Raw genomic sequence first — 144179 nt, forward strand, 5'->3', positions numbered from 1 at the left:
AGATACTTGATAGGATTTCATTTTTCTTAAATTTACCGAGACTTGATTTGTGACACAAGATATGACCTATACTTGAGAATGTTCCATGAGCACTTGAGAAGAATGTGTATTCCTCTGTTTTTGGATGGAATGTCCTATAAATATCAATTAGGTCCATCTTGTTTAATGTATCATTTAAAGCTTGTGTTTCCTTATCTATTTTCATTTTGGATGATCTGTCCATTGGTGAAAGTGGGGTGTTAGAGTCACCTACTATGATTGTGTTACTGTCGATTTCCCCTTTTATGGCTGTTAGTATTTGCCTTATGTATTGAGGTGCTCCTATGTTGGGTGCATAAATATTTACAATTGTTATATCTTCTTCTTGGATCGATCCCTTTATCATTATGTCGTGTCCTTCTTTGTCTCTTGTAATAGTCTTTGTTTTAAAGTCTATTTTGTCTGATATGAGTACTGCTACTCCAGCTTTCTTTTGATTTCCATTTGCATGGAATATCTTTTTCCATCCCCTCACTTTCAGTCTGTATGTGTCCCTAGGTCTGAAGTGGGTCTCTTGTAGACAGCATATATACGGGTTCTGCCTTTGTATCCATTCAAACAGTCTATGTCTTTGGTTGGAGCATTTAATTCATTTACATTTATGGTAATTATTGAAATGTATGTTCCTATTACCCTTTTCTTAATTGTTTTGGATTTGTTATTGTAGGTCTTTTCCTTCTCTTGTGTTTCCTGCCTAGAGAAGTTCCTTTAGCGTTTGTTGTAAAGCTGGTTTGGTGGTGCTGAATTCTCTTAGCTTTTGCTTGTCTGTAAAGGTTTTAATTTCGCCATCAAATCTGAATGAGACCCTTGCTGGGTAGAGTAATTTTGGTTGTAGGTTTTTCTCCTTCATCACTTTAAATATGTCCTGCCACTACCTTCTGGCTTGCAGACTTTCTGCTGAAAGATCAGCTCTTAACCTTATGGGAATTCCCTTGTGTGTTATTTGTTGTTTTTCCCTTGCTGCTTTTAATATTTTTTCTTTGTATTTAATTTTTGATACTTTGATTAATATGTGTCTTGGCGTGTTTCTCCTTGGATTTATCCTGTATGGGACTCTCTGTGCTTCCTGGACTTGATTAATTATTTCCTTTCCCATGTAAGGGAAGTTTTCAACTATAATCTCTACAAATATTTTCTCAGTCCCTTTCTCTTTCTCTTCTTCTTCTGGGACCCCTATAATTCGAATGTTGGTGCGTTTAATGTTGTTCCAGAGATCACTGAGACTGTCCTCAGTTCTTTTTATTCTTTTTCCTTTATTCTGCTCTGCAGTAGTTATTTCCCCTATTTTATCTTCCAGGTCACTTATCCGTTCTTCTGCCTCAGTTATTCTGCTAGTGATCCTTTCTAGATAATTTTTAATTTCATTTATTGTGTTGTTCATCATTGTTTGTTTGCTCTTTAGTTCTTCTAGGTCCTTGTTAAACGTTTCTTGTATTTTCTGCATTCTATTTCCAAGATTTTGGATCATGTTTACTATCATTATTTTGAATTCTTTTTCACGTAGCCTGCCTATTTCCTCTTCATTTGTTAGGTCTGGTGGGTTTTTGCCTTGCTCCTTCATCTGTGGTGTGTTTTTCTGTCTTCTCATTCAGCTTAACTTACTGTGTTTGGGGTCTCCTTTTTGCAGGCTGCAGGTTCGTAGTTCCCGTTGTTTTTGGTGTCTGTCCCCAGTGGCTAAGGTTGGTTCAGTGGGTTGTGTAGGCTTCCTGGTGGAGGTGCCTGTGTTCTGGTGGATGAGGCTGGATCTTGTCTTTCTGGTGGGCAGGTCCACGTCTGGTGGTGTTTTGGGGTGTCTCTGGCCTTATTAAGATTTTAGGCAGCTTCTCTGCTAATGGGTGGGATTGTGTTCCTGTCTTGCTCGTTGTTTGGCATAGGGTGTCCAGCACTGTAGCTTGCTGGTCGTTGGGTCTTGGTGTTGAGATGGAGATCTCTGGGAGATTTTCAGCTATTGATAGTAAGTGGAGCTGGGAGGTCTCTTGTGGACCAGTGTCCTGAACTTGGCTCTCCCACTTCAGAGGCACAGCCCTGATGCCTGGCTGGAGCACTAAGAGCCTTTCATCCACATGGCTCAGAATAAAAGGGAGAAAAAAGAGAAAGAAAGGAGGAAAGAAGATAAATAAAATAAAGTAAAATAAAATAAAATAAAATAATTAAAATGAAAAATAAATATTAAGAAAAAAATTTTAAAAAGTATAAAAAAAAACAAAAATGGACAGACAGAACCCTAGGACAAATGGTAAAAGTAAAGCTGTACAGACAAAACCACACACAGAAGTATACACATACACACTCACAAAAAGAGAAAAAGGGGCAAAAAAATATATATCTTTGTGCCCAAGTCCACCTCCTCAATTTGGGATGAATCGTTGTGTATTCAGGTATTCCACAGATGCAGGGTACATCAAGTTGATTGTGGAAATTTAATCCGCTGCTTCTGAGGCTGCTGGGAGAGATTTCCCTTATTCTTCCTTGTTTGCACAGCTCCTGGGGTTCAGCTTTGGATTTGGCCCCGCCTCTGCATGTCATTCGCCTGAGGTTGTCTGTTCTTTGCTTAGACAGGAGGGGGTTAAAGGAGCAGCTGATTCGGGGGCTCTGGCTCATTCAGGCCGGGGGGAGGGAGTGGTACGGATGCGGGGTGAGCCAGCGGCAGCAGAGGCCAACATGACGTTGCAGCAGCCTGAGGCGCACCATGTGTTCTCCCGGGGAAGTTGTCCCTGGATCACGGGACCCTGGCAGTGGAGGGCTGCACAGGCTCCCTGGAGGGGAGGTGGGGGTAGTGACCTGTGCTTGCACACAGGCTTCTTGGTGGCAGCAGCAGCAGCCTCAGCGTTTCATGCCCGTCTATGCGGTCCGCGCTGATAGCCACGGCCCGCTCCTGTCTCTAGAGCTCCCTTAAGCGGCGCTCTTAATCCCCTCTCCTGACGCACCAGGAAACAAAGAGGGAAGAAAAATTCTCTTGTCTCTTCGGCAGCTCCAGACCTTTTCCTGGACTCCCTCCTGGCTAGCTGTGGTGCACTAGCCCCTTCAGGCTGTGTTCACGCAGCCAACCCCAGTCCTCTCCCTGGGATCTGACCTCCGAAGCCCGAGCCTCAGCTCCCAGCCCCCACCCGCCCTGGCGGGTGAGCAGACAAGCCTCTCGGGCTGGTGGGTGCTGGTTGGCACCGATCCTCTGTGTGGGAATCTCTCTGCTTTGTCCTCCGCACCCCCGTTGCTGCGCTCTCCTCCGTGGCTCCGAAGCTTCCCCCCTCTGCCACCCACAGTCTCCGCCCGCGAAGGGGCTTCCTAGTGTGTGGAAACCTTTCCTCCTTCACAGCTCCCTCCCACTGGTGCAGGTCCCGTCCCTATTCTTTTGTCTCTGTTTTTTCTTTTTTCTTTTGCCCTACCCAGGTACGTGGGGAGTTTCTTGCCTTTTGGGAGGTCTGAGGTCTTGTGCTAGCGTTCAGTAAGTGTTCTGTAGGAATTGTTCCACATGTAGATGTATTTCTGCTGTATTCGTGGAGAGGAAGGTGATCTCCACGTCTTACACTTCCGCCATCTTGAAGCTCCTCTCGCTTTCCTCATTTTTATTTAGCATACTAGTGGAAGTTCTAGCCAGCACAATAAGGCAAACAAAGGAAATAAAAAACATATACATAGAAAGAAAGAAAAAGTCTGTCCCTGTTTGTAGATAGCGTAATGATTAATATAGAAAATCCCCAGGAAGCTAAAAAAAACACAAAAAAAAGAAAAAAAAAGTTCTAGAAATAATGAATTCAGAAAGGTCACAGCATATAACATCAAGAGACAAAAATCATCACATTTCTATATACTAACAATGAACCTGTGGAAACAAATTAAAAACACAATATTGTTTATAATTCTTCTGAAGAAAGTAATATGCTTAGTTTAAAAACAACACATACTGTATCTGTATGATGACAATTACAAAATCCGAATGAATTAAATTTTTGAAAAAACCTAAATAAATGGAGAGACATATCATGCTCATGGATTAAAAGAGTCAATATAGTAGAGATGTCAATTCTCCCCAAACTTATCTGTAGGTTTTATGCACTTCCTATCAAAATACCCACAGATGGTTTTTGTTTGGCTCTTTGTTTTTGTAGACATGACAAGATCTAGGGCTAGAAAGAGTTCTTAGGCTTGACTCCAAAAGCGTAATCCATAAATGAAAAAATTAATAAGTTCAACTTCATCAAAATAAAAATAAAAAATAACTTTTGCTTTGTAAAAAATTCTTTGAAGAAGATGAGAAAACACACTATGTCCTGGGAGAAAATATTTGCAAAATGCAAAAAAAGTATATAGACTATATAAAGAACTCTCAAAACATAGCATTAAGAAAATAAACGATTCAAGTGGAAAATGAACAAAAGACATAGATATTTCACTAAAGAAGATATACAGATGGCAAATAAACACGATATGATGTTCAACAGTCTTAACCATGGGAAAATGCAAACTAAAACCACAAGGTACCATTACACTCCTATCAGAGTGGACGAAATAAAAAATAGTGAAAACATCAAATGTCAGCAAGGATGTGGAGAGATGAATCACTCACACATTCGTGACAATACAAAATGATACAGCCACTCTGGAAATTAGCGTGGAAGTTTCTGAAAAACATAACAAAGTGTACACTTACCATATGGTCCAGCAATTAGACTCTTGCTCAGAGAGCCCGGAAAAATGAAAACTTATGTTCACACAAAAAGATGTACATGAATGTTCAGAGCACCTCTATTCATAATAATTGGACAATAGAAACAACCCAAATATCTTTCAATGGGTGAATTTTTCAACAAATTGTGATACATCCATACCATAGAATACTGCTTAGTATTAAAAAGAAATAAACTACTGAGACACCCAGTGACATGGATGGTTCTCAAGGAATTATACTAAATCTTAAAATTTACATACTATGCAATTACATACTATGCAATTACGTTTGGGTAATCTCCACAAAACTGTGGAGATAGAAAATAGATTAGTGGTTCCCAGGGCTTAGGGATGGGGGTAGAAAAGTAAAAGGGTGGGAGAGAATGCCGTAGGAAGGGATAGTAGTTATCAAAGGGATATTAAAGCATGAGGGATCCTTGTGATTTTGGAACAGTTCTTAGAACTGTATCTTGGCTAAAATTTTGGTTACATGGATATAGACATATGATAAAATTATATAGAACTAAATATACACATACAAACATATACACACGCACACAAAGGACTGTATGTAAAATGTGAAATCTGAATAAGTTTGGTGGGTTGTGTCAATGTCAACTCCTCAGTTATATTGTACTATAGTTATATAAAATTTCACCATTTGGGAAAACTAGGTGAAGGGTATAGGTAACCTCTCTATACTATTTCTTACAGGTGCATGTTAATTTACATTATCTCAAAATAAAAAAGTTTAATTAAAAAAACAAGTTTATTTTAAGCTAGCCACAAAAGAGTACATTCTATGAATTATTTTTATAGATTCAAAAGCTGGCAAAAATTATCTGTCGTGTTACATGTTAGGATAGTGGGGAAGGTCATGAGTTAAATGATTGTAAGAAAGTGATTATATATATGATTATATATAAATAATATATAAATTATTTATTGTGTTTTGTCACACAGTATCCAGAATATCTGATTTATATTCTCAGGAAATATCCGTGAATATATATAGTTATCTGTATTTTTAAGCTGCTGATTGTTACAGACATTTTGAAACATGAGAAGTATCAAATAAGCAGAGATATAATTAGTTCCTTATAAATTTAGCCAATGTTATCATTATCTAGCTAGCTAGCTATCTCCCCAGGAAAGAAACACACATACACATACACACAGACACAAGCAGTTATACAGGAAAATGAGTGGATTTGCTGAGTAAAGGCCATTTCCATTCAATGTCTCATTTGAAATGCCATGTCAAAGTTGTCTGATTCTCTTTGTTACTCAGAAATATGTCTTTAGTCAAAAAAGTATGCATTTGAGGCCATTACTGACAGTTTTTCAAATCTATCAGAATTGTAGTGGTATCTAGTATACAGTATATTTGCTAATTCCTTTTAGTTTATTTAAATTTTATAAAGCACTGCTTATAATGTTTTGTTAGTAGCTTCTACCATAATACTAAACTTCCCATAAAACATGTAGTTTGCACAATAATTGTTACCTCTTGCTTTAGTAAATAAAGTTTCTATATTAGCACAAGTCTAGACAAGTTAAACTGGTGAATAATCTAAACTTTTATCCATTTGGCAAATATTTTATTTAACACCTATTACTTTTCCATGCACTCTTCTGGAGTCTGACGATGTAATAGAAAACAATATTAAAAAAAACCCAATTTTAAAGACATGATAGTCTGCCTGACAAGTATTTCTAAGGTGAGAGCAAATGGAAATCGCATAAACATATATTGTAACTTGTGTTATGCTAGTTTTGTTTTCATAGGACAGTTTAGTCATTTTGGTCATGCTCAATAATGGTATGTCATAAATTCTTATTAAAATATTGCAATTAGCAGAATTATAAGAAATAAACTGGGTATTTTCACTTGCATGGAAAGAATTCTATTTTATCACTTCAATCTTCATTTTATTTTTCTTTTAATTCATTATTTAAGCCATATATTGTTGATATTTTTTCCCCAAGAATGAAAATTTGGCTCTATTTGCCTTTTACTACTGTAGGTTTCTTACTAAAGGTGAAAACTTCATAGCATATATAATCATTCTCCATTGGAATATAAAATTCATATTTTGGGGGAAATCACAGTTTCTCATTTTTCATTGGCTGAAATTCTTTTTGGTAGGTAAAAATACAATTATGTATTATTTAAAATTCAGTTATTTTCATTATGAATATTTAAGTTCATAACAACTTCCATTCTACTGTGTCACACTTATGCCTCCATATTTTCTGTTTTCTTGTGCTATCATAAGTTATACAGGAGAATGAGTGGCTTTCAAGTCACTCAGTTTTATCACTCTTGTCAATTCTTGGGAAATACTTTGAAGACTGACATTTTTGCTAAAATAAAGTTTAGGTATAACTTCTAAGTAGCCTCCAAGTATCATCATTTCTTTAAACTAGAAATTATTTCAAGAAAAATTAGGTTTCCTTGTTGACCTGGGGCCAACCTCTCCTTTAGACATAGTGGCTAGGATGCTCATTACTTTTAGGAACTCTCAAGGATGCTTTAGTTTTGTTCAAAATTAGAAGAAAATATTGAACTTTTAGGTCAAACAAAATAATTTAATATATAATGTTAATATATTAATTTTTATACCCATGTAGTTATAAGACATAATTTTGAATATTTTCGTGTCTCTTTGAATGGAGGAAAGGACCAAGGAAGGCAAAAGTGTCAAGGACCCACAGAAGTCATAATGGAGTCCAATGATACTATTTGTCTTTATTGAAACATGGGCAGCTGTGGAATTATTGATGAATCTAATTCTCTACACAGAGGATTTTGCTCTATAAACACATCCACTCATACTATTGTATTTTGTGTACGTTTGCTGAGTAAAAGCCATTTCCAAGAGTTTTATACATTTTCTAACTCTCACTATGACCTTATATTAAAGAATTGGTGGTGAGGGAAATACAGTTGAATGGGCAAGTTGATTTTCTGTAGAGGAGAATGGCAAGTGAACTCTAAGCCATGCAAGCTTAGTATTAAATAAGTATATACACAAAGAGTCAATGGAGAAAAAGACAAAACTGACGAAACATAGAGAATAATTTAATACTTAGTTCTCTTTATGTACCTGTGGTAGTCCCCCCAATTTTTTTTTTTTTTTTTTTTTTTTAGAATAAGAGGCTCTTTTTTTTTTTAATTTATTTATTTATTTATGGCTGTGTTGGGTCTTCGTTTCTGTGTGAGGGCTTTCTCTAGTTGTGGCAAGCGGGGGCCACTCTTCATCGCAGTGCACAGGCCTCTCACTATCGCGGCCTCTCTTGTTGCGGAGCACAGGCTCCAGACGCGCAGGCTCAGTAGCTGTGGCGCACCGGCCCAGTTGCTCCGCGGCATGTGGGATCTTCCCAGGCCAGGGCTCAAACCCGTGTCCCCTGCATTGGCAGGCAGATTCTCAACCACTGCGCCACCAGGGAAGCCCCCAAATTTTTATTAAATCTTGTCCTCAGTGATCTTCTCTATATTTTGGAGACAGTTAAATGTAGAAGTGTGTCAAAACTAACTCACAAGTGAATACTAAGTTCTGTGGTTAGTCTTTAAGATTAAGTTGAGAAAAGAAAAAATGAAAGAAAATTGTTAAATTACTTAGACCATAGTTCTGTAATTTAAATCACTGCCTCAATCTGTGATGGCCATAATTATTAAAAGTATCTCCATTAATTAATAATCTGGCCCTCTCTTTCTACCCTTAATTCAATTATTTATCTTTCCTTCAGGTTTAGTTTTAAGAATACTGTTACACAAAATACAATTAAACTGTCTGATTGAAAAGCATTCAGTTTAATTATACTGAAGATGGTGGAGAAACATTTATAAACATGCTGCTTTTTAATTTTCTTAATGTAGAAAAAACTTCAACAGAAATTAAACTGAGTTTACTATAGGTTTTATATTTTGTACGTTTATTGACTGACCATCAGGGGAAAGCATATGATCATCTTGGGATGTGGTATTACTTCATTCAAACTTTGTGATTTAGGGGTGGTGGCATTCTAGAGAAGATAAAAATTCATTGATATAATCCCATAAACTCTTACTTAAATGTCATAAAGAAATTCAGTGTTAAAAGAAATGCAGTAGAAAAGAAATGGAGATTTTTAAATAATATAGTTAATTTCATCAGGCATGGCAATCAACAGGGGTAATTTAATTTCTTCCTTGTACCACAAGAAGCAGACACTGTGGGTGAGCTATCTATAGAGTAATTATCCCAATGCCTTTCTCTGGTGTGAGGATACTTGTTTGCCTGGCTATCCCAACTGGGTTGCGCCTAGTGAATCGTAAGTGAGATTTGACACAGTGTTTCTTGGAAAACCTTTCTTCCTGGCTACATTCCTTTGATACTCCTTTTCCCCTTTGGTGAATGTGATCCTTAGAGCACTGGCACGTTTTTCTGTGAGGCAACATGTGAGAGTGAAAAACTTGCATGATTTGGGTGGTAGAATAGAAAAGTAAAAATGCTGGATCCTTGACTTCATTGGGCTATACCAAACCCACATACATTTACTTCCAGAAATCCTATTACATGAGATAAATCAAAGTGTCTCTTAAGTCATTATTATCTGTGAATTCATTTTTTTCACAACATAGGGAATGAAGTAATTCCTGATATATTCATACTACAACTTCTTATTTATATTCTTTTAACAGAGTAACTTTGGGAAAATCTATTTACTTCATTGACATATTTAATTATTATAAAAATAATTGAGAATTTTATGGTTACAAAGGTGCAGTAATAGTAGGGTTTATCCAAATTTTCATAGCTAAATAAATGTAGTAATATTAAGCTATCTATCTGTCTATTTATTTATCATGCATGCCAAACTAGTGGTGATGAGAGAATACCTCACTGTGGATTTAATTTGTATTTTCCTAATCACTAGTGACATGATATCTCTTTTCATATGTGTGTTGGCCATTTGTGCTTCTTTTCCAGGGAATTACCCTTTGTATTCTTTGCTCCTTTTTTATTTGTTTGTCATTTTGTTCTCATAAATTTCTTGGTATTTTTTATAGTTTATAAATACAGTCAAATTTATTAATATTTTCATCTGTAAAAGGTCTTTGCTTTTTTGTGCCTCATGAAAAAATCTCTCCCTACTAGAACATTATTAAAATATTGTCCTCTTTTTCGTCTATTTTTTAACGTTGCTTTTACGTTTAGCTCTTTAATCAATATTGAATTAAAATTTGTATATGCTGGGAAGTAGGAATATAATTTTATGTTATATTTACCATGTAGATAACATTTTTGCTGTTGCAAATGTGGCCATTTCCTTCTATAGTTTTATAGTTTTTAAGAGGTATATAGAGATGAAATTGTGTTTTATGTATTGATTTTGTGTTTTATGTATCTAGTCACCTAACTGAAATGTCTTATATTGTGTAAGACTTCACATATTTCCTAAGATTCTCTTTGTATACAACCATATTTTTCCAGTCTTTGCAAAATTTCTAAGTTCTTATTTGCCTGGTTTGGGCCTCCAAAACGTTGTTTAAAATAAGTGGCTCTGATTTTGAAACATTGCTGCAAGGTATTTGGTACAACATTGTTCCCATTAAGAGGTAGGAGTCTATGTCACTTTCCCTCAAACGTGGTTAGGTTTTGTGACTTTTTGACTATTAGAGCATAGCAGAAGTGATACTATGTGGTTTCCTAGGCTCCAGCAGAAAAGACCTGCAGTTTCTGCCTTGTTCACTGGAATACTGGCTTCCCTCATCTGTAATGTAACAGTTTTTAGTACCATAAGGCCATGAAGCTATAAGGAATACCAAGCCACATGGAGTGGCTATGTGTAGGCATTCCAGGTGACAGTCCCAGGTGAGCCCACCCTAGTTACCAGATATATGAACAAAGAAGCCACCAGATTATTTCAGCCTTCAGAAATCTGAGTGTCCTCAAGGAGGCCCGAATGTCATGAAGCAGAGAAAATCATCCCTACTGTGTCCAGTCCACATTTCTAAGTCACAGATCCCATGTGCACAGTAAGATTGTTGTTATTTTGCATGACTAATTATTGAGGGTGGTTAATCATGTAACAATAGGTAACTGGAAAACATATTTTTCTTATTCATGACTTTAATGAAAATACCTTGAAAATGCCATATTGCCATTAAATACAATATTTGGAATGAATTTTGATACTGGCTATTAGCTGACTAAGGAAATTCCCTTTCCTTGCCTTTTTCACCTTCTAGGAGTCTCCCACATTCCTTAGTTTAGGGCTCCTTACTTCATCTTCAAAGCCAGCATCATAGCATCTTCAAATCCCACACTCTGACGCTCCTATTTCTCTCTTTCTCTTATAAGGACTCTTAGATTACATTAGGCCTACCTGGATAATCCCCCCATGGGAAATCCCTTAATTTAATGGCATTGCAAAGTCCCTTTTGCCATGTAAAGTAACATATTCATAAGTTTGGGGGATTTGGACATGGACTTTTTTGGTGCAGAGGAACAATTTTTCTGCCTACTGCACTACCCAACTTGCAATTGATACTAAAATTAAACTTGCCTTTGATTTCCCCAGTGAGAGTCCCCAGCTATCCAATTAGATCTGCCTTAATAGAAGTCTTGAACAGAAGATAGCTTTAAGCAGATTAAAGTCAAATCACAACATAGACAAGCTTGTGCTAAAACTATAGTTAAGAATAGAAAATGGAAAACATTATACCTCTAATTTTCTGCTTGTGTCCAGGGCTCTCCTGATCACATCATAGGACTAACCACAGCCACTTTGAGATGAAGCTTAATAGTCTTTATTAAATGGTGTTGGGGAAACTGGATATTTACAGGCAAAAGGATAAAATTGGACTCCCATTTACACCACTCACAAAAATTAACCCAGAATGGATTAAAGATTTAAGTGTAAGACCTGAAACCATAAAATGCTTAGAAGAAAACAGAGAGAGGAAAAGATCCTGATATTAGTCTTGGCAAAGATTTTTTGGATATGACATCAAAGGTATAAGATACAAAGGCAAAAATAAACAAGTGGGACCACATAAAACTAAAAAGCTTCTGCAGAGAAAAAGAAGCTATCAAAAGAATGAATAAATAGGAAAGAAACTATCAACAGAATGAAGAGGCAACATACGGAATGGGAGAAAATATTTGCAGACCATATATCAGATAAGGGGTTAATATCTAAAATATATTAGGAACTTATACAGCTCAATAGCAAATCAACAACAACAAAGCAAACCTCAAATGGCGAGAAAACCTGAATAGATTTTTTTTTTCCCAAAAAAGGCATATAAATAGCCAAAACGTACATGGAAAGATCCTCAATATCTCTAATCATGGGAGAATTCGAATCAAAACCTCACCTCATACTTGTTAGAAAGGCTGTTTTCTAAAGGGCAAAAGATACAGATGCTCTTGAGGATATCAATTAAAGGGAACCCTGGTGCACTGTTGGTGGGAATGTAAATTGTTACAACTACTATGGAAAACAATATGGAAGTTTCTCAAAAAAATTTTCAAAAGTACCATATAATCCAGCAATCCTACTTTTGGGTATATATCCAATGAAAATGAAATCACTACCTTGAAGAGATACCTGCATCCCCCTGTTTACTGCAGCATTATTCACAATAGCCAAGACTTGAGAACAGCCTATGTGTCCATTGACAGATGAATAAATAAGCAAATATGTGGTGTGTGTGTGTGTATATGCACATACAATGGAATATACATGTACATGTACATATACATATATGTACATACATACAATGTAATATTATTCACCCATTAAAAAAAGGAAATCCTAACATTTGCAACAACATAGATGGACTTTGGAGATATCATGCTAAGTAAATAAGTCAGATAAAGAGAAAGACTATATGATCTCCCTTATATGTGACATCTAAAAAAAAGCCAAACTCATAGAAATGGAGGGTAGAATAGTGGTTGCCAGGGGCTGGGGTGGGGGAAATGGTAATATGTTCATTAACGGTATAAACTTCCAGATGTAAAATGAATAAGTTCTGAGGATTTTATGTTCAGCATAATGACTATAGTTAACAATATTTCATTATATACTTGAAAGTTGGTAAGAGAGTAGATCTTATATGTTCTCACTCCTGCCCAAAAATTGTAATTATGTGAGGTGATGGATGTGTTAACTAACCTTTTAGAGGTAATCATTTTGCAATATATACATGTATCAAATCATCATATTGTACACCTTAAACTTGCACAATATTATATGTTAGTTATATCTCAACAAACCTAGAATAAATGAAATGAAGAGTATATTGTCTTTCTTGGATCCTATTTCCTACATGCTGAACTAGTTTGGTACAACTCAATCCCACATACAGAGCATAATGAATAGCCTGGATGATTATGTTAAAAAGGCACTAATATGGCAGATTGAACTTATGCCACATGGGAGAAGAATCAGATACTATACCACAGATTGAAATATTTAAATCCATGGCCATCATTAAAAGTAAACTGAAGGAAGAATAGAAGGGGTGAAATTTTCAGAAGGATAAGCTAATTATTTGTGCTTGATTGATTTATTTGGAAAATAGCAATCCTATATTTCCCTTCAAATATTAACAAGCACGTCAATTGATTATACTTTAATGGGGTGTTCTTTAGAAACTTGGACAAATGATATTCCTCTTTGAGACTGCTATTGCCAATAGCTCTTGCTTGAACAAGGTTCATTTATCATCTATCTTATTCTCAGGTTTAAGTGTGAGTCACTGTGATACATGTTTCTGAATGTGGCTGATCATGTCATATACTAATTCAGAAATTTTTGGAGAGCAGATAAGGTTAACTTCAACAGTGATTACTAGTTTATTTCATTGCTTGTATTACTTGAAGAATCTGGTTTGTCTTTTCAAAAGATCAAATATTCTATTTAAATACAAACCACATTAATGGCCTGTTTTCTATATGTTACATACCATGTTGTGTGTAAACACAACTTGATTTCAAAAGCTATTAACCTAAATTTTAAAATTCCTACCTTAGGGCAGACATAAAATACCAGTGCAAAGTAGAAAGTGCTTTCTAATAGCCCATTTCTCTGGAGAATCTCATTCCACTGGATACCACTCTTCTATGCTCATTGAAACCCATTGCTGCTATTGTTTTCCTTGCTTTCATTCTGAGACCACAACTTGGTCCCAGATACTTGGTGTCAGATAATATTATACAGTACAGTAGCTTAAACACAATTCATGCATAATACTTAGTTTCTGAATATTTTGCCTTTCTGTTTCCTTCTCAGTTATGGTTGCAGTACTGTGGCCTCTACCATCCACTTCCCACTGGACAGAGTTTTGTCTTGTTGATGTAGAATATATTCATGTTTGCCTATATTTGCTACGTATTCAATCACTAATATTAGCCATTGAATTATAAAAGGAATCTACCAAGAGACATTGGATGGCATAATTCATAGTATATGTGACTATGGATTTGCAAAAATATTTCTCAAGTGGACATTTCATAAAATGCCAAAGGCATGAGTATAAATCCAAATTTTGAAGATTTTTTTTTCCATAAGGATCAAAGAATAAATTATCCAGGTGTTTTGCTTTCTTTTTACTTAACTATAAAGTTTTTACAATTTGCAAGTATATTTCTATAAACAAGTTGTCCCCAAACCTGTAATCTTTTCTAAATCTCCTATAACACTTTTCAGCTAAATAGATTTTTGTCTCTTCTCCTGAAGATTTTGATTTTATATGTCTGGTCTAGGATATAGGAGTTCCTGTTTTTAATAGGCTTCCTCATTATTTCTGATTTACAGTCACATTTGGAAGCACTAACTTAGATTCCCTCTTGATGTCTCTCTCACACAAAAGTCTAAAGTGAGCTTTCAGAAAGTGCTGGATTACAGCCAGTTCATAGTGAAATTCTTTTACAAATGCTGTCTGTGACAGTATTCCGTATTGTTTATTTAAGATAGATCCGGATGTAAGGAAGGAAAACTTTTCAATTTGCCGTGTTTGGGAGCTGGTCTTGAATTCATGTCCATACAGGATCATTAAACTTCCATATGGAGGCAGAACACAGGAGTGGCTATTTCTGATCAAGGTGGTCATTTGTTCCTCAGAGAGAAGCTTTATATACTCGTAGTTTTTGAACATGAATTGAATTGAAACTTCATACTAAAGAAACAAAAATTAAGGAAAATCCTTCCTTGATCTGCAAAGTTTTGAGCCGATGATAATAATCTGTTGCCTCAGTCTTAAATGAATTTCAATATACCTGTTATAAAAATGATGTTAGAGGATAATTATCTTCTAATTCACATACCGCACCTGGATTCAAAAATAATTGCCATATTAAGTAATGATATAAAGTATGAGTTATTAGAAAATAACTGAAAGCAAATAATAATGATAATTATATTAATCACTAATATTTTTATGCTACATTTGACAGTAAGCTGTCTTAACAACTGACAATATGAATGAGGAGTGTATCTTTTGTGGAGGTTACATTACACACTTGTATATGATAATTAAACATGAGTGATGGATGGGCTGCTGTAAAATATTCATTATATGCTGTTTTCTCAGTGATAGAATATAAATTCTTCAGGAATAAAATCATTAGACCTAAAGGATATTTGCTCCTTCTGCAAGTTATTTTGAGAAACATTATTTCTTATGAACATGTTTCAGAGAAACATATTATAACAGTTGTTAAGAGTAAAGTTAGCCTGGAATCTTAATGGTATCTAGCAAATTAAAAGATTGAAATATAGACATCATAAATATCCGTATTTTTTAAAATATGTGAAGGGACTACACTGAGTTTATCTTATTTTAAATAAAATGTTAATTAAGGTAAAATATATGGCAAATTTGGTGCTAGGCTATTACCTAATTTTCTGAATTCTTGCTCAATTTAATTTAGATGTTTCCAAGTAGATACAGTTTAAATATTCCAGTAAGTGAAGTTGAGGCATCTCTCTAAAATGTAAAAAGTTTATAATGGTAAATGTTTATCCACTGGCCTTCTAATGTAAAAACAGCTCTGATTTGTAGCGTTTGCCAGTTTCAGTGGTGTAAATACACCAACCATGGCTGATGTTAACCTACCAGTATTTTGTCATTGAACACGGAGTTGGAAAGAGTCACAAAGAATTGGCTCTTACAGCAGGTATGAGCTGGCTCTAGCACACATTATGTGATTTAAACTGCCTAGATACCAATAAAGATTAATTTTTATTTACATTTATATACATTACTCTGTGGGAAGCAATTTTTTTTGTTTAACAATTATGTAAACAACAGACTCTAAAATGATCCCCAATTATCCTAGCCTCTGGTGTTCACACCCTTGTATAATCATTTCCCCTGACTGTGACTAGAACCTGTGATTTGATTTCAACCAATAGAATATGGCAAAAGTGATCAGATGTCACTTCCGTGTTTAGTTACATGAGATTGTAATGTCCATTTGCAAGAGATTTCTCTCTTGCTGGATTAGTTAAAGCAAACAGCCATGTTAAGGAGTCTACCTGGTAAGGTACTGAGAAAAACCTCAGCTTGACAATGAATAAGAAACAGCCCTTAGCCCAGTAGGTAATAAATAACTGAATTCTGTCAACAATCACATGAGCTTTGAAGCAGACCCTTCCCCAGTCAAGCCTTGAGATGAAACTGCAACCCAGAAGGACATCTTGTTGTAACCTTGCAGAGATCTAGCTAAGTTGTGTCTAGATACCTGATTCATATAAACGATAAGGTAATAAATGTATACATATTTTAAACCACTATGTTTATAGTAATATAGTAATATTAGTACACAAAAAGAACTAATACAACTTACATCATGCTTACTATGTCAGACACTATTCCAAGAGCCCTAAAAAGTGTTTACTCATTTTATCTCTCTAACAGCCCTAGGGTATTATTAACCCCATTTTATAAATAAGAAAATGGGGGCACATCATGGTGAAATAATTTGTCCAATTTCACTGAGCAAATAAGTGGACAAAATAGGATTCAGATCTAAGCAGCTGAGCTCTTGAGTTCATGTCATTAACCTCTAAACCACATGCCCTGCAGTGCCCTTGTGACAACATTAATGAACCCATTAGCCAAATCTAAAGATCTCCAGCTAGGATATACCGTGTTTCTTTGAAAGCATAGTACATACTTTGCTTGTTAATGGAATGGAACTTAATATTTGTGTGCCATCTCATCTGAATTCCACTGAGGTATTTTCTCACAAACACTGCCAAGATGTTTTATGCTTCCTGGCAAGCTCAATCAAACCAAGAAATAGGATGCCTTAGTTAGTTAGACAAGGAAGAGTTAACATTGGTTTCAGCCTGTCTACAATCTGTTTGTATGTAGTTAGAGAAGAAACCTCTGCCAGAAGACAACTAAGGCAGGGCACTGTAAATATTTTAGTCAACATTGTGTAATCATTGCTCTCTCTTAAGTATCATATCCCATCATTTCATTCTCCCAGTTAGACTAAACAACTCTGATATTTCCCACTGTTAAAATAAGATTAAAGGGAAACTTATAACATGCTCTCAAGTGTCCTTTTTATAAATAGAGTTAAGAAAATAGCAGTTGGTTATAAAATAAAATGTCAATGTTGCCACATTATTTTGTATTGTAATATTTGATATCAGTTATCAGTACTATATTGTGATGCTGAATAGTGTCAGATTCTGGATGGCAGATGAAAGACTACATGTAATGCAAAAATTCTAGTTGATTCTCTATATCAAATCTGATGTTCATCTCTACAGAGTAAGTGGCAGTCCTGTCATTATTCTAGCATTCAAGTCATCTACATTATTATATCATGTAAAAAATGTTTACCATATTTGAAACACAGACACATGACGGATTTGTTTTCAACAACTCCATAAAACTCCCTAAACGTCCATCCTTTCCTCACTAATCAGAGTACTCTAGTCCTGTCAAGCAATTCTCCAAATCCTCCATGTATCTTCCCATAACTATAGCTTTCCACACATCTCTTGAGTGTCTACCTTGCTTCTACCTGATTACTGGGTCAATCAATTCTATACTATCTTAATATCTACCACCTCTTCACTTCTCAAATCTATGTCTAATATGACAGTTTGAAATTTTGTAATGATACGTTTCTATGTTTGTGTCATCCACTAGATTCTGAGTTCCAATGCTTTTCTCATAGTCATCCTTTTATTCTCACACCATAACATAGTTTGTTTTGAACAAAATACTTGTTTATTGTATGAGTGAATGAATTAGTTAATGGCTCATATCCTCATAAAAATGTATACCCATGTGCATAGGTGTTAATACTATCGATCAGTTTATTAAATGTTAAAAATATTGAACAAGACACTTGTAGAATTCAGCTGCACTTGGGTTTGACACTAAAATGGTATCATTTGCCTGGGGTGTCACTTGTGGCAGAAAAATAGAGTCACAAAATTCTTTCAATTTTAGAATTCATAAAGGATGTTTAAGATACATCTATTTCTACTGCTTTCTGTCAATGAGAGAGAAAGATACGAAAAATCAGCAAAATGAAATAATCCCCATGGTTTATAAAGAAAACATTTATTTTTTATGAGTATGTCTACCTTGAGGGATTTCCCCCTTCTTTTGTTACTTTTAGAAAAACTTTCAGGAGGGGCAAGAGGATGATAGAAAAAAAAAAGTGAGAAAAAAGAAATGGCATTATATAATTCACTTATTCAGGTAAAGTTAGTTTCCATAACACTGGGTTTCCTACCCATTTGAGAATATTGTTACTCATTCACTAAAACGTGTTGAGTTGAAACAAATAGACTGCCAGATATTTCTCCAGTAAAGATGGGTTTATTCGGGATCAGCAGACAATTCCAGTTAGAGGTCTGCAAACATGGCAAGCCAAGTCCCCATACAGCAAAGGAAGGAGAACATTTTTATAGAGAGGAAAAAGCATGTTGGAAGAGCTTTTCATTGGCTGAGTCCTCGCCAAAAAAGAAGGAGTCGGAGGACCTTCCGGATGGCAGAGGAGTAAGATATGGAGATCACCTTCCTCCCCACAAATACATTAAAAATACATCTACATGTGGAACAACACCTACAGAACACCTACTGAACGCTGGCAGAAGACCTCAGACTTCCCAAAAGGGAAGAAAATCCCCATGTACCTGAATAGGGCAAAAGAAAAAACAGAGACAAAAGAATAGGGACGGAACCTGTGCCTCTGGGAGGGAGCTGTGAAGGAGGAAAAGTTTCCACACACTAGGACCCCCCCCTTCACTGGCGGAGATGGAGGACAGGGGAAGCTTCAAAGCCATGGAAGAGAACGCAGCAACAGGGGTGCAGAAGGCAAAGCAGAGAGATTCCCGCACAGAGGATCAGTGCCGACCAGCACTCACCAGCCTGAGAGGCTTGTCTGTGCACTCACTGGGGCACGTGGGGGTGAGGGCTGAGGCTTGGGCTTTGGAGGTCGAATCCCAGGGAGAGGACTGGGGTTGGCTGCGTGAACACAGCCTGAAGGGGGCTAGTGAGCCACAGCTAGCCAGGAGGGAGTCCGGGAAAAAGTCTGCACTTGCCTAAGAGTCAAGAAACCACTGTTTTGGGGTGTGCGAGGAGAGGAGATTCAGAACACCGTCTAAATGAGTTTCATGGACAGGAACGAGCCGCGGCTATCAGCATAGACACCAGAGATGGGCATGAAACGCTAAAGCTGCTGCTGCAGCCATCAAGAATCCTGTGTGCAAGTACAGGTCACTATCCACACCTCCCCTCCTGGGAGCCTGTGCAGCCCACCACTGCTAGGGTCCCGTGATCCAGGGACAACTTCCCCAAGAGAACACACGGCATGCATCAGGCTGTTGCAATGTCACACTGGCCTCTGCCACTGCAGGCTCGCACTGCATTCCGCACCACTCCCTCCCGCCGGCCTGAGTGAGCCAGAGCCTCCGAATCAGCTGCTCCTTTAACCTCCTCCTGTCTGTGCAAAGAACAGATGCAAGAGGGCGACCTACATGCAGAGGCGGAGCCAAATCCAAAGCTGAACCCCAGGAGCTGTGCAAAGAAAGAAGAGAAAGGGAAATTTCTCCGTGCAGCCTCAAGACCTATGGATTAAATAACCACAATCAACTTGATGTACCCTGCATCTGTGGAATAACTTAATAGACAAGGAATCATCCCAAAATTGAGGCAGTGGACTTTGGGAGCAAATGTAGACTTGGGGTTTGCTGTATGCAACTGCCTAGTTTCTGATTTTTAGGTTTATCTTAGTATAGTTTTTAACAGTTGTTATCATTGGTGGATTTGTTTATTGGTTGGTTGCTCTCTTCTTTTTTTAATTCCTTTTCGTAATTTTTTTTATTTTAATAACTTTATTTTATTACGTTTTTCTTTTTTTTCTCTCTCTCTTTTATTCAAGCTGTGTGACTAATGACATCTTCATGCTCTGGCCGGTGTCAAGCCTGAGCCTTTGAGGTGGGAGAACAGAGTTCAAGACATTGAACCACCAGAGACACCCCCCCCCCGACCCCATGTAATATCAATTGTCAAGAGCTCTCCCAGAGATATCCATCTCAATGCTAAGACCCAGCTCCACTCAATGACCAACAAGTTCCAGGGCTCAACACCCCATGCCAAACAACTAGCAAGACAGGAACACAACCCCACCCATTAGCAGAGAAGCTGCCTAACATCATAGTAAGTTCACATACACCCCAAAACACACCACTGGACATGATCCTGCCCACCAGAAAGACAAGATCAAGTTTCATCCACCAGAACACAGGCACCAGTCCCCTCCACCACGAAGCCTACAAACCCATTGAACAAACCTCACCACTGGGGGCAGACACCAAAAACAACGGGAATTACGAACTTGCAGGCTGCGAAAGGGAGAGCCCAAAGACAGTAAGTTAAGCAGAATGAGAAGACAGAGAAATATGCAGCAGATGAAGGAGCAAAGTAAAAATCCACCAGACCACACAAATGAAGAGGAAATAGGCAGTCGATGTGAAAAAGAATTCAGAGTAAGGTAGTAAAGATGATCCAAAATCTTGGAAATAAATGGAGAAAATACAAGAAATGTTGGACACGAGCCTAGAAGAACTAAAGAGCTAACAAACAATGATGAACAGCACAATAAATGAAATTAAAACTTCTCTAGAAGGAATCAATAGCACAATAACTGAGGCAGAAGAACGGATAAGTGACCTGGAATATAAAATAGTGGAAATAACTACTGCAGGGCAGAATAAAGAAAAAAGAATGAAAAGAATTCAGGACAGTTTCAGAGACTTCTGGGACAACATTAAATACACCAACATTCGAATTATAGGGGTCCCAAAAGAAGAAGAGAAAAAGAAAGGGTCTGAGAAAATATATGAAGAGATGGTAGTTGAAAATTTGCCTAATATAGCAAAAGAAATAGTCAATCAAGTCCAGGAAGCAGAGAGAGTCCCATACAGGATAAATCCAAGGAGAAACACTCCAAGACACATATTAAACTATCAAAAATTAAATACAAAGAAAAAATAGTAAAAGCAGCAAGGGAAAAGCAACAGACAACATACAAGGGAATCCCCATAAGGTTAACAGCTGATCTTTCAGCAGAAACTCTGCAAGCCAGAAGGGAGTGTCAGGGCATATTTAAAGTGATGAAGGGGAAAAACCTACAACCAAGATTATTCTACCAAGCAAGGATCTCATTCAGATTTGAGAGGGAAATTAAAACATTTACAGACAAGCAAAAGCTTAGAGAAGTCAGCACCACTAAAACAGCTTTATAAGAAATTCTAAAGGAACTTCTCTAGGTAGGAAACACAAGAGAAAGAAAAGACCGACAAGAAGAAACTAAAAAAAATTAAGAAAATGGTAATAGGACCATACATGTCAATAACTACCTTAAATGTAAATGGATTAAATGCTCCAACCAAAAGACATTGACTGGCTGAATGGATACAAAAACAAGACCCATATATATGCTGTCTACAAGAGACCCACTTCAGACCTAGGGACACATACAGACTGAAAGTGAGGGGTTGGAAAAAGATATTCCATGCAAATGGAAATCAAAAGAAAGCTGGAGTAGCAGTTCTCATATCAGACAAAATAGACTTTAAAATGAAGACTATTACAAGAGACAAAGAAGGACACTACATAATGATCAAGGGATCAATCCAAGAAGAAGATATAACAATTTTAAATCTTTATGCACCCAACATAGGAGCACCTCAGTACATAAGGCAAATGCTAACAGCCATAAAGGGGAAATCGACAGTAACACAATCACAGTAGGGGACTTTAACACCCCATTTCACCATTGGAGAGATCAACCAAAATAAAAATGAATAAGGAAACACAAGCTTTAAATGATATATTAAGCAACATGGACTTAATTGATATTTATAAGACATTCCATCCAAAAACAACACAATACACGTTCTTCTCAAGTTCTCATAGAACATTCTCCAGGATAGGTCATATCTTGTGTCACAAATCAAGCCTTGGTAAATTTAAGAAATTTGAAACTGTATCAAGTGTCTTTTCTGACCACAACACTATGAGACTAGATATCAATTACAGGAAAAACACTGTAAAAAATACACTACTAAATAACCAAGAGATCACTGAGAAAATCAAAGAGGAAATCAAAAAATTCCTAGAAGTAAATGACAATGAAAACACGATGACCCAAAACCTATGGGTTGCAGCAAAAGCAGTTCTATGAGGGAAGTTTATAGCAATACAGTCCTACTTCAAGAAACAAGAAAAATCTCAAATAAACAATGTAACCTTTCTCTAACCTTCTTTTAGAGAAATAAGAACGAAAATACCTCAAAGTTAGCAGAAGGAAAGAAATCATAAAGAGCAGAGCAGAAATAAATGAAAAAGAAATGAAGGAAATGATAGCAAAGATCAATAAAACTAAAAGCTGGTTCTTTGAGAAGATAAACAAAACTGATAAACCATTAGCCAGACTCACCAAGAAAAAAAGAGAGAAGACTCAAATCAATTGAATTAGAAATGAAAAAGGAGAAGTAACAACTGACACTGCAGAAATACAAAGGATCATGAGAGATTACTACAAGCAACTGTATGCCAATAAAATGGACAACCTGGAAGAAATGGACAAATTCTTAGAAAAGCACAACCTTCCAAGATTGAACCAGGAAGAAGTAGAGAATATAAACAGACCAGTCACAAGTACTGAAATTGAAACTGTGATTAAAAATCTTCCAACAAAAATAGCCCAGGACCAGATGGCTTCAAAGGCGAATTCTACCAAACATTTAGAGAAGAGCTAACACCTATCCTTCTCAAACTCTTCCAAAATATAGCTGAGGGAGGAACACTCCCAAACTCATTCTATGAGGCCACCATCACCCTGATACCAAAACCAGACAAAGATATCACAAAAAAAGAAAACTACAGGCCAGTATCACTGATGAATATAGATGCAAAAATCCTCAACAAAATACTAGCAAACAGCATCCAACAGCACATCAAAAGGATCATACACCATGATCAAGTGGAGTTTATCCCAGGAATGCAAGGATTCTTCAATATATGCAAATCAATAAATGTGTTACACCATATTAACAAATTGAAGTATAAAAACCATATGATAATCTCAGTAGATGCAGAAGAAGCTTTTGACAGAATTCAACAACCATTTATGATAAAAACTCTCCAGAAAGTAGGCATAGAGGGAACTTACTTCAACATAATAAAGGCCATATGTGACAAACCCACAGTGAACATCGTTTTCAATGGTGAAAAATTGAAACCATTTCCACTAAGATCAGGAATAAGACAAGGTTGCCCACTCTCGCCACTATTATTCAACATCGTTTTGGAAGTTTTAGCCACAACAATAGACATGAAAGAGAAATAAAAGGAATCCAAATCAAAAAGAAGTAAAATTATCACTGTTTGCAGATGACATGATACTATGCATGGAGAATCCTAAAGATGTTACCAGAAAACTACTAGAGATAATCAATGAATTTGGTAAAGTAGCAGGATACAAAATTAAGGTACAGATATTTCTTGCATTCCTATACACTAATGATGTAAAATCTGAAAGAGAAATTATGGAAACACTCCCTTTTACCATTGCAACAAAAAGAATAAAATACCTAGGAAGAACTTCCCTAAGGAGACAAAAGACCTGTATGCAGAAAACTATAAGACACTGATGAAAGAAATTAAAGATGATACAAACAGATGGAGAGATATACCAAGTTCTTGGATTGGAAGAATCAACATTGTGAAAATGAGTATACTACCCAAAGCAATCTACAGATTCAATGCAATCCCTATCAAACTACCAGTGGCATTTTTCACAGAGCTAGAATAAAAAATGTCACAATTTGTATGGAAACACAAAAGACCCTGAATAGCCAAAGCAATCCTGAGAAAGAAAAACAGAGCTGGAGGAATCAGGGTCCCTGACTTCAGACTGTACTTCAAAGCTACAGTAAACAAGATAGTATGGTACTGGCACAAAAACAGAAATATAGATCAATGGAACAGGATAGAAAGCCCAGAGATAAACCCACACACATATGGTCACCTTATCTTTGATAAAAGAGGCAAGAATATACAATGGAGAAAAGACAGGCTCTTCTTAAGTGGTGCTGGGAAAACTGGACAGCTACATGTAAAAGAATGAAATTAGAACACTCCCTAACACCATACACAAAAAGAAACTCAAAATGGATTAAAGACCTAAATGTAAGGCCAGACACTGTAAAACTCTTAGAGGAAATCATACACAGAACATTCTATGACATAAATCACAGCAAGATCCTTTTTGATCCCTCCTAGAGAAATGGAAATAAAACCAAAAAATGAACAAATGAGACCTAATGAAACTTAAAAGCTTTTGCACAGAAAAGGAAACCATAAACAAGATGAAAAGACAACCCTCAGAATAGGAGAAAATATTTGCAAACGAAGCAACTGACAAAGGATTAATCTCCAGAACATACAAGCAGCTCTTGCAGCTCAATATCATAAAGATAAACAACCCAATACAAAAATGGTAAAAGACCTAAATAGACATTTCTCCAAAGAAGGTATACAGATTGCCAACAAACCCTTGAAAGATGCTCAACATCACTAATCATGAGAGAAATGCAAATCAAAAGTACAATGAGGTATCACCTCATACCAGTCAGAATGGCCATCATCAAAAAATCTACAAACAATAAATGCTGTAGTGGTGTGGGGAAAGGAAACCCTCTTGCACTTTTGGTGGGAATGTAAGTTGATATATTCACTATGGAGAACAGTATGGATGTTCTTTGAAAAACTAAAAATAGAACTACCATACAACCCAGTAATCCCACTACTGGGCATATACCCTGAGAAAACCATAATTCAAAGAGTCATGTACCACAATGTTCATTGCAGCACTATTTACAATAGCTAGGACATGTAATCAACCTAAGTGTCCATCAACAGATGAATGGATAAAGAAAATGTGACAAATATATACAATGGAATATTACTCAGTCATAAAAAGAAACGAAATTGAGTTATTTGTAGTGAGGTGGATGGACCTAGAGTCTGTCATACAGAGTTCAGTAAGTCAGAAAGAGAATAACAAATACCATATGCTAACACATATATATGGAATAAATAACAAAAAAAAGGGTTCTGAAGAACCTAGGGGCAGGACAAGAATAAAGAAACAAATGTAGAGAATGGACTTGATGACGGGGAAGGGGAACGGTAAGCTGTGATGAAGTGAGAGAGTGGCATGGACACATATACACTACCAAATGTGAAATAGATAGCTAGTGGGAAGCAGCCGCATAGCACAGGGAGATCAGCTTGGTGCTTTGTGACCACCTGGCGGGGGGGGGGATAGGGAGTGTGGGAGGGAGATGAAGAGGAAGGGGATATGGGGATATATGTATACATATAGCTGGTTCACTTTGTTATACAGCAGAAAGTAACACAACATTGTAAAGAAATTATACTCCAATAAAGATGTTAAAAAAAAAAAAAAAAGAGGCTTTCTTCTACCTGTTGGGCTCTGCTGTCCTTGCAGTGCATGAGAGCTGCCCCTTTTGGTCTCCCAACTCTATTTAGTGGAGGTTTTTTTCTCTTAATTTTTTACAGAGGTTATAAGAAACTTATATTTAGTTCAAAACTTTCTTACAGTCTGTTCCATCAGACAATATTTCCCAAGAATCCCATCTCAAGTATACAGAATATATCAGAGCTCCAATTGCATTAAATCTATTGGTTTTGATGAACTTATTTTCATTACCATGAAAAAGATTCGGAGATGTTTTCACACTCAAATAGGGATTCCTTTGAATACAAAACTCTTGAGATGACCCTTTCAGTGGATAGACTTATTTTCCCCTGAATTAGATGCAAATTCCTCTGAGAGAGGTAACATTACAGTCTCACAGTTGATTCATAATACTTTCTTCTCCTTCCTTTTTCTTACCCAAATGCCAATCTAGAGATGTAGCTCTAGGGTTGATTGGTATTCTGGTCTCCTTTCTTGCACCCATCCCTTGGTGATAGAATAAGGATGATAGAAATGGGGAACATATGTCTTCTTCTCTTACTTGACTGCCTATACCCAATTTGCTGAACACTCTCAGTTTGTTTTCACTTCTCTGTTTAACACTAACTAGAAGTTGGTTTTCTCTTGTAGCAGCCATTGAAATATGTGTTATCTTGAAGATTATTTGTTAGTTCTTCAAGAGCCTTCCTCCTCATACACATATCCTTGGTGCTAAAGATCTGGCTCAGGTTTAAACCTTTCTTTAAAGCTTCTCCAATCACCTTACTGACTTCTGTCCTCTGCAATTGGTTATTGCATAATCAACTTTTGCTCTATAACAAACCACCCAAAAACCTAGTTACCTTATCATTATTACTTATTATAATTATTGCTAGATGATTCTTTTGGTATGGGCCAACTTATCTGATATCTGCTTGGCCAGCTCTTACATCTGTAGTCAACTAACATGTTGCTTGGTCAGTTGGATAACCTAGGACAGCCTTGCTTATGAGTTTGGAGGTTGATTGCCAAAGGCACCAGGGATTTTATCCATGTGGTTTTTGGCTTTTTGCTTGTTTGTTTCTTTTCTCTTTTTCCAGAACTTTAGATCAGGCTTATTCACATGGTCACCTACATTTTCTAAATGCAGTGAGAGGGCAAGCCCCAACGTATCTGAACAAATGTTTCTTTGGGGAAGATGATTCTACTAAGATCTCTCTTGCTTCTTCAACAATATTCCTAAGTAACTAAGTTGAGGAGAGGCATATTGGGAAACTCAAAGGAACAAATAATATTCTGTTTCTTAAAATTTATTAGATATTTGTGTGTTCACTCTTCTTTAAATTTGTTGTATAAATTGCTGTGTGTGTGTATATATATTCTTTTCATGGTGGATTTTAATATAAACATTTTAAAGAAATTAGTTAGTAAAAGAAATAAACATAAATTGAATAGATCCACTAGTTTGTCACCTAGTTAACTAGCAATGTTAACATTTCGTGGGGCCAGGAGGTCTCTGGTGATCCAATGCCCTGAACTCACCTCTCCCACCTCAGAGGCTTAAGCCTGACACCCAGCCAGAGCACCAAGAGCCTGTCAGCCACACAGCTCAGAAGAAAAGGGAGATAAAAAAGACAGAAAAAATATAATAAAATAAAATAAAGTTATTAAATTAAAAAAAAAATTTAATATATTATTAAAATCAGAAAATAAAAAGTAATAAAAAAAAAAAAGAAGAGAGCAACCAAACCAACATATAAATCTGCCAATGATAACAAGCACTAAAAACTAAACTAAGATAACCATATAAATCAGAATCTAGTCAGTCACATGCAGCAAACCCCAAGTCTACACTTACTCCCAAAGTCCACCACCTCAATTTTGAGATGATTCCGTTGTCTATTCAGGTATTCCACAGATACAGGGTACATCAAGTTGATTGTGTGGATTTAATCCACTGCTCCTGAGGCTGCTGGGAGAGATTTCCCTTTCTTTTCTTTGTTTGCACAGCTCCTGTGGTTCAGTTTTGGATTTGGCCCCACCTCTGCATGTAGGTCACACTCTGGCATCTTTTCTTCACCCAGACCAAAGAGGGTTAAAGGAGAGGCTGATGGGGTGGGGGTGGGGTTCTGGCTCACTCAAGTCATGGGAGAGAGGTCTATAGAATGCAGGGTGATCCTGCAGCAGCAGAGGCCAGCGTGATGTTGCAACAGCCTGAGGTGTGCCAAGTGTTTTCCTGGGAAAGGTGTCCCTGGATCATAGGACCCTGGCAATGGCGGGCTGCACAGGCTCCTGGGAGGGGTGGTGTGGTTAGTGACCTGTGCTTGCACACAGGATTCTTGGTGGCTGCAGCAGCAGCGTTAGCATTTCATGCCCGTCTCTAGTGTCCACGCTGATAGCTGCAGCTGGTGCCTGTCTCTGAAGTTGTTTAGGCGGCGCTCTGAATCCCCTCTCCTCGTGGACCCCGAAACCATGGTCTCTTGACTCTTAGGCAGGTCCAGACTTTTTCCCAGACTCCCTCCCGGCTAGCTGTGGCACACTAGCCCCCTTCAGGCTGTGTTCACTCAGCCAACCCCAGTCCTCTCCCTGGGATCTGACCTCCGAAGCCCGAGCCTCAGCTCCCAACACACCCCCGCCAAGGCGGGTGAACACACAAGCCTCTCGGGCTGGTGAGTGCTGGTCGGCACTGATCCTCTGTGCGGGAGTCTCTCTGCTTTGCCCTCCGCACCCCTGTGGCTGCGCTCTCCTCCGTGGCTCAGAAGCGTCCCCCCCGCCACCCCCGTCTCTGCCAGTGAAGGGGGTTCCTAGTGTGTGGAAACTTTTCCTCCTTCACAGCTCCCTCCCAGAGGCACAGGTCCCGTCCCTATTCTTTTGTTTCTGTTTTTTCTTTTTTCTTTTGCCCTACTTGTGGGGAGTTTCTTGCCTTTTGGGAAGTCTGAGGTCTTCTGCCAGCATTCAGTAGGTGATCTGTAGGAGTTGTTCCACGTGTAGATGTATTTCTGATGTATTTGTGGGGAGGGAGGTGATCTCCACATCTTACTCCTCTGCCATCTTAAAGTTCCTCCCTGTCATGCAGTTTTTACCCTGACTTAAGCTATCAGATTGTAGAAAAGGAAACTAATTGGAATAAGTATAGTATAAAATTATTGATGTAGCAGATGGTTACAAACTCTACTTGTTTATATATTTTTATAAAACCAAGAGTATGCATGTTTGTCATCCTCAGTAGAACTGAGATCCCATAATAGAGATTCTGGACTACATGGGAAAAGGACACAAAACCATGGGGGTCTGAAGTTACACAGCTTTGAGTTAGGGCCTTAGAAATTTCTTGGATATTTTGATTCTACATTTATGAATCATATATGGCTTCATGGTAGTAACTGTGAATGTCAGACAGCACAACATGTTCTGTATATTAACAAGGTCCTGCATTCCCTCATAGTGATACCCTGTTCTGGGTATACATTAAAATCTCATAAGAAATTTGAAAGACTTCATGCTTCTAGAATTTGTCTAAGCTCTTTAAATTGAAAATGTCTGAAAGGGAGTGACCTGTTTGCTATCTTACATTGACTAATTTTATGCTCTAGTCTAAAAAGTCATCTGTATGTAAATTTTAATTCCTTTAGTATCCATCATATATTAACCACCATCCCTGTCATATCTTAGGAACACTTCTGAAGTGATCTTAAAGTGTTGATAATATTAATGGAAGACTTTGTCAGCATTTCCACCCCCACACTTAATACCTTATGAAGACACTGATGAAAATTGAGATGTAATTATCCAAAGCAGCAAGAGTTGCTGCTGGGCAGTCTACAATGTGTGATGATCAATCAGACAAAACTGGTATCAATTATGGAGACAATCATCTTGTTTCCACGGTTGTGAGAGCTGAAGTAGAACATTTTATTCTTGCAAACATTATGGACAACTGTTTCATAATTAGGTTAAGCTCACAGGCTGCCAAATTGCTTTATGGAGGCAAATAGCAAGTTTCACAATTCATAGTCACTTTAATAATGGTTGTAAAGAGCTCCCATGATTATACAGATTTTTCTTTTGTCGCTGAATAAAGTGAACTGTTTCGTCATGTCCAGCATAGCATTTTTTTATGCCAAGAATACAGTTTTAAATGAATTTACCTGAAACATTTAAAAAGTTAATCAGTAGTTAAAATCTTTCAATAATGAAAAGATGAGGTCCAGTTTTAAAAATGAGTGACACAATGTGACTTCTATTTTAAATTATCACCTGTCTGTTATGTAGAGAAAGTACTGAAGTAGGTGGGGTGAGAAGAAGAGTTGAGACATTATTGTATTAATGTGTGTGTGATGTCATAACCAGTGTTATAACAGTGGAGATAAAAGTTATCAGTCTGTGGAGATTTCTGGAGACAAGGTCAATTGCATTTCCTGAAACACTGAGTGTGAAATGTGAGAGAAAGAGAATTGCCAAGGATAAATCCATGATTTTTATCTTGACCAACTAAAAGGATAGAATTCTATTACCTGAGATGGAGAATACAGTAGAAGGAGGAGATTTAGGAGTAATATCAGGAATCCTTGGGATTTGAAATGTCTATTAAACTTTAGGGTAGATGTAAATGTTTTAATCAAGACACAAAAGCACACATCATAAGTGAGAGGACTGGGAAATACAACCATATTAAAATATAAGCCCTGTGTGGAAAAAGTTATTTTCAGATACACAAAAGATTTGTATTTATAAGGAAATGTTATTGATTCAGTTCAAAATATCTGCTAGTATCTCTTGTGGTTTACTTATGAACCCACGTGTGATTACTAAGTGTACTGTTCAGTTGTAAATCTGGGTGAATTTCTCAGATATATTTCCATGTGTTTACTTCTAGTTTAATTCTATTGCAGTCAGCAACAAAACAGGAATTTGGGTAGGTTAATATTATGACCTTTATTTTTACTCATGCACTGTCTCGGTAAAAGCTAAAGCCTTTTTAAAATATCTATTGTTTTCATTCTTAATTTGTCTTTAATTATTAAAATTTTCCAAGAGTAACTGATCAATTCTTACGTTGCTAAAGTTATAAAATACCTAGGAATAGACCTACCTAAGGAGACAAAAGACCTATATGCAGAAAACTATAAGACACTGATGAAAGAAATTAAAGATGATACAAACAGATGGAGAGATATACCATGTTCTTGGATTGGAAGAATCAACATTTTGAAAATGACTATACTACCCAAAGCAATCTATAGATTCAATGCAATCCCTATCAAACTACCAACGGCATTTTTCACAGAACTAGAATAAAAAAATTTCACAATTTGTATGGAAACACAAAGACCCTGAATAGCCAAAGCAATCTTAAGCAAGAAAAATGGAGCTGGGGAATTAGGCTCCCTGACTTCAGACTATACTACAAAGCTGCAGTAATCAAGATCGTGTGATACTGGTACAAAAACAGATCTGTAGATCAATGGAACAGGATAGAAAGCCCAGAGATCAACCCATGCATATATGGTCACCTTATCTTTGATAAAGGAAGCATGAATACACAATGGAGAAAAGATAGCCTCTTCAGTCGTGGTGGTGGGAAAACCAGACAGCTACATGTAAAAGAATGAAAATAAAACAATCCCTAACACCATACACAAAAAGAAACTCAAAATGGATTAAAGACCTAAATGTAAGGCCAGACACTATAAAACTCTTAGAGGAAATCATACACAGAATGTTCTATGACATAAATCACAGCAAGATCCTTTTTGACCCACTTCCTAGAGAAATGGAAATAAAGACAAAAATGAACAAATGGGACCTAATGAAACTTAAAAGCTTTTGCACAACAAAGGAAACCATAAACAAGACTAACAGCCAACTCTTATAATGGGAGAAAATATTTGCAAACAAGTCAACTGACAAAGGATTAATCTCCAAATATACAAGCAGCTCATGAAGCTCAATATCAAAAAACAAACAACCCAAGCCAAAAATGGGCAGAAGACCTAAATAGACATTTCTCCAAAGAAGATATACAGATTGCCAAGAAACGCATGAAAGGCTACTCAACATCACTAATTATTAGAGAAATGCAAATCAAAAGTAGTATGAGATATCACCTCACACCAGTCAGAATGGCCATCATCAAAAAAATCTACAAACAAATGCTGGAAAGGGTGTGAAGAAAAGAGAACCCTCTTGCACTCTTGGTGGGAATGTACGTTGATACAGCCACTATAGAGAACAGTGTGGAGGTTCCTTAAAAACTCAAAATAGAACTACCATATGACCCAGCAATCCCACTACTGGGCACATATCCTGAGAAAACCATACTTCAAAAATAGTCATGTACCACAGTATTCATTGCAGCACTATCTACAGTAGCCAGGACATGGAAGCAACCTAAGTGTCCATCGACTGATGAATGGATAAAGAAGTTGTGGCACATGTATAGAATGGAATATTACTCAGCCATATAAGGAAACGAAATTGAGTTATTTGTAGTGAGGTGGATGGACCTAGAATCTGTCATACATAGTGAAGTAAGTGAGAAAGAGTAAAACAAATACCATGTGCTAACACATATATATGGAATCTAAAAAATAAAGAAAAAAAGGGTTCTGAAGAACCTAGGGGCTGGACAAGAATAAAGATGCAGACATAGAGAATGGACTTTGAGGACACGGGGAGGGGTAAGTGTAAGCTGGGATGAAGTGAGGGAGTGACATTTACATATATACACTACCAAATGTAAAATAGATAGCTAGTGGGAAGCAGCTGCATAGCACAGGTAGATCAGCTCGGTGCTTTGTGACCACCTAGAGTGGTGGGAAAGGGAGGATGGGAGTGAGACGCAAGAGGGAGGGGATATGGGGATATATGTATATGTATAGCTGATTCACTTTGTTATACAGCAGAAACTAACACAACAGTCTAAAGCAATTATACTCCAATAAAAATGTTAAAAAAAACAAAACAAAATATCACCACCAATGACAGCGATAATAGCTGCATGACAATTGGCATTTCAGGCAGAGGGGACATTTGTGTCATAAACTCCTGAATGATGGAAGCTGTGGTGTAACTAATATATGTTGTTTTAAGTCACTAAGCTTGTGGTAATTTGTTAGACAGCAATAGAGTATTAGTACAGTAATGCTCAAAAAATATTTGCTGCTCATTTTATTCTAAAATTTTCACTGAATCCTGGACTCCAGCATTTGCTTTGATTGCTGACCCACCATTTATTCAGCAAACACAATTTAACTTTGAGCATAATTGATTACTATTAGTAGGATGATTTTGTGGTATATCATGCAAATGCAGTCTTATTCATAATGTTTTCTGATTTCTAGATCAAAATGCATTTGGTGAAAGAGTTTTGAAAAGCTAATGTTTTTCATTGATATATTGATATTATGGTCAATAATATTTTTGCTCACTCAGTTTTCTGCCAGTCTGAATAGTTTGTTGTTGACAATTTAAAATACTTTTACAATGATGTGCTTCCACATTAGTCTCTGTTATTAAACCGTGAGCTTTTGTCAGGGACTGTGTCTAATTCACCTTTACATTTTCAACACATAGCAGTTTCTTACACATATTAGGCACACAATCAATGTTTGTTAAAAATTAGTGTATACAATATGCAGTAAAAGGACAATGGATTTTATAAAAATCTATAAAACAACTGATTCAATACAATTATATTTAAACCATATAGTTATAATTGTGAATTATAAAGCAAGAATCATTAGTACATGGCATCTGTAATATATAATTTACATTACAAGCTTTACAAATGGGAAGATTCTAATCCAGATTATAAACATGGTGCGCCTTGTTCGTATTCCCTTTTTGTGGAAGATATACCCATTTCCCAACTGCTGTGCATGTTGGCTGCCAATTGCTGACCCCTTCTCTAGAGAAAACCTCAAGATGTGACAATTCTGTGGTGTGATTTACACCTCTAGAGACTGATGGTGGATAAGGTCACCTAAGACCACCCCTTTGCTTCCCCCTTCCCCTTCCCCACTTTGTTTCCCTCTCTTTCTTATAAGCTTTTATTCTGAAAAGTACTTCCTCAAAAGGCCATGCACATGCATCTATACTGAAGTCCATGATTTTATGACCTGTACTGGTCCAGATGTGAAGGAAGCTTCTAGGCTGCAGCTTCTCCCATGTGGTTCCTCTTCATTCCAGACACTGAAAACTAAAAAGATAAGTTGTTCACCATCACCCCCTTCTCCCCACCACATATACTATGGTGAGACAGGAACACAATAACAGCAGTCAAAAGAGTTGAAATGAAAGATATCTTAGGAGTCACTGGCTCATAACAATACTGAAGTCCATCTGAGCATGTGTCCAGGTCCCCCTACTTGAAAGCCATGGAATGTTCTTTGACTATGGCCAAATTCTGCTACCTGGAGTCATTCTCTTAATCCATGGTTCTCCACATCTCTTGGCTAAGCCTTCTGAGAGTTTGTTCTTTTTCCATAAGAAATATCCCATGTTTGGAATAAGCAGCTTTCTTTACCTGCTTCCTGCCTGTAGAAAGTTGGTAGCTAAGAGCTTACTTTTCATTTTTAACGTCTCAGGCCCTTATCATGCAAGGTGATGGTGCTTTGGCCAGAACAACTCTCTTAAAAACATTGTTGTTTTTCTGTGAATCTCTATGTCCCACAAGGAACATCCACAATTATTTCTGAGATTTATGTCCCTCTATTTTGGACATAGTATGATGCTGTGAGATGATGACACTCTCTTAAGATTCTTTCAAACCATTTGTCCAGCAAAGGGAGTCTGTAAGCAAGGTCTTGAGTCATGTGGAACTCTTAACAAATCTTCTCACAGCCAAAGTCTTGATGAGATCTTTACCTTAACACCATTTATTTGAGAAATCTTTGAAGACTAGAGAGACTAGAGATGAAAGTTTTTTCTTATCACAAATCTGTAGCCCTGAGTCCTCATATTTCTTAGAAATTTTGTATGTACCCTGAATAGTTTGTGCTTTACTTTTTTCTCCCTTTCAGTATCTTATCATACTTAGCAGGAAGAAGTCAATTGGCACTTTCAGAATTCTAGCTAGATATCTCCTTGTCCAGATCAAAAAGTCTATTAAATAAATGTTCTAACTTCCAACATACCCCAGGTCATACTTTTTGCCATTTTTTTTCTGACAATACATAGCTCAGTTGTCCTATTTTGAGGCTCCAATGACAGCTTTCTTTCTTTGCAGTCTCCAGAACAGTTTGCCATGTATTCATCTTTCTCAACCCATTCACCAGAATTTTCCTGCTGCATGATCCAGAATCCAATGCTATATATTTAGGTATTTGTTATACTGCTAACTACCAATTTCTGTATTATTCATCTATTGCTGGATATCAGAATGCCCCTTAATATAGTAGTATCTTAAAACAATAATAATCATTTTATTTATTCTTGATCTAATGGGTCAGCAGTTTGGCCTGGATTTATTCACGAAGATGTAGTCATCTGGCCTCTCAAATGTGTCTATATTTCCAAAGTGGCCCTACCCCTGTATCTAGTGCCTGTTCTGCTTATTAGCCTGGCTTTTCTTTCCATGTGGTCTTTTATCGTCAGTGAGTCTTAGTTTTATCATATAAAACTAAGAGGGTGAAAGGCTCAAGGCCTCTTGAAACCTTGGCTTGAAAGTCACAAATATTTATTTATTTTTGAAGTATAGGATATTTACAATATTATATTAGCTTCAGGTATACAACAGTGATTCAATGTTTTTATAGATCATATTCCATTTAAAGTTATTATAAAATAATGGCTTTATTTCCCTGTGCTGGACAGTATATCCTAGTTGCTTTTTTATTTTATACATAGTAGTTTGTAACTCTTAATACCATGTGTTTATCTTGCTCCTCCCCCATTTCCTCTCCCCACTGGTAACCACTAGTTTGTTCTCTATATCTGTGAGCCTGTTTCTGTTTTTTTATATATATTTGTTATTTTTTTAATTTTTTTAAGTTCCACATGTAAGTGATAACATAGAGTATTTGTCTTTATCTGACTTATTTCACTAAGCATAATACCCTCTAGGCCTAACCATGTTGTTGCAAATGGCAAAATTTCATTGGTTTTTATGGCTGAGCTATATTCTATTGTATATATGGACCACATCTTCTTTACGTATTCATCTGTTGAGGGACACTTAGGTTGCTTCTGTATCTTGGCTGTTGTAAATAATGCTGCTATAAACATTGAGCTGCATGTATATTTATGAAATAGTTTTTTGTTTTCTTCCAATATATACCCATAATTGAAATTGCTGGATCATATGGCATTTCTATTTTTAGTTTTTTCAGGAACCTCCATACTGTTTTCCATAGTGATTGCACCACTTTACATTCTTACGATTAGTACACTAGTGTCCCCTTTTTTCCACATGCTTACCAACATTTGTTACTTGTAGACTTTTGATGATAGCCATTTTGTCAAGCGTGAGGTTGTATCTGCTTGTGGTTTTGACTTGCATTTCTCTGATGATTAAAAATGATGAGCATCTTTTCATGTGCCTGTTGGCGATTTGTATATCTTATTTGGGAAAATGTCTATTCAGATCTTCTGCCCATTTTTTAATTGGGTTGTTTGTATTTTTTATGTTGAGTTGATAAGATGTTTATATATTTTGGATATTAGATACTTATCGGTCATATCATGTGCAAATTCTTTTCCCATTTAGTAGGTTGACTTTTCATCTTGTCTATGGTTTTCTTTGCTGCACAAAACCTTTCAAGTTTAATTAGATCCCATTTTTACATTTTTGCTTTTGTTTCTTATGCCTAAGAAGACAGATCAAAAAATATTGCTATAATTCATGTGATCTATCCTAGAGATCATTTCATGTGCACTTGAAAAAAATGTATATTCTTATGTTTTTTAAATGGAATTTCCTGTCGATGTCTGTTAAGTCCAACGGGTCTAATGTGTCATTTCAGACCACTGTTTCCTTATTGATTTTCTGTCTGGATGATCTGCCCATTGATATAAGTGTGGTGTTAAAGTCCCCTACTTTTATTGCATTATCGTCAATATCTCCCTTATTGTCTGTAAATATGTGCTATATATATTTAGGTGTTCCTGTATTGGGTGCATATATATTAAAGAGTATTGTATCCTATTCTTATATTGATCCCTTTATCATTATATAATGCCCTTCTTTGTCTTTTGTTATAGAATTTGTTTTAAACTCTATTTTGTTTAATATGAGTGTTTCTACCTCCACTTTCTTTATGTTTCTATTTACATAAAACATTATTTTCCATCCCCTCACTTTCAGTCTGTTTGTGTTTTTAGCTCTGAAGTGAGTCTCTTGTAGGCAATATATACATGAATCTTGTTTTATTTTCCATTCAGCCAACCTTTGTGTTTTGATTCATGCATTTAGTCCATTAACATTTTTTTAAACATCATTATTAGAGTATAATTGCTTTACAATGGTGTGTTAGTTTCTGCTATATAGCAAAGTGAATCAGTTATACATAAACAAATGTCCCCATATCTCTTCCCTCTTGCATTTCCCTCCCTCCCATCCTCCCTATCCCACCCCTCTAGGTGGTCACAAAGTACTGAGCTGATCTCCTTGTGCTATGTGGCTGCTTCCCACTAGGTAACTATTTTACGTTTGGGAGTGTATATATGTCCATGCCAATCTCTCACTTTGTCCCAGCTTACACTTCTCCCTCCCCGTATCCTCAAGTCCATTCCCTAGTAGGTCTGTGTCTTTATTCCCGTCTTGCCCCTAGGTTCTTCATGACCATTTTTTTATTTTTGGATTCCATGTATGTATGTTAGCATACGGTATTTGATTTTCTCTTTCTGACTTACGTTACTCTGTATGACAGACTCTAGGTCCATCCACCTCACTACAAATAACTTAATTTTGTTTCTTTTTATGGCTGAGTAATATTCCATTGTATATATGTGACACATCTTCTTTATTCATTCATCTGATAATGGACACCTAGGTTGCTTCCATGTCCTGGCTATTGTAAATAGAGCTGCAATGAACTTTTCGGTACATGACTCTATTTGAATTATGGTTTTCTCAGGGTATATACACAGTAGTGGGATTGCTGAGTCATATGGTAGTTCTATTTTTAGTTTTTTAAGGAACCTCCATACTGTTCTCCATAGTGGCTTTATCAATTTACATTCCCACCAACAGTGCAAGAGTGGTCCCTTTTCTCCACACCCTCTCCAGCATTTATTGTTTGTAGATTTTTTGATGATGGCCATTCTGACTGGTGTGAGGTGATACCTCATTGTAGTTTTGATTTGCATTTCTCTAATGACTAGTGATGTTGAGCATCCTTTCATGTGTTTGTTGGCAATCTGTATATCTTCTTTGGAGAAATGTCTATTTAGGTCTTCTGCCCATTTTTGGATTGGGTTGTTTGTTTTTTTGATATTGAGCTGCATGAGCTGCTTGTAAATTTTGGAGATTAATCCTTTGCTTCATTTGCAAATATTTTCTCCCATTCTGAGGGTTGTCTTTTGGTCTTGTTTATGGTTTCCTTTGCTGTGCAAAAGCTTTTAAGTTTCATTAGGTCCCATTTGCTTATTTTTGTTGTTATTTCCACTTTTCTACGAGGGGAGTCAAAAAGGATCTTGCTGTGATTTATGTCATAGAGTGTTCTACCTAGGTTTTCCTCTAAGAGTTTGATAGTGCCTGGCCTTACATTTAGGTCTTTAATCCATTTTGAGTTTATTTTTGTGTATGGTGTTAGGGAGTGTACTAATTTCATTCTTTTACATGTAGCTGTCCAGTTTTCCCAGCACCACTTATTGAAGAGGCTGTCTTTTCTCCACTGTGTATTCTTGCCTCCTTTATCAAAGATAAGGTGACCATATGTGTGTGGGTTTACCTCTGTGCTTTCTGTCCTGTTCTATTGATCTATATCTCTGTTTCTGTGTCAGTACCATAGTGTCTTGATTACTATAGCTTTGTAATCTGGTCTGAAGTCAGGGAGCCTGATTCCTCCAGCTCCATTTTTCTTTCTCAAGATTGCTTTGGCTATTCGGGGTCTTTTGTGTTTCCATACAAATTGTGAAATTTTTTGTTCTAGTTCTGTGAAAAATGCCAGTGGTAGTTTGATAGGGATTGCACTGAATCAGTAGGTTGCTTTGGGTAGTATAGTCATTTTCACAGTGTTGATTATTCCAATCCAAGAACATGGCATATCTCTCCATTTTTTGTATCACCTTTAATTTCTTTCATCAGTGTCTTATAGTTTTCTGCATACAGGTCTTTTGTCTCCTTATGTAGGTTTATTCCTAGATATTTTATTCTTTATGTTGCAGTGGTAAATGGGAGTGTTTTCTTAATTTCACTTTCAGATTTTTCATCATTAGTGTATAGGAATGCAAGAGATTTCTGTGCATTAATTCTGTACCCAGCTACTTTACCAAATTCATTGATTAGCTCTAGTAGTTTTCTGGTAGCATCTTTAGGATTCTCTATGTATAGTATCATGTCATCTGCAAAGAGTGAGAGCTTTACTTCTTTTCTGATTTGGATCCCTTTTATTTCTTTTTCTTCTCTGATAGCTGTGGCTAAAACTTCCAAAACTATGTTGAGTAATAGTGGTGAGAGTGGGCAACCTTGTCTTCTTCCTGATCATAGTGGAAATGGTTTCAGTTTTTCACCATTGAGGATGATGTTGGCTGTGGGTTTGTCATATATGACCTGTATTATGTTGAGGAAAGTTCCCTCTGTGCCTACTTTCTGGAGGGTTTTTATCTTAACTGGGTGTAGAATTTTGTTGAAAGCTTTTTCTGCATCTATTGAGATGATCATATGGTTTTTCTCCTTCAATTTGTTAATATAGTGTATCACATTGATTGATTTGTGTTTTTCGAAGAATCCTTGCATTCCTGCAATAAACCCCACTTGATCATGGTTTATGATTCTTTTAATGTGTTTTTGGATTCTGTTTACTAGTGTTTTGTTGAGGATTTTTGCATCTATGTTCATCAGTGATATTGGCCTGTAGTTTTCTTTCTTTGTGACATCTTTGTCTGGTTTTGATATCAGGGTGATGGTGGCCTCGTAGAATGAGTTTGGGAGTGTTCCTCCCTCTGCTATATTTTGGAAACGTTTGAGAAGGATGGGTGTTAGCTCTTCTCTGAATATTTGATAGAATTCGCCTGTGAAGCCGTCTAGTCCTGGGCTTTTGTTTGTTGGAAGATTTTTCATCACAGTTTCAATTTCAGTGCTTGTGATTTGTCTGTTCATATTTTCTATTTCTACCTGGGTCAATCTCGGAAGGTTGTGCTTTTCTAAGAATTTGTCCATTTTTTCCGGGTTGTCCATTTTATTGTCAAATAGTTGCTTGTAGTAATCTCTCATGATCCTTTGTATTTCTGCATTTTCAGTTGTTAATTCTACCTTTTCATTTCTAATTCTATTAATTTGAGTCTTCTTTTTTTTCTTGATGAGTCTGGCTAATGGTTTATCAGTTTTGTTTATCTTCTCAAAGAACCAGCTTTTAGTTTTATTGATCTTTGCTATTGTTTCCTTCATTTCATTTTCATTTTTTTGTGATCTGATATTTATGATTTCTTGCCTTCGGCTAACTTTGGGTTTTTTTTGTTTTTCTTTCTCTAATTGCTTTAAGTGTAAGGTTAGGTTGTTTATTTGAGATGTTTCTTGTTTCTTAAGGTAGGATTGTATTGCTATAAACTTCCGTCTTAGAACTGCTTTTGCTGCATCCCATAGGTTTTGGGTCGTCATGTTTTCATTGTCATTTGTTTCTAGGTATTTTTTGATTTCCTCTTTGAGTTCATCAGTGATCTCTTCGTTATAAAGTAGTGTATTGTTTAGCCTCCATGTGTTTGCATTTTTTACAGATTTTTTTTTCCTATAATTGATATCTACTCTCATAGCGTTCTGGTCGGAAATGATACTTGGTACAATTTCAATTTTCTTAAATTTACAAAGGCTTGATTTGTGACCCAAGACATGATCTATACTGGAGAATGTTCCATGAGCACTTGAGAAGAATGTGTATTCTGTTGTTTTTGGATGGAATGTCCTATAAATATCAATTAAGTCCATCTTGTTTAATGTATCATTTAAAGCTTGTGTTTCCTTATTTATTTTCATTTTGGATGATCTGTCCATTGTTGAAAGTGGGGTGTTAGAGTCACCTACTATGATTGTGTTACTGTCAATTTCCCCTTCTATGGCTGTTAGTATTTGCCTTATGTATTGAGGTGCTCCTATGTTGGGTGCATAAATATTTACAATTGTTATATCTTCTTCTTGGATCGATCCCTTGATCATTATGTCGTGTCCTTCTTTGTCTCTTGTAATAGTCTTTGTTTTAAAGTCTATTTTGTCTGATATGAGAACTGCTACTCCAGCTTTCTTTTGATTTCCATTTGCATGGAATATCTTTTTCCATCCCCACATTTTCAGTCTGTATGTGTCCCTAGGTCTGAAGTGGGTCTCTTGTAGACAGCATATATATGGGTCTTGTTTTTGTATACATTCAGCCAGTCTATGTCTTTTGGTTGGAGCATTTAATTCATTTACATTTAAGGTAATTACCGATATGTATGTTCCTATTACCATTTTCTTAATTGTTTTGGGTTTGTTATTGTAGGTCTTTTCCTTCTCTTGTGTTTCCTGCCTAGAGAACTTCCTTTTGCGTTTGTTGTAAAGCTGGTTTGGTGGTGCTGAATTCTCTTAGCTTTTGCTTGTCTGTAAAGGTTTTAATTTCTCCATCAAATCTCAATGAGACCCTTGCTGGGTAGAGTAATCTTGGTTGTAGGTTTTTCTCCGTCATCACTTTAAATATGTCCTGCTGCCAATCCCTTCTGGCTTGCAGAGTTTCTGCTGAAAGATCAGCTCTTAACCTTATGGGAATTCCCTTGTGTGTTATTTGTTGTTTTTCCCTTGCTGCTTTTAATATTTTTTCTTTCTATTTAATTTTTGATTGTTTGATTAATATGTGTCTTGACGTGTTTCTCCTTGGATTTATCCTGTATGGGACTCTCTGTGCTTCCTGGACTTAACTACTTCCTTTCCCATATTAGGGAAGTTTTCAACTATAATCTCTTGAAATATTTTTCTCCGTCCCTTTCTCTTTCTCTTCTTTTTCTGGGACCCGTATAATTTGAATGTTGGTGCATTTAATGTTGTCCCAGAGATCTCTGAGACTGTCCTCAATTCTTTTCATTCTTTTTTCTTTATTCTGCTCTGCAGTAGTTATTTCCCCTATTTTATCTTCCAGGTCACTTATCCATTCTTCTGCCTCAGTTATTCTGCTATTGATCCCTTCTAGAGAATTTTAAATTTCATTTACTGTGTTGTTCATAACTGTTTGTTTGCTCTTTAGTTCTTCTAGGTCCTTGTTAGACGTTTCTTGTATTTTCTCCATTCTATTTCCAAGGTTTTGGGTCATCTTTACTATCATCCTTCTGAATTCTTTTTCAGGTAGACTGCCTATTTCCTCTTCATTTGTTAGGCCTGGTGGGTTTTTGCCTTGCTCCTTCATCTGCTGTGTGTTTTTCTGTCTTCTCATTTTGTTTAGCTTACTGTGTTTGGGGTCTCCTTGTTGCAGCCTGCAGGTTCGTAATTCCCATTGTTTTTGGTGTTTGTTCCCAGTGGCTAAGGTTGGTTCAGTGGTTTGTGTAGGCTTCCTGGTTGAGGGGATAAGTGCCTGTGTTCTGGTGGATGAGGCTGGATCTTGTCTTTCTGGTGGGCAGGTCCACGTCTGGTGGTGTGTTTTGGGGTGTCTGTGGCCTTATTAAGATTTTAGGCAGCTTCTCTGCTAATGGGTGGGGTTGTGTTCCTGTCTTGCTCGTTGTTTGTCATAGGGTGTCTAGCACTGTACCTTGCTGGTCGTTGAGTGGTGCTGGGTCTTGGCATTGAGATGGAGTTCTCTGGGAGATTTTCACCATATGATATTATGTGGAGCTGGAGGTGTCTTGTGGACCAGTGTCCTGAACTTGGCTCTCCCACCTCAGAGGCAGAGCCCTGAGGCCAGGCTGGAGCACCAAGAGCCTGTCACCCACAGGGCTCAGATTAACAGTGAGAAAAAAAAGAGAGAGAGAAGATAAAATAAAATAAAGTAAAATAAAATAAAATAAAGTTACTAAAATAAAGAATAAAAAATAATTATTAAATTTTTTAAAAAGTAATTAAAAAGAAAAGAACAAAAGAAAAAAGAAGAGAGCAACCAAACCAAAAAAACAAATCCACCAATGATAACAAGTGCTAAAAATTATACTAAATAACAAAAAAAAAAAACAAAAAACGGATAGACAGAACCCTAGGACAAATGGTAAAAGCAAAGCTATACAGACAAAACCACACACAGAAGCATACACATACACACTCACGAAAAGAGAAATAGGGAAAAAATATATATATATCATTGCTCCCAAAGTCCACCTCCTCAATTTGGGCTGATTCATTTTCTATTCAGGTATTCCACAGATGCAGAGTACATCAAGTTGATTGTGGAGATTTAATCCACTGCTCCTGAGGCTGCTGGGAGTGATTTCTCTTTCTCTTCTTTGATCGCATAGCTCCTGGGGTTCAGCTTTGGATTTGGACCCCCTCTGCCTGTAGGTCGCCTGAGGGTGTCTGTTCTTTGCTCAGACATGACAGGGTTAAAGGAGCAACTGATTCAGAGGCTCTGGCTCACTCAGGCCAGGGAGAGGGAGGGGTATGGTATGTGGGGAGAGCCTGCAGTGGCAGACACTGACATGACGTTGCACTAGCCAGAGGCGCGCCTTGTGTTCTCCCGGGGAAATTGTCTCTGGATCACGAGACCCTGGCAGTGGCGGGCTGCACAGTCTCCCAGGAGGGGAGGTGTGGATAGTGACCTGTGCTTGCACACAGGCTTCTTGGTGGCTGCAGCAGCAGCCTTAGTGTCTCATGCCAGTCTCTGGGGTCCAGGCTGATAGCCGCAGCTCACGCCCGTCTCTGGAACTCCTTTAAGCGGTGCCCTTAGTCCCCTCTCCTCGCGCACAAGGAAACAAAGAGCCAAGATTAAGTTTCTTGCCTCTTCGGCAGCTCCAGACTTTTTCCTGGACTCCCTCCTGCCTAGCTGTGGCGCACTAGCCCCCTTCAGGCTGTGTTCATGCAGCCAACCCCAGTCCTCTCCCTGGGATCTGACCTCCGAAGCCCGAGCCTCAGCTCCAAGCCCCCGCCCACCCCGGCGGGTGAGCAGACAAGCCTCTCGGGCTGGTGAGTGCTGGTCGGCACTGGTCCTCTGTGCGGGGATCTCTCCGCTTTGCCCTCCGCAACCCTGTTGCTGTGCTCTCCTTTGTGGCTCCGAAGCTCCCCCCTCTGCCCCCCGTAGTCTTGGCCTGCGAAGGGGCTTCTTAGTATGTGGAAACCTTTCCTCCTTCACAGCTCCGTCCCACTGGTGCAGGTCCTGTCCCTATTCTTTTGTCTCTGTTGTTTCTTTTTTCTTTTGCCCTACCCAGGTATGTGGGGAGTTTCCTGCCTTTTGGGAAGTCTGAGGTATTCTGCCAGCATTCAGTAGGTGTTCTGTAGGAGTTGTTCCACATGTAGATGTATTTCTGATGTATTTGTGGGGTGGAAGGTGATCTCCATGTCTTACTCTTCCGCCATGTAGAAGCTCCTCTCCAGTCCATTGACATTTTAAGGGATTATTTATAGGTATGTATTGGGTTGGCCAAAAACTGCCTTCGGTTTTTAAGTAAAAATAAAAGACACATTTTTTATTTTCACCAAGAACTTTATTGAACAACGTGTTCACCCTTTTGTTCCACTGTCTTCTGCCGTTTTTCAGGCAACTTCATAATTCCATCTTCCTACAACTTTTTATCTTTTTGAGTAAAGAACAGTTCCAGGTGCCTTTTACAGTCTTCCAGGGAATTGAAATTTTTTACATTAAGAGAATTTTGTAAAGATCTAAATAAATGGAAATCTGAAGGTGCAATGTGTGGTGAATATGGCGGATGAATCAGAACTTCCTAGCCAAGCTGTAATGGTTTTTGCCTGGTCATCAAAGAAACATGTGGTCTTGCCTTATCCTGATGGAAGATTATGCATTTTCTCTTGACTAAGTCTGGACACTTTTCATAGAGTTCTGCTTTCAGTTGCTCTAATTGGGAACAATACTTGTTGGAATTAATTGTTTGGTTTTCCAGAAGGAGCTCATAATAGAGGACTCTCTTCCAATCCCACCATATACACAACGTCACCTTCTTTGGATGAAGACCGGCCTTTGGTGTGGTTGGTGGTGGTTCATTTCACTGGCCCCACTATGTCCTCCATTCCACATTATCGTATCCACTTTTCATTGCCCGTCACAATTTGTCTTAAAAAACGGAATGTTTTCCTTATTTTTAAGTAGAGATTCGCATGTGGAAATACGGTCAAGAAGGTTTTTTTTTTTTGCTTAACTTATTTGGAACCCAAACATCAAAGTGATTAACATAACCAAGCTGGTGCAAATGATTTTCAACACTTAATTTGGATATTTTGAGTATGTTGGCTATCTCCTGTGTGATATAACATTGATTGTTTTAAATTAATGTCTCAGTTTGGTTGCTATCAACTTCAATTGGTCTACCCGACCATGGAGCATTGTCCAGCAAGAAATCTCCAGCATGAAGCTTCACAAACCATTTTGGACCCATTCGATCAGTCACAGCACCTTCTCCATACACTGCATAAATGTGTTTTTTTTTTCGTTTCAGTTGCGTTTTTACCTTTCTTGAAATAATAAAGCATAATATGCTGAAAATGTTGCTTTTTTTCTTCCATCTTCACTATTAAAGTGGCTACACAAAAATTCACCAATGTTGATGCCTTTTTTTAAATGCACACTGATATGACAGCTGTCACATACAATGTAACAAAATTGTTTCGAATTAAGTTAAAGACAACTAAGTGCTACGACAGCCATCTTATGGAAAAAAACGAATGAATCTTTTGGCCAACCCAATACTTATTGCCATTTTCTTACCTTTTTTACTGGTTGCTTTTGTAGTTCCTTTCTGGCGTTTTCTTCTTTCAGTTTCTTCCCTTGTGGTTTGATAATTTTCTTTAGTGGTGTGCTTGTATTCCTTTCTCTTTCGTTTTGTGTATCTGTAGGTTTTTGATTTGTGCTTACCATGGGGTTCATGCATGTTACCCTATAACTGTGTCAGCTGTTTTAAACAGGTAGTCATTTAAGTTCAACACATTTTTAAAATCTTCATTTTTTACTCCTCTCCTTAACATTTTGTGTTTTTGATGTCATATTTTACATTTTTATGGTGTCCCTTTAATGATTATTGTTATAGTTGATTTTACAATTTTTTTTCTTTTAATGTTTTTGCTAGCTAATTTAAGTGGTTGATCCTTAGCCTTTACTATATTTTTGCTTTTACTGGCGGGATTTTTCCTTTCCTATAGCTACTTACTTAGGAAAGCCCCAGTAATGGCTTTCCCTGTCCTGCTCAGATTCTTTTCTGGCTCTGAGCTGCTTTTGTCCCAAAGATGAGCTCTTCCATTGGCTGTGGAAGTCCTCATTCTAGTGTGCAGCTGGGTTGTAAACGAATTGCAGCTGGAGTGGGTTCTTAGGCTGGGGCATGTACCAGGGCAGTTGTGGGAAACTGGCCAATATCTTCTGCAGTTTCAGTCTGCACTTTCTGCCCCATTTCAGGAGTTAGCAAGTGTGTATGTGCTCCTCATGAGCAGAGTCCAGGAAGCTCTCATGTTAGTTCCACTGGCCCTCCAACCAGCTAAGGGGACTCATCTTCCTGATGTCAGATCTCAGGGCTGGATGCCCAATCTGCAGCTCAAATGGCTCACTCCCAAGGGACAGTCTCCACCATATAATCCTCCTCTTCATCTGAGTCCCCTCCCAGAGGCAGAGATCCTGCTCTGATTGCTTCTCCACTCTCCTACCTGATTTCGTGTGGATCTTTCTTACAACCCTGGTTGTACAGGAGTCTTTCTGCCAGTCTTCAGTTAGTTTTCAGTGAGTATTGTTCAACATGTAGCTGTATTTTTGATGTGTTCATGGGAGAAATTGAGTTCTGTACTCTCCTTCTCTGCCATCTTGATCTCCATTTTGACAAATTTTATTTTTTTTTGTTAAATTCTATTTGTTATAACATGTCACAGGGCTAGCCCAGATTTAAGGATGTAAAAGCAGACTCTGCACTTAATAGAAGGAGCTGAAAAGTTGAATAAAAAGTATGATACATAAATGATATGTATTATTGTGGGCCACCTTTGCAAATAATCTACCACAGTTGAATAATTTAATTGGTGGATTAAGTGGTATTATGTATTTTATCCTCTGATTCCTAAAAACCAAAAATGTTTTCTTTATAATGCTAGAATTTAAAATTTACAAGGATTTCAAGTGTTTTATGAAAAATAATTGTCTGGGCCAACTCTAAGTACAAGGTAGCTTCTTCTCCTATCGAAAAGCTCGTTATATTTGTTAACTTTAAAAAAAATAATGAAAAGTATTCTGTAACACTTAAAAATGTTTGTTATTCAGCTGGTTGAAATAATCTCTGAAAATTATTTTTTATTACAAAGTACAACCAGAAAATCTAAGAGATACCATCCCCACAGTTTTCTATTGTAAATTTTATCTGGTCCAAATGTAGAGTGTATTATTACATGTATAAATGTTTACAGGGAATAAAATATCTTAAAGTCATTCACATTTTGTAAAATGATTTGCTGTTTTGATAGGTTCCTTTAACTTTGTATTAGCATTTGCAAGAACTCGTCCAATAAAATTATGGATAAAATAAAATAAAGTTAATCTTTTTATTCTTTTATTGAAGTATCATTACTTCATATGGTCAACTATAAAATATTGATATGCCTCTTCTTGTTTGTTTTCTAAATATTCTCTTTGTTCTAGATTGTGACATTATTGTCTCTGTTAAAAATATCAATAGTATAGATTTATTTCAAAATTTCTCTAGAAAAAACTAAACTAACACTGAAAAAATTTTAAACTAATAACTAAAATCTGGTGAATCTCACACATATGTTAAGAATGTTTTTGTAAAAAAAATAGACCAACAGTCATAAATAATATTTGTATTTTCATAAACAGTACTTCCCATGTGACTTTCTCTGGATTGAATTGTGTTCCTCCTAAATTCATATGTTGAAACCCAACCAAAAATATGACTGTGTTTGGAGACAGGGCTTTTAAAAAGTAATTAAGGTAAACTGAAACCATAAAGCAGTAGTCTTAATCCTGTAGAGTTGGTGGACTTAGAAGAACAGGAAGAGAGAGCAATGTCTGTCTCCACTCTCACACCAAGGAAAGGCCATGTGAGCACACAGTGAGAAGGCAGCCATCTACAAGCCAGGAAAAGAGTACCCACCAGAATCTGAACCTATTGGCACCCTGCCCTCAGACTTCCAGCCTCCAAAAGTGTAAGAGAATAACTTACACTGAGCTTACTTAAACTTTCTGTAGTTTGTCACACAGTATATGGTATGTTTTTTATGACAGCCCAAGCTGACAAACATAGTGCTTTTGGTTTTTGTTCTGTCTGGATTTTAATTAAATGAGTCCAAATTTTGAAGCTATATTACCCAATCTGACTCTTCAAAAATTATTTCACAAAATTCTCCTGAAGAAATGGTTTTGTGATTAAATAAATTGGGACAGGCTGCATAATATAGTCCCCTCTTGGAGACTCACAGTATACGTTCATTTATTACAGACTGCTATAATTCTACTGTTTAATGTCATGTAACTCAAATACAGAATTTCTTGAGATTAAGGTTTTAATTTAAATTTCATTTCAGCATGAAGCAAGAAGAAAAAAATCCTCAGTCAAAACCTTGAAAAGTAGTATGTGCTTTCAGTGAAAATTTATTGAAGACATGAGGGAAAGGGTTACAGACTCATTACACTGTAACACTTTCTAAAATCTCCTTTAGCAATATAAATCTCCAAATTCTATACCGCATGGAGTCATCTTTCTCTCATTTCCCCCTCTAAAATTCCTTGAAAAGTCATTATTTCCAAACCCGTTCTGATTTTATTCTCTTCTTCCTTACTTATATCTCATGGTGGTGAGATTACTTATTTATTATATAGAACATTCTAAACCTTTTCTGACTTCCACATATATCTCATTCCTTTATCTGCCTACATTAATAAATACAAAAAAATAACTGCTTATAGGATTATGTTTTGATGTTTTGTTGCTTCACATTTGTTTACTCAATGTTTCACGAACTTTATGTTATAATTCATCTATCAATAATATAAGGAATGAGTATTTTACAGGATACAAACTTGGAATATGTGTTATAAGCATAGTTTTGTGTTTACAGAGTTTGAAACTTCAGTTATTCCTCTCACAGATGAGGTGAAGCCAAAAGGGAGAACCACCAGAAATCAGTAGGCTGAAAATCCCATGGTTCATGCAGAGCTAGAAGTAGCTTATTCTCACCAGCCATAGATAAGAGTTCCCATATCTTCTGGGTTGTTTTATTGGTGTATAATTTTTCATAGTAATTTCTTGTGATCCTTTGTATTTCTGTGGTGTCAGTTGTAACTTCTCTTCTTCATTTCTGATTTTATTGATTTGAGTCCTCTTTTTTTTTTTCCTGATGACTCTGGCTAAAGTTTTATCAATTGTACTTATCATTTCAAAGAACCGGCTTTTAGTTTTATTGATCTTTTAAATCATTTTTTAGTCTGTATGTCATTTATTTTTTTCTATGGTACAGTTGGCCATGAGTCCAGGGGTCCCAGGATTGGTGTTGAACCACACTGGTGGGCAGGTAAGCACCTGGGCCCTGGTGCTAATAGGCTAGAAGGAGCACTGCAAAATGATGCTCGCTAACACTAATGTCTTCATGGTAGAATGAGCTTCCACAAATGAGTGCTGCCATCATCTATGTCCCCAAGGGGAGTCCCAGTTGCCTCCTGCCTCTCTGGCAAGATTAGCAAGTGGGTCTGACCCAGGCTCTGTTCAAATTACTCCCTGTGTGTTGGATCTTGGAGCATGGACCCTTGAATAGTGGAGTCTCTTTTTCCTACAGCCTTCTCGCTCTCCCATATGCAAGCTCTACTCACCTTTAAAGCCAGGCTTTCTGGGGACTTGTCCTCCTAGTGCAGGACCTCCAGGCTGGGGTGCCCAATGTGGAGAGAACCTCATCAGTTGTGATTATCCTTCTATTTGTGTGTTGCCTACCCAGGCATGTGGTTCTTGACTATATTGCGTCTCTGCCCCTCCTACCCATTTCATTGTGGTTGCTCCTTTAAATCTTTAATTAAGAAATATCTTTTCTGCTAGTCTTCAGATCATTCTCACTGATAGTTGCTCTGTAAATAGTTGTAATTTAGGTGTGCTTATGGAAGGAGGAGAGCTCAGGGTCCTCCTACTCTGCCATCTTGTTCACCCTAAGTCTTTTAAATGATATTCACACTTTATCTTTTCCCCTAGAATATAAGCTCCATGAAAGATGGAACTGTTTTTTTGGTTCAATGATGTGTCTCAGTCATGTAGTCTGGCACATATTAGATGCTCAATATGTTTTTTTTTTTTTCAATCTGTATTTCTTAAAATAAATAGTATATACACATTTTTATTCTAAGTAAAATATCAATTTCAGTAATATGACATCTTATAAATTTAATGTCATAAGAAGATAGAGGCTTGAGATTCAAAATAACTTCTGTGTATATATTTTTAATATGTTTTTAGGTTATACTGTCTATTTCTATTTAAAATTTGAGACATTATACCTGTTTTAGTATACATTTTTGATAGAAAAAGATAATATAATATCTTAGAAAATAATATCATGAAAAGAAAATTTTAGTTCTCTTAGAAATTTTGACATGAAAAGCAACCTCTACCCTTGCCCAGAAAGGGAGAAAATCTATTTTAATAATATTTTGTTTGTAATATTAGGTGGCAAAATGGTATTTATTATCAGTACATGCTTAATAATTGTCAATTAGTTCAAATATAGAGAAATTGAAATTAAGAAATCAACTATCTGGAACATTTATTTAAATTGGATTTCTAAAAAGGACATACCAGAAGAATGAATGAATATCTAAACTTTTTGCAAACCAGGGTACTTTTAATTTAGAAGACATGATTTTAATACATAAAAAATGATATATTAAGTGTAATCAAATGCATCTTAATGTTACCAAAAGCATATAAGCATCAGCCTTTTGAATATGCTTTCATACTTCTGAAACTTTTTTTCTGAATACTTTATGACAAGGCAAACTTTATTACATTGGTATGATGGGACTTAAGTTTTAATTTGCCTTTTAACCTTCTCTCCTGATAAATTGCTTTTAACAAATGTAAAATTAATAAACACTGATTTCTGAGCTTTTTATTAATTCCTCTGTGTAGCAGATTATTTATAAATTTAAAGTAGCTTAAATTACTTTTAGATAACCTATTAATGAACTGTGAGAGTTGAAAGCCTTACAAATATTTTATAAGATCAGTTATCATTTTAGTAGGAAAATATGGTCTAATAATTATTAGACTTAGCAAGGTCATCTTCAGTTATCCTTATGTATACTTACATTGATCTCATAGGTTATCCTTTGGGATTCTATTATTTTGTTAGAAGAGGATAATTAAAATTATAAATTAACAACAAAAAAAGGAAACAATATTTCATGGTCCAATTAAGATGGTACCCAACTCATGTTTGTTATTAGTGTTTTCTTTATAATTTAACATAATAAATAAATTTTTATTAAATTGTTAAATTATTTTAATTGTAAATATATCTAGTAATGTGGAGTTTAGAGGTGAGAGACCAATATATCTGCAGTGTTGAATGTCCAATTAAAAATTTCAAGTCCGTAATTACACACACCATTCTAATGGCAAACCTGACCAAAACTGAGCTCCTGAATGAGGAAAAATAATTAAATCCTCAATGCTACACAAAATTAAGTAATACGTTTTGCATATGACTTGAAGATTTTCCCTATATAACAATAGATCTGATTGCATTGCCTTTAAAAGATCACCCTCAATTTATTCTGAATGTAACACAAATAATGTATTTTTGATTTTAATATGGATATATTTTCTTTTTTAATGAAAATTTTTATTTTTGAGATAAATGTAGTTTCATCTGCAGTTGTAAGAAATACTGCAGAGTTACCATGTTACCCTTTACCCAGTTTCCCCCAATGGTAACATCTTGCAAAACTATAGCACAATGTCACAATCAGGAGACTGACATTGATACAGTCAAGATACAGAACATTTCCATTACCATAAGAATCCCTTATATTGCCCTTTTATAGACACATCCACTTCTGTTCTTTCCCAACCTCTGGAAACTGCTAATCTGTTCTCTATTTCTATAATTAGGTCATCTCAAAAAAATGTTATATAAATGTAATCTTTAGAGAATGGCTATTGTGCACCCAGAATATTTCCCCAGTGATTCTTTCAAGTTGTTGTATGTATCGGTGGTACATTTCTTTATATTGCTGAGTAGTGTTGTATAGTATGGATATATCACTGTTTGTTTAGCAATTCTCCTGTTTAGGAAACCCTACATTTTTTTTCCCCAGTTTTGGGCTATAAACATTTGTGTATAGGTTTCTGTGTGAACATATTTTTTTGTTTGTTTTTTGTGACCTTGCTGTACTTGCTTATTAGCTCTAGGGTTTTTGTTTGTTTGTTTTTGTTTCTGCTTGTTTAATCATAGATACCTTGGGATTTTCTAAGTAGTCATGTCATCTGCAAATAAGGATAGTTTTATATCTTCATTTCTGATTTTATGCCTTTTCTTATTGCACCAGCTAGAACTTTCACTTTTATGTTGATTAAGAATGTTGAGAGTGGAGGACATCTTTGCCTTGCTCCTCATCTTAGGGGAAAAGTAATGCAGTCCAAAAATAGGTGTCATGTTAGCTGTAGGTTTTATGTAGGTTGGGGAAGTTCTCTGGGCTCTTTTTTTTTTTTTTTTTTTTTTTTCAGGAGTTTCTATAGTGAATAAGTAATGAACTTTGTCAAAGCTTTTTTTGCATTGACTGATATAATCATGTGACATTTTTTTCCCCTTAGCCTGTTTTTATGGTGGATTCATTGCCTGGTTTTTAAATATTGAACCAGCTTTGCCTCCTTAGAATAAACTTCACTTGGTCATGACGTAGAACTCTTTTCTATATAATTATGAATCCATTTGTTAATATTTAGTTAAAAGTTTTTGTATCTATATTTATTGGAGGTATTGGTTTATAATTTTCTTTTTTGTACTGTATTTGTTTGATATCAGAGTAAAGGTATTTATTTGATATCAGGGTAAAACTAGCTTCATAAAGTTAATTGGGAAATGTTCCCCCTTCTTTTGTTTTCTGGAACAGTTTGTACAGTTTGAGTGTTGATTCTTCTTTAAATGTTTGGTTGAATTTCCCAGTGAAACTAGCTGTGTTACCAAATCAAACTTGGGTCCACTTGCCCACACACAGTAAAACCAATCTACTGACACTAGGTTGTGGTGAAGGAAAGTGCAGCATTTATTGCAGGGCACCAAGCAAGTAGTCTAGGTAGCTGGTGCTTAAAAGGCCCAAACTCCCCAAAGACTTTCAGGGAAAAGTTTTTGAAGACAGGGTGAGGGAGGGGGAATGTGGGGTGGGTGGTCAGCTCGTGGACATTCTTCTGATTGGCTGGTGGTGAGGTAATCAGGAGTCAACATCCTCGACCCTCTGGTTTCAACTTGTCTGGGGTCTACATGCTTGCAGGCAGAATACAGTTAACGTCTTCCACTTGGTGGGGGTTCCAGTATCTGCAAAGCAGCTCAGAGTACATAGCTCAGGATATTACCTATAGCCCTTGAGGAGAAACTAAAGGTCCTTGACTTTTTTTTTAATTAATTAATTAATTTATTTATTTTTGGCTGTGTTGGGTCTTCGTTTCTGTGCGAGGGCTTTCTCTAGTTGCGGCGAGTGGGGGCCACTCTTCATCACAGTGCACGAGCCTCTCACTGTCACGGCCTCTCTTGTTGCGGAGCACAGACTCCAGACGCGCAGGCTCAGTAGTTGTGGCTCACGGGCCCAGTTGCTTTGCGGCATGTGGGATCTTCCCAGACCAGGGCTCAAACCCGTGTCCCCTGCATTGGCAGGCAGATTCTCAACAACTGCGCCACCAGGGAAGCCTGGTCCTTGACTTTTTTAAATGGCTAAAGAATTATTATTTTGTCCTGCTTGACTGTTTTCCTTTCTTTCTGCATTTTTTCACTTCTCTGATTAAATTTATTCTTTGTAACTTGGCAAAGGCCTAAGAGGCTAATGTTCTTCTATAGACAAGAGGCAGGTGGAGGACATGGGCATGGGGCGTCTGTTGTGGGAAGGCCCCAGAGGGTCTGGCTTGGTTACAGCAGGTCAGATAGGGATAGTCATATTACCTATTTCATGTTGTGTGACTTGCGGTAATTTGCAATTTTTTTGAAGAATTAGTCCACGGTGTCTAAGTTGTCAAATTTATGTATGTAGAACAGTTCGTGGTATTCTGTCATTATCCTTTTCACATCTATAAGGTCTGTAGTGTTAGCACCTTTTCATTCCAGATATTGATCATTTGTATATATACTCTTTTCTAATTTGTCAGTCTTTATAGAAGTTTGTGAATTTTATTGATCTTTTCTAGAAACTACTCTTTGTTTCATTGATTTTTTTCTATTGTTGTTTCATTTTCATTGATTTCTGCTCTTATCTCTATTGTTTCTACTGCCTGCTTTGGTTTCAATTTGTTCTTTTTCTAGTTTCTTGTGGGAATTTGGATTATTGATTTGAGATTTTCCCTCCTTTCTAAAATATGCATTGTGTTAGAAATTTCCCCCTCAGTCCTGCTTTAGCTGTGTCCAACAAGTTTTCATATGTTTTATTTTCATTCAATTCAGTTCAGTGTATTTTTCTAATTTCCCTTGAAACTTCGTTTTTGACCATGGGTTACTTCAAAGCACATGGTTTCATTTCCAAGTGTTTGGAGAATTTCCTATTATCTTTCTGCCATTGATTTCCATCGTGGTTGGAGAATAGCTGCATATGATTTCAATACTTTTAAATTTGTTTTAGGTTTGCTTTATGGCCCAGGATATGGTCTTCATCCGTATATGTTCCATGAACTCTGAAAAAGAAGTTGTATTCTGCTGTTGTTTGGTATATTGGCTGGAAGTAAATTATCTTAATTTTTCTTCATCTGAGAATGTTCTGATTCTCCCTCTATACCCAAAAGATATTTTCAGTGGGTATAGGAGTATGGGTTGACCACTCTTTTCTTTTAGTAATTGAAAAATATGGTGCCACCTCTTTTTGGTCCCCATGGTTTCTTATGAGGAAACTGTTTTCATTCTAATTATTTTCCCCTATAGTTAAAGTGCTATTTCTCTGGCTACTTCAAGATTTTTGTCTTTAGTTTTCTGAAGTTTAATTATGTTGTATCTTGCCATGTATTTAGGAGGCGATTTTTATGTTTGGGGCTTGCTTATATTATTGAATCTGTAGGTTTGTGCCTTTTGACAGATTTGAATGATAAATTCAGTGCTACAGTTCAGTGGTAATTTCTTCATGCACTTTTCTAGTCTTTCTCTCTTCTCTTCTCCTTCCAGGACTCTGATGACATGAATATTAGATCTTTTGTTATAATTCCATAAATTCCCTAGGCCCTATTCATGGTTTTCCAGCCTATTTTCTCTCTTTTCTTCAGATTTAGTAATTTTCATTGTTCTATCTTAAGTTCACTGATACTTTTCTGTATCCTCTTCAGTCTGCTGGGTTTCCCATCTATTGAGCTTTTTATTTGTTACTGTATTTTTCAGTTATAAAATTTTCATTTAATTCTTAGTTATATCTTCTATTTATTTGCTGATACTTTGTTTCTTTGGTGAGACTTTCTATTTATTTTCATTTGTGTCCATTGTGTTTATCACTGTTTGCTGAAATATTTTTTTGAGGGCGCTTTAAATCTTCGTCTAATAATTCTAACATCTCTGTCATTTGGGCATTGTCATTTGTTATTCATCTTTTTTTATCCAATTTGAGATCTTTCTGGTTCTTGGTATGACAAGTAATTTTCTATTGAAATGTGGATATTTTGAGTATTATATTAAAAGGGTTTGGACTTTATGTAAACCTCCTCTTTTAGTTGGCTTCCTGTGATGCCACTCTGATAGGAGCACTGCCTCATTATTGCCAAGTAAGGATAGAAATTCAGTTTCCTCACTCAGCCTTCATTGACACTTGGTGGGGAGAGCTCCTCGTTACTGTTGGGTGAGTGTGAGAGTGTCAGCTTCTCATATGGCCTCCACTCATACCTCTCTGGTTGAGAGAAATAGAAATGTGTCATTATTGCTCCCTGAATGGCTTCACCTGATGCCACGGGGAAAATATGATAGCTGTGTTCACACTTGGTGGAGGTTAAAGTCCTGACTCTCCACTGGATCTCCTCTTAATCCACTCTAGGGCAAGGGGTAGGAAGCCTCATTATTGCTGAGTGGGAAGAGAAATACAGGCTTTCTTTGTAGTCTCCACTGATTCCTCAGGCAGAAGAGGGCATCATTACTCCACAGTAAGGATGAAAGTCCACCTCCCTATTTCAGCCTTCTCTGATGCCACTCCAGTGGAAGTTGGGGTGACTTGTCCCAACCCTGGAAGGGTGGAAATCTAGGCTCTCTGCTCAGCATTTTCTGGTAGGGATGCATGTGGGACCACTTGTTTTTCTGTGCTGTTCTATGGAGTAGAACAGTTAATGTTGAAAAGTTTTCTGTATTGTTATGTGTCCCCTTTCCTAGTTTCCAGCTAAAGAGAGCAGCCTTTTCTTATGGCTTTGTATTAGTCTACGTTTTTTGGTGTTTCCAAGTTGATGGTTTCTTCAGCTCTAAGCCTGGGTTATATAAGGCAAAAAGAAAACCCAGTGAATTCACCTCAGTGATGTTCCCTGGAATTTGAAGTTTCTAGCCGATCTGCCACCGTCTCTACCTTTTAAAGCTTCCTTGTATTTGTTTTATATATAATGAGTAACGTGTTAGTCATATTTAGGAGGAATAGAGAAACGTCTTCCTAGAAACAAAAGTGATGAATGTTTTGTAATATTAAATATATGTATATATTTTCCCACAAATAATGCTTTCCCAAAAATATTCTATTAAAGCCTATGACCATTGTAAGGCTTACTGCCAAATTAAAGAGCAGATAGCTAATGGTTATAAGAATGGATCCATTGGTTGATTTACTGTGTAAATTGTAAGATTAAAAAAAAATACTGAAATTTTTTGCACAGATAGAAGTTATTTATTTCCCATTCTAAATTATAATTTCTCCCTTTTTATAGTATGTGTGCTTTGGAGACTTGGATCTTGATGCTTAATTATAAACCTTTGGTATAAAGAACTTAACGTGGGTTCTTTCCTTATAAGATATAAAAAAGGTCTTAATACCAAGGGAAGTAGCAGAACCTTTGGAGGAATGAGACAGAAGTGAGGTTAGAGGTCTTTTAGATATGTTCTTGTTTTATCTCCTACCACAACTCATGTTGAAAGGAAAACTCAAAACATAGGGGAATAGTGCCCTGTTCCTTTTTCAGGACTCCAATAGAGACTACACCACAGGAAGTCTCATACAAATAGCAGTAGCCACTGCAAAGTAGGTATGGAGAGAGCTAGAAGTAGCTCCGTTGTGCTGTACTGAGGTTCTGAAATTCCTTTTTCCTCCCAATTGGAAAGGTAAATGAGTTGACAGGCACTGAGGTGCAGTGGGGCAGCAGTAGGCAAGAGGTTAGAGATGAGATAATGCTGTGGCAGAGGTCAGGGACTGAGAGCTAATCCACAAACCAGATGGAGAATGTGAATGAGACTCAGAGGCTCTGCAGAGAGAGCTAAAGTTGAGGTGGAGCTTAGTTAGTGGAGAGAAGAGGTACACTTGACTCCTACTGTGTGGAGAGATTACAATGTGGGTTCTACTAGCTTTGTACTTGAGGAGTGAAATCTAGGAGCACATCCAGTCTATGTGAAAAATTTCATCTCCATGAAGGGTGGTGAGAAAGCAGAGGAAAGAAAAGAAACTTCTCAGCTTGGGCATAATATCCCATGGTGTTTCCTTACATTCCAACTCCAATTTGGAGGGGAAAAATATTACAGGGACAAACATTTGTAACAAGAAAATTAGTACTTAAGTAGAATTTTTAACTTGCAATTGAATATTTATCCAAACAAGGCTGAAATAAACCAACTTAAATGAGAAGAGACTGTTATAACTTTTAATGGCAAGTTTTTTGTTTTCATTTTCATTTTTTGTTTTTTGTATCCTATGGGTTAGGGCCTTGAGATGGATTAACTACAAAATAAAGGACATAGTAGTTGAACAATAGTTGTACATCACCAGTGTATATATATATATTTTTTAAATTTATAGCTACTCTATTTATTTATTTATTTATTTATTTTTAGCTGTGTTGGGTCTTTGTTTCTTGCGAGGGCTTTCTCTAGTTGCGGCAAGCGGGGGCCACTCTTCAATGCGGTGCGCAGGCCTCTCACTATTGCGGCCCCTCCCGTTGCGGGGCACAGGCTCCAGACGCGCAGGCTCAGCAGTTGTGGCTCACGGGCCCAGTTGCTCCGCGGCATGTGGGATCTTCCCAGACCAGGGCTCGAACCCGTGTCCCCTGCATTAGGAGGCAGATTCTCAACCACTGCGCCACCAGGGAAGCCCACCAGTGTATATTTTTGCACACCAGTGTTCCTCTCCCCATCCTCATATCCAATGGAAGATGCACTCAGTTAACATAAATGCTTTACCTGGACTGGATGGAAGGAAATATGTGCTAAGCTTCTTATACTGCATCTTAGTATACAACCACTATTTAGATTGTCTTGTAAAATACTGTACAGATACACAAGACAGCCCGACAAATTGTCTATTGTGGCATTCTTAGATCTACTGGATAGAGACTTCTCTTCCCCTTAAGGCAGATCAAACCATCTTTGAACCAGTTATAACTTTTAGAAAGTACGTCCTCATACAGAGCCTAAAATTATCTCCTTGTAACCTCTATAAATGATCTAGAGTTACCTTTCAGGCTCAACTGAATAAATCTACTCCTTTCAAACTTCCTTTAAATGCTTAAAAGTCATCGTTTTACACTCCTAATAATTTATTATAAAACCTGTTTTGGCTTTTCTTAGTACTCTCATCATAGTACCCTGAATGAGTTCCATTCTGTATGAATTATGGCAGTCAGAACTACATGCAGTGTTCCTAGTAGAATCTGGCCAACTCCAAATGCAGCAGAATTGACTATTTCTAAACAATGCTGAATCACTTGAATTGTAATCTCAATGTGATAGAATTTTTAAAATACTTTTTATTAGTTTCTTTTTCATAATAGTAGTAACATTTTATAGACTATTCAGTTTTTGTGCACATCTTTATAGACTTTTCTTGAAAAGATAATTATTATTCATTGGCATCATGACAAGGAGATGCCAGTCTCAATTAGCCAAGCCTGCCATGGTGAAACTTGAATTTGGGGATGAGTCTGGAACAGGCAGAAGCAAATTAAAAAAAAAAAAAACACAAAAAAACACACAGATGAGTCTGAGTCCTCAGAGGGACTGAAAGATTGATGTCAATCACTACACACTTTTGAACAGGATTTAGGGAGCAGGGGATATACACTGACTATGATAGGAAATGGGAGAATTAACACCATACATCAGCTTGAGCTTGGGTCTCCAAAGGGTTTGGAAATAACAAGGCAATCCCTGAGGGCCAGCTTCTCATAAAAAAGGATTCTAGGCACTAGAAGTGACTTGTAAACCTGTATTATAAATGTCATTGTTCCCACTGAAATATGGAATCTGGTTCATAAGTGTAATCATCTGCCTAAATACATATGAGGAAGTGGCAACTCTGACATTTCAATCTGCATCTTTTTGACACAAAGCTGGATTATCTTTTACAATATTCTGGCTTACTCTATGTTTCAGTTAGCTAATCTTTCAAAAAATATTAAGTAACAAACCACCCAGAATTTAGTGGCTTCAAATAGTAGTATTTTATTCTCATCATCTGTGGGTCCTCTGAGATTCAGGTGATATAGGTTGAGCCCAGCTGAACAACTACGCTTGGCGCTGCAACAGCTGGTGAAGATCTGTTTCTCATCCAGCTTGAACCAGTGGGCTAGCTGGAGCACGCTACTCTCATAGCATGACAGGTATAAAAGGGTCTTACCTAGGTCTCTTAAGGCGTAGGACTGGAACTGACACTCTTACTTACACTCCATCCATTGGCCAAAGGAGATCACTTGGATAAGCCACAAACAAAGGAATGGAGAAGTATTATCCACCCATAATGAGGCTTCAACAAAGGTAAGGATGATGAAGGACTACCCTTTATCTGCCTTACTACATTTAGACCAGAATTTAATTATAAAAGAGAACTCTAGTTTACGTACCTGATTTCCTTCTGACTACTCTTTAAGATGCTAATATTTCCACCTCATGTGAAATACATTTACACCCAGAAACTTAAGCAACTCTAACTGTGCAGATGAAAAAAATAGAAACGGGAAACACAAGAACTCCATACACTTTTATTTATTAAGCTTTTTTTCTTTTTTCATCACTGAATTCATTCTACTTGTTTCAAATTTTTATTTATCTTCTTCAAGGCAGTGGTTATTGCACCATTTTCTATATTTAATAAAATCTATTTTTAATAAGCTTGTCAGAAACACAGGATTAAATAATAATGTCTAAATTGTCTAATCCATGTTTTTCCTCTAAGATACCATTACATTTTTGAGAAACCTTCTTTTATCCAAAATGTTGGATGTCTTCTGAATGGAAAAATAAAAATCCTATTTCCCCAAATTTTGATAACAAGCCTTTGAATACACAGGTTTTTAAAAATCAGAGTAGAGTATCTGTTTTTCTGACTTCTTTTCTACAAAGAAACTCAGAGTTGCTGATAATTTTTCTTTTTCTTGAAAATAGGTTGAGGTTCCTTTTTTTATCCTTTTCCTTGACAGAAAAGTAATTTTGTGTGTATTTTCTGAGTCCAGTAAATCCTTTTAATCATTAGGTATTTTGTTGACACCTGTGTGTGTGCTTTTCATTATAGCTATATGTTATAAGCCACTATCTATAGTGATTCTGCCATCTTTTTGCTTTTGGATTAATGCTATCAATATGCTTAAAAACTTAAAATGATCCTTACTTTTATTTTGACTTTTGCTCCATATATTATTATTTTTTTCTTATTGACTTAATATGTTAACAAAATCTAGGTTTTATTACTCTATGTCCACATTATACAGAGGAAAGTGATGTGTTTATACCTTAGCCTTTCTGTATTAATTATGGAAAAAAATATATTGTATTTTTTGGAACTACATTTGAAAAATTCATGCTTGCAGCACTAACCAAGATTACTGCAGTGCAAAAACTGCAGCTTTGGCATGACCAAGGTATTATTTACTTAGTACATTTAACACTGAGTCCCTAGTCTTCTCATTTTCTCTCTTCCAGGTTGTTACATGCCCAGCAAGGTGCTTTGCTCAAAGTATTAGGTGTGTAATAAATACAAGGAAAATTGTATTAAACTAAAGACCTTTTTGTAATTCTCATATGCCTAGAAAGTAAAGGGTGTTAAGACCTCTTTGACTCATTGCTTTCATCCTAATAGTTCAATATCTCCCACCTGTGTAAGAAAATGCCATGAAACAGCAATTTGAGGTTTATGCAGAAATGCTCTGCAATGATACTAATGCCTGTGATGATTTAAAAAAAAGATCTTTAACATGTAATTTCAAAATTCTTCATAAAAAATTCTAATTTATAAATAGGTTCACTCACACTATAAGTGAAATGAGTATGCTTTGTATTTTTCACGCATTATTATTATATACACTTTCCCAAATGTATACTAAGTCTTCATATCCATAGTTTCTTGTGTCTACATAATGTCCTATGAAATTGATATCCACAATGAGTATAATGTGTTTGGTAATTTCCAGTTATTATGTTTTTTATTTATTTTGTTATTATGCCACAATGCTTCTAAAAAGACACAAGCTTATTTATGTTTTCTTAAAATATACCATAAAAGTAAATTACCAGAAACTACCTAGTGTGCATTGTTATTTAGATACATGTGGTTTAATTTTATTTTTGTAACCCTTAGGTAAATAAAATCACCAATAATATATTTGAAAACGGTTAAGTCAAAGTAAGGATCATTTTAAGCCTTTAGGCAAATTTATTGGCCATCTACATTTGGACATAAAGAGAATACGATTTCAAGGCTGTTATTTTGTTGATTTTTTAAAATAAGTTTGTTCCCTGGTTTGATGTTTACCTCTGGGATTTAGATCTGAGGTACACTCAATCACTGGTTAATCCAGATATTGAGATAAAAGAAGGAAAATTGTAATTCCAAAGAAATTCTTAAATTGATTATCCCAATTTACATACTGCTATTTGCCAGCAATTATTTTGGGTACATAGCTGGAGAATGTGTACTATAAGACGCTTTTCCCAAAATTCAGCACTATACATATAAACTGCCAGTTTTTCTGCCTTCTCACTTTCCTATGCCAGGCTGACACATCCCTTAATTTTATTGACCAGGACAGCCTTACTGTTCTCTCAGCTTGATTGAACTTCAGACAGGCTTTTTCCTGACTATAGGCCTCTGACTTCCCTTTTCTTAGAGCATTAACTTTAAAACACTTGGAATTGTAAATTCTTTCTCTGCCTCTTTGAGATGTAAATCTTCCCCTAGACTTTTGCTAGTTTTATGTCCCAGAACTCTTTCTCAAAGACTGGGAGCCATCACTTTGAAATGTAATCATCAAGAAAGATTGTGTCTCTCTCCTAGTCTGTGTGGGAGGATAGAAGCCTAATTTCTATTAGCCAATGAGCACCATTTAGCAGACACAGATCCTAGTTCACCCCAGTACTTAAAATCTCTCCTGCCTTTTGTTTCAGTGGAGTTGAGTTTAATTTCTCTCTCCTACTGCAATAGTCTGGAATAAAGTCTTGGCTGTTTAATGCCATCTAGGACAATTTTTCTTTGACACACATGTATCTATATACCTATAGGTTATATAGGATATATATACCTACAGGATTATCCTCACCTTGTATTCATGTCTTTTTCCTATTAACTTATAGATAGTCTTATCAAGAGGTAGAGTTTATTTCTCTGTCCCTTGAATTTATGCTGATCTTGTGGGGGGTTTTTTGATATATGGAATGTGGCAGAAGTGATAATGTGCCAGTGTGAGCCTAGGCATCAAGAAGCCTGGCACACTTTGCCCACAGTCAACCTGCTTCTGACTATAGGCACATGAGAAGTCTAGCTGAGACCAGCCCTAATTGCTGACTTGAAGAACTGGGTACAAATAAATTGTTGTGCTTTTGAGGCTAGGAACAGTATAATTGTAAAGCAATGCTATAGTGAAATATAATATATACGTACACACGTGATTCTGAAAATTTTTAACTTTCAGACTTGGCAACCCCCTCTCTCCTATTAGGTGACTCAGGTGACCCATGTATAAATTAAGATATATAGATTTCCATTTCTTTACATCAGCAGAAATATGCTATGACATCTCAGTATTTGCACATCTTTTTGTCCTATGCTAGACTCTCTACTTCAAGAAATAAAATATATTACCTCTTCTTCTAGGCTCAAATTGCCAAAAAATATCAAATCTAATTAACTAAAAGTGAACAAATCTACTCTCTTTAAAGTGAGCAATTTAATTAGGTATTTTGCTTTCTTAGTTCACTGGAGTCGCCAATTAAAATAACAGGCTCAAGCAGATGGCCTTTGAGATAAGAGGTCAATTTACTGTATCAAGGAGAAAAATGAACAGAATTAAAGCAATATACTAAAACATAACTTCAAAGAACCGATACTTCAAATTAAAGTGTGATCTGAAACATTATTCATATCTATTTGTTTTAGTATATAGCATTAGTTATCAATTAAAATCCAAGTTCTACCTCTTACAGAATTCTATCTCTTTGGGGCACACTTATTTCTAAAAGAATCGTCCCTCTTTCTAGAAACAGGTGTTTTTACAATTAATGAAATTTGTCTTCATTTTCAAGATTTCTGGGCAAATTTGTTAGACTGTTTGTATCCGGTGTAACATTTGACCTAATTTTAATTTGCAGAACATAATTGGAGCCTGGGGATATCATTATTCATACCACTTTTCTAATTATATCAAATGAGAGGTAACCTTTGAATAAAGAATGACATTCAAAGAAAACTGGATTGCTCCTTCTCTTAAATGTGGATAAAAACAGCACCAGTCCTTGCTACCTTTTCTGTTTCTGATATTTCATCCGTAAATATGCATGTGGTCTCATTATTTGTAATCGCCTTCGGAAAGTATTTACCTACACATGTTGACAGTTTGGTAAAATAGACATTTCATAAATTTACAAGTTTTTAAAAATGTTAATGCTTTCATCTTTCAATTAAATGTAAAGAGTGAAAATAGGGTCTAAATTTTTGGCATGTGTTATCATTGCTAATGTGAATTGCTTTCCTATAATTTGGTAAATTCTTAAACTCAAGTATATTTCTTAAGCTAGTCATTGAAAACCAGTCAAAGGTTGTTTTCATGAATTTATTGCTGTATGAGTTTACTGAAATTACAAATTTTACTTTTAGCCTTATAGAATTTTGAAATGTTATATTCAACAACTTTTTAAATGCCAACATTAAAGAAAGAATGGTATAAATAAATGCAGCAGGATGCTTTGATCTCATGGTTAAGTTATTGAAATTCTTTGGATATTGAATTATTGTAAATAAATTTAGGATAACTCTATTTTTCCTAACTCCAAACTCTTATAACTAGTGAAAACTCTTTTGAGATAATGACAGTTATAATGCTCTATTTTTTTTAATACCTCTCTTTGTTTGTGAAAGCATTTAAGATAACTAACAGCTACACATATTAATTGCTTAGAGGTTTATTAAAAATAACAGCTACCATTTTTCAACATTTCTTTAAGTTATATATTACAAAAATATGCTATTTTATTTAATCATCAAAAAATCCATTTTGGGTTCAGTAAATCTGAATAATTTGTTCTTTCTCATTCAGCTAATATTTGGGAGAGCAGAAATTACAATCTATGACTCTGTGACTATCTTATATCAAGTCTATATTGTACTACTTTTATCAAGATACAGTTGATAAAAACTTAAATTTGAATACATTTTAAATCTCTGTATTTTTTCTCTTCTCCCCTCCCCTGTTTTATGTTTTTGATGTCACATTTTACATCTTTTTATCTTGTATATCCCTTCACTAATTATTGTATAGTTATTCTTACTACATTTGTCCTTTAACCTTCATACTTGATTTATAAGTGATTCCCCACCTTTACAACATTAGATAATTCTAAAATTTACTATATATTTAGCTTTACCAGTGAGATATGTCTCCATATGTTTTCTTGTTACTAATTAGTACCCTTTCTTTTCAGCTTAAAGACATCCATTTAATATTTCTTTGAAGGCAAGTCTACTGGTGATGAACTCCTTTAGTTTTTGCTTCTCTGGAAGAGTCCTTACCTCTCCTTCAATTCTGTATGTCAACTTTGTCAGGTAGAATATTCTTAGCTGGAATCTGCTGATAGTTTTATGGAGGTTCCTTGTATGTAACAAGTTGTTTTTCTCTTCTTGCTTTTAAGATTCTCTCCTTATCTTTGTCTTTTGACACTTAAATTATAGTATGACTTGTTGTTGCTCTTTTTGGGTTCATCTTATTTGGAGCTTTTTGAGCTTTGGATGTAGATGTCTCTTCCTTCTCCAGGTTAGGAAAGTTTTGGGCCATTATTTCTTCAAATAATTTTTTTGTCCCTTTCTCTCTCTTCTTCTGAGACCCTAATAATGCAAAACTTGATCCATTTGATGTTGCCGCATAAGTCCCTTAAGCTATCTTCACTTTTTTCATTCTCTTTTTTTTTTTTTTTTTTCTCTTTTTGCTGCTCTGATTAGGTGAGTTTCACTGCTATTTCTTCAAGTTCACTGATCCTTTCTTCTGTTATATCTAGTGTGCAGTTGAACCCATTTGGTGTATTTTGCAGTTCAGTTAATGTATTCTTCAGCTCTACAACTTCAGAAAACCAGGGCATCTGTCAATAGTATAAGTACCTTTTAGAAATGACCAGTGAACTAGAGAGTGGCAGAAGGAGAACACTAGCTATCCTCCATTCCTTGAGAGTATCTACTTAGGCCCCTAGATGTGTGCCAGATCAGAAGTTTGGACCTCAGGCTGAAGCTCTTGGACAAGCAAATAGGTCTGTTTCCCAGAAAGATTGGGGGTGTATTCCAGTCTGCTGTCTGTGCAGTGCCGAAGGGTGGTAGCCTGCCACAAGCTGTCTCTCCAATTGTTACAGTCTAGTGGGACCCAGAAACATAAACCTCCCTGGTCACCAGTACTAGGCAATCAAGGGACATCATTTGGGCCATAGTTACCAAAGCAGGGCACCAGATGTGAACACTAGGGCACCAGATATGCATAAGAGCTCTCTTCCAGAAGATAGGGGGTTCTGGAGCACAGCAGAGGGAGAGCATGAAGATAGTGCCATACTTCCAAGTTCTCTCAAAAGGCTTACTGTAGGCCCTTAGATATGTGTTTAATTACAAGCCTGCCCTTCAGACTGAAGCTGTGAAGATAAACTAATAGAACTCTCACTGAAAAACTGGGGTCCTTAGGCTATTGCCTCTTGCTGTGCCCTGAGGGTGGTAGCTGGTTAAGAATTATTTTGCTATTGGTTCCAGTCCTGTTGAACACTTGAGCATAAACCCTATCAGCCACCAGAACTAGATTATATAGAGTTGTCTCCTGGGCAGCAACTACAAAAATCAGAGTGCCAGTGAAGGGTACAAACTTTTCTCTGGGACATACTGGTGAGCTAGGTGAGGTAGATGAAGAGCACAAAAATGGTTCCTGCCAACCTCTGACACTGGAGTGTATCCCAGCAGGCTCCTAGATATGTGTTAAATTAGATGCCTTTAGGTCAATGCTTTAAAATAAGCAAATAAACCTCTTTCACTTAAAGTCTGGGTGCTTTTCAATTGCATGCTTCTTCACTGGGCCCTGGAGAAGGTGACTCTGAACACACAAGCCCTCTAAGAGCTGTTTTTTCAGTTCATCATAGCCTTGTGGGTCTCATGGATGCAAGCTTCACTGGTTTTCAAAGCTAGATGTTTTGGGGGCTCATAACTCAGGTGCAGGCTTTAGAAGTTGTGGCACCCAGTGTGGGGGTCAAACCCTTTGGTCTCAAGGAGAAGATTCAGGTTTTGAGTTCCCTTCTGACTGTGGATCGCTGTGCTGTGGTGGGTTTTGTGGTGATATTCTGTTTCTACTACCCAGTTTGAGGTGGGTTTTTTCTCATTTGCCCAGTGTGTAGGAGTGGCTCAGCTAGTTTTTAGGTTAAATTTTTCCATATGTAGCTGTAGATTTTGTGTGTCTATGGGAGGAGGTAAGTTCAGGATCTTCATATGTCACCCTCTTGGACCAGAACCTAAATTGTACTATTAATGATTATGATGTATTATACTTTTGAATATACATTTCTTTTTCTAAGTTAATCTCTGTTTAAAGTGATTGGAAGTATGTTAAATTCGTGTTACTATTTGAAGAATTTATATTTTATAGTATTGTCTTTCCATCCAAAACTGTGATATCTTTACTATTTCATTCTTTTTTATGTTCATCAATAAAATTTAACAGAATTATGGAAACTGATAATATCGACTGTGAAGGGAGAGTGCTATTTCTGCTCCTCTCTGAATTAAATTGTGTAACTTAGCAGGCAGATCTGTGTCTCAATTACCTCATCTGCTGAAACACGGAATATTAAGAATGACTAATTCCATATAGATTGTTTTGAGAATTAAAGAGATAATACATATAATATACTTAAAGTGCTATCTGTAATAAAGACCTCAATGAGGTAGTAATCATTGCTTGCATTGTTATTCTGTCTTGATATAAGGGCAATATATTTCTGTTAAGCTTTCCTAAATTTATTTGAGTTTTGGTACTATCACATATAGAATGTTTTTTCCCATTTGGATTTATTTTTGCTTATCCCCAGACTAAAGAAGAATTATTGAATTTGAATGTTTATGTTGATTCTAACTACTAATTTGTTACATGTTCTTTTAAGGCTAGAACTTATTACTAGAGTCTCTTAAGTTACGTAGCTAAAAAAATTGCAAATAGCAAAATATGTACTTGAATTTTTTTATTAATGAAAATACAGGAATATTTTATATTTTATTTTCTAAAATCTCCAAAACAATATTGAACAATAATGTCAATGGAGATATCTATTTCCTTTTTATTTAACTAAAATTATTTTAGTGGTTTGGGTTAAAGGATAATGTTTTATTTTTTAGTTTTCTTTTTAATTAAATTTCAGTACTTTGATTTATTACATTTTAAGTAGCACTCATTTTTATTTGAAATAGTTTTGTATATTTCTGCCATCTATAGATATGATTAAAATGTTTCCTTTAATATGTCGATAAAATATATAATTTCTGGTAATTTGACACTGAATTACCATGGCTTTTATGGAAAAATTGTTCATTTAGAATTTTAAAATTATATTCAAAAGTAAGGTTTTTTTTTTTCTATTCTCTTTTGGGTATAAATTTAGGCTATCTTACTAAATCAAATCTAGGAGATGTACTTATATTTCTATGGTACAAAATAATTTAAATATCATTGAAATTATTAATGACAGTAGATAATATTCACCTGTGAACTCATTTGTTCTTGGGGTCCTCAATGTTAGATTTTGCTTTTTCTCTTTTCTAATCTTTCTTCTGGTGATTGTCTATTTAAGTGTTTTCATTTCTCTTGGGTTATTTTTATATAATTCATTTTTCTCTAGGAAATAATTTCTTAAAATTTGCTTCCCCAGATATAATAGTTTTTCTATAATTACTTTATCATACCTATTTTTGTTTTCTCATTCCTAACTTTGAAAATTATTGACTTATTTTTGTTATTTGGTTTGCAAAGTATTTATTATATTACCATTCCCTTCAAATTATCAACTTAAGAAGCCTTCCTTTTTAAGTTTGAATTATATTTCATTTTATGTATGTCATATTTTCTTGATTCATTCATCTGTTTTAGACATTTAGGTTGTTTCTACGACTTGGTTATTGTGAATAATTTTAATAAGCATAAGAGTGCTAACGCTTCCAGAAGTGGAATTTCCAGATCGTATTGTAATTCTATTTTTAATTTTTTGAGGAAAGTCCATACCTTCCTGTGCAAGGAATCTAATTTTCCACATTCTAACTAGCACTTGGTTCATTTAAAAAAATTTTTTTTTATTTTTAAATTTTTATATAATGGCCACCTGACAGGTATAAGGGTGGTTTTGATTTGCATTTTCCTGATGATTAGTGATGTTAACGAACAATTTTCACATACATTTTGGGCATTTGTATGTCTTATTTGGAGAAATATCTATTCAAATCCTTAGCTCACTTATTGTTTTTTGTTTTTTTTTTAAGGTTTTTTGCTATTGTACAAGTTCCTTATACATTTTGAAGATTAACTTCTAAGCAGATTTATGATTTAAAAATATTGCAACCATTCTGTAGGATAGCTTTTTACTTTGTTGATTGTTTCATTTGCTTTTTAGTTGTACAGAAGCTTTTTAGTTTGATGCTGTCCCACTTGTCTGTTTTTGCTTTTGTTGCCTATGCTTTGTGTGTCATATAAAAAAAATCATTTTCACGACTAAAGTCATTAGCTTTTCTACTGTGCTTTCTTCTAGTAGTTTTACAGTTTAAGGTTCTTAGTTTAAGTCTTTAATCCATTTTGATTTGATTTGATGATATGGTATAAGCTAAGGGCTCGATTTCATTCTTCTCTATGTGAATATTCAGTTTTCTCAACACTATTTGCTGAAGAGGCTATCCTTTATCTACTGTGGATTGTTGGCACCCATACTGAAGATCTGTTGACTGTCTATGTGAGGAATTATTTCTGGGATTTTCTTTTTTTTCTTTAACGTCAATCTGTGTGTCTGTTTTTATGCCACTACCATACTGTTTTGACTACTGTAGTGTTGTAGCATATTTTTTTTAACTGCTGAACATTAACTTTATTTTTTAATTTTTATTTTATATTGGAGTGTAGTTGGTTTACAATGTTGTGTTAGTTTCAGATGTATAGCAAAATGATTCAGTTATACATATATCTATTCTTTCACAAATTCTTTCCCCATTTAGGTTACTGCAGAATATTGAGTAGAGTTCCCTGTGCTATACAGTAAGTCCTTGTTGGTTATCTATTTTAAATATAGTAGTGTTGTTGGGGGGGGGGAATGAATTGGGAGATTGGGATTGACATATATACACTATTAATACTATGTATAAAATAGATAACTAATGAGAACCTTCTGTATAGTACAGGGAACTGTACTCAATGCTCTGTGGTGACCTAAATGAGAAGGAAATCCAAGAAAGAAGGGATATATGTATACATATAGCTGATTCACTTTGCTTTACAGTATAAAATAACACAATATTGTAAAGCAGCTATACTCCAATCAAAATTTTTTTTAAAAATATATAGTAGTGTTGTAAAATATTTTGAAATCAGGAAGTGTGATGCCTCCAGCTCTGTTCTTTTTTCCAAAGATTAAGTTGGCTATTTGCACGTTTTGTGATTTCATATAAATCTTAGAATTCTTTTTCTATTTCTTTAAAAATATGCCTTGGGAATTTTACAGGAATTGCACTGAATCTGTAGATTGGTTTGGATAATATGGAAACTTAATATATTAATTCTTCCAGTCGATGAACACAAGAGGATTTTCCATTTGTTTGGGTCTTACATAATTTTTTTATCATTGTTTTATTGTTTACCGTATATAAGTATTTTACCTCACTAGTTTATTCCTAAGAATTTTATTTTTTTAGAGTTATTGTAAATGGGATGTTTTTCTCAATTTCCTTTTAAGATAGTTTATTGCTAGTGTATAGAAAGGTAAATTATTTTTGTATGTTTATTTAATATCCTGAAACCTTACTGAATTTGTTTACTAGTTCCAACGATTTTTTTTTTTCATAGAGTCTTTCTATGTATAAAACCATGATATCTGCAAACAGGGTCAATTTCACTTCTTTCACTGTGATTTGGATGCCTCTTATTACCTTTTCTTGTCTAATTAGTCTGGCTAGGACTTACAGTACCATATTGAATAGATATGACAAGAGTGGATACCTTTGCCCTGCTCCTGATTTTAGAGGAAAAACTTTCAGTTTTGTACCTTTGAGTATGATGTTAGTTGTGGGCTTTTAATATATGGCTTTTATTATATTGAGGTTTTCCTTCTATATCTAGTTCATGGAGAGTTTTTATCACGAAAGGGTGTTGGATTTTGTCAAATGTTTCTACTGTAGTTATTGAGACATATCATGTAGTTTTTATCCTTTATTCTGTTAATGTGGTATATCACATTTATTAATTTTTTTTTAATGTTGAACCATTCTTAAATCCAGGGATAAATTCCATTTGGTCACCATGTGTGACACTTTCAAGTTGGACTTGGTTTTCTAGTACTCTTTTGTTGAATTTTCCATCTATATTCATCAGGGATATTGGCCTATAGTATTTCTGTGGTGTCTTTGGCTTTGGTATCAAGATAATGCTGGCATAATATAATGAGTTTGGAAATTTCTCTCCACTTAAATTTTTTAGAAGAGTTTGAGGATTGGCATTAAAGTTTCTTTAAGTGTTTGGTAGAATTTGCCCATGAAGCCCTCTGATACTGGGCTTCCTTTGGGAGGTTTTTGATTATTGATTTAATCTCTATACTATTTATATCTCTGTTCAGACTTTGATTTAACCCCGAATCAATCTTGGTAGGTTATGTGTTTCTAGGAAGTTAACTGTTTCTTCTGTTATCCCGTTTATTGGCATATAATTATTCATAGTGGTGTCTTATGATCATTTTTATTTCTATAGCTTCAGTTGTAATGTTTCCTCTCTGACTTATGATTTTATTTGTTTGAATTACCTCTTTTTCCTTAATCTGGCTAAGATTTGTCAATTTTGTTTAGCTTTCAAGAAAATAACTCTCAGTTTCTTTTATTTTTTTCTATTTTTCTTTTTTATTTTGTTTTTTCTCTAATTTAAAAATATTTCTTTTTTCTGCTAACTTTGGGCTTAGTTTGTTTTTCTTGAGGTGTAAAGTTAGGTTGTTTATTTGAGATCTTTCTTCTTTTATAATGAAGGCGTTTATTGCATGAAATATCCCTCTTAATACCTCTTTTGCTGCATACTATAAGTTTTGGTATGTTGTGTTTTTGTTTTCATTTGTGTCAAGTTATTTTATAATTTTTAAAATTTCTTCTTTGACCATTGGTTGTTCAAATCATCTGATTATGGTCAGAAAAGATCTTTGGTATAATTTCAGTCTTCTCATATTTACCAAGACTTGTTTTATGATGTAAAATGTGATTTATTCTGAAGAAAGTTCCATGTGTGCTTGAGAATAATGTATATTGTCCTGCTCTTTGATGGAATGTTCAGTATATGTCTGTTAAATATATTTTGTCTATAGTGATATTCAAGTCATTATTTATTGATTTTCTTTCTGCATGTTCTATCTATTATAAAAATTGACATATTGAAATCTCCTCTGATTGTTATATTGCTATCTATTTCTCCCTTCAGTTCTGTCAATGTTTGTTTTATATACTTAGGTGCTCAGATTTGAGTGCATATATACTTATGATATATCTTCCTGGTGGATTGACCTTTTAATCATTGTAAAAGGCCCTTCATTGTCTCTTGTGACAGTTTTTGAGTTAGTCTATTTTGTCTGATATAAATAAAGCCACTCCTGCTCTCTTTTGGTTACCATTTGCATGGAATGTCTTTTCCTTCCCTTAATTTTTAGCCTTTTTGTGTTCTTAAATCTAAACTATGTCTTTTCTTAATCCATTCAGCCATTATGCCTTTTGATAGAGGAGTTTAATAAAATTACATTTGAAGTATTATTGATAGGAAAGAATTCAATATTGTCCTTCTGTTATTTTTCTGTTAGTCCTATAATTCTTTGTTTCTTTTTTCCTGCTTACTGTTTTTCTTACTCTTTTGTAGATTTTCTTTTTATTGATAGGCTTTGAATATTTTCTCTTATTTTATTCTGTAACTTCTATAGGTATTTGCATGTGTAGGTGTGCTTACCTTGGACCTTAGATAAAATATTTTATAACAGTCTATTTCAGGCTGATAACAAGAAGTTCAGTCATACACGAAACCTCTACATTTTAACTTCTCCTTCCTCATCCTTATATTATTGTTGTCACAATGTGCACCTACTCACATTTTGTATCTTTTTCCTACAGCTTCATTGAGATATAACTGACATATAACATTGTGCAGGTTTAACTTATACAACCTGTTGCTTTGATATACTTATATGTTGCAACATGACTACCATGATCATAACACTAGCTAAGACCATTATGTCACATTATTACCATTTCTTTTTTCTGGTGAGGACATTTAAGGTCTATTCTCTTAGCAACTTTACACTATTGTTGACTATAATAACTATGCTGTATATTAGATCTCCAGAATTTATTTATCATGTAATTGAAAGTTTGTACCCTTAGACCAATATCTCCCTATTCCCCCATCCTATCTCCTGGTAAATACCGTTCTACTCTGTTTCTATAAGATAAGCTTTTTGAGATTCTAGTGATATCACAGAGTATTTTTCTTTCACTGTCTGACTTATTTCACTTAGCATAATGTCCTCAAGTTCCATTCATGGTGTTGCAAATGGTATGTTTTCCTTCTTTCTCATGACTGAGTGAAATTCTATTAGATATATACACCATATCTTCTTCATCCATTCTTCCATTGATGGACGGTTCAGTTGTTTCCTTATCTTGGCTATTGTGAATAATGCTGCAATAAACATGGAGGTGCAAATATCATTTTGAGTTAGTGTTCTTATTTTCTTCAGATAAATACCAACAAGTGAAATTGCATCAAATGGCAGTTCTATTTTTATTTTTTGAGAAACCTCCATACTATTTTCCATAGCAGTTGCATCAATTTACATTCCTACCACCAGGGCACAAGGGTTCCCTTTTCTGAACATCTTTACCAACACTCATTATCCCTTGTCTTATTGATGGTAGCCGTTCTAACAGATTTAAGGTGATATCTCACTGTGGTTTTGGTTTGCATTTCCCTGATGATTAGAAATGTCAAGTACATTTTCATGTACCAGTTGGACATTTGTATGTCTTGTTTGGAATAATGTTTATTGGGGTCCTCTTCCCATTTTAATTAGATTATTTTTTTTTATTATTCTTAATTTTTTTTCTATTGTGTTTTCAGAGTTCCTTATATATTTTGTATATAAACCCCTTTCTGATATATGATTTGCAAATATTTCTCCTATTCCATAGCTTACCTTTTCATTTTGTTCATTGTTTCTTTTGCTGTGCAGAAGCTTTTCAGTTTGTTATAGTCCCCCTTATCTATTTTCGCTTCTGTTGCTTATGCTTTTAATGTCATACCCCCCAAATCATTACCCAAACTGAATTCAAATAGCTCTCCCCCTATGTGTTCTATTAAGAGTTTTACAGTTTCATGTCTTATATTTAAGTCTTTAATCCATTTTGACTTCATTTTTCTGAGGAGAGATGTAAGATAGGGGTCCGATTTCATTATTTTGCTTCTGATTATTCGCTTTGTCCATTTATTGAATAGACTATGCTATTCCTACTGAGTATTGTTGGCTTGCTTGTGAAATAGTAGTTGACTGTATATGTGAGGGTGAACTTATGTGAATCTTGTGAACTCTAAATTCTGGTCCATTGATCTATGTATCTATAGACCAGTATCATACTGTTTTGATTATGGCACAATAACTTTGTAGTATAGTTTGAAATCAAGAAGTGTGATGCATCCAGGTTGTTTCTTCTTTTTCAGAACTGTTTTGGCTAGAGTTTTTGGTAGTTCTGTACAAATTTTAGCATTGTGTTTTCTATCTGTGAAACATACCACTGGAATTTTGGTAGGAAAAGCACTGAATCTTTTAGATGGCTTTGGGATGTATGGACATTTAAACAAATTAATACTTCCAATCCATGAGTGAACACAAGATACCTTTCCATTTGTTTGTGTGTCCTTCAATTTCTTTGATCAAATTCTTGTAATTTTTACTGTACAGAACTTTCACCTCTTTTGTTTAACTTATTCCTAAGTATTTTATTGTTTTTGATGCTATTGTAGATAGGAATTTTTTAATTGCTTTTTCAGATATTTTATTGTTAGTGTACAGAAACACAACTGATTTTTATTTATTGATTTTTTTTAGCTTGCAGCTTTACTGAGTTTGTTGACTGGTTCTACCAGTTGTTTAGTACAGTCCTTAGGATTTTCTAAACATAAGATCATATCACCTGCAAACAAAGACAGTTTTACTTCTTCCTTTCTGATTTGGCTGTCTTTATTTCTTTTTCTTGCCTTATTAATCTGTCTAGAACTTCTAGGACTATGTTGAATATGAGTAATGAAAATGGACACCCTTTTCTTCTTCCTGATCTTAGAAGAAAAGCTTTTAACCATTCACAGTAGAGCATGATGTTAGCTGTGGACTTGACATATATGGCCTTTATTATAGTAAGGTATGCGTCTTTTATCCTCAGTTTCTTAAGCATTTTTGTAATATGTAAGGTTTAATATTGTCAAGTATGGGGCAAGATAAGATAAAGGATAGGGAAACATATGAAATGAAATGAAAGTAGTTCAAAATTAACATTTTTTTAGTTAAAAATATGTTTGAAGTGCAGAGAGGTTTGGCTGGTAATAGAAAACATTCCAGGAAAAACTTGGACAAAAATGTTTCAGACGCAGCTAAAAATATAAATGCTGTAAATGTCATATTAAGTTTTGCTTCAGTTTGATTTTTTTAACTTCTTTCTCAGAAAGAGTCAGATTTCAGAAAAGCTTCCCAATAATTGGTATAGGAAACAATGTGTTTTAGAGCACATCCTACTGAGTTGGAAGGATTTGAATCACAATCCTTCTCTAGTGTTCAGTAAGATGTGTGAAGTATTTCTTAGAAATGGTTCTATTTGTCTGTGTACAAAACATGAGATTGCAAGCAAAATTGTGAAATGTCAGTGTTTGCTATAACATATCTAATCACTTACCTAATAATTGTGACCCATCTCATTTTTTCTTATGTTTGGATATATCTCATGCCCCTTAGACAGAGCTGGCCAAGTTTCAGATCTACATTTCCCGCCAGTGTCATGACCACAGAGTGGCATTTGGTGAAGGAGTTCTCAGGGACACCTAAAATGGGTTTCCTGGATTTGGGGGATATGTGAACAGAGAGACTGGATCCTGCTACCTTCTCAATAAATTTGAAACATTTGCCATAATCACAAAAATAATATAAAAGGGCTACATTTTCTGCTATCATGAAAATATTTTACAGAAGAAATGGAGAAATGCATGGAATGAGCTAGTTGTACCTCATTGTGTTCTGTCTTTCTAAACTTCCCCATGGGAATTTCTTTCAGTAAGTCCCTATTGCTTAAATTGTCCTTTATGAAAAAGTTCACAAGCTGTTGCACTATATATGTTTTCCCAGGGGCAGTCAGATGCCTGTCCATGTGCTGTAAATAAAGTGGGGAGTGTGTCTCAGGTCACTCAATTTCTCTTCAAGCCTTGGGAAGAAATTCAACTCTACCAGTATTGAAGGCAGTTTGACATGTTACTTCCAGAACTTTAATTTCTGTGCAAGTAAATCATGTGATATTTAAAGATGTTATTAAAAGTGAATGATTTCATATTATGATTACTATTCCTATCAGGGAAGCCTTCTAAAAGATACCAGATGTGAATTAAACTTTCCAAGGGAAATCGGTGTTGTTTCTTGGTCTGTCACATAATAAAACGTCAAAGGAAAGATGATAAGGAAGCAAATTGCTTAAGATGGTATATTTGGCATGATGGAACTTTGAGGTTTTATCTGCACAAACAGATTAGATAAAATTGGAGCTTAAAATTCTGATTTAATTTGGCGTGTCTTCCCTATCTAGAGGCAGACTGATGTGGATTCTAATATTCAATGGCCTATAAAAAAGATGACACCAAACTTCTCTTTTCTACTTTATCTCCAAAGTCTGATCAAAATTTTCCTTTAGGTGCTTTCTGCCTTTCAAAGCAAAATTCCTCAGCCTGGCTTTATGCTATATTTATGGATATTTTTTTAAAGTAAAAAACTTTAGATAAAATGCTACTACCAATTATTTCATCTTGATACTCAGTATATCAGGAGTAACAGTAAATATTTGTCCTCTGAATATGCTATCATCCCACCTGGGAACAACAAAAATATCTTCAATATTTAAAGTTAAATCAGAATGAATATAATATATGAATTGTACAGATCATCTTAGGTTATCTAACTAAATTTATATTGACATTTTTAAAGGAAAATAATTATTAAAAATATAAGGGGGTTGATTGATTTTTTATGAATTAGAATCTGTCTTCCTGTCAAATATATATGACAAATACATTGTGTACATGCTTACATGTACCTTAAAGCAGAAAAACATGACTTCAAATATTGATAATTGCTTCTGGGAGTCCATTAGAATAAAAGATTGTACCAAGTATATACAAATCTATTGACACATATGAAGACTTGTAAGAGAAAAAATAATCTTTATTCTTCTATGACAGAAGATCTTTATTATACTCAACTTTCCCCAAATTATAATATCTCATTGTAACAGAGAGAAGTTAAATAGACTCAGTATAAATAAGTTGTTTATGAGTAGCAATGTGTTGAGTAGAAATTATTCCTATTGACTTTCTTAAATATGTTTTGAAAGAAACATTTGTTCCTTTAGATGCCATTTGAAATCTGTTGTTTTCTTCTTCCCAAATTCAATATGGGATTTTGGATATTGTAAAACCAATAGGGGAAAAACCTTCTTTTCCCTATTTATATATAGAATTTGACATTTTTCCCCCACAAAAATAATTGTTTTCAGCTCATCTATGTCTTCATCAGAAAAAAAATGTTACAAACATTTTTCTTTGAGAATTTCTAATAATGATCCAAATAAATTAATTGTAACAGCAAAAGAAATAAAATTATTTACATTTATATGCCTGTGGAATAAATTTTATTTATTTATTTAAATAAATAAATAAGTGATATATCTTTCTTGAAACACCAACCAAAATATAGTGTGTCTTTTCTTTTACTCTAGCGTGATTTGAAGGTTTTCTGTTAATCAGATGGTACTTTGGCCTTGGCTAAATAAAGATATTCTTATCTTTAAAATATACTCTATATTTGCTCTCCATTCATATAACACATACATGTACATATATTTCTTTTTGTTTTTCATTAGAATGAAGAGAAATTGATATTGAATATGATGGTAGTTTGTTTTCATGAGCAAAGAAGAAGAAAAGACTGAGATGGAGTGAGGAGAAGCTATCTGAAAAATTCCTTAGGTCCAGACTGAGTCACTAAACTTATTCTGATGTATGGTGATTGGAACAAGTCCTTTCTTTGTGTGCTAAATTTTTAAGTGCAAAATTATTGTATTAAATATATTAAGCATTTTATGGGCTTTAAAAAAAAACGGAAAATACATAACATAAATGTGCAAACAGTGGAGAAAGATGAATGGATCATGCAATGTTTAGAGGTTCCAACAACTATGTGATTCCTTAGGGTAAGGAATAAGATAAAAGAAAAGCTTTATAATTGCCTGTACTTTCATCCAGACATATATTAGTTGAGTAGTCTTATGATGGCTATTTCTTGGGATAACCACTGACTGTTTATTACCATAAAAGAAGGTGGGTTCGTTGTAGTAGAAGCAGATTCCCTTCTTTGAATGACTATTTTAGTTTCCTCCAACTGCCATAAAGAAGTCCCACAGACTGGGTGCCTTAAACAACAGGAATTTATTTCCTCACAGTTCTGGAGGCTCTAAGTCTAAAATCAAGCTGTTGGGAGATTGGTTCTTCCTGAGGCCTCTCTCCTGGCTATCTTCTCCTGGTGTCTTGTCTTCTCCTTGTACATGTATATCTCTATGTCTTAATTTCCTCTTCTTATAGGGACACCAGTCACATTGGATTAAGCCCCACTCTAATGATCTCATTTTAACTTAATTGAAGCCATATTCTGAGGTACTGGAGGTTAGGAGTTGAACATATGAATTTGGGGGGAGGTGGTTGGGGATGGGGCAGCTCAGCCTATAACAGTGATCCTGTGCCTTTTTCATGAGGATGGCTTCTGTACTCCAGCTGTGTGTTTCTGACCAGGATCACAAAACTTCATGAGCTGCATTGACCTTGACACATATTCCATCAATTGTGATGCCTTATCCCCATGATTTAGGGTTGAATTAAGCCACTCTGCGTCATTCCTCGGTTGTTTCCAGCTGGCACTATGGGGAGTACTTGGATTTCCTTTCCCCCAGTGATGATAATCCTCTAAAAATGCAAATACAGTGGTCTCTGTTCTCTGCCAGCTTGGGGAAAGAACATCTTCAATAAGGGAAAATAAAAACAACATGCAGGAAAATAAAAACCTCATGCGGATGCAAGCAGGGATGAGAGGCAGAGAAAGAGAATACTGATAGCTTTCCAATTCCTGGAGGAGCTCCACCCTTGCTTTCTTGTGTGTTTTGGTTCTGAACTGTGTTTGTTTGCTTGTTTGTTTTGGTTAAGTTACTACATAATATGTAATATCCATTTATCAATGTAAGCATTCAAATTGTGTATACCTGTAGGTCTTAACCTTTTCTCTTTTTTTAGTATATTGGAAGGGTATATTGTCCTTAATAATAATCTCTCACATTCTCAATGAAAAATACGGAGGGACCAGTTATGGCAACTGACACTTCTACAGCTTGGGAGACATGGTTTCCAAGTGCTCCTGAATCTTTTAATTTTACCTCCACAGAGGGGCTGGGTTCAGTATAAAACATATTTTTTCAAAGTGGATATATTTGAGGCAAAAATTATTATGTGTCTACCACAGTCATAATACATAAAATATTTAGTTAATCTGGAAACAAATAGGTTGAAGTAATACAGTAACTTACATTATCAGAAAATAAAACCATTCTGTAAAATATGAAATTTCCCTCTCAAATATTATATATACATAATATATAGTATATGTTATAATATTATATATTCAGTTAATATATATCTAATGTCAACTTGGAGATTGTTCTTTTTGTACTGTGATTTATTTACTTAGTGGAGTAAGGAACAGGAAGATTGGATTTATTAAATGTGCCTAAATCCTGGACCTACCATAAATATCACATTATCCCTTTATTTGGATATATGGTACTAGGAAATGCCACATATACGTAGTTCTTAATTACTTCTTTTCAAAGATGTGGGCCAAGGCTTTTACACACAGAACACTGACTTTCAAGTATGAGGGTCACAGATAAACTGTTATCCACACACCAGAGCTCAGATAATATTTTTCTCAATTTTTTTCATTGGTTTCTTAAAGAGTTTCTTTTCAAACCTAGATGTGTGTAGGAATCTCCTAGACATGTTTTTAAAATACGCATTTCATTTTAGTAGGTCTAGAGCAGGGTATGAAATTGAGCATTTCAGTAAACAGCCCCAAGTGATACAATGCTGTTCGTTCATGGGCCACATTTGTGTTGTGGGGACTTAAAGAATTGATGTTCTGCATAATCATCCTCTCAAAAGATATCCTGGTCTAAATTAACTTGCATGGCAGAAAGTTTCTCAAAAACCTTCATATGATGATGATCACATTTCTGGAAAGTAAATTATCTCCTATGAAAATATGTATTTTTCTTTTCTATAAATTATGTGCTGCACATATTGACAAAGACTCTCCTTGGCCAAACTCTGTACAGGCTCTTCTAAGCCCTCTAGGACTTGACTTCAGTGTCCGTCCTTGCTGGCCTAGGCCCAGCAGTTAGAGCAAGAATATAGCTAAGTCATTTTAGCAAGAATCCTCGCTCTAGATAATCTGATCACCCCGGATATCTGATCAAATTCCTCCTTCCCCACCATCCCCCAGGTGATATGTAATCACCATCGCCTGCCTTCAGCAAGAATCCTATTAGTTCTATTTAACCAGAATCCCCTTTTACTCATGAAGTTTTTATTAATTTTCTATCCACTGACCCCACTCTGCTCGTTGGCTATAAATTCCAACCTCTCCTTTTTGTCTTTGGATTTGAGCTCATTCTCTCTTCCCTATGGCAAATCCGCATTGCAGTAGAACCTTGAAAAAGTTTTCCTAAGTTTTTCCTCATGTCTTTACTAAGCGTAGAATAAGTTTTTCTTTAATACCAATACTCATCTACTCATTTAAATATTAACTTTAGTAGAGGAAAACCAATTATAAATTTATCAAGATCCATCTATTATGTTTTATTACTTTTCAACTATTAGGATGGTGTTGATTACTGGAGGAAGGATGGGATTAAACATTTTGAAAGCTCATCTACTCTCAAAATGTTCCTTAGGTATGGTTGAAAATTTGACAACAAAGGTGATTCCCAGCTCAAAAACAGGAGTAAAAGTCTGAATTATGCTCAATTTTACACAAAGATTCACCTGTCCTGCCAAAAGTTACTGGTAAAGAAAAAATTACCTATTACACTTGCTAAAGATGATAAAATCAACTTTATTTAGGACCATCATGATATATAGGGTCCATGCAATTGGATTTTGTGGTCGGAGAGATTGGGCTCAACTCCAAATACAGCATGTGCAGTGGAAATTTATAGCCAAAGTAGCTATAATTTTTAAAATAATGTTTTAAACTTTAAAAACCTTGGCTGAAATTGCTGGTATGGCTGATAAGAAAACTTAAGTGAATAAGAATTAAAAAATATGTTTATCTAAGTGATTTTTAGGCTAAAGAGAAAACTGTAAGTAAGAACGTAATCTATTAAGAAATAATCCAGTAGCATTATTGCAATTCAAAATCTGTGGATTATGGGCAAAGCCGGCTTTGACCAAAGAAGCAAGTATAGATTGAATCATTTCTAAGGAAAAAAAATAACTGAAAATAAATTGCCTGTGCATAAATATTGAAAAGTTAAAGTACAAACAATAATAAAGCTGAATAGGAAAAAATCTTACAAGCTAGAAATTAATAAAATAATTCAATATGCTTGAAATAATACGTGATCAGCATTTGAAAACTGTTACTAGTTTGAAATTTTTTTGACTGCAAGTAACAAAGATGACCTAACAGTGACTTAAACAATTAGTAATTGATTTTTCCCACAGAACTGAAAATTTGAAAATAGATTGTTGTAGATTTTGTTAAACTTTTCAAATATGCTGTCAAGGACACAACCTCTTGCTAGCTCATGTCAAAGTGGTGTTCAAGCAGGAACAAAGAGGAAGGAGGCCTTTCTCAGTCTCCTCCTCCTATTCATCATCATCATCATCCTCCTTCTACTCCTGTTTCTTCTTCTCTTTCTTCTTTGACACAAGCACCTCTTACCCAGACAGGTCCCCTTTTGTCTCTCTACCTGTATCTCTAGTTGCATAGGAAACAAAAAGTGGCCAATAAATGTTTCATCTTAAGATCAACGTCTTACGGGTTTGTTTTTTTTTTTTTCATACATAAGAAGGTCATAGGGAAGTAGCCTAGTGTTAGTAAGATGCTCCATGGTGTCAGAATACCAGCTACTTTTATCTTGGTGCTAGACCAGATATTAGTAAATCATGTAACTATGTAAAGTGATGGATGTTGACTAAGCCTATTGTGGTAATCATTTCACAAGTTACACATATATCAAATCATTATGTTGTACACTTTGGTCTAATACGGTGTTGTAGTCATATCTCAATAAACTGGAAAAAATAAAAAGAAATGAAGAATAGACAAAAGGGGAGATTTACTCATAAAATTCAAGTGTAGAAACAAATCATAGTAGAACATATACCTAGCTCCTACAATCCTTTTTTTTTTTTTTTTTTCTTTCTGCAATGGTCACAAGACAATAGTTTGTTCTCCCTTCCACAATACATGTTCAGTAATGTCCTTGCTTTCAGTCACCATTCAATGAATTAATATGGCTTCCTCACTCGGTTTACCTAAGCCCTCATTCTGAGGGGTATGAGTTCTTAATGATCCTTCTTGTATTGCATTTCTGTAATCTTCCTTTAAACTTTACCACTGAATATGGCAGAGGGGCCTCTGGATTCAAATATATAGGTACAGATGTAGATAGATACAAAAATATATAGATGGATATCATGAGTTCTTTTTTTTTTTTTTTTTTTTTTTCATAATGTGCCTGATAAGGCATTTTAATGTAATATTTTTTTTTTTTTTTCACACACACACACACTGTATTTTATTTTTACAAGAGATAAATCGACTGACACCAAGCATTGTACATGGATGACCACAACAAAAGCAACAATGATTGCAATTACCAAACATGAAACACACTCATACTATGTCATAGTATTGACATTCAGTCCAGTAATCCTCCACTGTAACAGCTCCTTTACTTTGCAGTGAAAATTGATTTGTATATTCTTTGCCTCTGAGTCCTTGTGGAATTTTTTTTTTTTTTTTTTTAAATTCAGACAGAAAGTCACAAAAATTATACTCATCCTCATCAGTTCACTCAGTCCCATGTAATTAATTTTTTTTTTTTTCATCTTGATCTTTTGTTAGCACTTTTATGAGTTCATCAGTTTTTCATTAGAGTTCTGAAAATGCTTATTCATTCAGTTCAGCAGTACAGTCCGTTACCAGAAACCTGTACTTGTCAGAGTCTTTTCCATGTATTTCTTGAAGATGAAACCCTTTTATAGGAACATATTTGCAAAATCATCAGAGTACACCCAGAACTGTCTGTAAATGACAAAAGACTTAAAAATGACCATGGTTAAAGATTTGATGACAGTTCATAATAATGCAGTTGACAAGAAAATTAGTTATTTCTGAGATATACATTTTAAAGTAATAAATAGGATTATTACTTATAACATTATACCAGAACATATAAGATTTTTAGAAATTTCATGTAATGTCTGAAACATTTATATTAACATATTTCCATACATATGATAGAGGCATATTAACATTTTGAGCTGGGTAATAATTTGTTGCCCTGTGCCCTGTGGGATGTTTAGCAGCATTCTTGGCCTTTACCAATGAGATGTAACAACCTCCCCTCCCACCCCTCATTTGTGACATCTGTGAATATCTCCAGAGATTTCCAAATGTCCTCTGGGGACAAATCTCCCAAACTGAAAAATATAGATATATGGATATAGATATAGGTATATAGATTCTCATTGAAGCTATGATTTTCTAAATACCTATTACATTTTTAATCAGATATTTCATACTCATGCAATTTCCACTTACTATACCCATTTCTTAGAAGTATATTAAAATTTACCACTCAATTGCTCCCTCTTTTTTGGTCTATTTTTGCTTTACATTTTAGAGATTTTGTTAGACATATATACATATGATTGCTCTATCTTTAGGAATTTTTTTCATTTATTTGAGTGAATGATACTCTTTTTATCTCTTATAATGTTCCCCTTTTCTTATATATGTGTGTGTGTTTGTGTGTGTGTGTGTGTGTGCGCGCATATATATATAATAAAATATACATTTAAAAATGTTTATGATTTCTATGCCAAATCTTTTTTGTTGTTTATGTAGTATACTTGAACATTTATGACAGAGGTTACAAATCTATAGATAGAGAGGGAAAGAGATAATAAATGGATAGAAATCTGCATTTCCTTATGTAAATTCATTTATTTACTTTTTTGGCTTTCTCAGGATGATATCTGTTTGCCTTACATCACTCAACAGAAACAAAGACAACGCCTTTTGGCCCAGCAGCAAAAACAAAGGAAATTCCTTATTTGGGGATGAATTTAAGAAAGTGAGCAAATAAGTTGTAAGTACTTCATACTTTCCTTTTTCAACATAATATTTTCTACATATTAATTTGAGAATATAATTGAAAATGATGAGCTTATATTGCAGTAATATTATCTCAGAATAGAGTTGGAAACAGAATATGCCAACATAGAAAAAATTTAAAAGCTCATAAAAAAATCCTTTCCCCCATACAACAGTAGAGCTAGATGATTGTTGACAGCATTGCAAGGTGAACTATGGATTGGTGCCAAGGGGACCATAAATACTTGATGTGAGTCCTTGATTTACTTGTCAAGAGCATAAAGCTTTACACAGGTAAGTTGGTGTTCAGCTATCTGTTGTTATATAACGAAACTATCCCTGGACTTAATGGCTTAAACAACCATTTTATTTATCTTTGATGTTGTGAGTCAGAAATTTAGAGAAGACTTGTCTGGGAGCTTGTTTTCTGATCCACATGGTATCTGCTAGAGCAGCTAGGAGTGGAGGATTTGATTCCAAGTTGGCTTCTTCCCCTTTTTCCAGGACCAGACACAACTAGGTAGAAAAATTAAAAGTTTAAATAAACTTGACTTTGTGAACAGTGCTGACCAGTCATAAATAAATACCTGCACATATAACTATACACATTTGAAATAATAATAAATTATTAATATATTTTATCTCAGGAATATAATAAAGGTTATCACAAAAATCTTAATTTTATTTATTTATTGAAGTATAGTTGATTTACAATGTTATGTTAGTTTCAGGTGTACAGCAAAGTGATTCAGTTATACATACATACATATCTATTTTTTTTCAGATTCTTTTCCATTATAGGTTATTACAAAATATTGAGTATAGCTCCTTATGTTATATAGTAGGACCTTGTTGATTATCTATTTTATATATAGTAGTGTGTATATGTTAATCCCAAACTCCTCATTTATCCCTCCCCCCTTTTCCCCTTTGGTAACCATAAGGTTTTTTTCTACATCTGTGAGTTTCTTTCTGTTTTGTAAATAAGTTCATTTGCTTCATTTTTTTAAAGATTCCACATATAAGCAATATCATATGATATTTGTCTTTCTCTGTCTGGCTTAATTCACTTAGTATGATAATCTCTAGGTCCATCCATGTTGCTGCAAGTGGCATTATTTTATTCTTTTGTTATGGCTGACTAATACTCCATTGTATACATGTATCACATCTTCTTTATCTATTCATGTGTAGATGGACATTTAACTTGCTTTCATAACAATCTTTAGATATTTGCTTAAATAGTTCACAATAGAAGAGTAAGGAGGGGAGAATTCATATTATCATCTTGATAGATGCTTAAGAAAAATTTGATAACGTTTCTGAATTTTTAAAAATATTAGCAATTTAAGAATAGATATTTTCTTGATATAGGACATCCAACTGAAAACCGCATCAAATGATATAAAGCAAAATTTATATATAAACTTTAGAATTATTAACAAGGATGCCCAACATCATAACTGTGATTTATCACTGCTAGAAGCTTTAACAAGTTCCTCCAAATTCCTCCGTCCATTCTCTGCTTCAGTCATATGAACTACAGGATTTTGACTGTTCAAGCTCTTTCAAAACTCCATGTGTTTATTTGGAATTACTTTTTTTGCTTTTTCTGACTGGTGACTTCCAAATCCTCTTTGATCATCTTAGCCCAAGGTCATCTCTTCTGTAAAATTTCCTTGACTCCCTCAGAGTTAGTAAACTCATTCTCTTTGACCATTTTTTGTATAGCTTTTGAAATTGAATTGTAATTATGTTTTAGTGTCAGTTGGTTGTTCCCACCAGAATAAGTGCTCTTTGAAGTAAAAAACAAAACATTAATCATTGTATATCTGGAAAGTAACACAGTGATTGGTGAATTGTAGGACTTAAATGTAGGCTTTTAAAACTGTAAATAAATCCATAAATTTTACATTTTGCTTTTAAGGGAACCTGATGATTTTCTACTCAAAATCTTGATATATTCCTCTCTAAAATTACATGGAATACTTGTTCTTTATATACATCAATTATGATTCTGATAATTTAGATGTAATATAAGGTTATACATTGTCTCCTTGAGGTAATGGGACAATTGTCATTCTTCTGGAAGTCAGTAATTATTTCTATTAAATCATCTATTATCTCATATATAGTAGCCCCCCTTATCCATAGGGGATACAACCACTACAGTGGATGCCTGAAACCACAGACAGTCCAAACCCTACATATGCTATGTTTTTTCCTATATTAATGGTCACATAGTGTATACAGCATGAATACAGGCTGGACAAAGGGATGCTTCACATCCTGTGTGGGACACAGCTGGAAAGTGCAAGATTTCACCATGCTACTCAGAATGTTATGCAATTTAAAACTTATGAATTGTTTATTTCTTGAACTTTCATTTAATATTTTTGAACCGCAGTTGACAGGTAACTGAAACAAAACCATAGATAAGGGAGAACTACTGTATCAGTTAATATATGTTAGCATAGCAAGATGGTGTTGAATAAACCCATTTAAAAAGACAATAAAATGGTCTTCAAGAGCAGTACATCTAGAAAATGCTGTGTATTTAGAAAGGTATTTGGCACAGGATTGCTTGCAAAATTGGTTTGACAGTCATCTTAGATAAAATAAGTAGATAGATAGAACTGCATAATGTATAAATAGAATAATGGTTTATACAATGTACCATACCTTGTATACATAGTATATTTGTACTCTACATTTTGTGTAATGCTATGTACTGTATATACTCTGTGCATAGTTTATACAATGCACATATGCTGTGATGTACCTATATATATATATACACCCTATATATATACACACATATATATATATATATATATACACACACTTATTATTCCACTTGAACAGAATTAATTTACTTCAAATCCCAGTATGATTTTACATTAGGCTTTTCTTGGTTTCTTCAAATTATGATACGCAGTAGTTAACAATGTCATTTAAATAGTTTAGGAAGGTCTCAAGGTCAATAATCCTATATGTTGAAAGTGAGGAAACAAATAGATAAAATTGAAAATATGGCTACCTAGGCTTTGAGATGAAACTGTAAATCAAGGGTGAGAACATGAAAAGAATTAATGAGGATGGCTTGAACCGATGTTCAATTTTGACCCATGTGAGATTAATTGATCTCATTGTTGCCCCCTGGGGTAAGCCACTGCCTCACATTGTGACATCTTTTTGCAACACCTCTGTAATTGCAGCCTACTCCAAACAAACTTAAAATGATACGCTAGTCTTTTGATCATGATGCAAGACTTTAAATACTTATATAGCATCAGTGCCTTGGACATTAATACATTAATCTTGAAGCCTCAAAGCCAAAGACAACCTTCATAAACTTAAAACTTGCCTCAAATTTTAACCAAAGTTTACATCAGTTAAATGGTCTTCTCATTGTATATACACAAACCTTATATCAATAACTGTCATTTTTTTCTTTCTTCTCACTTTCTGAACAAAAATATCTTCTTTGCATCATTCATGTGGAATGTGTGGTTAGGGACAGTTGCTTTTAGAAATAAAGCAGAAAAAGTTATGACTATATTAGTCCCCTGTAACTCAGAGCTTTGCCCAGATCATCCTTGAAAATCTGACGGATTAGATTCTACCTTTTTCCTTACTGTGAACACTATAGAAAGAAAAGCCAATTAGAAGCCATGGAATAAAAAGCCATTTTAGCAGTTTATGTCTGCTTAGAAAGCAGAAGCATAAAGTTTGATATCAACAAAGTACAGTATAGCTCTCCCTTGCAACATGACCCAGCTTGAATCTTGAATGAAACAAACACTAAAAGAGGTTGAACAAAATTCCAAGAGTGCAGGCATATAATTTTCAGTGAAATAAGCCATATAGCTCTACTATATTTTATTTTCTATTTTAAAAATTGAAAAGAAAATGTTCTATATGCACATTCATATTTTATTAAGATATAATATGCATCTTTTTGAGGGGAGGTATTGCAGATCTTCTGGATGGTGTATTTGTGTGTGTATATATATATATACATATATAATATATACAAATATATATGACTCTTTTCCCAGACAAATATACTTTATGTCATAATCTTATGTAAACATCTGCCTACAGTTTTTTTGCATAATCTTCAGTAATTTATTTGTAAGAGTTAAATAATCAAGACCTGTTGGCCTGTTTTGAGGGTTCATGTACCTTGGTTTAGGAACATTGCTATATGAGATTATCTGAGTCTTTTCAGATTAAATGGCCTAGGACAACACAAATAAAGCAAAAATGAATATAGAAATGCTTTCCTTCTAGAATATGGTGCTGGAGGTCCCCCCATTCTTTAATGTATATGCATACATTTGCCTCCAGATATATATGTGAATTTAGTATGTATCCAAAACAGGTCAGAGAATAAGTCTTATTGATTTGAATTGAATCCTGTGATGTAAAATATATAGAAATTGCCTTTCAAACCTCAGCTTAGTAAATGCAAGTAAATAGCCCTCTATTGCTATCACTAATTCACAAAAGTGACAGTTATATTGTGCTAAAAATAATACTATGAAGGTGATGCTTACTGTTATGAGTCTGTAAGTACTACTTTACCTGAACAAAACAATCTATGTGTAAGAAGAATCAATATACTGAAAGAAAAACATAACTTTCCCAAACAGGCTATTATCAGTCTGTAACTTAATTGAGTAGCTGTTTTCTTTTAAGTAGTTCTCTTTTTTTCTTTCCTTCTTTTTCCTTTTCTATATTTTTAAGCCCAAGACTTATAATGGATGAGGACTATTCCATATCATGTAAGATGCAGGGTAGCTGGGTTGGTTTACTGAAGAATTACATGACTGGCAAAGATTAAAACAATTTTGAGGCTATGGAATAGCTTCTTCTGTTTTCAGTTGAGTAAAAATAGGAGGTTCTTATATACTACCAAATGTAAAATAGATAGCTAGTGGGAAGCAGCCGCATAGCACAGGGAGATCAGCTCGGTGCTTTGTGACCACCTAAAGGGGTGGGATAGGGAGGGTGGGAGGGAGATGCAAGAGGGAGGAGATATGGGGATATATGTATATGTATAGCTGATTCACTTTGTTATAAAGCAGAAACTAACACCATTGTAAAGCAATTATACTCCAAAAACGATGTTAAAAAATAAAAAGAAAGAATTATGTTAGTAACCAAAAAAAAAAGAAGGAGGTTCTGCTTAATTACTCTCAAGAATAATTTTAAGATGCCTCAAGTGCAGCCTCTGTTTTACCTAGAAGACAACTTAAGACTCCTTGGGGAATAAAGCTGAGAAATACAAATGCTTCTGTGCTGTAAAAGGAGAAAATAGGATAGAATAGAATAAAATAGAATAGAATATTAAGAAATGATTGGCCTGACTTAGATAAAACTCACAACTTACGTGAGTGAGTAACCAGGAAACTAGAAGAAAAAAAAAAAAAAACTGGAAAAAAGCTATGCAGAACTCTAATCTTTTACACTAAATAAGAAAATGACATTGATTAATATTGAAAAGTTGGCTCATCAAACTGAATATGTTATCTTTTTCATAAATTTGCATAAAAATGAAGAAAATCAGAACCACTGAACATTAAGGAATGTGATATTTTATCTTTCAAAGAGCCTTCAAAAATTATACTATGGAACATAACAATTTCCTATGTAAAATAAAAAGCTTTGTGAATTTCTGGTCAGCCCAGCTTAAAGAGAGCTGGAAAGAGCATTGCTCTTAACCTGACAAGTAAAAGCCAGATCATCTGCAAAATCATAATTTTCCTTGAACCCTTCAAAGAGGTTATGTTGCAGAGTGAACAACTAATCTGAAATTAAAAGAACAGCAACTTCATAGAGAAACAGAACACAAGCACTGGCTTACCTTTGGTAGAGCAAAAGAGGAAGAAGGAAGACATGGCGGCAATGTATGTGAGGGAAAATAAATCAGCTATAATTTTTACCAGATTGCTAAAGACTGAATGTGGACTAACAAAAGTATAGAACACCTCTGTGGAGCATAGAAAAGAGGGGTACCCAATAATAGGCTATAGACCTTACTAGTTATTCAGGAGAAAGATTGGTGGCAGTGCTAAACACTGGAGAAAGTTTCCCCAAGTGGGCAAGCCTGGAAGAGGGGACCAGCTCCCATGGAGGAGATGCGGAAACCCTGCTTGGATCCTTCACCTCTATGGGCAAAAGCCTTAAGGCACCTTGTCTTCCCAGGGCATAGGTAAAGACCTAAAGCAACAGGGGAAAGGAAAAGGAGATCTCCCTCCTTGAGATGGTTCCTCTACAGTTTTCTTGTGATGATGAGCATTCATTTGCCACAGAAGTTTACACAGCGTTCCTGCTCCATCCCTGGCTTTAGGCCATCCTGATTGACCTGTACATCAGAGGGTGCCTCTCTCCACATTTGATCCTCTCTCCAGTGGTCTTACTTTTTACTTAGTGCTTACCAGCCACGTGGGAAGAGGTCATGAAGGTAGGGAGTATAGCTAGTCTTAATTGCCTGGGTCTCAGAGGTAAGGCTTTCTCAGGCATCTGCCCTTCCTCTATCAGGGTGCCTCTAATGGTCTGGGACCAGGATGAAGGCAGTGAGGGAGTTAAGTTCTTCTGTGAGAAGAGAGTTCTAGATAGCAGGAGCAGTCAATACAAAGACATAGAGACTTGTCTGTTACAGTCAAGGTACATCAAGGAGAAGAGTGTGACTAGAATGTAATAAGAGATGTGGCTAGTAAAAGAGGTAAATCAGAGGGATAACTGTGCAGTCATATCATGGAAGACCTTGGATGTCACTACTGGTTCTGATAGATAAGAGAAGTATTGGAGAATTTCAAACAAGGAAGTGACTTGATTTGACTTTTGTTTTAAAAGGATTATTCATGCTGCTGAGAAAACGTAAAATCAGCAGGACTTGTTAGGAAGCTAGTATTATAATCCAGGAAAAGCTGGGGGCTGCTCAGAGTAGAATGGTGGCAGAAGAGGCAATGGATATAGTTTGAAATAGAGCCAGCATGATATTCTAATGGATATCAGATGTGCAGTGTGAATATAATGTTATGTATTCATAGAATTTTCAAATAATATATATCTTCAATGAAAAGAACAAATCAATAAGACTGTATAGAATTATTTTTAAATGAAAGGAAGAATAAAGTAGCACTGAAAAAGAGCCAGAAGTCAGTTTTAAAAATGCGTGGAATCTAGTAAGGAAATTAAAGCAAAGTGCATCTGTTTTATCTAAACATATTAATCTCTTTTATTAACATATTCTCCAACTTGATTCAAAAAATGTCTAATTATATGATATTTGTAATGCACACACCAAAAAAGGAAGATTTGTGAAAAGATATATCAGGAAATTCCAAAGTTTAATAGATCTGGCCCTATGTTTATTAACAAAGAATAATACATGGCAAAATTATAAAATGTGACAGTAAAACACAAACAAGTTTAATTACATGAGAATTAAAATAGTAATTAAAATCCAAAGATACTAAATCATGAAACTTTCAGCTAATAATATTATACAGATGTAATTTGCTGTACAAAGTTAGAGAAAAGAGAATTTACAAAAATATTATGATTGATGGTAATATTTGGCAAATCATTACACAAAATATAAAGAATTATGGATAATATATTTTAAAATAATAGTTATGCATTAAGTTTTGTATTCTACAGGGCATATGTATCTTTCAGGTATGTATAAAATGCTTACAAAAATGGTTATAAGCATTATACATATCTAATGAACAAACTATTGAATTGAATAAGTCAATACTGCAATTATAGAATATTTGTAAAATATTAAAATGATTATGACACAACTATGTATGGTTTTAAATGCTATGTTTATGAAACAAAGAATATAAATTTAGTAAAATTAAAGAATTATAAAGTTATAATTATAGAATTAGGGAAATATGCCTTACACTGAGGGGTAAATATAATGGAGAAAAAATGTAGAATTTTAAAATATTATATGCCTGAATTCTTCAAAAATAACACCCCGGTAAAATAATAAAATATTTAGAAAATAGGGTAAGAGAAAAAAATAGAATAAGAATAATTTGGTTTCTTAATTTAAGGCAAGGTTTAATTCTTCCTATAAGATTTTTCTCATTTATATTTGAGTAGCAATTTTTTAAAATTTTATTTTATTGTAGGAAGAGCACACAGCTTGAAATCTGCCATCTTAACAAATGTGTAAGTGTACAATATAGTGTTATTGACTATAGGTACCGTGTTGTACATCTGATCACTAGAACTTATTCATCTTGCTTAACCGCAACTTTATACCCATTGGTTAGCAGCTCCTCATTTCCCTCTTCCCCCAGCCCCTGACAACCACCATGCCACACTTTAATTCCATGAATTTCTTTTAGATGTCTCACATAAGTGTAATCATGTAATATTTATCTTTCTGTGACTGGTTTATTTCACTTAGCATAATGTTCTCAAAATTTATCCATGTTGTAGCAAATTGTGGAATTTCCTTCTTTTTTTAAGGTTGAATAGTATTCCATTTTATGTATTTATCACCTTTTTATTCAGGTATAATTGACATATAATATTATGTTAATTTCAGGTATCCAGCATAATGATTAAAATTTTGTACATATTGCAAAATGATCATCCTAAGTCTAGTTAACATTCGACACCATATTTTGTTACGAAAATTTTTTGTGTGATTGTAAGATTTACTCTCTTAGCAACTTTCAAATATGTGATACAGTATTGACAACAGTCACCTTGCTGTACGTTACATCCCCATGATTTATTTTATAACTGATAATTTGTGCCTTCTGTTCCTGTTTACACATTTTGTCCACACCCCAACCCTAGTCTCTGGCAACCTCCAATATGTTCTCTGTAATTAAGAGCTCCTTTTCGCTCTTGTTTTTGTTTTAGATTTCACATATAAGTGAAGTCGTACAGTATTAGTCTTTCTCTGTCTGACTTATTTCACTTAACATAATGTCCTCAAGGACCACGTTGCCACAAATGGTAGATTTCTTTCTTTTCATGGCTGAATAATATTCCATCGTGTGTGTGTGTGTGTGTGTGTGTGTGTGTGTGTGTGTGTGTGTGTGTGTATCTCACATGTTCTTTATCCACTCAGCCACTGATAGACAGTAAGGTTGTCTCCATACCTTTGCTATTGTAAATAATGCTTCAATGAACATGAGGGTGCATATACCTTTGCAAGTTAGTGTTTTCATTTTCTATAAATAAAACCCCAGAAACAGAATTGCTGGATCATATGGTAGTTTTATTTTTAATTTTCTGAGTAATCTCCATACTGTTTTCCGTATTGGCTGCACCAATTTACATTCCCACAAACAGTGCACGATGATTCCCTTTTCTCTACATTCTTGCCACCACTTGTTATTTCTTATCTTTTTGATAATAGCCATTCTGACAGGTGTGAGGTAATATCACTTTGCAGTTTTGATTTGTATTTCCCTGATGATTAGTGATGTTAAACACCTTGTATGTACCTATTAGCCATTTGTATGTCTGCTTTGGAAAAATGTCTACTCATGTCCACTTCCCATTTTTTAATCATATTTTTTGATTTTTGCTATTGAGTTATATGAGTCTTTTATATATTTTGGATATTAACCCCTTACCAAATATAAGGTTTGCAAATATTTTCTCGCATTTAGTATGTTGCCTTTTCTATATGTCTGTTTTTATGACAATACCATACTGTTTTGATTACTACAGCTTTGTAATTATTTTGATAGTAGAGAGTATGATGTCTCCAGCTTTGTTCTTCTTTTCCAAGACTGTTTGGGCCAGTCAAAGTCTTTTGTGATTCCATCAGAATTTTAGGAATGTTTGTTCTTTTTCTGTGAAAAATACCATGAAAAATTTGATAGGGATTGCATTGAAACTGTAGACTGCTTTGGGTAGTATGAACAAATTAACAATATTAATTCTCCTAGTCCATGAATATGGAGTATCTTTCCATTTATTTGTGTCTTCAATTTCTTTCATCAGTGTCTTACAGTTTTCAGTGTACATGTCTTTAACCTTTTAGTTAAATTTATTCCCAGGTATTTTATTCTTCTTGATGCAGTTATAAATAGGATTGTTTTCTTAGTTTCTCTTTCTCATAGTTCATTATTAGTGTGTAGAAACACAATAGATTTTTTGTGTTTTTATTTTGTAGCTTGTAACTTTACTGAATTCGTTTATTAGTTTTAACAGTTTTTCGTGGAGTCTTTAGGGTTTTCTATTTATAATATGGCATCTGCAAAAAGTGACAGTTTTAGTTCTTCCCTTCTCATTTGGGTGCTTTTTATTTCTTTTCCTTGCCTGTTTGCTTATGTTAGGACTTCCAATAATATGTTGAATAAAAGTCGCAAGAGTGGGTATCCTTGTCTTGTTCCTGATCTTAGAGGAAAAACTTTCAGTTTTTTGCCATTGAGTATGATGCTAGCTGTAGGCTTGTCATAGATGGCCTTTGTTATGTTAAGGTACATTCCCTCTATATCTACTTTGTTAGCATTTTTATCATAAAACAAAGTTGAATTTTGTCAAGTGTTTCTTTGGTTGTATTGAGATGATTGTATGATTTTCATCCTTCATTTTGTAAATGCGGTATATAACATTGATTGACTTGTGGATGTTGAACCATGCTTTCATCCCTGGACTAAGTCTCACGTTCTTTATATGTGATCCTCTTAATGTGTTATCAAACTCAGTTTGCTAATATTTTGTTGAGGATTTTTTTCATCTGTGTTCATCAGTGATATTGGCCTGTAATTTTTTTTGATTGGGGTATAGTTGTTTTACAATGTTGTGTTAGTTTCTACTATACAGAGAAGTGAAATAGAGTTCCCTGTGCTATACAGCAAGTTCTCATTAGTTATCTATTTTATACATATTAGTGTTTATATGTCAATCCCAATCTCCCAATTTATCCTACCCCTTTCCCGTCTTGACATCCATACGTTTGTTCTCTACATCTTTGTCTCCATTTCTGCCTTGCTAACCTGTACCATTTTTCTGATTCCATATATATGTGTTAATATACAATATTTGTTTTTCTTCTTCTGACTTACTTCACTCTGTATAACAGTCTCTAAGTACATCCATGTCTCTACAAATGACCCAATTTTGTTCCTTTTTATGGCTGAGTAATATTCCATTGTATGTATGTACCACATATACTTTATCCATTCATCTGTTGATGGACATTTAGATTACTTCCATGACCTGGCTATTGTCAGTAGTGCTGCAATGAACATTGGGGTGCATGTGTCTTTTTCAATTATGGTTTTCTCTGGGTAGATGCCCAGGAATGGGATTGCTGGGTCATATGGTAATTCTAATTTTTGTTTTTTGAGGAACCACCATACTGTTCTCCATAGTGGCTGTATCAATTTACATTCCCACCAACAGTGCAAGAGGGTTCCCTTTTATCCACACCCTCTCCAGAATTTACTGTTTGTAGATTTTTGATAATGCCCCTTCTAACCAGTGTGAGGTGATACCTCATTGTAGTTTCGATTTCCATTTCTCTAATAATTAGTGATGTTGAGCATCTTTTCATGTGCCTCTTGGCCATCTGTATGTCTTCTATGGAAAAATGTCTGTTTAGGTCTTCTGCCCATTTATTGATTGGGTTGTTTGCTTTTTTAATATTGAGCTGCATGAGCTGTTTACATTTTGGAGTTTAATCCTTTGTCCTTTGATTCATTTGCAAATATTTTCTCCCATTCTGAGGGTTGTCTTTTCATCTTGTTTATGGCTTCCTTTGCTGTGCAAAAGGTTTAAGTGTCATTTGGTCCCATTTGTTTATTTTTGCTTTTATTTCCATTACTCTAGGAGGTGGGCCAAAAAAGATCTTGCTGCGATTTACGTCAAAGAGTGTCCTTCCTATGTTTTCCTCTAAGAGTTTCATAGTGTCTGGTCTTACATTTAGGTCTTTAATCCATTTTGAGTTTATTTTTGTGTATGGTGTTAGGGAGTGTTCTAATTTCATTCTTTTGCATGTAGCTGTCCAGTTTTCCCAGTACCACTTATTGAAGAGACTGTCTTTTCTCCATTGTACATCCTTGCCTCCTTTATCATAGATTAGGTGACCATATGTGCGTGGGTTTATCTCTGGGCTTTCAATCCTGTTCCATTGTTCTGTATTTCTGTTTTTGTGTGAGTACCATATTATCTTGATTACTGGATCTTTGTAGAATAGTCTGATTTCAGGGAGTCTTATTTCTCCAGTTCTGTTTTTTTTATTTTTTATTTTTATTTTTTTTTTCCTCAAGATTGCTTTGGCTATTTGGGGTCTTTTGTGTTTCCATACAAATTTTAAGATTTTTTTTTTCTAGTTCTGTGAAAAATGTCATTGGTAATTTGATAGGGATTGTATTGCATCTATAGATTGCTTTGGGTAATATAGTCATTTTCACAATATTGATTCTTCCAAATCAAGAACATGGTATATCTCTCCATCTCTTTGTGTCATCTTTGATTTCTATCATCAGTGTCTTAGAGTATTCTGAGTACAGGTCTTTTGCCTCCTTAGGTAGGTTTTTTCCTAGGCATTTTATTCTTTATGTTGCAATGGTGAATGTGATTGTTCCCTTAATTTCCTTTCTGATCTTTCATTGTTAGTGTATAGGAATGCAAGAGATTTCTGTGCATTAACTTTGTACCTGCAATTTTACCAAATTCATTGATGAGCTCTAGTAGTCATCTGGTGGCATCTTTAGAATTTTCTATGTAGAGTATCATGTCATCTGCAAAGTGACGGTTTTACTTCTTCTCTTCAAGTTTGTATTCATTTTACTCTTATTTTTTCTCTGATTGCTGTGGCTAGGATTTCAAAACTATGTTGAATAGTAGTGGCAAGAGTGGACATCCTTGTCTTGTTCCTGATCTTAGAGGAAATGCTTTCAGATTTTCACCCTTGAGAATGATATTTGCTCTGGGTTTGTCATATATGGCCTTTATTATGTTGAGGTAGGTTCCCTGTATGCCCACTTTCTGGAGAGATTTTATCATAAATGGGTGTTGAATTTTGTCAAAAGCTTTTTCTGCATCTATTGAGATGATCATATGGTTATTATTCTTCAATTTGTTAGTATGGTGTATCACATTGATTGATTTGCATATATTGAACAATCCTTGCATCCCTGGGATAAATCCCACTTGATCCTGGTGTATGATCCTTTTAATGTGTTGTTGGATTCTGTTTGCTAGTATTTTGTTGAGGATTTTTACATTTATATTAATCAGTGATACGGGCCTGTACCTTTCTTTTTTGTGATATCTTTGTCTGGTTTTGGTATCAGGGTGATGGTAGCCCTGTAGAATGAGTTTGGAAGTGTTCCTTCCTCTGAAATTTTTTGGAAGAGTTTGAGAAAGATGGGTGCTAGCTTGTGTCTAAATGTTTGATAGAATTCACCTGTGAAGCCATCTGGTCTTGGACTTCTGTTTTTTTGGAAGATTTTTAATCACAATTTCAATTCCATTACTTGTGATTGGTCTCTTCATGTTTTCTATTTCTACCTGGTTCAGTCTTGGAAGGTTATACCTTTCTAAGAATTTGTCCATTTCTTCCAGGTTGTCCATTTTATTCGCATAGAGGTGCTTGTAGTAGTCTCTTAATGATGCTTTGTATTTCTTTGGTGTCGGTTGTAACTTCTCCTTTTTCATTTCTAATTTTACTGATTTGAGTCCTCTCCCTCTCTTCCTAGATGAGCCTAGCTAGAGGTTTATCAATTTTGTTTTTCTTCTCAACAAACCAGCTTTTAGTTTTATTGATCTTTGCTACTGTTTTCTTTATTTGTATTTCATTTATTTCTTCTCTGATCTTTATGATTTCTTTCCTTATATTAACTTTGAATTTTTTTTTTTTTTGTTCTTCTTTCTTTAGTTCCTTTAAGTGTAAGGTTAGATTGCTTATTTGAGATTTTTCTTGTTTTTTGAGGTAGGATTTTATTGCTTTAAGCTTCCCTCTTAGAACTGCTTTTGCTGCATCCCATAGGTTTTGGGTCATTGTGTTTTTGTTGTCATTTGTCTCTAGGTATTTTTTGATTTCCTCTTTGATTTCTTCAGTGATTTCTTGTTTATTTAGTAGCATATTGTTTAGCCTCCATGTGTTTGTGTTTGTGTTTTTTACACTTTTTTCCCCGTGTAATTTATCTCTAATCTGATAGCGTTGTGGTCAGAAAAGATGCTTGATACAATTTCAGTTTTCCTAAATTTACCAAGGCTTGATTTGTGACCCAAGGTGTGATCTATCCTGGAGAATATTCCATGTGCAATTGAGAAGAAATTATTATATGCTGTTTTCAGATGGAATATCCTATAAATATCAATTCAATTTATCTGGTCTATTGTGTCATTTAAAGCTTGTGTTTCCTTCTTAATTTTCTGTCTGGATAATCTGTCTATTAGTGTAAGTGAGGTGATAAAGTCCCCCACTATTACTGTGTTACTGTTGATTTCCCCTTTTATTGCTGTTAGCATTTGCCTTATGTATTGATGTGCTCCTATGTTGGGTGCGTATATATTTATAATTTTTATATCTTCCTCTTGGTTTGCTCCCTTCATCATTATGTAGTGTCCTTCCTTTTCTCTTGTAACATTCTTTATTTTAAAGTCTATTTTATCTGATATGAGTATTGCTACTCCAGCTTTCTTTTGATTTCCATTTGCATGGGATATCTTTTTCCATCCCCTCACTTTCAGTCTGTATGTGTCCCTAGGTCTGAAGTGAGTCTCTTGTAGACAGCTTATATACAAGTCTTGTTTTTGTATCCATTCGGCCAGTCTGTGTCTTTTCATTGGAGCATTTAATCCATTTGCATTAAGGTGATTATCTATATGTATATTCCTATTACCATTTTCTTAATTGTTTTGGGTTTGTTTTTGTAGGTCCTTTTTCTTTGTGTTTCCTTCTTAGAGAAGTTCCTTTAGCTTAGTTTTATAGCTGGTTTGGTGGTGCCAAATTCTCTTAGCTTTTGCTCGTCTGTAAAGCTTTTGATTTCTCCATCGAATCTGAATGAGATCCTTGCTGGGTAGAGTAATTTTGATTGTAGGTTTTCCCCTTTCATCAGTTTAAATATATCTTGCCACTCCCTTCTGGCCTGCAGAGTTTCTACTGAAAGATCAGCTGGTATCCTTATGGGGATTCCCTTGTATGTTATTTGTTGCTTTTCCCTTGCTGCTTTTAATATCTTTTCTTTGTATTTAATTTTTGATAGTTTGATTAATATGTGTCTCGGTGTGTTTCTCCTTGGGTTTATCCTGTATGAGGCTCTCTGCACTTCCTGGACTTGATTGACTATTTCCTTCCCCATATTAGGGAAGTTTTCAACTATAATCTCTTCAAATACTTTCTCAGACCCTTTATTTTTCTCTTCTTCTTCTGGGACCTCTATAACGTGAATGTTGGTGCATTTAATGTTGTCCCAGAGGTCTCTGAGACTGTCCTCAATTCTTTTCATTCTTTTTTTTTCATTCTGCTCTATGACAGTTATTTCCACCATCTGTCTTCCAGGTCACTTATCTGTTCTTCTGCCTCAGTTATTCTGCTATTGATTCCTTCTAGCGTAATTTTAATTTTAGTTATTGTGTTGTTCATCACTGTTTGTTCTTTAGTTCTTATAGGTCCTTGTTAAATGTTTCTTATATTTTCTCCATTCTATTTCCGAGACTTTAGATCATCTTTACTATCATTACTCTGAATTCTTTTTCAGGTAGACTGCCTATTTCCTCTTCATTTGTTTGGTCTTGTTGGTTTTTACCTTGCTCCTTTTCCCTTGCTGCTTTTAAGCAGCACTGGAGCTTGCTGGCCATTGGGTGGAGCCTGATCTTAGTGTTGAGATAGAGACCTCTGGGAGACTTCTCACTGATTAATATTCCATAGGTCCAGGAGTTCTCTGGTGGTCCAACGTCTGGACTTGGCTCTCCTATGTCAGGGGCTCAGGCACAATCCCTGGCTGGAGCACCAAGACCCTGCAAGCCGCACAGTGCAGGAGAAAAGGAAAAAGAAGATAAAAAAAAAAATGAACAGACAGAACCCCAAAACAACTGGTAAAAGCAAAACTAAACAGACAATATCACACAAAGAAACATACCACAGATGCACTCACAAGAAGAAAAGAAAAGAAAAAAGGAAAAAAAGAGAGAGAAAACAAAAAAGAAGAGAGCAACCAAACCAATAATGAAAACAAACCCCAAAATGAAAACAAACACTAAAAACTAATGTAACAAAAAAAAAGTAAAGAAAGCATAAAACAAACACACAAAAAATTTTTAAAAGGTAAAGATAAAAGAAAGATGAAAACAAAATTAAAAAGTATAAAACAACAAAGTAGTAAAGTAAAAATAGAAAAATAGAAAATATAGTTAAAAATAAGATAAAGACACAGCAAATCAAAGGGGAGAAAAACAAACACAAGAAAAAACACAATATAACAAAAAAGTACAGTAGCAATAGGAAAAAAAAATTTTTAATAAAAAATATATTAAAAATAAAGACATAAAATGTTCATAGATTCCATTTATGTATATCAGTGCAATACATCTTTAAATTATTTATCATATTTATAGAAAGAGAAATTGCATAAAATAGGGATTTTAGAAAAGGTATAGGTATAGGTATATAGGTATATATAATGCACATATGTGTGTGTGTCTGCTATTCAATTTATTTTCATTATGTACTTTCCTGTTTCTCTTTTGTTTAGAAATAGAAAAGGAAAATTCTTGCCATGTAAATTTTTACATTCTAATAGGAAAATAAACTATTACTTGGTCAATGCCTACTGAAAATCATTCCTTAAAATCAGGCAAATTCTTTAAGAATGATATTATATATTGATATTATTTTCTGAGTAGATTAAAGTGATGTATGGTAGCTTGAGTTTTCCTCTGGCATGCATAAAATATCCTAATACAATATCATTGAAAATATATATATTTATGTGCATTCATATCTTAAGTGATAATCTTCTCATATTAAACCAGTGATTATTGATAGGACATTCATCTTGGACAATCAGATGCATGTAATTTTGAGGTTCTATTCTACAATTAATATTTAATAGTTCCTCTTAATTTAAAAATTTCATGGAGATAAATACAGTATTTTCTCTGAGGGATAATTCTGTGCAATTTTGTTGAATTGTAGGGTATGACAAATTAATTTTAAGCTAACATATGTCTGAGTTGATTAGCTTATACATTATATCATTACATTTTAAACATTTTAATTAGCCATAAAATGCCAATAACTCATAGATTTCCTTAACTTTGAAATAATTTACACAGGTGACATTAAAAAACTATATTAAAGAGTGTTTATCTTTTTCATGAAACCAGTTTTGGGACACTTTTATGTTGTACAGTATCAATTTAAATCTTAAATAATTTAAACAATAATTTAAATCTTAAATAATAATAAGCAATAATTTAAATCTTAAATTCTAACAGGAAGTTATGACTTAAATCTTAGCTGTTAGATATTATTTAGCTTTCATCACACATATTGTCATCATATCCTTCCTTAGATTTGGTAACTGGCTTAAGTTTTAACTGAGATTATGTGTTCTCTGTACCAATAGGATAATTGCTAAAAGCGGCTCTTTTGGATCAGTTTCCATGAGCTGCTTTTTCCTCCTCTCACATTGAGGACCAGTTTTTAGAGATAAGGATGACATTAGTGCTACTGAGTCATAGTCTTCCTTTGTGAAAATATAGCTTATTGTAAGTTTGCTATTTGTATATAAATGTATTGTGAGTTAGTGGCTTACTTATTTGCATACGTATCCATTTAAGGAATAAAAAATAATTGCAAAACTGCAAAAAAAATAAAATAAAATAAAAAGGCATAAAAAATAAAAGAAAAAGTAAATGAAAAATTAAAATTAAAAGAATAATAAAAAAGAACAACAGAACATATGAAAAAAAAAGAAAAAATAGTAATAGATCTTCCTATGGCCTTAGCTGTCAGTGTCCTTGTCCCCACAGTGAGCAACAGCCAATCCCTGCCTACCTAGGAAGTCCTCCAATACTTCTAGGTAGGTCTCTGGACCTGCTGTGGACACTGTGGGGCTAGCTCAGACAGTGGTCTGGCCTTATTCCCGTGTGTACTTGCCCACAAAGTCCACATTTGCCCCTAAATTCCGCAGCCTCAATTGTGGGAACACTCATTGTTTATTCAGGTATTTCACAGATGCAGGGTTTAACCAAGCTGATTGCAGGGATTTAATCCGCTTGGGGCTGGGGCTGCATGGAGAGATTTCCCTTTCTCTTCTTTGGTCACATATCCCCTAGGGTTCTGCTTTGGTTTTGGCCCCACCTCTGCATGTGGGCCACCCTCAGGCATCTGTTCCCCACCCAGGCAAGAGGGGACGAAAGCAGCAGCTGATTAGGGCTCACTTGCTCACTCAGGCCAGGGAGAGGAATGGTTATGGCAGTCACAATTGGAATGTGTGGGGAGTGCCTGTGGCAGCAGAGGCTGGCGTGAATTTGCAAGAGCCTGAGGCACACCATGCATTTTCCCAGGGAAGTTGGCCTTGGATCATACGACCCTCGGCACTGGCAGACTGGACAGGCTCCCAGGAAGGTGTGGGCAGTGACCTGCGCTTGCACACAGGACCCTTGGTGGCAGCTGCAGCAGCCTCTGGGGTCCAAGATAACAGCCACAGCTCGCACTCATGTAGGTGTTGCTCTGCCGTCTGTGAGCGTGTGGAGCAGGAAGCTCCTATGGTGGGCCGCCCCTCGAACACCCTGCAACAAAGGTCTCCTACCTCTCCAGCAGGTCCAGGATTTTTCCCGGATTCCCTCCCAGCTAGCTGTGGGGTAGTAGTCCCTCCAGGCTGTCCTCACACAGCCAACCCCAGTCCTCTCCCTGGGGTCTGACCTCCAAAGCCCGAGCCTCAGCAACCAGCCCCCACACGCTCTGGTGGGTGAGCAGACAAGCCTCTCGGGCTGGTGAGTGCTGGTAGCACCCATCCTCCATGTGGGAATCCCTCTGCTCTGCCCTCTGCACCCCTGTTGCTGCGCTCTCCTCTGAGGCTTGTAAGCTCCCCACCCCATCCCTGCCAGTGAGGGGGCTTCACAGTGTGTGGAAACTTTTCCTTCTTCACAGCTCCCTCCCAGAGGGGCAGGTTCCATCCCGATTCCTTTGTCTCCTTTTTTTTTTTTTCTTTTTTCTTTTGCCCTACCCAGTTATGTGGGGGATTTTCTTGCCTTTTTGGAAGTCTGAGGTCCCCTGCCAGTGTTCAGTAGGTGTTCTGTAGGATTTGTTCCACATGTCGATATATTCTTGATGTATTTGTGGGGAGGAAGGTGATCCCCACGTCTTACTCCTCTGCCAGCTTGAAGGTCCCCCTGGCCTGTAATTTTAATTTCTTCTGTCATCCTCATCTGGTTTCTGTGTCAAGATAATGCTTCCCTCATAAAATAAATTTGGAAGTGTTCTTTTCACTTTTTTTTTGAAAAGTTTGAGAAGGATTGGTATTAATTCATCTGTGAAGTTTGGTAGAATTCACTAGTGACACCATCTGGTCCTGGAATTTTGGTTGTTGGAAAGCTTTTGATTACTGATTCAGTCTCCTTACTAGTAATTAGTCTGTTCAGATTTTCTATACTTTCATGATTCAATTGTGTTAAGTGTATGTTTCTAGGAAATTGCCCATTTCTGGTAGCTTGTACAATTTGTTGGAATATTCTACTTTGTAATGGTCTCCTATGATAATTTATATTTCTGTGATATTATTTGTAACGTCCTCTCTCTCTTTTTTCCTTTGAGTGCCATCTTCTTTTCTTGATAAAGTTTTGCCAAGTTTGTTTATCTTTTAAAGAAACAGCTCTTAGTTTTGTTGATCTTCCCATTGACTTTTTACTCTATGTTTTATTTATTTCTGCTCAAATCTTTGTTATTTCCTTCCTTCTTCTAAGTTTGACCTTGGTTTGCTCTTCTTTTTCTAGTTCTTTGGCTTGCAAAGTTAAGTTTTTTGAGACTTCTCTTGTTTCTTAATGCTGGCATTTATTACTGTGAACTTCCCTCATAGGACTACTTTTGTGTATCCCATACGTTTCCATTTTCACTTGTTTCAAGGTACTTTTTGGTTTCTTTTGATGTCTTATTTGAACCATTTGTTGTTCTGTAGCATGTAGTTTTATGTCTGCATATTTGTAATTTTTTCAATGTTCTTCTTGTAGTTGATTTCCAGTTTCATACTGTTGTTGTCTGAAAAGTTGCTTGATATGATCTCATCTGCTTAAATTTATTAAGATTTGTTTTGTGTCCTGTCATATGATATATCTTGAAGAATGTCCCATGTGCACCTGAGAAGATTGTGTATTCTCTTGCTTTTGAATGGAATGTTCTGTGTATATATGTTAAGTCCATCTGGTCTAACATGCCATTTAAGACCAATGTTTCCTTATTAATTTTCTGTTTGGATGATCTATTCATTGATAAAAGTGGGATATTAAAATTCCCCACTATTATGGTATTGTTGTCTATTTCTCCTTTTAGGTTTGTTAATATTTGCCTTATATCTTTAGGTGCTCCTAAATTATATGCATATATATATATCTACAAGTGTTATATCCTCTTGCTGAATTGACCCCTTTATCATTATGTAATATCTTTTTTTGTGTGTGTCTCTTATTACAGTCTTTGTTTAAAAGCTAATTTGTCTGATATCAGTATAGCTACTCCAGCTTTCTTTTGGTTTTGACTTACATGGAATATCTTTTTCTCCCTTCACTATCAGTCTGCTTGTGTCCTTACATCTGAACTGTATCTCTTCTAGGCAGCGTACAGATGGGTTTTGTTTTCCTATCCATTTCATCATTCTGGTCTTTTGATTGGAGAATTTAGTTTATTTACATTTAAAGTAATTCTTGATAAGCATGTGCTTATGGCCATTTTGTTCCTTGATTTCTTGCTGTTTTGCAGTTCCTCTGTTTCTTTCTTTTTTTCTTGCTCTATTCCTTTGTGGCTTGATGACTTTCTGTGATGGTGTACTTAGATTCCTTTCCTTTTCTCTGTTGTCTATCTGCTTTAGGTTTTTGCTTTCTGGTTACCATGAGGCTTACATATAACAACGTATATTTATAGCAGTCTATTTTAAGTTGATAACAACTTAAGTTTGAATGCATTCTAAAACTCTGCACTTTCCCTTCCCCCTCCTATGTTTTATATTTTTGATGTCCTATTTTGCATCTTTCTACCTTGTGCATCCCTTAACTAATTACTGTAGGTATAGTTATTTTTATTACTTTTCTCTTTCAAACTTTATACCTGTTTTATAAGTGATTAATCTTCCACAGTTACTGTACATTTACTTTTATCAGTGAGATTTATACTTTCCTATATTTTCTTGTTACTTATTATCACCTTTTCATTTCAGTTTAAAGCAGTCCTTTTAACATTTCTTGTAAGGCCAATTTAATGGTAATAAACTCCTTTAGACTTTAATTTTTCTGGGAAACACTTTATCTTGCCTTCAATTCTGAGTGACAGTCTTGCTGGGTAAAGTACTCTTGGTTGGAATCTTTTTTTCTTTCAGCACTTTATATATACTGTGTCACTCTTTTCTGGCCTGTCAAGGTTTTGCTGAAAAATATGCTGATATTTATCTTATGGGATTTCCCTTGTACATAACAAATGTACTCTTACTGCTTTTAAGATTCTTTCCATGTCTTTTACTTTTTGTTCTTTTATGTGAATATAATTTATTGAGCAGATGTATTCGTAGTTTCTTTTTTCTTTGCCATATATGGTCATAGGTTTTTTTTTTAATTGAAGTATAGTTGATTTACAATGTTGTGTTAGTTTCTGGTGTACAGCAAAGTAATTCAGTTATATATATATGTGTGTGTGTATATTTATACACACACACACACACATATATACATTATTTTTCACATTCTTTTCCATTATGGTTTATTATAGGATATTGAATATAGTTCCCTGTTCTATACAACATGACCTTGTCATTTACCCATTCTGTATATAATCGCTTGCATTTGCTAGTCCCAGTCTCCCAATTCAACACTCGTCTGGCCCCCCACCCAGTGTCTTTCACTTTGGCATTTTATTTATAATGTTTTTTGGTGTGGGTCTCTTGGGTTCATCTTGTTCAGGACTCTCTGAGCTTCCTGGATCTGTATGTCAGTTTTCTTACCCAGGTTAGGAAAGTTTTCAGCCATTATTTCTTCAAATAAATTTTCTGCCATTTCCTTTCTCTCTTCTCTCTCTGGGACCCCTGTAATGCAAATATTGATCTGTTTTAATGTTGTCCCATAAGTTTCCTAAGCTATTGTTACTTTTTTTTTTTTTCTTTTTGCCACTGTGATCAGGTGAGTTACACTGTCCTGTCTTTGATTTCACTGATCCTTTTTTTCTGCTTCATCTAGTCTGCTATTGAAACCCTCTAGTGGATTTATCTGTTCAGTTTTGTAATCCTTAGCTTTGTAACTTCTTGTTGGTACTTTCTTATATTTTCTGTCTCTTTGTTTAAGTTCTCACTGTATTCATCCATTCTTCTCCCAAGTTCAACAAGCATCTTTATGTCAATGACTCTGAACTTTTTATCAGGTAAATAACTTGACTCTGATTAAGTTTTTCTGAGGTTTAATCTTCTTCTTTCATTTGAAACATTTTCCTCTGTTTCTTCATTTTCCTTGACTATTTGTGTTGGTTTCTATGTCTTAGACAAAACAGCCACTTCTCCCAGACTTGGAGGAGTAGCCTTGTGTAGGAGATGAGACTCATTATTCAATTGTGCCCTAGAACATGGTTGTCTCACAAACCTTTGTGCTCATCTAAACAGCCTATTTTATTTTTAGTGGCTCCCAGTAGTTGAGGATGTGCCAAGACCTTTCAGTGCCCCAAAGGGGAGGATCTCATTCAGTACCTAGATTCAAGCTGATTGAAAGCCAGAGCCTCAGGCAACAGCTTTTATAGTATGCAAATATATATCCACTGGGACCAAAAGCATAGGACCCCTCTGGCCACAAGACCCAGGAGATCAAGCAGAGTCTTCTAGGTGAAAGCCTCTTAAATCAGAGCACTAGATGTAGAAAGTGAGGCACCCTCCAGGATATAGTGGTGCTTTGGAGTGTTACAGAAGGAGAGCCAAAGGTAGCACTTGCCTATCCAAGGTCTCTGGAAAAGAGTCCAGTCAACCTTTAGATGTCTGTTTAATCAGAAGCCTGCTCCTCAGGCTGCATCTATGATGATAAGCTAATAGGCCTCTTTCCCAGAAAGACTGGGCTCCTGGGTCTGTTGTTTCTTGCTGTGCCCTGTAGCCACTTAATAACTCTTTCTTTGTTAGTTACAATCCTGTGGCACCTGTGTGCATAAGCCCTGGAGTCTGGGTGACCTAGTGTTGTCCTCTGGCAGCAGCCACAAAAATCAAGGTGCCAGACAAGGGTATAAGCCCCTTTCTGGGATATACTGGTGAACTGGAGTGAGGCAGAAGGAGAATGCAAAATTGTGTCCACTGACCTCTGTTCCCTGAGAGGAGCTCCAAAGGCCCCTAGGGATTATTGCCTCTTTCTATGCCCTGGGGTAAGTAGTTGTTTAAAAACTTTTAGAGCATTCATTACAGTCTTATGGAATCCTCTAGCATAAGCTCTGCTGGCCACCAGAGCCAAGCAATCTAGAGATATTACCTGGATAGCAGTCACAAAAATCAGAGCAGGCACCAGAAAAGGGTACAAGCACATTTCCAGGAAATACCTGCAAGCTTGACCACAGCAGACGGAGAGCATGTAGTTGATACCCCTTGGATAGGGTGAAGTAGGAGAGCACAGAAATGGCTCCCTCCAGCCTCCATCTTCAGTGGGACTCTAGTTATGTGTCAAATTAGATGCCTGCCCCTCTGTTCATCACTTTAAGATAAGCACATAAGCCTTTTTAACATAAAATCTGTGTGACTCTTAATCATTTGCTTCTTTTCTTGGCCTTGGTGCAGGTGAGGATGAGTGTGCTATCTCTAAGAGCTGTTTCCTCAATTCTCTATAACCTTGTGGGTCTTGGGGACAGAATCCCCATTTATTTTCAAAGCTGGAAATTTTGGGGACTTATCTCTCAGGTACAGACTCTTAAAAGCTGTGGTACCCAATGTGGGGTTCAAACTCTACGTTCCTAAGGGAGAAGCTTCAGATTGAGTTCCCTCCAGATTGTTTGTCACTGTGCTCATTTGCCTGATGCATAGAAGTAGCTCAAATAGTTTTTAGGCTTTTTCAACGGTAATTGTTCCATATGTAGCAGAATATTTGGTGTGTTTGTGGAAGGAGGTAAGTTCAAGATCTTCCTATGTCACCATCTTGAACTGGAATCTATATCACACTTTATTTTTTCCTTCATCTGTCTGTAGACATTTAGGTGTTTTCATGTCTTGGCTATGGTGAATAGTGCTGCAATGAACATGAGAGTCCTAATATTTCTTCAAAATCCTGATTCAGTTCTTTTAGATAAATACTGAGAAGTGAGATTGCTGGATTATATATGGTAGTTCTATTTTTAATTTTTTGTAGAACCTCCACACTGCTTTCCATAGAGGCTGCACTCCTTTGTGTTCCCACCAACAGTGCACAAGTGGTCCAGTTTCTCCATATCCTTGCCAACACTTGTCTTTTGTTTTTTACTAATAGCCATCCTGACAGATGTGAGGTGATATCACATTGTGGATTTGATTTGCATTTCCCTGATGATTAGTGATGTTGAACTTGTTGGTTCTTTGTATGTCTTCTTTAAGGAAATGACTATCAAGTCCTTAGCCCATTTTTCAACTGGGTTACAAGTTTTATTGCTATTGAGTTGTAGAAGTTCCTTATATGTTTTAAAGATTAACATTTTATTAGATAAATAGTTTGCAAATATTTTCTCTCATTCCACAGGCTGTCTTATCACTCTGTTGATTGTTTCATTTGCTGTGCAGAAGAGAATTCAAATTATTATAATTAGAATTTAAAGGTGTATTCTAATAAGCAGATATGGGAATTAAAAATTTGATATTATGTTAGTAGTTTTTAAATTCCAAATGGGTGATTTGAAAGACAATATAAGCTGTGTACAATAATAATATTAAAAGTGTATGAACAGATTCATTACATTGTAATAATACCTTGAGTTTTTTAAAAGCAGAGTATTTTTCTTAAATCACAGCCCAAATATTATCCATTAGCCCCTTCCAACTTTGAGGCAATAGAAAATTCTCATATTATATATACTGTTTGAACTTTGGCAATATCATTGAAAGCTACAAAATTTATTTTAAGAAGTTGACAACACTCAAATAACCAAACTAACCACAATTTAGATCACTGCTTGCAACAAAAAATTAAAAAAAAATCTTTTAAAGTACCCAAACTTAATATTTCCATATATTTAATTAATTTATCAAATATACTTCTGAACACTTTAATTTCAAGTTGAAGAGTAACTTTCTTAAGACAAAGGCATGAAACCATGAAGAAATGATTGAAATATTTGCTATACATTAAAGTCAAACAGTTGTTTATTAAAAGAAAAAAACAGAATTAAAAGGAAAATGAAACAAAACCAATATGACCAATGGTTAATGTCCAAAATATTTGGAGATCCCTAGTAACCCAGATCTTATTAAAAAAAGAACTATAAATGTAACTCATCATATCATCAGGCTAAAACACAAAAATCATATATTAGTATTAATAGATACAGCATACAGCAAAAGTATTTGAATAAAATCCAACCCTTTCATGATAAAAACTCTCAGCAGTAACTGTGAATATAGGGGAACATTCTCAACTTGATAAAGAATATCTACAAAAAATTACTTATACAACATACTTTAAGGTGAGAAACTTGAATTTTCCCACTGAGATCAGGAACAAGGCATGATATTCCTTCTCATCACTCCTTTTCAACATTGTACTGGAAGTATTAGCTAATGCTATGAGACTCAAAAAGGAAATACATTATATACAGATATGGAAGGAAGAAGTAAAATTATCTCAGTTCACAGATGATGTGACCATCTCTGTAGAAAATCCAAAATAATTGGCCAGAAAAACCTCCTGCAACTAATATGTGATTGATTATAGGAAGGGGAGAGGAATAAATAGGCAGAGCACAGAGGATTTTTAGGTCAGTGTAAATACTCTGTGATATAATAATGATGGATATATGTCACCATACCTTTGTCCAAAAACAGACTGTACACCACCAAGGGTGAAACTGAAGGTAAACTATAGACTTTGGGAGATTATGATGTATCAGTGTAGGTCCATCCATTTTAACAAATGTACCTACCACAGTGCAGGTGATGTTGATAATGGAGGAGGCTATGCATGTGTGAGGGCAGGGAGTATATGGAAATCTGTGTACTTTCCCTTTAATTTTGCTGTGAGTCTAAAACGGCTCTAAAATAATGAAGTCTTTTTTTTAAAAAAGGATAATTTAGGCTATAAAATAAATATCCAGACAACACATCACATATATGTTATTAAAAAAATGTAATTCAGTATTATCCTGTTGTGACTCTCCATGAAATTGAAAATGCTGTTAATATACTGTTGACCCTTGAACAACATGGACATTGTTTAAGGGTCAAGTGTAACTATATATGTATCTATACACACATGTGTAAACATATTTATATATTTTTTCCAAATATTGTTGAAGTTATACAGTGTAAATTGTCATACTCTTGGAAGGCATATAAGTTTTTACACTTCGTTTGGATGGCAATTTGAGACTACGAGTCAATATCTTTGACACACTCCTACCAATAGACAGAGAATTTCTACTGTTTGGGAATCTCTTACAACACTAATATGGCATAAAAAACAAATTATACTTGAGGATATTCATGGGGCATTGTTTACAAAAGCAAGTTTTAAAACAACCTGTATGTTCAACAATAATAACATGATAAAAACAACTAATACTAAACTTTCTTTGGGTTATTTGTATGGAAATATGTTAATATAAATGTTTCAGACATTTAAAATAATAATAATAACATGATAAGACATGTATAACATCTCTATGTTTGAATATTTTATTCCAATTTAGAAGCTTATTTAAAAACATAGAAGAGGGAAGGGGTATATATATACATATAGCTGATTCACTTTGTTGTGCAGCAGAAACTAACACAACATTGTAAAGCAACTATACCCCAATTAAAAAAAAAAACATGATGTAAGGAAATGCAGTATTGTTTAATGAACAGAACAGAAATTTTATATAGATTATATTAGTTTGCTATTGCTGGTTATAAACTACCATGAACTTGGCAACTTAAAATAACACATATTTATTATCTCATTTTGGGCCCCCCTAAACTGGGTTCTCTTCCCTGAATCTTAGAAGACTGCCTTCACGGTGTTGGCTGGAGGACATTCCTCTCTGAAGCTCAGGATCTTCTTTCAAACTCAAGGGTTGTTTTCAGATTCTTGCAGTTGTAGGACTATGGTCCTTTATACTTGCTAGTGGCCAGTCAGGGTCTACTCTGAGTAAGTAGCAGCCCCTGCAGTTCCTTGTTGCATGGACCACTCACAGCCCTCTCACAAAGTGGCAGCTTACTTCAAAGCCAGTAGGAGAATTTCCTGCTGAACTTGACAAAGATGGAGTCTTTTTAAATTTTTTAAAAATATTCATGGTTTTGGTTTATTTCAGTGAAAGGATAGTGTTTTGGTTTTTTTTTCTCCTTTTTTGGCCATGCCAGCATGTGGGGTCTTAGGGCGGCATGTGTGATCCTAGTTCCCCGACCAGGGATCAAACTCATGCCCCCTGCTTTGGAAGCATGGAGTCTTAACAACGGTACTACCAGGGAAGTCCCAAAGATGGAGTCTTATATAACATAGCGATGACAGTGACTATCCATCACCTTTGCCACATAACATAACTAATTAAGGGAGTGACTAGCCTATCACCTTTGCCATATTCTATTGGCTAAATGCACATGGCAAGGGAGGTGTTATACAAGGCATGCCTCCTTGGGGTCATCTTAGAATTCTGCCTACCACATATATTATGCTCTTGAATTTTGTAAATATGTTTTTTGCCTCTGTATATGTATACAATTTTGAATACAGATTAAAAGTATTGAGCATGAGTATGGATTGAGTTCATCAAATACTTTGTGTTTTTATGATCATTCCTAACTCTGATTTATGACCATTACTCATGACCAATAATAATGTATGTGTTAAACTCATCATCATGGTAAATACACTAATATCCTGTAATTTCTTCTTTACCAAAGGACATATTTTTTATAATGTCATTTATCTTTTACTTGCTGTGAACTAAATTTAGATGCTATAGTCATAGGCCAAACGCAAAAAAGAATTGTATGTACATCAACAATACTGTCTGAGGAAGTAAATAACACAAATAGAAATTTTATTTTTCCAGCTGGAAGAATCTGGGTCAAATGGTCAAATAGAAAGTGTCTTCTTATTTAAAAAATAAACCCACAAACAATAATGACCTCTGTAGCTAATATAAGTTCAAATACATTCAGGAGACCTACTATATATATATATATATACACACACATATATGTATTTATATATGTATATACACGCATGTACACAGAAATACTTCGTCTCATTTTTTAAATAGAGAACAGAAACTTAAATATTCCAAAGTAACAGAAATATAAATTAGAGCTCTTAAAGTATCTTAAGTGAGATTTTATAGTAAATAAATTCTTAAATATGTTTTACTTGAGTATACTAATATGCAATACAAATGAAATTGTGCATCAAATTATAATTTAGTGCTTTTAAATTTTGGTGTCCCTCATTATCACCAAAGGAAATTGTTCAAATTCTAGTACTGGCTTCATTTTTTTTTTTTTTTTTAACTCCATCTTAAGGCCATAGTGCATTGAAAGTGATTTCTGTTGTTGTTTTGTTTTGTTTTTTCAAAAATGATTGTTATTAACATCTTAAGTTGGAGGTACTTATTAACATTGACCTGTAGATTCCCGGTAAGCTGTTGAATATTTGAGTCTGGAGTTAGCATTCCGAAGGTGCATAAATCCATTGCACTAGATGAGGGCATCTAAGAAGAGCAGTTTTAGTGGGATGGTGATGACTTATATCAAATTGGATTGCAGAGTCAATGAGACACTAGGAATTGGTGGAATTTGCTGGAAAGAGATGTGAAGGATAGAGATAGCCATATAGAAGGAGAAATTAGTAATAGAATAGAGAGATAAATGACTAAGAAAAAGAAATTGAACAGGTAAGAAAAAAATGGGATTCATGTCTAGAATGGAAGGAAAATATTGATAAATATTAATAAATATATTTGGTTTTGGAACAACATGGGAATTTCTCTCTCCTAGTTTTATTACCTCACTAAATCATAAAGTAAGTCATTATTCAATTTCTATTTACTTTTAAAAATATTAAAATTGCTATGAATTCCCATTAATATTTTTCAACAATTCATGAGTGTTGGAATCTAGCAATGTTTTCTTATGCTAATCATACCACACATAAGGCATCTTTTACAGACAATGCATTTTGAGAAAGATTTCTTTTTTCTAACTTGCATCCTGTGGACTGGGCAATTTAAAGTATTTTAAGTACTTTACTATTTTACTTTTTACATACTTTAATGTATTTGCCCTGGAGAAGAAATAAAACTAAAAGGCATTTGTTCCTAATCCCTAGGCCTAAAACATTTATTTGATTCCTATTTCTGCAAGAAGTGTTATTTAGGCAGTATATTTTACTTAAAATGTGCTTTGCTAAAATGTCACTGGTCACACACTTACATTTAGGGATAGAAGATGGCCACGGAAGTCATTTGTTAAGATCAAACTTTTCTCAGTTATAATATCACCTCCATTTCCCTTGACAGTTTGTTGCAATTCTCACATTTCTCAGTTCTTTATGTTAGCACTTTCAAAAGCATCACTAAATGGAAATAGTCAATGGATGGAACAACATTTTGGGTTATTTTCAATTGTTTATATTTTAACACATATTACTTCATTGAATTAACTCTTCCCTAAAATTCAGAGGAGATGAAATAGAACCAGTCTAATCTGAGATAGATTGAGTTAAGATATCAGAAAAGGCCTTGGCCAATGGGTTACTGATTGGAGAATACAGACTTTTAGGAAAGATGCCTTGGAAACTTGAGCTTCCAAGGACAGTTTGAGACAGGCACAGAGCATTTTACAAAAACAGGAAGAGAGAGGAGAATAAGTCATGAGTTTACAGATATTTAACTTATTCTAAAAGTTAAATAGTATTATATATTATATTCAATATATGGTATATAAGGCATTGTCTGACCCAAGCCTACCTCTCCTACAGAGTCTCCTGCTCCTCTCTCTTTTCCTCACTTTGTCTAGACAGGTTTGCCTTTGTTCTGTTTCTCTGTGTATCCTTTCATACATGCTGGTTATCTCTACTACTCTTCCATCACTCTCACTCATTCTTAAAGCCTCAAAATCTCTTCCAAAGAGAAAACATCCCTGACTCACATCTAAATTTGCTCCCCCAGGCTTCTCTCTAACTGCATATTTTTTACCTTTCTCTCAAAGATTTTTAACAATTTTTATTTATATATTTACTTGTTTCAATGTCTAAGATCTGTCTCCCTTATTAAACTGTAAGCTGTGTTTTCTGAGTTCACCATTGTATACTCAGTGTGTAACTTGTTAAATTACCACTTTATCGATATTTATTGAATGAGTGAATGAGTGAATAGCAGAACATCTTAGGTAAAAAAAAAAAATAAGAAGAAATAGATACACATAACCCCCATATTTCCAGTCCACCCCTATAGTGAGGCTGAGGAAATTCTGAGTGAAAGGAGATACGTGAAAAATGTGGCCTGACCCTGGCAAGGCTAGGTTTTTGTCTCTTATCTGTCTCTGGTTATAAAAGTGACTAAACAAATCTAACTTGAAATTTGCAATGGATTATTTGCATTTATATTTGTCCAGGAAATTATTTGACTGATATTTTAAGTTCATCATAAAAAATAGTAATATGTAATGTTAGGTGTACAGAAATATATACCCCTTAATATACACTTGTAACTTTGGAACCAGTACTTGGGCATTCTGACTCCCCAGCTCAAGCCATAAATGTCTGTGTCAAATGTGAAGAAAAGTACCTCTTTATAAGTGACTTGGTCTAGACTTTCTCCAAAGGACCAATTATTTTGAATTCACTTCTTGGTTGAAAAACACAAACCAGGCCAGAATAAGAGATTGACAATGCAAAACATCTTTGAGGTAAAAAAGTCAAGTTTCGAAAATTTTGAAATGATTCCTCTGTTGTCTTTAAGTAATCTTTTCTCTCTGAAATTGTATGGCAGCTATTACCTCTTTGATTTATAGAATGATAACGCTGTGCTGTCAGGCTCTATAATTATTTGTAGCATAGGACATTAAACATAGTGAGAACAGAGTTGTTTTAAATGTACACTTTTGTTGTTTTTTAAATAAAGGTAGTTCATGTTTGTCGTGTGAAGGGCATAGACAGAAAATGTGGGCATAAGGAAAAGTTTACTGTGAAATGCTTACAGTTAGTACACACATTGCCCACCCCCCACACCCCAGTTTCTCTCTGCATTACACAGAGACGTGTGCTGATCTAGGCACGACTAGAGACTATGGAAAGTGCTCCAGTAGAAGGACATGGTCTCATTATTGTATATATCTATAGGAGAATTAGGGGGGACTTGTGTAATAAGGAGTATTTTCTTTGCTGGGGAAATGGCCTCATTTAAAAGGGGAAACAACCAGATCAAGGAAGAGGAATTTGCATAAAACACATCATCTGTCAGCTAGACACTTCTGTTCTTCTGCTGAGTTGGCTCAGTTATGCCAAAGGGAAAAAAGCAGTTAAAAAAAAAAAAAAAAGAATTAGTGTCATCCAGGAGAGGAAAGTATTTTCTCTCCTTCATCTTCATGTAGAAAGTATAGAAAACACAGTAAATTACATAGATACACTGGAATAATGACAGTAATTATAATACTAATACCTCTCTAATACCTCTCTCTTATCACCTAACTAAATGATTAAAAATATTAAAAGTAAGCAAAGAATTCACCAGTAGCAAGACAAAACCATTTTTAACAGTATACAACCTTAAAAAGTAAACATCTAAGAGAGGTTGTAACAGACGATTTTGTCATGCATTGGCAAAGATATACAAGGGTGGGAGAAGAGAATAAGGTGAAAGGCTTACCAAGTTTATCAGTTGATAAAGCAGCAGACTGCATATTGAGCAACACATGACTTAAGCCTGTATAATTAGCCATAGTGCTCTGCTCCTCAAAGGCTCCCAAAGTATGGTCAGGATGAAGATGACATAAAGGTCTTAAATGGGAAAGAATCAGGGAGAATTTCCACAGATTATATCAGAGCAAATAAAAGAACTGAAAAGGGTTGCTCATATTAAGGATTTAAATAACAAAAAGAAATGCAAGGCAAATTTGAAAACACACCACATGGAAAATGTGTGTGTGTGTGTGTGCGCTATTGAGAAATATAATTAGAAAACAAAATCTACTCCAAACCAGAAAGCCATCCACAAAGATACTAGAGATAGAAAACATTTGTATTATGGAATAAGCATTAAACCACAGTGTAATGTAATGCATACCACAGACACCCAGCTTACTGATGCAAAAGCAAAGGAATCTCACCTCCTTGTACAGCCCAGCAGAGAAGCCGCATTAAATACATATGTTCAAGATAAACAACTAGTCCTCAAGTAAGAGGACTTGACAGCACCATTTCTCACACATAGATCATCCTGACTTTACCTAGTATTTGGGATGACCATCTGTATTAGCTTATTGGCTTAATACAGAGGAGAAAATAACTTGTCATATCTTTATGACAGAAGGTAGTTTTGGAACGTAGAGCAAAGGTTAGGCTCCTACCCTCTCACGGAAACTGGGATATAGGGGTGGTAGCTTTTGAAGTTTGCATTTCAAAGAGGTGGCTCCCAGGTCCCTGAGAAAGACATATCTGGGTCTTAGAGCTGACAAAAGGTCTATCTAGTTTTCCACGCTTTAAAGAAAGGAGAGAATACTTGCAATTACACGTTTTCTAAAGCTGGTGCTCAGAATAGGAGGAGATGGGAGATGTCTCTTCCCATATTTTAAAAAGGGAGAATTAAGTTTTTTATTTTCAGTATTTATTTGTCCTAACATTTCAGTTTTATTTGTCCTAAGCATGCATGTGTATGTTCAAAAAATAAAGATTTCATTTCTGGAAGAGAACACAATCTATATGAAACTTCCTAGAATATCTAAAATATAATAATATTAATATGTCAAGATATAAGTTATTCAAGGGATTGAGTTCTCACAGTTCAGTGATAGATTATTCAGAGGAAATTTAATAAATCAATAAAACTATGTATAAACTTATTATCTGTAGTGATGGGAAAAACTAAATATATACACATAAATGCATTAACTATGTGGAATGGGGAGGTTGGATAAAGAAACTAATTTTTTAATTTTATACATTTCTCACTGTTTTTTGTTTGTTTGTTTTTTAAGATATATTACTATCTATCTGATTATCAAATAAACTAGTAATTAAAAAGTGACTTTACAAATACTTAGAACCAGAATGGACATCATTTGAATTTTATCAGTGATGACCCTCCCTCATTCTAAGAGTTTGTACCCCAGTAGAAGACAATGATAATAGCACTGTGGTATACCCTAGCTGTCTTTTTCGTGAGACTTAATGGTGTTATGTTTCACTTTACATCCTTCTATGTATCTTAAATCATATGTTATGAATATTGAACTTTTAATTCTCTAAGATTAAAATTGTCAAAGTTATCAGTGCATTGAAGCCAACTATTTTTTAGGAATTTTCCGTTAATATGTATGGTACATGTGAGTATAATAAACAAACCAAAAATATCCAGAACAATGCATGGAAATGCAGCATAATTAGAAAGTATTGTTAAGTAAGAAGATAAGAGTAAGAATAGCATACATACTCTTAACATCTAATTCATATTTTTTCCAAATTTTTCCTATTGATTTATATAATACTTCGATAATTTAGCTTTATTGCCAATGTATTCTTATATATCCTGCTTTTTTCATTTAACAATAATTATGAGTACTTTATCAATTAAAATTCATAAAACTTATCAGTAGCTAACTAAAATTCCATTTTTCTGGGAGGGGACCATCAAGTTGGCAGAGAAGTAAGACATGGAGATCACTTTTCTCCCCACAAATACATCTACATGTGGAACAACTCCTACAGAACACCTACTGAACACTGGCAGAAGACCTCAGACTTCCCAAAAGGCAAGAAACTCCCCCACGTACCTTGGTGGGGCAAAAGAAAAAACAGAGACAAAAGAATAGGGACAGAACCTGCACCTCAGTGAGGGAGATGTGAAGAAGGAAAAGTTTCCACACACTAGGAAGCCCCTTCACTGGTGGAGACGGGGCATGGAAGGGGGTAAGCTTCTGAGCCACAGAGGAGAGCACAGCAATAGGGGTGCAGAGGGCAAAGCAGAGAGATTGCTGCACAGAGAATTGGTGCCGACCAGCACTCACCAGCCTGAGAGGGTTGTCTGCTCACCCGCTGGGACAAGAGGGGGCTGGGAGCTGAGGCTTGGACTTCGGAGGTCATATCTCAGGGAGAGGAGTGGGGTTGGCTGCATGAACACAGTCTGAAGGGGGCTAGTGTGCCACAGTTAACCTGAAGGGAGTCCAGGAAAAAGTCTGGAACTGTGTAAGAGTCAAAAGACCATTGTTTCATGGTGCGCAAGGAGAGGGGATTCCTTCCCTGTCTGCCCATAGAAGGAAGAGCACTGCCTAACCTAGCTCCAGAGAAGGGGCCAAGCTGCGGCTATCAGCTCAGACACCAGAGACGGGCATGAAACACTACTGCAAGCTCCAGTGCTGGACACCCTATGCCAAATGACTAGCGAGACGGGAACACAACCCCAACTATTAACAGAGAGGCTGCCTAAAATCATACTAAGTTCACAGACACCCCAAAACACGCCACCAGACAGGGTTCTGCCAACCAGAAAGACAAGTTCCAGCCTCATCCACCAGAACACAGGGACCAGTCCACTCCACCAGGGAACCTACACAATCCACTGAATGAACCTTACCCGCTGGGGGCAGATGCCAAAAACAATGAGAATAACAAACCTGCAGCCTGCAAAAATGAGACCCCAAACACAGTAAGTTAAGCAAAATGAGAAGACAGAAATACACAGCAGATGAAGGAGCAAGGTAAAAACCCACCAGACCAAACAAATGAAGAGGAAATAGGCAGTCTACCTGAAAAAGAATTCAGAGTAATGATAGTAAAGATGATGCAAAATCTTGGAAATAGAATGGGGAAAATACAAGAAACGTTTAACAAAGACCTAGAAGAAATAAAGAGCAAACAAAAAATGATGAACAACAAATAAATGAAATTAAAAATTCTCTAGAAGGAATCAATAGCAGAATAACTGAGGCAGAAGAACGGATCAGTGACCTGGAAGATAAAATAGTGGAAATAACTACTGCAGAGCAGAATAAAGAAGAAAGAATGAAAAGAATGGAGGCCAGTCTCAGAGACCTCTGGGACAACGTTAAATGCACCAACATTCGAATTATAGGGGTCCCAGAAGGGGAAGAGAAAAAGAAAGGGACTGAGAAAATATTTGAAGAGATTATATTGTAAAACTTCCCTAACATGGGAAAGGAAATAGTCAATCAAGTCCAGGAAGCACAGAGAGTCCCATACAGGATAAATCCAAGGAGAAACATGCCAAGACACATATTAATCAAACTATCAAAAATTAATTACAGAAAGAATATTAAAAGCAGCAATGGAAAACCAACAAATAACATGCAAGGGAATCCCCATAAGGTAAACAGCTGATCTTTCAGCAGAAATTCTGCAAGCCAGAAGGGAGTGGCTGGACAATTTAAAGTGAGAAAGGGAAGAACCTACAACCGAGACTGCCCAGCAAGGATCTCATTCAGATTCGATGGAGAAATTAAAACATTTATAGACAAACAAAAGTTAAGAGACTTCAGCACGACCAAATCAGCTTTACTCCAAATGGGAAAGGAACTTCTCTAGGCAGGAAACATAAGAGAAGGAATAGACCGACAAAAACAAACCCAAAACAATTGAGAAAATCCTAATAGGAATATACATATCAATAATTACCTTAAATGTAAATGGATTAAATGTTCCAACCAAAAGACATAGACTGGCTGAATGGATACAAAAACAAGAGCCATATATATGCTGTCTACAAGAGACCCACTTCAGACCTGGGACACATACAGGCTGAAAGTGAGGGGTTGGAAAAAGATATTCCATGTAAATGGAAATCAAAGAATCAAAAAAAAGCTGGAGTAGCAATTCTCATATCAGACAAAATAGACTTTAAAATAAACACTATTACAAGAGACAAAGAAGGAAACTACATAATGATCAAGGGATCAATCCAAGAAGAAGATATAACAATTGTAAATATTTATGCACTCAATATAGGAGCACCTTAATACATACGGCAAATGCTAACAGCCATAAAAGGGGGAATCAACAGTAACACAATCATAGTAGGGGACATTAACACCCTACTTTCACCAATGGAGAGATCATCCAAAGTGAAATTAAATAAGGAAACACAAGCTTTAAATGACACATTAAACAAGATGAACTTAATTGATATTTATAGGACATTCCATCCAAAACAACAGAATACACTTTCTTCTTGAGTGCTTGTGGAACGTTCTCCAGGATAGATGATATCTTGGGTCACAAATCAAGCCTTGGGAAATTTAAGAAAACTGAAATCATATCAAATGTCTTTTCCAACAACAACGCTATGATACTAGACATCAATTACAAGAAAAAAACTACAAACACATGGAGGCTAAACAATATGCTACTAAATAACCAAGAGATCACTGAAGAACTCAAAGAGGAAATTTAAAAATACCTAGAAACAAATGACAATGAAAACACGATGACTCAAAACCTATGGGATACAGTAAAAGCAGTTCTAAGAGGGAAGTTTATAGCAATACAGTCCTACTTTAAGAAACAAGAAAAATCTCAAACAAACTAACCTTACACCTAACGCAATAAGGGAAAGAAGAACAAAAAAAACCCAAAGTTAGCAGAAGGAAAGAAATCATAAAGATCAGGTTAGAAATAAGTGAAAACAAAATGAAGGAAACAATAGCAAAGATCAATAAAATTACAAGCTGGTTCTTTAAGAAGATAAAAAAAAATTGATAAACCAGTAGTTAGACTCATAAAGGAAAATAGAAAACTCAAGTCAACAGAATTAGAAAAGAAAAAGGAGAAGTAACAACTGACACTGCAGAAATACGAAGGATCATGAGAGATTACTACAAGCAACTATATGCCAATAATGGACAACCTGGAAGAAATGGACAAATACTTAGAAAGGCACAACCTTCCTAGACTGAACCAGGAAGAAATAGAAAATATAAACAGACCAATCACAAGTAATTAAATTGAAACTGTGATTAAAATCTTGCAAAAAACAACAGCCCAGGACAAGGTGGCTTCACAGGCAAATTCTATCAAAAACTTAAAGAAGAGATAACACCTATCCTTCTCACCCTCTTCAAAAATATAGCAGAGGGAGGAACACTCCCAAATTCATTCTACAAGGCCACCATCACCCTGATACCAAAATCGGACAAAATGTCAAAAAAAAATCTAGAGACCAATATCACTGATGAACATAGATGCAAAAATCCTCAACAAAATACTAGCAAAGAGAATCCAACAGCACATTAAAAGAATCATACATCATGATCAAGTGGGGTTTATCCCAGGAACGCAAGGATTCTTCAATATATGCAAATCAATCAATGTGATACACCATATTAACAAACTGATGGATAAAAACCATATGATAATATCAATAGATGCAGAAAAATCTTTTGACAAAATTCAACACCCATTTATGATAACAACTCTCCAAATTGGGCATAGAGGGAACTTACATCAACATAATAAAGGCCATATGTGACAAACCCACAGCCAGCCTCATTCTCAGTGGTGAATAACTGAAACCATTTCCTCTAACATCAGGAAGAAGACAAGGTTGCCAACTCTCAACACTGTTATTCAACATAGTTTTGGGAATTTTAGCCACAGCAATCAGAGAAGAAAAAGAAATAAAAGGAATCCAAATTAGAAAAGAAGAAGTAAAACTGTCACTTTTTGCAGATGACATGAAACTATGCATAGAGAATCCTAAAGATGCTAGAAGAAAACTACTAGAGCAAATCAATGAATTTGGTAAAGTAGCAGGATACAAAATTAATGCACAGAAAGGTCTTGCATTCCTATGCACTAATCATGAAAAATCTGAAGGAGAAATTAAGGAAACACTCCCATTTACCATTGCAACAAAAATAATAAAATACCTAGGAATAAACCTACCTAAGGAGACAGAAGACCTGTATGCAGAAAACTATAAGACACTGATGAAAGAAATTAAAGATGATACAAACAGATGGAGAGATATACCACGTTCTTGGATTGGAAGAATCAACATTGTGTAATGACTATACAACCCAAAGCAATCTACATATTCAATGCCATCCCCATGAAGCTATCAATGGCATTTTCACAGAACTGGAACAAAAAAATTCACAATTTGTATGAAAATACAAAAGACCCCGAATAGCCAAAGCAAACTTGAGAGAGAAGAAGGAGCTGCAGGAATCAGGCTCCCTGACCTCAGACTATACTACAAAGCTACAGTAATCAAGACAGTATGGTACTGGCACAAAAATAGAAATATAGATCAGTGGAACTGGATAGTAAGCCCAGAGGTAAACCCTCACACATATGGTCACCTTATCTTTGATAAAGGAGGCAAGAATATACAGTGGAGAAAAAGACAGCCTCTTCAGTAAGTGGTGCTGGGAAAACTGGAGAGCTACATGTGATAGAATGAAATTAGAACATTCTCTAACACTATACACAACAATAAACTCAAAATGGTTTGAAGATTTAAATGTAAGACCAGACACTATAAAACTTTTAGAGGAAAACATAGGAAGAACACTGTTTGACATAAATCACAGCAAGATCTTTTTTGACCCACCTCCTAGAATAATGGAAATAAAAATAAAAATAAACAAATGGGACCTTATGAAACTTAAAACCTTTTGCACAGCAAAGGAAACTATAAACAAGATGAAAAGACGACCCACAGGATGGGAGAAAATATTTACAAAGAAATCAATGGACAAAGGATTAATCTCCAAAACATATAAACAGCTCATGAAGCTCAATATCAAAAAAACAAACAAGCCAATCCAAAAATGGGCAAAAGACCTAACTAGACATTTCTCCAAAGAAGATATACAGATTGCCAAAAAAAACATGAAAGGATTCTCAACATCACTAATCATTAGAGAAATGCAAATCAAAACTGCAGTGAGGTATCACCTCACACTGGTCAGAATGGCCATCATCATAAAATCTACAAATAATAAATGCTGGAGAGTGTGGGGAGAAAAGAGAACCCTCTTGCACTGTTGGTGGGAGTGTAAATTAATACAGCCACTATCAAGAACAGTATGGAGGTTCCTTAAAAAACTACAAATAGAACTACCATATTACCCAGCAATCCCACTACTGGGCACAGACCCTGAGAAAACCATAATTCAAAAAGAGTCATGTACCACAATTTTCATTGCAGCACTATTTACAATAGCCAGGACATGGAAACAACCTAAGTGTCCATCGACAGATGAATGGATAAAGAAGATGTGGCACAAATATACAATGAAATATTACTCAACCATATAATGAATTGAAACTGAGTTATTTGTAGTGAGGTGGATGGACCTAGAGACTGTCATACAGAGTGAAGTAAGTCAGAAAGAGAAGAACAAATACCGTATGCTAACACATATATATGTAATCTAAAACAAAAACATAATAAATGGTCATGATGAACCTAGGGGCTGGACGAGAATAAGACCGCAGACATAGAGAATGGACTAGAGGACAAAGGGAGGGGGAATGGTAAGCTGGGATGAAGTGAGAGAGTAGCACTGACATATACACTACCAAATGTAAAATAGATAGCTAGTGGAAGCAGCTGCATCACACAGGGAGATCAGCTCGTTGCTTTGTGATCACCTAGAGGGGTGGAATAGGGAGGGTGGGAGGGTGACACAAGAGGGAGTGAATTGGGGATATATATATACTTATAGCTGATTCACTTTTTTATAACCAGAAACTAACACAACATTGTAAAACAATTATACTCCAATAAAGCTGTTAAAAATAAAATTCCATTTTTCTAGAGGCACTATCATTTTTATTTTTTAATTATTTTTTATATTTTTTATCATTTCTTTTAGAATTTTATTTTATATTTTATACAGCAGTTGCTTATTAGTTATCTATTTTGTACATATTAATTTATATAGAGTCACAGACTCCCAGTTCATCCCACAACCACCCCTCCACCCAATTTCTCCTCTTTGCGTCTCTAGGTTTGTTCTCTAACTCTGTGTCTCTATTTCTGCATTGGAAACCGGTTTATCTGTACCATTCTTTTTATTCCACGTATATGCGTTAATATACAATACATATATATTTTTTCTTTCTGACTTACTTCACTCTGAATGACAGTCTCTATTTCCATCCACATCTCTACAAATGACCCAATTTCATTCCTTTTTATGGCTGAGTAATATTCCATTGTATATATGTACCACATCTTCTTTATCCATTAGTCTGTTGATGGGCATTTAGGTTACTTCCATGACCTTGCTATTGTAAATAGTCCTGCAATGAACGTTGGGATGCATGTGCCTTTTGAATTATGGTTTTCTTAGGGTATATGCCCAATAGTGGGATTGATGGGTCATATGGTAATTCAATTTTTTGTTTTTTAAGGAACCTCCATACTGTTCTCCATAGTGGCTGTATCAATTTATATACCCACAAAAAGTACAAGAGGTTTCGCTTTTCTCCACACCCTCTCCAGCATTTCTTGTTCGTAGATTTTTTTGAAGATGGCCATTCTGACTGGTGTGAGGTGATACCTCCTTGTAGTTTTGATTTGCATTTCTCTAATAATTTGTGACGTTGAGTAGCTTTTCACGTACCTCTTGGCCATCTGTATGTATCTTTGTAGAAATGTCTAGGTTTTCTGCCCACTTTTTGATGGGGTTGTTTTCTTTTTTAATATTGAGCTGCCTGAGCTGTTTATATATTTTGGAGATTAATCCTTTGTCTGTTGATTGGTTTGCAAGTATTTTCTCCCATTCTGAGGGTTGTCTTTTAGTTTTGTTTATAGTTTCCTTTGCTGTGCAAAAGGTTTTAAGTTTCATTAGGTCCTATTTATTTATTTTTGTTTTTATTTCCATTATTCTGGGAGGTGGATCAAAAAAGATCTTGCTGTAATTTATGTCAAAGTATGTTCTTCCTATGTTTTCCTCTCAGAGTTTTATACTGCCTTGCCTTACATTTAGGTGTTTAATCCATTTTGACTTTATTTTTGTGTATGGTGTTAGGGAGTGTTCTAATTTCAGTCTTTTACAGGTAGCTGTCCAGTTTTCCCAGCACCACTTATTGAAGAGGCTGTCTTTTCTCCATTGTATATTCTTGCCTACTTTATGAAAGATAAGGCAATCATATGTGCATGGGTTTATCTGTGGGCTTTATATCCTCTTCCATTGATCTATATTTCTGTTTTTGTGCCAGTACCACACTGTCTTGACTATTGTAGCTTTGTAGTATAGTCTGAAGTCAGGGAGCCTGATTCCTAGAGCTCCGTTTTTCTTTCTCAAGATTGCTTTGGCTATTCGGGGTCTTTTGTGTTTCTATAAAAATGGTGAAGTTTTTTATTCTAGTTCTGTGGAAAATGCCATTGGTAGTTTGATAGGGATTGCATTGAATCTGTAGTTTGCTTTGGGTAGTATAGTCATTTTCACAATGTTGATTCTTCTAACCCAAGAACATGGTATACCTCTCCATCTGTTTGTATCATCTTTAATTTCTTTCATCAGTGTCTTATAGTTTTCTGCATACAGGTCTTCTGTCACCTTAGGTAGGTTTATTCCTAGGCATTTTATTCTTTTTGTTGCAGTGGTAAGTGGGAGTGTGTCCTTAATTTCTCTTTGAGATTTTCCATCATTAGTGTATAGGAATGAAAGAGATTTCTGTGCTTTAATTTTGTATCCTGCTATTTTACCAAATTCATTGATTAGCTTCAGTAAGTTTTCTGGAAGCATCTTTAGGATTCTCTATGTGTAATATCATGTCCTCTGCAAACAGTGACAGCTTTACTTCTTCTTTTCCGATTTGGATTCTGTTTCTTCCTTTTTCTTCTCTGATTGCTGTGGCTAAAACTTCCAAAACTATGTTCAATAATAGTTGTAAATATGGGAAATCTTGTCTCGTTCCTGATCTTAGAGGAAATGGTTTCAGTTTTTCACCATTGAGAATGATGTTGGCTGTGGGTTGTCATATATGGCCTTAGGATGTTGAGATAAGTTCCCTCTATGCCTACTTTCTGGTGGGTTTTTGTCATAAATGGGTGTTGAATTTTGTCCAAGGCTTTTTATGCATCTGTTGAGATGATCATATTGTTTTATTGTTCAATTTGTTAATATGGTGTATCACATTTGTTAATTTGTTAATATGGTGTATCACATTGATTGATTTGCATATATTGAAGAATCCTTGCATTCCTGGGATAAATTCCACTTGATCATGGTGTATGATCCTTTAATGTACTGTTGGATACTGTTTGCTAGTATTTTGTTGAGGATTTTTGCATGTATGTTCATCAGTGATATTGGCCTGTAGTTTTCTTTCTTTGTGACATCTTTGTCTGGTTTTGGTATCAGGGTGATGGTGGCCTTGTAGAATGAGTTTGGGAGTGTTCCTCTCTCTGCTATATTTTGGAAGAGTTTGAGAAGGATAGGTGTTAGCTCTTCTCTAAATGTTTTATAGTGTTCACCTCTGAAGCCATCTGGTCTTGGGCTTTTGTTTGTTGGAAAATTTTTAATCACAGTCTCAATTTCAATGCTTGTGATTGGTCTGTTTATATTTTCTATTTCTTCCTGTTTCAGTCTCAGAAGGTTGTGCTTTTCTATGAATTTCTCCATTTCTTCCAGGTTGTCCATTTCATTGGCATATAGTTGCTTGTAGTAATCTCTCGATCCTTTGTATTTCTCCAGTGTCATCTGTTACTTCTTTTTCATTTCTAATTCTAGTGATTTGAGTCTTCTCCTTTTTTTTCTTGGTGAGTCTGGCTAATGTTTTATCAATTTTGTTTATCTTCTCAAAGAACCAGCTCTTAGTTTTACTGATGTTTGTTATTGTTTTCTTCATTTATTTTTCATTTATTTCTGATCTGGTTTTTATGATTTCTCTCCTTCTGCTAACTTTGGAGTTTTTTGGTTTTCTTTCTCTAATTGCTCTAGGTGTAAGTTTAGGTGGTTTATTTTAGATGTTCCTTGTTTCTTGAGGTAGGATTGTATTGCTAAAAACTTCCCTCTTAGAACTGCTTTTGCTGCATCCCATAGGTTTTGGGTTGTCGTATTTTCATTGTCATTTGTTTATAGGTATGTTTTTTAATTTCCTCTTTGATTTCTTCAGTGATCTCTTGGTTATTAAGTAGTGTATTGTTTAGTCTCCATGTGTATGTACTTTTTACAGTTTTTTTCTTGTAATTGATATCTAATCTCATAGCATTGTGGTCAGAAAAGATACTTGATACGATTTCAATTTTCTTAAATGTACCAAGGCTTCACTTGTGACCCACGATATGACCTATCCTGGAGAATGTTCCATTAACACTTGAGAAGAAAGTGTATTCTATTGTTTTTGCTGGAATGTCCTATAAATATCAATTAAGTCTATCTTGTTCAATATATCATTTAAAGCTTGTGCTTTCTTATTTATTTTCAGTTGGATTATCTGTCCATTGGTAAAAGTGGGGTGTTAAAGTCCCCTACTATGATTGTGTTACTGTCGATTTCCTCTTTTATGGCTGTTAGCGTTTGACTTATGTATTGAGGTGCTCCTATGTTGGGTGCATAAATATTTACAATTGTTATATCTTCTTCTTGGATTGATCCCTTGATCATTATGTAGTGTCCTTCTTTGTCTCTTGTAATAGTCTTGATTTTAAAGTCTATTTTGTCTGATATGAGAATTGCTACTCCAGCTTTCTTTTGTTTTCCATTTGCATGGAATATCTTTTTCCATCCCCTCACTTTCAGTCTGTATTTTCCCTAGATCTGAAGTGGGTCTCTTGTAGATAGCATATATATGGGTCTTGTTTTTGTATCCATTCAGCCAGTCTATGTCTCTTGGTTGGAGCATTTAATCCTATTACATTTATGGTAGTTATTGATATATATATATATATATATATATATGTTCCTTTTAGGATTTTCTTAATTGTTTTGGATTTGTTATTGTACGTCTTTTCCTTCTCTTGTGTTTCCTGCCTAGATAAGTTCCTTTAGCATTTGTTGTAAAGCTGGTTTGGTCGTGCTGAATTCTCCTAGCTTTTGCTTCTCTGTAAAACTTTTAATTTCTCCTTCAAATCTGAATGAGATCCTTGCTTGGTAGAGTAATCTTGGTTGTAGGTTTTTCCCTTTCATCACTTTAATTATGTCCTGCCAATCCCTTCTGGGTTGCAGGGTTTCTGCTGAAAGATCAGCTGTTAACCTTATGGGGATTCCCTTGTATGTTATTATTTTTTTCCCTTGCTGCTTTTAGTATTTTTTCTTTGTATTTAATTTTTGATAGTTTGATTAATATGTGTCTTGGCATGTTTATCCTTGGATTTATCCTGTATGGGACTCTCTGTGCTTTCTGGACATGATTAACTATTTCCTTTACCATATTAGGGAAGTTTTCAACTATAATCTCTTCAAATATTTTCTCAGTCCCTTTCTTCTTCTGGGACCCCTATAATTCGAATGTTGGTGCTTTTAATGATGTCTAAGAGGTCTTTGAGACTGTCCTCCATTCTTTTCATTCTTTTTTTTTTATTCTGCTCTGCAGTAGTTATTTCCACTATGTTATCTTCCTGGTCACTTATCCATTCTTCTGTCTTAGTTATTCTGCTATTGATTCTTTCTAGAGAATTTTTAATTTCATTTGTTGTGTTGTTCATCATTTTTTGTTTGCTCTTTAGTTCTTCTAGGTCCTTGTTAAACGTTTCTTTTATTTTCCCCATTCTATTTCCAAGATTTTGGATCATCTTTACTATCATTACTCTGAATACTTTTTCAGGTAGACTGCCTATTTCCTCTTCATTTGTTTGTTCTGGTGTGTTTTTACCTTGTTCCTTCATCTGTTCTGTGTTTCTCTGTCTTCTCATTTTGCTTAACTTACTGTGTTTGGGGTCTCCTTTATGTAGGCTGCAGGTTCGTATTTCCCATTTTTTCTGGTGTCTGTCCGCAGTGGCTAAGGTTGGTTCAGTGGGTTGTGTAGGCTTCCTGGTAGAGGGGACTAGTGCCTGTGTTCTGGTGGATGAGGCTGGATCTTGTCTTTCTGGTGGGCAGGACCACGTCCAGTGGTGTGTTTTGTCGTGTCTGTGACCTTATTATTATTTTAGGCAGCCGCTATGCTAAAGGGTGGGGTTATGTTCCTGTGTTGCTAGTTGTTTAGCATAGTGTGTCGAGCACTGTAGCTTGCTGATTGTTGGGTGGAGCTGGGTCTTATCTTTGAGATGGAGATCTCTGGGAGAGCTTTCTCCATTTGATATTACATGGAGATGAGAGGTCTCTGGTGAACCAATGTCATGAACTCAGCTCTCCCACCTCAGAGGCACAGGCCTGGCACCCGGCTTGAGTGCCAAGACCCTGTCAGCCACATGGCTCAGAAGAACAGGGAGAAAGAAAGAAAGGAAGGAAGGAAGGAAGGAAGGAAGGAAGGAAGGAAGGAAGGAAAGAGAGAGAGAGAAAGAAAGAGAGAGAGAAAGAGGAAGAAAGAAAGAGAAGGAAAGAGAGAAAGAGGAAGAGAGAAAGAAAGAAGGAAGGAAGGAAAGAGAGAGAGAGGAAGGGAAGAAGGAAGGAAGAAAAAGTTATTCAAATTAAAAATTATTAAAAATTAAAAAATTAAAAAGTAATATAAAAAAGAAAATAAAAAAAGAAGAAAGAAGAAAGCAACCAAACCAAAACACAAATCCACCAATGATAACAAGCACTAGAAACTATAATAATAAAAAAAAATGAATAGACAGAACCTTAGGACAAATGGTAAAAGCAAAGCTATAGAGACAAAAATCACACAAAGAAACATTCACATATGCACTCACAAAAGGGAAAAAGTGCCAAAAAATATATATCATTGCTCCCAATGTCTACCACCTCAATTTTTGGATGATTCATTGTCTATTCAGGTATTCCACAGATGCAGGGTACATCAAGTTGATTGTGGAGATTTAATCTGCTGCTCCTGAGGCTGCTGGGAGATTTCCCTTTCTCTGCTTTCTTTGCACAGTTGCGGGTGTTCAGCTTTGGATTTGGCCCTGCCTCTGCTTGTAGGTCGCCTGAGGTCATATGTTCTTCGCTCAGACAGGACGGGGTTAAAGGAGAAGCTGATTAGGTGGCTCTGGCTCACTCAGGCTGAGGGAGGGAGGGGTATGGAATGCGGGGCAAGCCTGTGTCGGCAGAGGCCGGAGTGATGTTGCAACAGCCTGAGGTGTGTCCTGTGTTCTCCTGTGGAAATGTCCCTGGATCATGGGACCCTGGCAGTGGTGCCCTGCACAGGCTCCTGGGAGGGGAGGTGTGGATAGTGACCTGTGCTTGCACACAGGCTTCTTGGTGGCTGCAGCAGTAGCCTTAGCTTTTCATGCCTGTGTCTGGTGTCTGTGCTGATAGCCATGGCTTGTGCCCATCTCTGGAGCTCATTTGGGCAGTGTTCTGAATCTCCTCTCTTTGTGCACCCTGAAACAAGTGTCTCTTGTCTCTTAGGCAGGTCCAGATTTTTCCTGGACTCCCTCCCAGCTAGCTGTGGCGCACTAGCCCCTTCAGGCTGTGTTCACGCCGCCAACCCCAGTCCTCTCCCTGGGATCTGACCTCTGAAGCCCAAGCCTCAGCTCCCAGCCCCCACCCGCCCTGGCAGGTGAGCAGACAAGCCTCTGGGGCTGGTGAGTGCTGGTCAACACTGATCCTCTGTGCAGGAATCTCTCCACTTTGCCCTCTACACCCCTGTTGCTACACTCTCCTCCGTATCTCCGAAGCTTACCCCCAGCCACCCACTGTCTCTGCCAGTGAAGGGGTTTCCTAGTGTGAGGAAACTTTTCCTCCTTCACAGCTCCCTCCCAGTGGTTCAGGTCCCATCCCTATTATTTTGTCTCTGTTTTTTCTTTTTTCTTTTGCCCTACCCAGGTACGTGGGGAGTTTCTTGCCTTTTGGGGAGTCTGAGGTCTTCTGCCAGCATTCAGTAGGTGTTCTGTAGGAGCTGATCCGCATGTAGATGTATTTCTGATGTATTTGTGGGGAGGAAATTGATCTCTACGTCTTAGTCTTCCACCACATTCCACATGCCCTGCAAGAGATTTCTGTGCATTAATTTTGTATCCTGCCACTTTACCAAATTCATTGATTAGCTCTAGTAGTTTTCTGGTGCCATCATTAGGATTATCTATGTGTAGTATCATGTCATCTGCAAACAGTGACAGTTTTACTTCTTGTCTTCCAATTTGTATTCCTCTTATTTCTTTTTCTTCTCTGATTGCCATGGCTAAGACTTCCAAAATCTATGTTGAATAATAGTGGTGAGAGTGGACATCCTTGTCTTGTTCCTGATCTTACAGGAAATGCTTTCAGTTTTTCACCATTGAAATAATGTTTGCTGTGGGTTTGTTGTATGTGGCCTTTATTATGGTGAGTTATGTTCCCTCTGTGCCCACTTTCTGGAGAGTTTTTATCACAGATCAGTTTTGGATTTTGTCCAAAGCTTTTTCTGCATCTATTGAGATGATCATATGGTTTTTATTCTTCAATTTGTTAATATGGTGTATCACATTGATTGAGTTGTGTATATTGAAGAATCCTTGCATCCCTAGGATAAATCCCACTTGATCATGACGTTTGATCCTTTTAATGTGTTGTTGGATTCTGTTTACTAGTATTGTGTTGAAGATTTTAGCATCTATGTTCATCAATGATATTAGTCTGTAATTTGCTTTTTTTGTAGTATCTTTGTCTGGGTTTGGTATCAGGGTGATGGTGGCCTCGTAGAATGAGTTTGGGACTGTTCCTTCCTCTGCAATTTTTTGGAAGAGCTGGAGAAGTATAGGTGTTAGCTCGTCTCTAAATGTTTGATAGAATTCACCTGTGAAGCCATCTGGTCCTCACTGTTATTTGTGGGAAGACTTTTATCACAGATTCAATTTCATTACTTGTGACTGGACTGTTCATGTTTTCTATTTCTTCCTGGTTCAGTCTTGGAAGGTTATACCTTTCTAAGAATTTGTCCATTTCTTTCAGGTTTTCCATTGTTTGGCATAGAGTTGTTTGTAGTAGCCTCTTATGATGCTTTGTATTTCTGTGGTGTCTATTGTAACTTCTCCTTTTTCATTTCTAATTTTATTGATTTGAGTCCTTTCCCTTTTTTTCTTGATGAGTCTTGCTAAAGGTTTATCAATTTTGTTTATCTTCTCAAAGAACCAGCCTTTAGTTTTATTGATCTTTGCTATTGTTTTATTTGTTTCTGTTTCATTTATTTCTGCTCTCACCTTTATGATTTCTTTCCTTCTCCTAACTTTGGGTTTCATTTGTTCTTCTTTCTCTCGTTCCTTTAGGTGTAAGTTTAGTTTGTTTATTTGAGATTTTTCTTGTTTCTTTTTTTCTTTTTTTAAAGACAAGTTTTTTGGGTTTTTTTTTCAATTGTTAATTTATTTATTTATGGCTGTGTTGGGTCTTCGTTTCTGTGCGAGGGCTTTCTCCAGTTGTGGCAAGCGGGGGCCACTCTTCATCACGGTGCACAGGCCTCTAACTATCGTGGCCTCTCTTGTTGCAGAGCACAGGCTCCAGACGCGCAGGCTCAGCAATTGTGGCTCACGAGCCCAGTTGCTCCGTGGCATGTGGGATCTTCCCAGACCAGGGCTCGAACCCGTGTCCCCTGCATTGGCAGGCAGACTCTCAACCACTATGCCACCAGGGAAGCCCCTTTCTTGTTTCTTGATGTAGGATTGCATTGCTGTAAGCTTCCCTCTTAGAACTGAGTTTGCTACATCCTATGGGTCGTCATGTTTTCATTGTCATTTGCCTCTTGGTATTTTTTGATTTCCTCTGATTTCTTCAATGATCTCTTGGTTATTTAGTTACGTACTGTTTAGCACCCATGTGTTTGTGCTTTTTATGTTTTTTTCCTTGTAATTTATTTCTTATCTCATAGTGTTGTGGTCAGAAAAGATGCGTGATATGATTTCAGTTTTCTTACATTTACTGAGGTTTGAATTATGACCTAATATATGGTCTATCCTGGAGAATATTCCATGTGCACTTGAGAAGAAAGTGTAATCTGGTTTTCAGATGGAATGTCCTGTAAATATCAATTAAATCTATCTGGTCTATTGTATCATTTAAAGTTTGTGTTTCCTTATTAATTTTCTGTCTGGATGATTTGTCTATTAGTGTAAGTGAGGTGATAAAGTCCCCCACTATTACTCTGTTACTGTTGATTTCCCCTTTTATTGCTCTTAGCATTTGCCTTATGTATTGATGTGCTCCTATGTTGGGTGCATATATATTTCTAATTGTTATATCTTCTTCTTGGTTTGATCCCTTCATCATTATGTAGTGTCCTTCCTTGTCTCTTGTAACATTCTTTATTTTATAGTCTATTTTATCTGATATGAGTATTGCTACTCCAGCTTTCTTTTGATATCCATTTGCATGGAATATCTTTTTCCATCCCCTCACTTTCTGTATGTGTCCCTAGGTCTGAAGTGGGTCTCTTGTAGACAGCATATATATGGGTCTTGTTTTTGTATCCATTCAGCGAGCCTGTGTATTTTGGTTGGAGCATTTAATCCATTCGCATTTAAGGTAATTATCTATATGTATGTTCCTATTACCATTTTCTTAATTGTTTTGGGTTTGTTTGTGTAGGTCCCTTTCTTCTCTTGTGTTTCCTACTTAGAGAAGTTCCTTTAGCATTTGTTTTAGAGCTGGTTTGGTGGTGTTGTATTCTCGTCACTTTTGCTTGTCTGTAAAGCTTTTGATTTCTCTGTCGAATCTGAATGAGATCCTTGCTGGGTAAAGAAATCTTTGTTGTAGGTTCTTCCCTTTCATCACTTTAATTATATCATACCAGTTCCTTCTGGCTTGTAGTGTTTCTGCTGAGAAATCAGCTTTTAACCTTATAGGAGTTCCCTTGTGTGTTATATGTTGCTTTTCCCTTGTTGCTTTTAATAATTTTTCTTTGTCTTTAATTTTTGTCAACTTTATTACTATGTGTCTTGGTGTGTTTCTCCTTGGGTTTATCCTCCCTGGGACTCTCTGAGCTTCCTGGACTTGCATGGCTATTTTCTTTCCTATGTTATGGAAGTTTTCAACTATAATTACTTCAGATATTTTCTTGGGTCCTTTCTGTCTCTATTCTCCTTCTGGGACCCATATAAGGCAAATGTTTGTGAGTTTAATATTGTCCCAGAGGTCTCTTAGGCTGTCTTCATTTCTTTTTATTCTTTTCCTTTATTCCGTTCTGTGGCAGTGAATTCCACCATTCTGTCTTCCAGGTCACTTATCCATTCTTCTGCCTCAGTTATTCTGCTATTGATTCCTTCTAGTGTGTTTTTCCTTTCAGTTATGGTATTGTTCATCTCTGTTCCTTAATTCCACTAAGTGTTTGTTCTTTAATTCTTCTACATCTTTGTTAAACATTTCTTGCATCTTTTCAATCTTTGCCTCTATTCTTTTTGAGGTCCTGGGTCATCTTCACTATCATTTTTCTGAATTCTTTTTCTGGAAGGTTGCCTAACTCCACTTCATTTAGTTGTTTCTCTGGGGTTTTATCTTTTTCCTTCATCTGGTACTTAGTCCTCTGCCTTTTCATTTTGCCTGTCTTTCTGTGAATATGGTTTTCATTCCACAGGCTGCAGGATTGTAGTTCTTCTTGCTTCTGCTGTCTGCCCTCTGGTGGATGAGGCTCTCTAAGAGGCTTGTGTAATCTTCCTGATGGGAGGGACTGCTGGTGGGTAGAGCTGGGTGTTGCTCTGGTGGGCAGAGCTCATTAAAACTTTAATCTGCTTGTCTGCTGATGGGTCGGGCTGAGTTCCCTATTTGTTTTTTGTTTGGCCTGAGGTAACCCAGCACTGGAGCCTCCCAGCTCTTTGTTGGGCCTAATGGTAGACTCCAGGAGGGCTCACACCAAAGAGTACTTCCTAGAGCTTCTGCTGCCTGTGTCCTTGTCCCCATAGTGAGCCACAGCCACCCCCTGCCTCTGCAGGAGACCCTCCAACACTAGCAAGTAGGTCTGTTTAAGTCTCCTGTGGGATCACTGCTCCTTCCCCCTGGGTCCTGATGCGCACACCACTTTATGTGTGCCCTCAAAGAGTGGAGTCTCTGTTTACCCCAGTCCTGTAGAAGTCCTGCAATCAAACCCCTCTAGACTTCAAAGTCTGATTCTCTGGGAATTCCTTCTCCCGTTGCTGGACCCCCAGGTTGAGAAGCTTGACGTTGGTCTCAGGACCTTCACTCCAGTGGGTGGACTTCTGTGGTATAATTGTTCTCCAGTTTGTGAGTCACCTACCCAGTGGTTATGGAATTTGATTTTATTGTGATTGCACCCCTCCTACTGTCTCATTGCTGCTTCTCCTCTGTCTTTGGATGTGGGTATTTTGGTGAGTTCCAGTGTCTTCCTGTGATTCTGGTGTTCTTGCAAGAGGGAGTGAGCACATGTCCTTCTACTCCGCCATCCTGAACCAATATCCAAGGCACTATCATTTTTAAAGTATACTTTGGGATATATAATTTGCTTCAAATTTACATTATAAATAATGCCTGGATGACAATTCACATAACTACAGATTTTTCAGTATTCCTACTTATTTTCTCAATTTGTATTGAATTCCAGGACGTTGAATAATTTCTTCAAACTTTATGAGTATTTTGAGGCTTCTTAGATATAATGGAAAAATAATCCTTTAGAAATATTGCACAACTTAATCAGTATTTAAATAAATTAATAAGCACATTTTTTTAAATGGATCTTTATATCTTGATTTTGTATAGTGGTCTGAAATGCATAAATCACTTTCTTATGACCCGCTTTTTCATTGTTGAGATTAGTCTCCATTTAGAATTTAGACGGTGTTATTCCATCTCATTTCTCTTCATCAGACATTTTGGTAGAAATGAAAGTTGTCAAAGTATCATTGAAAAAGAGAGGCTCATTGCTGGTGAAAAACTGGTACTATTTGACTTTTTGTTAGTGTCAGCAGTTCTCTTTCTATGGGTTATAAGACTGTGACTCTGCAAATGAAGTGCTGTTAGAAAACCCATTTAAAAACATATCAGTCATTGATGTGATGGAAATTTACTGCTACTGTAGTGTAGTGAAGAGTTTTCTTTTCTTTGCTATTCTTCTTTTAATTGTAGGCTAACTTTTTATCCTAAATTTTCATTTGCATTCATATGAAAGGCACGTGATTTTAGCTTGGTCCTTACCATTTACAAGCTTTGTAATCTTAAGCAAGTACCTTAAACAATTACTTTTTCTCAGTTTCTTCTTTGTTATATAACACTTTATCACATAATGTGAAAATTAGCTAATGTACTTTGGGCTTACAGAAAAGGAGTGAGGAAACAAAGGTCAGAAAGAAACAGGAGAGAGACTAAGAAGGAAACAGAAAAAGAAACAGAGAGAGAGAGGGAGAGACTGATGAAAAGGAAAATAAAGAATATTGAGGCCAAGGCTCTTTATTTCTTCATGGTTGCTGTCTAAATATCTTGTAGAGACCACACTGGTTAGTGATCTCTCCCTGGGAAAACACTGAAGGAGGAGGACACCAAACAGAACAAATAGAAGGGATAGGCTCTGTTTATTCTTGAAAAACATAAAGAAGACCATAGATATTGCCATATATTTTACAATGTTTTTATGTTTCTACTTAGAATTATATAAATAAATTCACTGTTATAAACTGCATCACTTACAGAAATTAAAAAAGGAAACAATTTTAAATAAAAAAGTAAATACTAGGTTACTCATCAATAGTTGACTTTCCAACAATTGCTCCATTTATTGTATTTTATTCAGGCCACCTCATGAAGATTTCAGTTGTTTGCAGTAATATAAAATGGGTTAACATTAGTTGTTTTATATATATATATAGATGTTAAATTTTTCATTAATTTATCTTTATTACTTACTAGAGATAAATTATAAGTTTGGAAAAATAAGATTGTTTTATTTATATATACTTATTTTTGTCATATTTACCATAGCCACATGGTCTTAAATGTTATTCAATTTCTCCTGGATTGAATTATTTTCTATTTTCTGTAAAGTTCACTGAATCTATAGCTCATAGCTTTAAAGTTCATTCTTTCTTTTTCTCTTTGGTCTTCTCACATGGACTTATGCCAATTTGATTCATGCCTACTCTGTGTAATAAAATAGCTCTTATAGGAAGTCACATTTGCTTTTCAGGACAGCAGCTTTCCAAGTTGAAAGCTATGGCAGCAGCCTATAAAGCAGTTTTCTATGGCTGCCAGAGTTCTTTTCCTAATATCTGCGATGGCCTTTGGGACCCAAAAATAACATCCATTTGGAAGGAATTGGCTAGGAAATTTAGACAAATAACCAATTTGTCTTTTTCTTGCATGGAATTTTTTGAATGAGTTCATTGGTCTGTAAGTTGACAAATTTGATTTCATAGGATCAGTCTAGCAATGCTGTGTAAGCAGGGAAGAGCAGAGAAATTCAAATATATGGTCACCAACTTTCTGTAATTTTGTCACTTCCTGAGAAATCTGTGGTGTGTACTCAGCCACAGGAGCCTTTCCATCCAACCTTGACATTTTGAGGCTGTTAGCCAGTGATTCTACTACTGTGCATTATGATTTCTTGAGCCACTTCACTGAAATGATTGGATTAATGAAAATTGATTTTGGCTCCCTGTGCCTGGAAACTAACTTGAGCTAGTTACAAAAATCAAAATCAGAGATATAGTGACTCACATAACTGGGAAGTACAGAGGTTAATAACCTGGCTTAAAGTGTGGCAGAGTTAACATGCCAAACAATGTAGTCATCACCCTATTTCCAAAAATCCCTCTCTGCATTCTTCTGTGTAGAGAGAGCTTCTTATATACAGTTAGAGAAGATGATTGTCAACCAGATTAAACATACATAGTCCTTATAACTCATGGGCTAAGACTGTGGGCTGATTTGATTATTTTTCTGGATCTCATAACCCTTCTCGACCATACTTTTAGTGAGGTTAGGGAGCTGAACCAGGCATTATGATAGGCACGCTCTCTGGAAGACATGGAGCTAGAAAGGGCTGATATCCAGAGTAAAACAGTATTAATTTTATTAGATTACAGGGGAAGAGGTGCTGGAAAAGCCAAACAATGGATGTCTTTTTCAGCCACTCTGAAATTTGGTGCCATGTATAAAAAAACCCTGAATTTCTGTGACATCTTTATTTAATAGCACATTTTCTTGAAACCAGAAAAAAGTTACAGGAATTTTCTTTTTACCTAAAATTGGAATGACTGAAGAGTTGCCATTGTGCTAATGAAGCTGAAAGGAAAGCAAATAAAAAACTTAATGTCTGAAAAATGACATCCATTAAACCTATATTATACTGCTACTAATTAAGGGACTCTGTTACGTCATATAATAGATGTTTAAGATAATCATTTTGGAAAAGATAAAATTCTCTTATTTACAGGCATTTCTTTCTTTCATATTTACCATAGCTATGTTTCTTTACTTTTTATAAAACATATTAATCACCATTTATACATAATTTTGTTGAGTACTAAACATATTTTGTATAAAGAAACTATAGGTGTAAACACTCAAAAATTAGTAGCTAATTATTGATAGCAATCTGTACAGTTATATCTAAAGGTAGTATATTCTTTCCATACTTAAATTTAATGTGGTCACTGCTTTAACTTTCCTTAGTTCAGTTGTACTAGAATTGAAGGAGAATGTGGATAGTTTAAAAGACCATATTAAATTTCAACACATACTTCCAAATGAAATAAGATTACTTAATTTTTATGACCAAATAGTAGCACCTGATGAGAACATCATGTGCACTTCAGTGAGAATACTACCTATGAAGCCAGATGGAGCCAGATTCCAAACTCCAGAAATGCTCAGAAGCAGAAAAGGTGTAATTAATTCATCAGTGTATTGAAAGATATAAAGTATTTGGTTGTAAAAATGGAAGTTGTAAAGACAAATTGATACACAACATTGGAATATATTTCTGTTGAATTTATCTCTACTTCAAAAGAAGAGCACATTCATACTATCCAATTTAGGTCTCTGCTTTATTGATAATCTTATCTCCCCCAAACTCTGCCTTTTCCTGGGCCAGTGTATTTCCTTTCAGACTTTTAAAAAATTTTCTATGATTGCCATCATGGTCCACAACCATTAAAAGAAGAAAAAGAGAAAAAACAAAAGCTTCTTTGTGAAGATGCATGGCCACTCTTAGAGAATTTATGTTACCTTGATAATTCCATACTACTGGCTTGTAGAGCTACAAAATAGTTGCTACTGTCTGCCTGGAGGCAGTCTTGTGTAGAAATTAAGGGCATTAGCTTTGGAGTCATACAGAAAGGAGTATTTACCAGTGGTTTTATACTGAGCAAATTACGTTTGATAATCACTTTCTTCATGTCTGATATTAGCACCATTACAACCTCATAGATATATAAACACTCAAAAATTAGTAGCTTCACATTAATAGCAGTAGAAGTATTCCCCTTCTGTAGATCAGTCATGCACAAGTTTCAGAGGCACAAATAGGAGACAGATAGTATGAAGATCTTCAACTCATTGCTCAATGTCTCAGAATTGAGATACTTTGTTAAACAACTATTATAGTATCCAGAGTGCCAGGGAATACTTTAAAAGTATGCCGTATCCCAATTTCTTTTGATATAATACCAAACATGCATAACACATTAAGTACCTATTTCTTTCTTCTATTTTTTCTATCATGACTTATTTTACAGAACTAAACTTCTCCCTTGATCATTATGTCCTATTCTTCCAAGGAACCTAGTACAGTCTCTTTATATGACTTCAGCACACCTAACACCATATCCTTGTTGAATACCAACTATAAAGAGATATATGACCTGAGTGTACAATGGAATTACATCATATTTGATATTATTGCATTCCCATGGGAAAATCTGTTAGTCTTCTCTGACCAGCTTTCTCCTCTACTCCTCTACCCCACCTATCTAGGCAAAGTCAAGCTTGAGCCATATCTATACACTATGTTGAGTCTTTTAGTATCTGCCTATCCCTACTGAGGCCTAGTTTCTGTGACCACATTAAATTCTATCCTGTGGGTCTTCTGGTTTGCTCTAGAATAAAAGTATTTGTCTATATCAAATTATCCTCACACCTCTTCCAAAAGTCATACTATGCAACAAAGATAGAAAATATACATAACCTACCTGTATTCAGTGACTAGATGAATGAAAAAGTATAAACCTCAACTTACGTTTAAGGGGAAAAACAGATACCTGAGACCAGCAGAATCAGAGCCAGTACCCACAGAGGTGCCATGAGTCTGACGGTAGATGCACAGAAGAATAGGGAGCAGTTAGATCTTAGGAGTAGAAGAATCTGGATAACTTCAGCATAGATTTATCCCCAGGAGAGGAAGTCCCCATCCATAATGGGAACTAATGTGCCTATCTCTGAGAAAGCACAGTTCAGAGCCATCACAGTGGACAAATTAAAAAAAAAAATGCGTGACACGGTGGACTTCCCTTGGGGAAGCAGCTGATATTAAAGCAATAAAAAAATTTAAAAAAAAAAAAACAGAACTAAGGACACTTCTAAAATAAAGTAACAACAACAACAAAAAGAGTGCAGTATATTATTAAAATTTTCTATTGCTGTAGGAACAGAAAAAGAAGTTCTTTAAGAAAACATAGAAAAATCTCCCTCTCCCAAACCAGAAAAAAATCTCCTAAAAGGTAGTACAGGAAAAACACTCTCAAACATCAACAAGAAAAATGAAATTACAACACAATTATATACATAAATATGTTGCAAGATTCAGGGAAAACACAATCTCACATAAGTCAATTAGTTTTTCTACTAGGCTTTTACGTCAGACTTTATTGCTGAATTTTAAATAGTACAGAGCAATAAGCAATCAAGAAATATGCTGCTAAAAAATGAAAAAGGTAATTAGAGATCTGCTTCCAGGAATTTTGGAATACCAAGTCCAGAATGACCATTTTACCATAAATAACTTGAAAACTGCACAAAATACATAAAATAACTCTTTCCAGGTGTTGGACATGAGACAGCAGAGGACTGTTATTCTTGAGGAAATGGGGGCATAGAAATGAGGTCAGCTCTACAATTGCTCTGGATTTTTTTCCTTCAGGCAATTTCTGAACAGTAAAACAGGAGAGGGAACATGAACAGAACCCAACAGATTTGAGTTTGGTGAGCCTAAAGTGACTGGAATTTGTGCATCAGGAATGAGAGAGGAGAGAATTATGCACAGAGAGAGTTAAAAAAATCTGCATAGGAGACCCCTTCAGGCTTTGTATGAATACCAGTATATATATACCTACATGGTAAAACTCCAGGGGTCCAAGCAAAGAAAAACTCCCAGAGAAAGAAAAGTTTCTGAGGAAGTCAAATAATTACAAGGACTCTCAGAAAGATGGCAGTTTGAGTTTCCACCAGAGTAGAGAGACTTTTTTGAATGCACACGGTATTCAGTGGAGACCCCAGAAGGGTTTCACCATAGTAATGGGGTTGAACTCACCAATGAGTAAGTCTACTCTGGATTATTATCCCTTTTAAAAGCCTGAAAACAAGTCCCAATATTAACAAGCTAATTTGTAAGTAACTACCTGCCAGAACAAAGACCACAGTCTTTAAAGTGAGACAACAGAGTCCAGGCATTGAATAATGTAACATCACCAGGTCCAGCATCAAATAAAAAATTACTAGGCATATCAAGACATAGAAAAATGTGTCCTATAGGAGGAAATCAGTTGACAGAAACAGAAGCAGCAATCACAGAGATGTTGGAATTTGCAGACATGAACTTTGAAATGTTTTTATACATATGCATTATATACTCAAATATCAAAAGGAAAACATGAACATAATGGGGAAAGAAGTAGATGTTATAAGAAATAGAGTCAAATAGAAACTCTAGACCTGAAATATACAATATTCTAAATGAAATTTTTACTACAAAAACTGGTCAGTAGAAAGCCAGTATGGTTACATTAATATCAACAAGAGGGTGTGTGAAGTGGCTGGAAACATTCTTCTTACATCAGTGGTGATTACATAGGTAGGTATATTATATTAATTTATTCATCTGTATGCCTGTTTAATATGGATTCCTATGTATTTGTAATATTTAAAATATACAAAATTAAACATATACTGGATATAGTCATCAATGAAATTAGACAAGAGAAGGCAATTAGATGTATAACAATTATAAAGAAAGAGGTAAAAATAACTCTATTAAGAGATTACTTTTTTTATACAGCGGGAAAACCAAAAGGAATCAATGCAAAAACTACTATAACCATGAGAAAATTCAGTAAGGGAGCAGGATATGAAATTAACTTAAATCTATCGATCTATCTTCATATATACAAACACTATCAATTCGAAGACATAATGGAACAGAAGACCTCATTTTCATTGTGAAAATAAGAAATATGACAATAAGAAATAGGTTAAACTTCTACGAAGAAAATGGCAAGTAGGTCCTGAGAAACAGCAGTAGGTGTGAGCAATGCTAGAATAGCTGAGTAACACCTACCAAGAAACCTACCAGGTATTAAAACATAAGATGAAACCTCGATGGTAAAATCACTGTATATGGCACAGACATGAGAAGATCAGTGGAACAAAATGTAAAATCCATATAGAGAATCCAGTACATAAGGAAATTAGTATACAATAGAGATGGCATTTCAAATCAATGAGAGAAAAAGTAGACTTTTTAATAAATGGTGCTAGATGAACTGGGCAGCTATTTGTAAAATGTCACCTCACATTTTATTTTATGATCATTTCCACATGGGTCAGAGATTTAGATATATAAATATAAACCATGCCATTATTAGAACAACATTGGTTGAATTCTTTTATAACCTTAAAGTGGAAAAACATTTTTAATGTTCAAATTCCAGA

The sequence above is a fragment of the Balaenoptera ricei genome, chromosome 3 (assembly GCF_028023285.1).
Source record: "Balaenoptera ricei isolate mBalRic1 chromosome 3, mBalRic1.hap2, whole genome shotgun sequence".
In the NCBI taxonomy this organism is placed as follows: Eukaryota; Metazoa; Chordata; class Mammalia; order Artiodactyla; family Balaenopteridae; genus Balaenoptera; species Balaenoptera ricei.